The 144,179-nt window shown below is 42.4% G+C and overlaps 1 protein-coding gene and 1 pseudogene across 5 annotated transcripts; both read left to right on the forward strand.

Annotated features, from left to right (window-relative positions):
• Positions 1 to 31,940: 31,940 nt before the first annotated feature.
• LOC115102892 (unconventional myosin-IXb-like) lies at positions 31,941 to 113,834 on the forward strand. 5 transcript variants are annotated; one of them, XM_029623310.2, is made up of 41 exons: positions 31,941 to 32,274; positions 42,303 to 43,198; positions 59,813 to 59,907; positions 61,654 to 61,716; positions 63,197 to 63,296; positions 69,949 to 70,049; positions 70,704 to 70,827; positions 70,957 to 71,046; positions 71,961 to 72,077; positions 73,040 to 73,174; positions 73,365 to 73,486; positions 73,727 to 73,868; positions 74,149 to 74,338; positions 74,581 to 74,659; positions 75,837 to 75,929; positions 76,129 to 76,168; positions 76,365 to 76,487; positions 76,678 to 76,758; positions 77,368 to 77,601; positions 77,742 to 77,891; positions 78,120 to 78,277; positions 78,388 to 78,699; positions 80,576 to 80,758; positions 81,142 to 81,229; positions 83,425 to 83,631; positions 85,107 to 85,225; positions 85,349 to 85,452; positions 86,948 to 87,120; positions 87,630 to 87,737; positions 88,005 to 88,175; positions 88,372 to 88,413; positions 93,171 to 93,282; positions 100,711 to 100,784; positions 100,883 to 101,075; positions 101,327 to 101,455; positions 101,735 to 101,840; positions 102,163 to 102,294; positions 102,559 to 102,682; positions 103,757 to 103,878; positions 104,598 to 104,737; positions 111,386 to 111,473. In XM_029623310.2, exons 2-40 carry the CDS (start codon positions 42,380 to 42,382, stop codon positions 104,731 to 104,733), a joined length of 5,691 nt encoding a protein of 1,896 aa, XP_029479170.2. In that variant the 5' UTR covers positions 31,941 to 32,274; positions 42,303 to 42,379; the 3' UTR covers positions 104,734 to 104,737; positions 111,386 to 111,473. The 5 variants fall into 5 exon arrangements, with proteins under 5 accessions (XP_029479170.2, XP_029479167.2, XP_029479169.2 ...); XM_029623307.2 differs by having other exon boundaries at positions 31,942 to 32,274; positions 104,598 to 104,725; positions 111,386 to 113,834; XM_029623309.2 differs by having other exon boundaries at positions 31,942 to 32,151; positions 104,598 to 104,725; positions 111,386 to 113,834.
• Positions 113,835 to 123,696: 9,862 nt separating this feature from the next.
• Positions 123,697 to 139,179, forward strand: LOC115101561 (hippocampus abundant transcript 1 protein-like; annotated as a pseudogene).
• Positions 139,180 to 144,179: the final 5,000 nt, after the last annotated feature.

The raw sequence follows: 144,179 nt of genomic DNA on the forward strand, positions 1-144,179 counted from the left end.
TTCTATGTGATGTGTGTACTGAATATTGAGTTTCTTCCTGGATAGCAAGATGGTGCAAGATGGTGGTGGTTAACCTCACTGTGCTGATGTAAGAAGGGATACATACATTTTTAAAAACAATTTTGATGTACGTACGGTCACTGTGGGGAAGACGTCATCGATGCACTTATTGATGAAGCCAGTAACTGATGTGGTGTACTCCTCAATGCCGTTGGAAGAATCGCGGAACATATTCCAGTCTGTGCTAGCAAAACAGTCCTGTAGCATAGCATCTTCTTCATCTGACCACTTTCTTATTGACCGAGTCACTGGTGCTCCCTGCTTTAGTTTTTGCTTGTAAGCAGGAATCAGTAGGAATGAATTATGGTCAGCTTTGCCAAATGGAGGGCGAGGGAGAGCTTTGTACATGTCTCTGTGTGTGGAGTAAAGGTGGTCTAGAGTTTTTTTCTGTCTGGTTGCACATTTAACATGCTGATAGAAATTAGGTAAAACTGATTTGACTTTCCCTGCATTAAAGTCCCCGGCCACTAGGAGCGCCGCCTCTGGATGAGTGTTTTCCTGTTTGCTTATGGCCATATACAGCTCATTGAGTGCGGTATTAGTGCCAGCATCAGTATGCGGTAGTATATGGACAGCTACAAAAAATATAGATGTAAACTCTCTCTAGTGTGGTCTACATCTTGTCATAACATACTCTACCTTAGGTGAGCAAAACCTTGAGACTTCCTTAGATTTCGTGCAACAGCTGTTGTTTACAAATTTGCAATGGCAGCCGCCACTTCTCCTACCAGAGGCCGCTGTTCTATCCTGCCGAAAAAGCTTAAAACCCGCCAGCTGTATGTTAATCATGTCGTCTTTCAGCCATGACTCGGTGAAACATGAGATATTACCGTTTTTGATGTCCTGTTGGTAGGATATACGTGCTCGTAGTTTGTCTATTTTATTATCGATTGATTATACGTTGGTTAATAGGACCGATGGTAAAAAAAACTCTCGGCGACGGATCTTTACAAGGCACCCGGACCGTCGTCCACGATACCTCCATCTTTTCCTCCTGCGAATGATGGGATGAGGGCCTTGTCAGGTGTCTGAAGTAAATCCTTCCAATCCGACTCGTTGAAGAAGAAGAATTCCTCCAGTCCTGGGTGAGTAATCGTTGCTCTGATATCAAGAAGCTATTTCGGTGGCAGAAACATTACGTACAAAATAAGTTACAAATAATGTGAAAAAACATACACAATAGCACAATAGGTCACGGGATCGTAAAACGGCGGCCATCTCCTTCGGCGCTGAAGCCATTACTTCCCCACTGCTGGACCTACTTATGGGTCTGGGAGTGGAACTCAGGGTGTGACGCGGAAGGTGTTCAGATTATGTACATATTTAACATTCTGGGGCCAGATTTACTGCATCAGTGTAAAATAAAATCCACCTGTAGTAGTTTTCTGTGAGTTTTCAATGTAAACAACAATACTCCAATGAACTCCTTTATTCAGGGATACGTTTGATGCCTTATTCTTTCTTTTAACTTTTTGCTCATTTGCTGACTTCACATCAAAGCAAACAGCTTTGTTTGGTTTGGATGATTTTGATTTTTTCTGAAATAATTCCATTATTAAGAGCACTAAGTGGTGCTCACTTACCTATCTATAACATAACAAGAGATAACATTTCTCTGTATGGTACATGTTCTGAAATTCTCATTTATAAAAGGCCTTCCAGGACAAAACATATTCCCTCTTATAAACAACAAAATGTTATTACTTTTTAATGAAAACATTTACTGAGTACATGTAATTGCAATCATGGCGCTGAAGAGATGGATAGCTGCCATATCACGGGCTCCTGACCAATTCTGCTATTTTGTGGGGGGTTTTTACACTGATCTCAACTGTTTTTGCACATAATATTTCCGCTATCATTTCCTATGACCAAAAACAGCTTCTGGACATCGATCCCTAACCTCAATATTGATGAACATTTCTATTTCAACGAGTCTGCAGCTGTGGATGTACTGCTCATCCCTGGGACTAGAAAGAGGAAGAAAAGGCACATGACTGACCATTTGTTAGCCACGCTGTCCTTACGAACCGCACAGCATTACAGCAGTATGTACCCTGTATGTTAGCTAGTTAGATTTACATTTACATTTAAGTCATTTAGCAGACGCTCTTATCCAGAGCGACTTACAAATTGGTGCGTTCACCTTAAGACATCCAGTGGAACAGCCACTTTACAATAGTGCATCTAAATCTTTTAAGGGGGGTGAGAAGGATTACTTTATCCTATCCTAGGTATTCCTGAAAGAGGTGGGGTTTCAGGTGTCTCCGGAAGGTGGTGATTGACTCCGCTGTCCTGGCGTCGTGAGGGAGTTTGTTCCACCATTGTGGGGCCAGAGCAGCGAACAGTTTTGACTGGGCTGCGCGGGAACTGTACTTCCTCAGTGGTAGGGAGGCGAGCAGGCCAGAGGTGGATGAACGCAGTGCCCTTGTTTGGGTGTAGGGCCTGATCAGAGCCTGGAGGTACATTTACATTTAAGTCATTTAGCAGACGCTCTTATCCAGAGCGACTTACAAATTGGTGCTTTCACCTTATGACATCCAGTGGAACAGCCACTTTACAATAGTGCATCTAGGTCTTTTAAGGGGGTGAGAAGGATTACTTTATCCTATCCTAGGTATTCCTTAAAGAGGTGGGGTTTCAGGTGTCTCCGGAAGGTGGTGATTGACTCCGCTGTCCTGGCGTCGTGAGGGAGTTTGTTCCACCATTGGGGGGCCAGAGCAGCGAACAGTTTTGACTGGGCTGAGCGGGAACTGTACTTCCTCAGTGGTAGGGAGGCGAGCAGGCCAGAGGTGGATGAACGCAGTGCCCTTGTTTGGGTGTAGGGCCTGATCAGAGCCTGGAGGTACTGAGGTGCCGTTCCCCTCACAGCTCCGTAGGCAAGCACCATGGTCTTGTAGCGGATGCGAGCTTCAACTGGAAGCCAGTGGAGAGAGCGGAGGAGCGGGGTGACGTGAGAGAACTTGGGAAGGTTGAACACCAGACGGGCTGCGGCGTTCTGGATGAGTTGTAGGGGTTTAATGGCACAGGCAGGGAGCCCAGCCAACAGCGAGTTGCAGTAATCCAGACGGGAGATGACAAGTGCCTGGATTAGGACCTGCGTCGCTTCCTGTGTGAGGCAGGGTCGTACTCTGCGGATGTTGTAGAGCATGAACCTACAGGAACGGGCCACCGCCTTGATGTTATTTGAGAACGACAGGGTGTTGTCCAGGATCACGCCAAGGTTCTTAGCGCTCTGGGACGAGGACACAATGGAGTTGTCAACCGTGATGGCGAGATCATGGAACGGGCAGTCCTTCCCGGGAGGAAGAGCAGCTCCGTCTTGCCGAGGTTCAGCTTGAGGTGATGATCCGTCATCCACACTGATATGTCTGCCAGACATGCAGAGATGCGATTCGCCACCTGGTCGTCAGAAGGGGGAAAGGAGAAGATTAATTGTGTGTCGTCTGCATAGCAATGATAGGAGAGACCATGTGAGGTTATGACAGAGCCAAGTGACTTGGTGTATAGCGAGAATAGGAGAGGGCCTAGAACAGAGCCCTGGGGGACACCAGTGGTGAGAGCACGTGGTGAGGAGACGGATTCTCGCCACGCCACCTGGTAGGAGCGACCTGTCAGGTAGGACGCAATCCAAGCGTGGGCCGCGCCGGAGATGCCCAACTCGGAGAGGGTGGAGAGGAGGATCTGATGGTTCACAGTATCGAAGGCAGCCGATAGGTCTAGAAGGATGAGAGCAGAGGAGAGAGAGTTAGCTTTAGCAGTGCGGAGCGCCTCCGTGATACAGAGAAGAGCAGTCTCAGTTGAATGACTAGTCTTGAAACCTGACTGATTTGGATCAAGAAGGTCATTCTGAGAGAGATAGCGGGAGAGCTGGCCAAGGACGGCACGTTCAAGAGTTTTGGAGAGAAAAGAAAGAAGGGATACTGGTCTGTAGTTGTTGACATCGGAGGGATCGAGTGTAGGTTTTTTCAGAAGGGGTGCAACTCTCGCTCTCTTGAAGACGGGAGGGACGTAGCCAGCGGTCAGGGATGAGTTGATGAGCGAGGTGAGGTAAGGGAGAAGGTCTCCGGAAATGGTCTGGAGAAGAGAGGGGGGATAGGGTCAAGCGGGCAGGTTGTTGGGCGGCCGGCCGTCACAAGACGCGAGATGTCATCTGGAGAGAGAGGGGAGAAAGAGGTCAGAGCACAGGGTAGGGCAGTGTGAGCAGAACCAGCGGTGTCGTTTGACTTAGCAAACGAGGATCAGATGTCGTCGACCTTCTTTTCAAAATGGTTGACGAAGTCATCTGCAGAGAGGGAGGAGGGGGGGGGGAGGAGGATTCAAGAGGGAGGAGAAGGTGGCAAAGAGCTTCCTAGGGTTAGAGGCAGATGCTTGGAATTTAGAGTGGTAGAAAGTGGCTTTAGCAGCAGAGACAGAGGAGGAAAATGTAGAGAGGAGGGAGTGAAAGGATGCCAGGTCCGCAGGGAGGCAAGTTTTCCTCCATTTCCGCCGGCTGCCCGGAGCCCTGTTCTGTGAGCTCGCAATGAGTCATCGAGCCACGGAGCGGGAGGGGAGGACCGAGCCGGCCTGGAGGATAGGGGACATAGAGAGTCAAAGGATGCAGAAAGGGAGGAGAGGAGGGTTGAGGAGGCAGAATCAGGAGATAGGTTGGAGAAGGTTTGAGCAGAGGGAAGAGATGATAGGATGGAAGAGGAGAGAGTAGCGGGGAGAGAGAGCGAAGGTTGGGACGGCGCGATACCATCCGAGTAGGGGCAGTGTGGGAAGTGTTGGATGAGAGCGAGAGGGAAAAGGATACAAGGTAGTGGTCGGAGACTTGGAGGGAGTTGCAATGAGGTTAGTGGAGGAACAGCATCTAGTTAAGATGAGGTCGAGCGTATTGCCTGCCTTGTGAGTAGGGGGAAGGTGAGAGGGTGAGGTCAAAAGAGGAGAGGAGTGGAAAGAAGGAGGCAGAGAGGAATGAGTCAAAGGTAGACGTGGGGAGGTTAAAGTCGCCCAGAACTGTGAGAGGTGAGCCGTCCTCAGGAAAGGAGCTTATCAAGGCATCAAGCTCATTGATGAACTCTCCGAGGGAACCTGGAGGGCGATAAATGATAAGGATGTTAAGCTTGAAAGGGCTGGTAACTGTGACAGCATGGAATTCAAAGGAGGCGATAGACAGATGGGTAAGGGGAGAAAGAGAGAATGACCACTTGGGAGAGATGAGGATCCCGGTGCCACCACCCCGCTGACCAGAAGCTCTCGGGGTGTGCGAGAGCACGTGGGCGGACGAAGAGAGAGCAGTAGGAGTAGCGGTGTTGTCTGTGGTGATCCATGTTTCCGTCAGAGCCAAGAAGTCGAGGGACTGGAGGGAGGCATAGGCTGAGATGAACTCTGCCTTGTTGGCCGCAGATCGGCAGTTCCAGAGGCTACCGGAGACCTGGAACTCCACGTGGGTCGTGCGCGCTGGGACCACCAGATTAGGGTGGCCGCGGCCATGCGGTGTGGAGCGTTTGTATGGTCTGTGCAGAGAGGAGAGAACAGGGATAGAGGTGCCGTTCCCCTCACAGCTCCGTAGGCAAGCACCATGGTCTTGTAGCGGATGCGAGCTTCAACTGGAAGCCAGTGGAGAGAGCGGAGGAGCGGGGTGACGTGAGAGAACTTGGGAAGGTTGAACACCAGACGGGCTGCGGCGTTCTGGATGAGTTGTAGGGGTTTAATGGCACAGGCAGGGAGCCCAGCCAACAGCGAGTTGCAGTAATCCAGACGGGAGATGACAAGTGCCTGGATTAGGACCTGCGCTGCTTCCTGTAGTTAGCTAACGTTAGTTGGGTACTAGTTCATCGAACTTGCCAGGCAGTATATTAACTATAATCTAACTAACTACTCAATGAATATTGACTTAATTATTCACGTCATTCTTTTTTTAAAGTATGTATTTGTATCTTTTTAATAAAAATACAAATTTGGGGCCTTGGATCAGCTTTAAATTATGGATAGATTGTTACATCCAACAAGGGTGGCAGGTAGTCTAGCGGTTAGAGCGTTGGGCCAATAACTGAAAGGTTGCAAGATCAAATACCTGAGCTGACATGGTAAAAATATGTTGTTCTGCCCCTGAACAAGGCAGTTAACCCACTGTTCCTAGGCTGTCATTGTAAATACGAATTTGTTCTTAACTGACTTGCCTAGTCAAATAAAGGTACAAAAATGTAATTGTCTCCATCATTTCCAATCCCACATATATTTTTTGGGTAAATATATATTTATACACACACGCACACACACTACCGTTCAAAAGTCCTCAACTGGCAGCTTCATTAAATTGTACCCGCAAAACACCAGTCTCAACATCAACAGTGAAGAAGCGAATCCGGGATGCTGGCCTTCTAGGCAGAGTTGCAAAGAAAAAGCCATATCTCAGACTGGCCAATAAAAAGAAAAGATTAAGATGGGCAAAAAAACATAGACACTGGACAGTAGAACTCCGCCTAGAAGGCCAGCATCCCGGAGTCGCCTCTTCACTGTTGACGTTGAGACTGGTGTTTTGCGTGTACTATTTAATGAAGCTGCCAGTTGAGGACTTGTGAGGCGTCTGTTTCTCAAACTAGACACTCTAATGTACATGTCCTCTTGCTCAGTTGTGCACCGGGGCCTCCCACTCATCTTTCTATTCTGTTTAGAGCCAGTTTGCGCTGTTCTGTGAAGGGAGTAGTGCACCGCGTTGTTCGAGATCTTCAGTTTCTTGGCGATTTCTCACATGGAATAGCCTTCATTTCTCAGAACAAGAATGGACTGACACGTTTCAGAAGAAATCCTTTGTTTCTGGCCATTTTGAGCCTGTAATTGAACATACAAATGTTGATGCTCCAGATACTCAATTAGTCTAAAGAAGGCCAGTTTTATTGCTTCTTTAATCAGAACAGTTTTCAGCTGTGCTAACATCATTGCAAAAGGGTTTTCTAATGATCAATTAGCCTTTTAAAATGATAAACTTAGATTAGCTAACATAACATGCCATTGGAACACAGAAGTGATGGTCGCAGATAATGGGCCTCTGTACGACTATGTAGATATTCCATTTAAAAAATCTGAGGTTTCCAGCTACAAAAGTAATTTACTACATTGACACTGTAATTCTAATCAATTTGATGTTAATTTAATGGACAAAAAAATTGCTTTTCTTTCAAAAACAAAGACATTTCTAAGTGACCCCAAACTCCTCTCACTGTCAACTGCTTTTATTTTCAGCAAACTTAACGTGTAAATATTTGTATGAACATAACAAGATTCAACAACTGAGACATAAACTGAACAAGTTCCACAGACATGTGACTAACAGAAATGGAATAATGTGTCCCTGAACAAAGGGGGGGTCAAAATCAAAAGTAACAGTCAGTATCTGGTGTGGCCACCAGCTGCATTAACTACTGCAGTGCATCTCCTCCTCATGGGCTGCACCAGATTTGCCAGTTCTTGCTGTGAGATGTTACCCCACTCTTCCACCAAGGCACCTGCAAGTTCCCAGAGATTTCTGGGGGGAATGGCCCTAGCCCTCACCCTCCGATCCAACAGGTCCCAGATGTGCTCAATGGGATTGAGATCCGGGGTCTTCGCTGGCTATGGCAGAACACTGACATTCCTGTCTTGCAGGAAATCCCGCATAGAACGCATAGTATGGCTGGTGGCATTGTCATGCTGCAGGGTCATGTCAGGGCGAGCCTGCAGGAAGGGTACCACATGAGGGAGGAGGATGTCTTCACTGTAACGCACAGTGTTGAGATTGCCTGCAATGGCAACAAGCTCAGTCCAATGATGCTGTGACACACCGCCCCAGACCATGACGGACCCTCCATCTCCAACTGTAACCCTCTCCAATTACCGAAATTGAAAAAATCCAGGCATTTATAAATAAAATCCAGTCTTACTCTATCAAATGCCTTTTCAAAATCCACTATAAATACCATTCCTGGCTTCTTATATGTTTCATGATGTTCTATTATTTCTTATAGTAGTCGTATATTATCTCCAATGTATCGTCCATGTAAAAAACCTGTCTGATCAGTGTGAGTGGACCAAGTTGTTTGGTGTTACTCTAAAGCGGAAAGGTGGAAAAAACGAGTCAGGAATCAGTTTTCTTAATTGAACAAAGTTCTCTTTTGAGGGATTTCTTTCAACTCAAACACTCCAAAACAATCAATGATGATTTCCCAAGGAAAACATAAATCTTCTTCTTTACACGAGACGAGTGTCTTTAAACTATAACATAAATGGTGGTGGCCATCCCCCAAAGGTAGTTTGTCTTCTTCTTTTCACCTTCCGAAAGGTACGTCTCCTCCTTTGGAGGAGCAAACACTCTTTCCCCCCCCTCCTCACTGCCGGTTCCCTCCTCACTCTTGGAGGGAAAAGAGAATAGGTCATAAGTACTGTCAGCTGTGCTTAATTGTCTCTGATCACCTTGACTCACATGCCTGGCTGGGCTACTATCCGTGGGCCCAGCCTGCCCTCTGGTGGTCCTTCCACATCAGGATGAACAATACCTGGTAAAAAAAAACACTTTTAATTCTGAGTGCTATGCATTTCGCTAGTATTTTTCCATCACAACTTTGAAGTTTAAGGGGCCTCCAATTTTTTAGATAGACTGGGTCTTTATATTTGCCATCTGGGTCTTGTTTTACTAATAGAGAAATCAGACCTTCCTGCTGAGTACCTGACAGACTACCATTTCTATAGGAGTAGTTAAAACAATCTAACAATGGAGCTTTTAGTATGTCAAAAAAATACTTGATATACCTCTACCGGTATGCCATCAAGCCCTGGGGTTTTTCCAGACTGAAAGGATTTAATATCCTCAAGAAGTTTGTCCTCTGTATTTGGCCTTAACAGTGATCTTTCAGTACATTTGTTAATTTTCCATTTTTTATATTATTTTGGAAAGAATTCCTTACCACAATCTGGATTCAGTAGGAGAGGATGAGACGGAAAAGAGAACATCTGCCTAAAACAATTAGCTTCCTCTTTTAAAATATCATTTGGAGAATCATAGATGACTCCGTCTTCAGTCACGAGTTTCTGCAAATTATTTTTGTTAGCGTTCCTGTATTGGAGATTCAGGAGGAATTGTGTGCATTTCTCTCCATATTCCATCCAGTTTGCTTTATTTCTGTAATAAATTACATTAGATCATTCTTGAATAAGTTCCTCAAGTTCTTCTTGTTTTTCCTCTTACTTATTTTATATCTCTGTAGTATAATTTGTATTGCTATCTACCTGTACTATTAGTTCATGTATTTCCCTTGCTAGTCTTGTCTCTTGCCAGAAACTGCTATTTTATTATTGATGAATATTCCATTCAAATCAAATGTATGTATATAGCCCTTCGTACATCAGCTGATATCTCAAAGTGCTGCACAGAAACCCAGCCTAAAACCCCAAACAGCAAGCAATGCAGGTGTAGAAGCACGGTGGCTAGGAAAAACTCCCTAGAAAGGCCAAAACCTAGGAAGAAACCTAGAGAGGAACCAGGCTATGTGGGGTGGCCAGTCCTCTTCTGGCTGTGCCGGGTGGAGATTATAACAGAACATGGCCAAGATGTTCAAATGTTAATAAATGACCAGCATGGTCGAATAATAATAAGGCAGAACAGTTGAAACTGGAGCAGCAGCACAGTCAGGTGGACTGGGGACAGCAAGGAGTCATCATGTCAGGTAGTCCTGGGGCACGGTCCTAGGGCTCAGGTCCTCCGAGAGAGAGAAAGAAAGAGAGAATTAGAGAGAGCATATGTGGGGTGGCCAGTCCTCTTCTGGCTGTGCCGGGTGGAGATTATAACAGAACATGGCCAAGATGTTCAAATGTTCATAAATGACCAGCATGGTCGAATAATAGTAAGGCAGAACAGTTGAAACTGGAGCAACTAACCGAGTTTCTTTTAACCGTTAACATCCGTTTTTTAGGCGCAAGCCTGCGCCTTGTACCCGGAGGTCTCTTTTTTGGTCTTCGAGACAACATCATCAGCCCCGAGCCTTCTTGACAACATCATCAGCCCCGAGCCTTCTTGACGCTCGACATCTGGTGACGCCTTTCTGGTCATAGCATTGGCTACAACCTCACTTACTATATTTTTTGCTGCTGATTTTAAATGCGGTTTGGCTATGCTGAGGCCTCTCTTCATAAATGGTAAACCCATCCTAAAGAGGTTACGAAATATACCTCCTATCCCCGAACCGTACATGTTTGGGGATCCATAACAGCCGGGTAACCCATTTCCCACTTGATCAACATAGTATGAGACATAACGGTTAGGGTCGAGATGTCGGTGTTCCATAACCCTTTTTAATTTATTTGTATTATGTATATAAAATATATACTACTAATAGTATATATGTAGAGCGGTTTTGGTGGGTCTAAAGTGGATTTTTACAACCGTTTTACCATAAGTACATTCGATGTTTTCGTTCTGATCCGTTTTAAGCTCAACAAGAATGTTTTCAATATATTTCTTGCTTACGGGTACGTAGTGTGGCTTGTCGTAGGTGACAGTGACTATGTCCCCATCCTTTCCGTCTATATGAACCGTTCTCAGGAGTGGCACACAGCTGTCTCCGACCCTTTGATATGATATGATGTCGGTATACACAAATATGTTGTAAAAATCCTGCATGTATATCCGCGGGGAATGGGAATAATTTATCTTTCACATACGTCCATTTATTGGGAGCCATCCCCAACATGTAGGCTAAATTATCGCCTGTCTTTATTCCCCAGGCAGCATCTCCTGAGATTTGTACACGTTTATGTATAGGGTTGTACATCAGGAATATTTCCATATTGTTCTGCGATAGACGTTCATTCAACTCGGAGACGATCCTGTCGACGGTTCTATAGAACCCTTTATTAACCTTAATAAGTGTAGCAGATTCCGATAACTTTTTGCAATAAAAATCACGGTCCTTATCTTAAATATTATACCAGCTATGGGGGTATGTAATCTCGCTGAGACCTACTTCACAGGCCTCTGATAACTCTATAGGCTTTGGAAAATTGGTTGTATAATTCGAACTCTGATTATTACGATATATATGTGCGGACGCATTACTGGGGAGAGTCAGGTAGAAGCCGCTGTGTTCCATGATGCAATCCTGTGTACACGCGAATGATGATGTATTTTATCATGCATGAGGGTTTAAATTAATCCCGATGCCTCCACCACATCGTGCCATACACAACTGTTGAACTTTTTCCAGCGGACCAGTACCCATTTTTGACCTTTTTCTCTCTTTTGATCTAGAATCTCCTCCACGTGAAAGACTTTGTCTTTACCCAACTGTACCTTCTGTAATTCCTTCTCATAAAAAGATCCCTCCATAAATTCCCCGTCATAATCTTTTAATTTGTAGACCGGGGGTATGCGCGGCAGACATTCGGTAACCGTGAACAACTCATCGCTGTAGCCTTGCTCATATTTTTTTGTCGAAAACACCCCTCAACTTGGATATACGCATCAAGTCCCCCACAATGAATGTAAAATGTATTTTTTTCTTACGCCGAAGGGGGAACAAACCATACAGATTTTTAAAGACTTGAAAATAGTTTTCAGAAGAGACCTCGAAGGGTTTCATCCATATACTCTTATGGTAACTATTGTTGTACCCCATTACTAAATCTTGAACTATATCGATATATCTATGCGTGTTGCGAGCTATAAAATAGCGCCACATCCACTCCTTCAGAGATCTGTTAAAGCGTTCAACAACTGAAGCTTTCAAATCCGAGCCTGTAGCAAAATGTACTATTTTGTGCTTCTTCGTGAGTTTCTGAAAAGTATTATTAAAAAATATTTTCCGCCATCAGTCTGCACTTTCTTGGGGGCTCCTCCATCCTTCAAGATAGAGTCAAAGGCCCGGGTCACCTCTGCCCCGCTCTTATTTTTTAAGACCCTGACCCTGCTATTTTAGAAAAAATATCTATAACCGTTAGCATGTAGCGATTTCCATAATTTTTATCTGCAAGGGCCTGCATGTCACATAGATCCGCCTGAAATTGGGACAATGGTTGGGTAGAAAAAACTGTTTCTTGGAAATTGTTTTCTTACGGGTTTATGTAGAGTGTGCGCATCCTGCTCTGATAACCTATCATTCACTTTAGCATCGCTTAACCGGCTACCTGTTTCTGCGGCTAAAGCTCTCTGTAAACGTTCCTTACCCCCATAAAACCCAGGGTTAGAGGGATTATAATAAATGTTTTTCAACATCTGCTCCGCCATCCTTCTTGCCTCTCTGAGGTACAATAACGTTAATGAGCCACTTTCAAATAACGACAACATTTCATTTTCATTTTTTGGATTTTTATTTTCAAGAAAACATTATGTATTACGTATACAGACAATTCAGAATTCGTTGCGGGATACATGTCCCCGTTTTCTCAATGATCACATCATGCAACACCCTGTATATTTGGTTTAGATATAACAGGCTTGTGTCGCTGAATTTTTTAAACACACACATCCGCTATATAAGTATATAAACAACAAATATGATACATGTTACAATTAAATGGTGTTTCAAACAAATAAAGTACAATCTTAGACAAAGTTGATTCTAGTTCTTCAGAATCATCCCCAAGACGGGATACCAATTGTGTCCATTGTAGACTCTCGCCCGCATGTCGTACATGATTCATGATTTGTTCCATTTTCAGCACACCCTCTACATTAGTCCAGGAATTGTGGGTTGTGTAGAACGATACATTGTTCACTTTATTTTCAATAATTTGATGCATAACATTTGTAAGTTCTCTCAAAAGAAAAAATGTATTTATTCTCTCTAACATCTCTCTTACCCATTGCTTTACATCTAAATAACGAAATGTCACTCGGTCTCTTGGGGTTTATTGAGCCAGAAAGTCATCACATCAGCCACCACAGCTTCCCTGTATTTGTTATCATCCACCAGGGTGTGTCGGATTTCTTTGAGTTTCTCGTGGATGTAGATCGCCTCCTTCAGGTCATGTAGGAAAGCCTCGGTTACCCCGTAAACTCTGGGGATAGACGGCATAAGACCCATAGACTCCAGGGCTCTGACCAGCGATGGTATAAACCTGCAGGACCAAAGTCTTTTCACCAGCGCCTCAAAATAGTTGAAGAAGTAGTATCTTGGGGGTTGTATAGGCAAGGATGCCTGAGCTGGCTGGGGTGATTGAGCTCACAACCGATGCATTTTTCTCGTATATACTCTCCAATCACCATGTCTAAAAGCGTGGCTACAGAGGCCTTGATGGTGTCCGCAAAAATAGTACTGACCACCCCATCAAACACATCCTCAGGCTGTGTACATGTAGGGAGTGTCGTGGGTCTTGCCAGGGGGGAGTAGAATGTTGGGCTGCGAGGCATACAATCCTTAGGGTCGGGCCCCCATGACGTTTCGGAGTCCTGGTATATGGTAGGAATATCCATGGTTAATGCGTAAGTGAAGAACTGTAGGTTTTAAGGACCCTCCTTTTATTGTTGCCGCGTCCTTAGTTTTCTTCTGACGATGTACCTTCTTGGGGCTCCTTTGAATCATAATCCTCGGGATTCGTATATATTATGCACTTCTTTAGCCGAACAAGGCTCTGTCGCTGTTGGCTCTGTACAAACAGAGCCTCCAACAACTCCAACATTTTCAATTCCATTAAATCCCAACTTTTAAAAGGAATAAGCATGCGCAACCTAAAATCCCCCTCCATCACGAATGTTTTGGTTGCGGATTTCCTCGTTGCTGATATAGAACACGCAGCCACATGGAAGTCCATTCTTTCTTTGTATTTTCACCCTGTGAAATACTCTTCTTGAGGAGTCAGGGGTACCTTCCCAACGGGTCTCGTAGCCTGTGAACAAGCTATACCCCTTGGTGATAAGTCTCAGTTCGGGACATAAAACCTGGCGAAAACCCTTCCAGTCTTCAACCCCATAGTCCACTCCTAATGTCTGGTCGGTATATTCTTCTCCTTCGGCTACCGTATAGAGGTTCACTCTACAGGCCAAGTAATCAAACAGATACCCCCATTGCTGTCCATTAGACATCAGCACTTGATCTTTCAGCGCAGTTGTGGGCGGTATCTGGGTTCTATACACACTTAGAAACCGCTTTTTTGGCGCATAGTATATTGTGGCATTATACTTGGCCCTTTCTCTATGTTTCAGCCGCGGTCCTGCTTCTGTTACAGTCATCACAGCTTTGCCACTGATCACAAAATCTATGTTTAAAAATCTTGTTTACTGTTCTGGGGTCGCATGCCTTGTTCTGGACTTTTATTTATAATGCGTCTGCCACAGCCAATACCCTGGACATTCCTGCTTCATTAGATAACAACCATAAGGGCAATAAAACTGGGGGTGGGGGGCCATACTCTTTCAAAAGTTCAAACACAGAACCCCCCCAGTTCAACCAGGTCCCTAGACATCAATCAGCATGACAACTTCAAAGGATGCAATATAGATATAAAATAACACACCCTCTAACACGTGACCACAGGAACAGGATGTCCTGGCCGGAGGCCACAGGGTCATAAATCAACATTTTGACCCGTGCCGTCTACTTTATTCTCTCTTAGAAATGAGACCCAAAATGAACTTACAGATAATTGTCTTATCAAAGCACCTTTTGAATGAAGAAACCAATTATATACAGTACCAGTCAAAAGTTTGGACACATACTCATTCAAGGGATTCTTTTTATTTTTACTTTTTACATTGTAGAATAATAGTGAAGACATTAAAACTATGCAATAACACATATGGAATCATGTAGCAACGAAAAAAGTCAAAATATATTTTACAACAATTTGCCTTGATGAAAGCATTGCACACTCTTGGTATTCTCACAACCAGCTTCATGAAGTAGTCACCTGGAATGCATTTCAATTAACATTAACATTAACTTGTTAAAAGTTAGTTTTTGGAATGTCTTATGCAGCGATACGCCATCCCATCTGGTTTGCACTTAGTAGGTCTATCATTTGTTTTTCAAAACGACAATGACCCAACACACCTCCAGGCTGTGTAAGGGCTATTTGACCAAGAAGGAGAGTGATGGAGTGCTGTATCAGATGACCTGGCCTCCACAATCACCCAACCTCAACCCACTTGACATGGTTGGGATGGGTTGGACCATAGAGTGAAGGAAAAGCAGCCAACAAGTGCTCAGCATGAGTGGGAACTCTTTCAAGACTGTTGGAAAAGCATTCCAGGTGAAGCTAGTTGAGAGAATACCAAGAGTGTGCAAAGCTGTCATCAAGGTACAGGGTGGCTACTTTGAAGAAACTGAAATATAAAATATATTTGGACTTGTTTAACACTTTATTGGTTACTGCATGATTCCGTATGTCTTATTTCCTAGATGTGATGTCTTCACTATTATTCTGCATTGTAGAAAATAGTAAACATAAAGAAAAACCCTTGAATGAGTAGGTGTGTCCAAACTTTTGACTGGTACTGTATACGCAGTGCCTTCGGAAAGTATTCAGACCCCTTGAATATTTAAAAATTCCTCTGCAGATCCTCTCAAGCTCTGTCAGTTTGGATGGGGAAGGTTGCTGCACAGCTATTTTCAGCTCTCTCCAGAGATGTTCGATCGGGTACAACTCTGGGCTCTGGCTGGGCCACTCAAGGACATTGCCGAAGCCACTTCTGCGTTGTCTTGGCTGTGTGCTTAGGGTCGTTGTCCTGTTGGAAGGTGAACCTTCGCCCCAGTCTGAGGTCCTGAGCGCTCCGTTCATCTTTTCCTCGATCCTGACTAGTCTCTACTATCCTGGCTGTCATGTGCTTCTTACTGAGGAGTGGCCTCCGTCTGGCAACTCTACCATAAATGCCTCATTGGTGGAGTGCTGCAGAGATGGTTGTCATCTGGAAGGTTCTCCAATCTCCACAGAGGAACTCTAGAACTCTGTCAGAGTGACCATCAGGTTCTTGGTCACCTCTCTGACCAAGGCCCTTCTCCACTGATTGCTCAGTTTGTTCTTGTGGATCTTCAATGCTGCAGTATCCTGTCTCAGAGCCCTCTATGAACGTGTATCCTCTACGAACAATTCCTTCGACCTCCTTGCCTGGGATTTGCTCTGACATGCACTATCAACTGTGGGACCTTATATAGTGTCATGACTCTCTCTCCTTGGTGAGGATAAAAAGGACCCATCAGCTAGGCAAATGTTTGAGGATAGCCAGACACCCCTCCCCTCTCTCCCACAGGAGATGAGAGGGGGAGTTTGCCCTGTTTTATGACTTAAATACCTTGCAGAACTCTCCCTTTGACTCCACAGTATGGGAAGGCTGAAAATCCATTATTACACAGAGACTTGTGTAACGGAAACATTGTAACTTTAAGAGCTTTCACCCTGTATATATCAGATTTACATCTAAATGTTGTAAAAACAATATCTGATTAAGTATGAAACTATTTTTGAAAAGATAGAAATGTGATTTTCGCCTTCCAAATGAGAATTGTGTTTCATGTAAACTTGTGCCCAGTCAGTAGCCACACCCAAGTGAGCTCAGAGTTTGTGTCAACGTGACGGAACGCCCTCCAAGGCCAGAATACGTAAAAGGACTTGCTAACAAAATTCACATGAGACCAAATCATGCCGGGTTACTGCCAGTGTGTAAAGTGGTCCTAGCTGTACCCTGAACAATCAATAATTGAGACCAGAGAACGTGAGGCCGTGGTTCACACGTTGAAATGGTTAGAAACTTTGTAACCCATTCCGAAACATGCACCGTCTGCAGCCTTGCATGTAAAGTATTCTAGGACATTTGACCAAAGACGAGAGGGAAGATTTGATCCCTCTGAAAACTGTGTAGTACATCTGACGTATCTATTCTAAAGAACACTCCAGAATAAAAGAAGCCTACAAATAAGAAAGAAATTGTGACCTCTGGTGGACAACCAGAGACTTACATCTAACAATTTCCCATAGAACCATCGAGTTCAACAGAGACGACAAAGACATCTATGAGTAAATATATACATTGCATTTATTTTCCGAATGAGCGGTCGTTCATGTGCAAAGTATTCATATTCCCGTGAGCATAGCTTCCAAATGTATGTACAAAAAGTTGACTCTCTTTGTCTCTCCGTCTCCTTGCATAAACCTCCCTTTCCATTGTGTAACCGAACAGTCATGTTTTTGTTAGTTGACTATGGATCTGTTTTCATTGTATTATGTATCAATAACCTATGCTGTGTGTGTTTACGAATTCTGTGTGATGATTTAGTTAGTCAGTAGATAAATAATTAAACCAAATTGTGTATTGCTGATTCATCACTTAGGTTAGGGTTTGTGCAGATATCCAAGGATTGTGCAACGTTCAGAATGAGATTGATGAGGTGACCCAAATTCCTAATGAATTAACTGTTACATGATTAATTTAATCGAGTAATAATTCAATGTAGTAGGTAATTATTTACAAATAGCATTCATCACTTTAATGAGACACATCAGACATATTAAAGCCCCCGTGCGATGAATCTAAGATATCATGTTGAATTCAGTTTATATGAACTGTGCAACAGATTACATTATACACCCAGATTACATTATACACCCAGATTACATTATACACCATTAGAGCTGTAGGCAGGAATTGTTGAGGTGTGTGTGTTTCCATTTGAACAAGATTACATAGAGGTTGCCTCCCGTGTTGCTTCTCTTTAAAAGTCCATGTGTAGGGTGCTACGAGCCAGGTCATACTGTATGGGCTGGCCGACATAGGTATTCTGAGAAATAATCTAGTTGGGACAAACGTAATACTATTTCTGTCTCTTGCATTTCAAGAGCGAGTAGACTGTCATTATTAAATTCCTGGGCGAGGACTTATGGGCCAGACTTTTTTTATAGAAATTTGAGTAGAAGTATTAGCTTGACCGAAGCGAGTAATTATCTCTCCATCTCTCGCCTTTCAGTAGCATGAGTAGACAAACTGTGTATTTCTTTGTTACTGCGCGTTCCGGTAAACATTTTTTTTTAAATACCACAGGAAGGTTGAACGTGAGACGTCATTAGTAAACCCGTTCCCTTGTCAAAGGGGGCTCTATTGTGCTGGGAAGTGGGATTCATGTACAAGTAGGGTTAGCTTTGCACTAGATGACAAGCTAACAAAGGGAGAGCAGCCATTTTTTCCTTAGGTCACATGGTGCACCCTGTGCCGTGGGAAACGGAAGTTCCGCCTCCTTTGGACTCCCGTTTGATTTCAGCGATCACCTCTGGCGGTGGAAAATCGCTAGTAATTTAAACAATAAATACATTTCCATGTGACAGCAATCAGGTGTTCACGTCTGTTACAATGGGTTACACTTATGATATCCAGCCAGTCTCAACTGATTGGATATCATTGTCTCATTCAATTTAATAAGAAAGTTCAAATTCAGAACAAACCTTTTCAGGTCGATCATTTGGAAACGGTCCAAATTGATTTGTTTCAACAAAGGAGACGTTAAACTTTTATTAACCTAGATAACAGCAACGCTTTCATGTTAATTAAAGTTGTAATTCCCAGATAACCTATACAGGGATGATTAATCATTAACATTGATTAATCAGTTAAATTTGCTTTTGCAAGCTCATTGGAGTCAACTCCTACAGTACTGATCCAGTATTGATGGGAATCCCATGGGGTTTCAGCCCTCAGGGATAAGTGACCCATGGTGGTAAAGAATCAACAATATTTTTGGGGTAAAAATATAAAAAAATCCAATGAGGCCCAACGTTGTCTCACATTTGTGACCCAATTCAGGAAACCAGGCATATGTCGCAAGTCACGCCTTCACAGGAGAGCAGTTTGAACTTAAAAAATGTTTTAAATCAAAATGTGTTTTTTGGCAGAAATGCCTTCTTGAACATGTGCACTTTCATGTGCCTTAATAACAGACTTGTATGGCATTTGTAAATACGAATACAAATGTTTAATTACGAGCCTTGTTGGTTAAGCCACATAAAAAGACAACAACCTTCCCACTACCCATGATCGGCTGAGATAATGAGTGGGCTGGACATGCCAAGAGATGAGTTCGGATTGGTCTGCCATATAGAAGGCTTTTGTCTACTTGAGCTGGTCAGTCTGGGTTGGTAATCCTGTCGAACACGCCTTTTTTTTATGTAGCTGTATGTGTTGCTCTCCACTTTCTGGACAATCGAGTTTTGAAATCAGTGGAATTAGAGTATGATAGCTAAAGAAACACATGTTTCCAGATTACGTCTTCAAACAGGCATTTGTGGCATGGATCCATGACAGGGAGACGCGTCCACCATGCATGATGATGGGTAAGATAGTCTAGCTAGCTACATTTTCAAATATTCCACATTTCGAATTTTGACAGAAAGTGGTTTCATTTCAAGCTAAAGTATACTGTTAGCTAGTGCTAGCTGGCTGGCTCCCTAGCTAACGTTAGGTGGCTGGCTCGTTAGCTAACATGACGTGATGTGTGTGGTCTTACATGTTGTTTACTTAGCTAGGTATTGTTGCCAACAAAGATGGTTAGGCTGTTTTCATGTTATCCAGAGGTAAATAAATCATTTGGGTATGGCTTTATAAGCTTGGTACATCTAGCCACTGGCGTTTTTGCCCATACTTCAAGGCAAAACTGCTCCAACACCTTCAAGTTGGTGTACAGCTTAAGTCATACCACAGAGTCTCAATTGGAATGAGGTCTGGGCTTTGACTAGGCCGTTCCAAGACATTTATATGTGTCCACTTAAACCACTCGAGTGTTGTTTCAGCAGTATGCTTAGGGTCATTGTCCTGCTGGAAGGTGAGCCTCCATCCCAGTGTCAAATCTCTGGAAGACTGAAACAGGTTTCCCTCATGAATTTCCCTGTATTTAGCACCATCCATCATTCCTTCAATTCTGACCAGTTTCCCAGTCCCTGCCGATGAAAACATACCCACAGCATGATGCTGCCACCACCACGGTTTACTGTGGGGATGATGTGCTCGGGGCGATGAGAGTTGTTGGATTTGTGCCAGACATAGCGTTTTCCTAGGTGGCCAAAAAGCTACATTTTAGTCTCATCTGACCGGAGTACCTTCTTCCATATGTTTTGGGAGTCTCCCACATGCCTTTTGGCGAACACCAAACGTGTTTGCGTATTTATTTCCTTAAGCATTGGCTTTTTTTCTAGCCACTCTTCCGTAAAGCCCAGCTCTGTGGAGTGCACGGCTTAAAGTGGTCCTATGGACAGATACTCCAATCTCCGCTGTGGAGTTTAGCAGCTCCTTCAGGGTTATCTTTGGTCTCTTTGTTGCCTTTCTGATTGATGCCCTCCTTTCCTGGTCTGTCAGTTTTGGTAGGCGGCCTTCTCTTAGAAGGTTTGTTGTGGTTCCATATTCTTTCCATTTTTTAATAATGGATTTAATGGTGTTCCGTGGGATGTTCAAAGTTTCTGATATTTATTTATAACCCAACCCTGATCTGTACTTCTCCATAACTTTGTTCCTGACCTGTTTGGAGAGCTCCTTGGTCTTCATGGTGCCACTTGCTTGGTGGTGCCCCTCGCTTAGTGGTGTTGCAGACTCTGGGGCCTTTCAGAACAGGTGTATATATATACTGAGATCATGTGACAGATCATGTGACACTAAAATAAAGTCCACCTTTTTTTTATTAAGTAAATTACAGGTTCTAATGCAAAAAAATTGGAAAAACGCCAAGGGGGATGAATACTTTTGCAAGGCACTGTAGATAGCATAACCGCTACAAAGCTGATGCTATGTGGAAACACACATTTGAATTATTCCTTACCAATGCCTTGCTGTAGCTTACAAATTCTGTGAATATCATTTCGTAATTTTAACTAATTTGATCCATGTTTAGCAAAAAGCGTGCTTCCATACCGGAACCCTGGGCCCTTGTTTGATAGCATGTTCCAGAATGACAACACCTCACCTGACCGTTCGGGAAAAAAATCCCTGCCCACCAGCACTCTTGTGTTATTCTCTGCTTCTTGCTTGCAGAGCAGCTCACAAGCACAGATGTTTTTTTACAACTACAAACTTTTGGCACAAGTTTTACATGCAGATTTGAGATCTGCAAATGTAGTTTTTATTCACAGAACAAGATTTACCATTCACAATTTTAGTAAATGAGTTGCATGCTTGCAAATCTTATTGAATTTATTCACATATCAAGTTACATGTTTGCAAGTGTTGTATTTATTCATACATCACATTAAATGCATATCGTAATCCAAGATGGCGTAGCAGTCAGACGTCTTTGTCCTTCATCTTGTCGTGTCCAATGTATATATATTTTATATATTTTTCTTCGCATATAAAAAATATATTTTTCTAAACCTCAGATTCAAAATACTCTCTTGCAACCCGCCTCACCCAATGTGGTGTGGATCTGTTTTTTTTCTAAAGTATTTTTATTTACCTCTGAACCAGAATCCCCCCAACAGAAGCTAGCCAGCTCACTAACTACTAGCTAGTAGTCATAGCTAGTTGTCCATTACTGTCCTCGTTAGTGATTATTGTCTTATTTCACTGTAGAGCCTCTAGCCCTGCTCAATATGGATAAACCTACCATTTAGTTCCACCTCCCACATATGCGGTGACATCACCTGGTTTAAACGTCTCTAGAGACAATATCTCTCTCATCATTACTCAATGCCTAGGTTTACCTCCAATGTACTCACATCCTACCATACCTTTGTCTGTACATTATGCCTTGAATCTGTTCTATTGCGCCCAGAAACCTGCTTGGAACTCTCTGTTCCAAACGTACTAGACGACCAGTTCTTATAGCCTTTAGCCGTACCCTATCCTACTTCTCCTGTGTTCCTCTGGTGATGTAGAGGTTAATCCAGGCCCTGCAGTGCCTAGCTCCACTCCTATTTCCCCGGGTGCTCTCATTTGTTGACTTCTGTAACCGTAAAGGCCTTGGTTCATGCATGTTAATATTAGAAGCCTCCTCCATAAGTGTGTTTTATTCACTGCTTTAGCACACTCTGCCAACCTGGATGTCCTAGCCGTGTCTGAATCCTGGCTTAGGAAGACCACCAAAAACCCTGAAATTTCCATCCCTAACTATAACATTTTCCGACAAGATAGAACTGCCAAAGGGGGCAGTGTTGCAATCTACTGCAGAGATAGCCTGCAGAGTTCTGTCTTACTATTCAGGTCTGTACCCAAACAATTCGGATTTCTACTTTTAAAAATCCACCTTTCCAGAAACAAGTCTCTCACCGTTGCCGCTTGCTATAGACCACCCTCTGCCCCCAGCTGTGCCCGGACACTATATGTGAATTGATTGCCCCCAATCTATCTTCAGAGCACGTGCTACTAGGTGACCTAAACTGGGACATGCTTAACATCCTACAATCTAAGCTTGATGCCCTCAATCTCACACAAATTATCAATGAACCCACCAGGTACAACCCCAAATCAGTAAACACGGGCACCCTCATAGATATCATCCTAACCAATTTGCCCTCCAAATACACTGCTCTTTTCAACCAAGATCTCAGCAATCACTGCCTCATTGCCTGCATCCATAATGGGTCTGCGGTCAAACGTCCACCCCTCATCACTGTCAAACGCTCCATGAAACACTTCAGCGAACAGGCCTTTCTAATCGACCTGGCCCGGGTAACCTGGAAGGATATTGACCTCATCCCGTCAGTAGAGGATGCCTGGAAATTCTTTAAAAGTGCCTTCCTCACCATCTTAAATAGGCATGCCCCATTACAAAAATGTAGAACCAGGAACAGATATAGCCCTTGGTTCTCTCCAGACCTGACTGCCCTTGACCAGCACAAAAACATCCTGTGCCATTCTGCATTAGCATCGAATAGCCCCCGCGATATGCAACATTTCAGGAAAGTTAGGAACCAATATACACAGGCATTTAGGAAAGCTAAGGCTAGCTTTTTCAAGCAGAAATTTGCATCCTGTAGCACAAATTCAAAAAAGGTCTGGGACACTGGATAGTCCATGGAGAATAAGAGCACCTCCTCCAAGCTCCCCACTGCACTGAGGCTAGGAAACACTGTCACCACCAATAAATCCACTATAATTGAGAGATTTCAATAAGCATTTTTCTACGGCTGGCCATGATTTCCACCTGGCAACCCCTACCCCGGTCAACAGCCCTGCACCCCCCACAGCAACTCGCCCAAGCCTCCCCATTTCTCCTTCACCCAAATCCAGATAGCTGATGTTCTGAAAGAGCTGCAAAATCTGGACCCCTACAAATAAGCCGGGCTAGACAATCTGGACCCTCTCTTTCTAAAAATGATCTGCCAAAATTGTTGCAACCCCTATTACTAGCCTGTTCATCCTTTCTTTCGTATCGTCTGAGATTCCCAGATTTTGGAAAGCTGTCGCAGTCATCCCCCTCTTCAAAGGAGAAGACACTTTGGACCCAAACTGCTACAGACCTATATCTATCCTACCCTGCCTTTCTAAGGTCTTCGAAAGCCAAGTTAACAAACAGATTACCGACCATTTCAAATCCCACCGTACCTTCTCCGCTATGCAATCTGGTTTCAGAGCTGGTCATGGTGCACTTCACGATATCATAACCGCCATCGATAAGAGACATTACTGTGCAGCCATATTCATCAACCTGTCCAAGGCTTTCAACTCTGTCAATCACCATATTCTTGTCGGCAGACTCAATAGCCTTGGTTTCTCAAATGATTGCCTCGCCTGGTTCACCAACTACTTCTCTGATAAAGTTCAGTGTGTCAAATTGGAGGGCCTGTTGTCCGGACCTCTGGCAATCTCTATGGGGGTGCCACAGGGTTCAAATCTCGGGCCGACTCTCTTCTCTGTATACATCAATGATGTCCTTTCTGCTGGTGATTCGCTGATCTACCTCTACGCAGACGACACCATTCTGTATACCTCTGGCCCTGCTTTGGACACTGTGTTAACTAACCTCCAGATGAGCTTCAATGCCATACAACACTCCTTCCGTGGCCTCCAACTGTTCTTAAATGCATCTTCTGCACATTCATCTTCTGCACATCTACCATTCCAGTGTTTAATTCCTATATTGTAATTACTTTGTCACCATGGCCTATTTATGGCCTTACCTCCCTTATCCTACCACCATTGCACACACTGTATATAGACTTTTCTACTGTATTATTGACTGTATGTTTGTTTATTCCATGTGTTAACTCTGTGTTGTTGTATGTGTCGAACTGCTTTGCTTTATCTTGGCCAGGTCACAGTTGTAAATGAGAACTTGTTCTCAACTAGCCTACCTGGTTAAATGAAGGTGAAATAAATAAAACATGTAAAATGATTGCGAGTGTTGTTGCATTTATTCTCAAAATAAGTTACATGTTTACAAATATTTTTTGCAAATGCAATACTAGTTATACAGGTGCAACTCATATTTTACATGTGCAAATCATACTGTACATGCCTGCACACTTATGACTCTAATTTACCTTCATAGAAGAAACCTCCTGGGAAAAGTTGTAAGAGCAGGCATTTTCGCAGGTTAACGTTTATTGTCATGAATATTGCCCTGGAGGCAGAACTTATCTATTTCCGCTAGACAGGCCAGCTGAAAAGTCCAAATATTTTTTTGTTCTTCATTTAAGGTTAGGGGTAGGCATTAGTTTTAGCGGTTTTGTTAAGGTTAAGGTAAGGTTTAAAATCAGATTTTATTACTTTGTGGCTGTGCCAGCTATGGACCACTCTGCAGAGCTGCCTCCAGAGCAAGATTCATGACAATAAATACCAACCAGTGACATCATCATGCCCCATAATCGTAAAACAAGCAGGGGTCTAGCCCCATTGAGGTTCTTGAGAGTGCAGCCAAGGTAGTGATAGAAGGGAAGAAGTCCATTCAAGCAGCAGCAAGGGAAGAAAAGATAGACTGGTACATTGACAAAAAAAGTCTGATCTTGCTAAACATATTAATAATTTCAAAGACCAGTTTCATGAGCTTAGTAGCCTCAAATGCAGAGACTTGTCTACGAGTTGACAAATTGAAACAACATCCCTGACCCAGACTGTGGTGAAGAAATGGAAGGGTAAGTGATATTGAACAGAGAGAGATCTACAGTATATCTGAATGTAGGAATGCCTTTGAAATATACAATATACCACACCAACATTCTATGAATTAAACTTTGACCTACCAGCACCATCACCACTTACCCCAAGGCGGCTCAACTTACCCAGTCCCTGTGCTCAATTTACCCCATACCCGAGGTAAGTTGTGCCAAGAGTCACTTTTTTGGGCAAGCTATGTTTTCAAAACTGTTATGTTCCTAATGTTTTGTACACTCAGTGTATGTAGATGTCTTTGTTAGAAAGAATACTATATGTCCATTGATGTAGTGATGCTGAATGTAAAAAATGGCTCAACTTACCTCACTCTCCCCTATCAGAGAGGAAGAGGCAAAGCGAGAGGGTCCACTCCCGTCAAAATGTGTCCATGCGGGAATACAGTGATAAGCAGACCGATAAGTAGATTGTCTGCCTCCCACCTTGTTAGGTCGGAGACAAGATCATTGCCTTTTCTCAATTGGATTTGATCAACTACTGCTTCCTCTCTCCTCCGTCCTCTTTCGCCTCCTTTTGAAAAAGGTCAAAAGGTCATTGAGGACAGGTGGCGAGGAGAGGGAACATGGATGAAAATGCGCTTGTATGAAATGAGACTCTCCTCCACTTGAACGTCATCAGGCAAATTACGTTTACAGGGGTGGATCCCAAAATGAATGTGTAAAGTGATCCAATCTAATCAAGTTAGTTGTGCAAGACATTTTATAGATAAAACGATAAATAGCATATTGTTTTTAAACGTGTGCATGATTTTCCCCTCTGGCAAAACAAGAGCTGATTCAAAGGGGGTGTGGCAGATTTTAAAAATCTTCTGTGAAGGACTTATTAGGTAAGATCATAAAGAATGATAGAGAGTGCATCCCTATATACTTCCTATTATGGTATCTGTGAGCACATGGGCAGCACCAATGAGGCAATCTCCATTTTGAAGTAGTCCATTGGCATTGCCCATGCTAAAACAACATTTTGGCCACTAGAGGGCTCTATCATTCTCTATGGGTAGGATACGCATGACTATCCTCAATGACAGGTGGCTATTGAGGAGGGGAGGACACTCTTCTGTTCGCCTACTAACAAATTGAGATCTCCTCGACCACTCAACCGCTTATCGGTTTCCGGGTCATGGAGGAGAGAGGGTGGACGAATGACTTTTGCCCAAATGAGAAAGGCTTGTTATTAAACACAGTATCTTTGCCGGTATTCAACTCTACTGTGCATTCCCACTTCTTGGTCGCCTGTCCATACTGTGAGCGTACCAAGTAATTAGGCGTCACTCTAAAGCGGGAAGGTGGAATAAACGAGTCAGGAAAAAGGGTTTTCTGATTGAACACGGTTCTCTATTGAGAGTATTTTGTCAACAAAAACATTCAAACATAATCAATGAAAAATCTTCCAAGGAAAAACACACATCTTCTTCTCCAGATGAAACAAGAACACAATAGGATAATCTTTAAACTACAACAAACATAAATCACGGTTTTGTCACCGTCTTAGTGGTTCTTTCAGCACAGCTTCCCTCTCTCGGTGGCCATCTTCCAGAGATAGTTTCCCCCTCCTCTCTTCTGGTTCCATTCTCTCTTTTATAGGGGAAGGAGAGTATCTCATTAGTACCGTCAGCTGTGCTTAATTGACTCTGGTTACCTTGTCTCCCAGGCTCTGTTGGGCAACTATCCATGAGCCCAGCCTGCCCTCTAGTGGTCCGTCCACAATACTGTCCTGTGAGCCATGACCAGTGACCCATGACCCAACATATAGTGAGCGCCCTCTAGTCTAGTGGACAAATTATATGGACTATACAAAGACTGAAACTACAGACAACACAACCACATGGGAATGCCTACATTGAATCCAGAGGCACAAATAATGACCAAAGAGGTCCAGCTGTGCCAACTAGCCCATTAGCTGTTAATGCATCCAGCCAGCCAGGACACCCTGACCCTACAGTACTGCCATCACTTTATACTGGATCTGATTTCATACAGCTCCTCTCTTCTCCTCTCGTCTCTGGTTCCCCTCCTCTTCTTTCTTTTTGTATCTACTCTCCCAACTCCACTCCTCTCTTCACGTCTTCTTTATTCTCTTCTCTTTGCTCATACATTTACATTTTAGTCGTTTAGCAGATGCTCTTATAGCAATTAGGGTTAAGTGCCTTGCTCAAGGGCATATCAACAGATTTTTCACCTAGTTGGGTCGAGAATTCATACCAGCAATTTTTTGGTTACTGGCCCAAAGCGCTTTTACTGCTAGGCTACCTGCCGCCCTCTCCCAGCTCTTTTCCTTTCCTCTCTCCTCTCCTTTTCTCTCTCCTCTCTTCTCCTCCCAACTCCTCTTTCCTCTCCTCCCCACTCCACTCCTCAATACCATCAAGATACACTTTCCATGAAGCTATGAGGGAACTGTTTATCCTTGCAGAACATCCAGAAGTGAAACTCTGAAATGATGATCAGGTAACAGAGGTTTAATGGACCCTAGACACACGCACACAGTAATCAATACAGGGTGTCTGTATTTCAAAGTCCTGAAGTGGACATTGACTCAATCTGTGGGTGAAAGTGTTTTCTACCTCATCTGTTATCTTTGGTTTCACTGGCTCCTCTCTGCTAAGTGGACTGGATGCATTAGGGCTGGAGAGGAGCTTGTATCAGACTAGTCTTAAAAGGTAACATGAAAACCCAGAATATGTCCCAAATGGCACCCTATACCCTATATATTGCACTACTTTTGACCAGGGCCCATAGGTCTATGGCCAAAAGTAACACACTATATAGGGAATAGAGTGCCATTTGGGAGGTATACAATGTTATAAACACAAGACAGCTTCCCCATTGTCAGCTGTCTGCCCTGGTGTAGAGGGACAGTGACAGGCATCCAACAATACTTGCATGGAAGTGCCACCTATCAAGTTCTAGACTTGAAAACAAAACACATATCTGGACTGGTGAGTGTGAAAGGAGTATGCTCCTCTGATGGCAGTAATTTACAGGCAGAGAAGAAAGGATGAAAGTCTTCCATCTCTACATAGAGTAATGGTCCTGAAAAATACCTTTGATGCCTGATAATGTTTCTCCCTTGTTTATCTGAGTCTCTCTAACTCACTCACCCATTCCCTCCCTCTCTCTCCCTCTGTTCTTTTTATCTGCATCTTTACTCTCTCTCTCTCTGTCTGTATCGTGCTGCGGTGGAGGAGAGGCTTATCACGTTACATCAAATCTGTACTACTAGCAGGGTGTGTAAATTCTACACCTGTCCCATCCCATCCCATCCGCCCTCCCTCGCTCCCTCTCTCTTTTGCTTCTCATCTCTTTCCCTCTCTCTTGCACCTTCTATCTCTTTCTCACACACAGACTCTTTAACACACCCTCACACATACTTCATAAGGCAGCGCTTTAAGGAGCATAATTTTTTCCATGCAACAGGATACAGAGGTAATACATCTGAGATTTGACACTGTCCTGATCCACACCAGGTGAGTTTTTATTCCATTCCTTTCTTATCCAATACCTTATCTGTATCACTAAATACAGTAGGTCTGATGTCTTTACCAACGGAATGAGACCAATTCAGCTCAGAGTTATGTAATAATATAATATTGCAAGCAATGCCAAATAGTAAATTCATGCAGTATAGAATTTCTGAAGAATTTGTCATTAAAGCAGAATACAATTACTGTCAACGCACTACAGCATCAGCACAAACGTGTTATTTATGATTGTTCCATATCTTTGTAATACTACTGTCTATTGAGCAGAGACAGTTGTACCTATTTACTTAGCTTCAATATCAGGATCTTGCCTCACAAAGATGGCAGCAGTCTTTTCTTCTCCTGAGAGGAGCAGCAGTGACATAATGACAGTCGAACAGGTAACTGACTTCTGACATGGATACTATTGAAACTAATCCAACTCCAAGTCTGAATCATGCCAACAATGTTTATACTGTTGCATTGAAACCAAATTAACTTTATTTAACCATTTTTTTTACATAAATAAAAAAAGATGAATAGAAGAAAATGCCAATCAGAAGCCAACTGTAATCATGTCATCTATACATCTTCCCACATGGCTTATCACTCACTATAGGCAGTGTGACCACAAAGGCATCAATAAGAATAGGATTGTTACAGGTATATTACACCTGCTCTCAAAGAATTATGACATCTCAATAGGCGTGGTGGATCTGTGGGAGTAGTATAACATTCCTGCGCCGTATATTAATTTGACAAAGTCCCCTCCCCTGGTGTGTTTGACCAACACCAGCTTAGCGCATATGTGTGTGTGCGTGTATATGTGCATACGTACATCTGCGTGTGTGTGCGTACATGCGCTAGCTTGTGTGTGTGACTGACACCAGCTCTGCATGAGTGAGCGAGAGTGTGTCTTGGGCTCCAGTTAAAAGAACTTCAACATGAGAGTTGTTGTTCCAGTGAAGCAATACGGTGATGTCATATCATCTCTATTCGGCTGGTTAACAGTGTATCAGGTTGCATCCCAAATGGCACCATATTCCTTACCTTGTGCACTTCTTTAAACCAGGGACCATAGGACCCTGGTCAAAAGTAGTGCACTATATAAGGAATAGGGTACCATTTGGGAAGTTACCTTGGTCTGTAAGCACATCCTCCTGTCCTGAGGCTCAGGCACAGAGAACAGAGTGTCTGAGAACAAACACTCAACTAGGAGACTCTGTCCTCCTCACACCCAGGTCCCAGGGAAAATACCCATCCAGTGAAAAGACAGAAGATACATATTTACATCTAATCCCTCCCTCCACTTTTGGAAAATAACTTTTTTTCTGGGATTACATTATCCAAGATTTTATTGAATACCTGCATCAAGTTGTGAAATCTGTGTTCATCCAAAACCATTACTGGAAGGTTAGTGTAATGGATTAAATTGGTTTTATGTTAATCTGTAATACGGTGTCCAATGGTCTATGTATCCTTTACTACAGCACTGACTATAACACTGCATCCTTTCTGATATTGTCTTTGTGAATGATGGGGAATCTCTCTTTTCCTCTATAGGCTATAGCAAACTGGTGCTATACTTTCTGAAGATACAGAACTTAGCTTATTGATGAGCATTGAGCTAAAATGATTTGTTCACAGTGGCTAAGTTCAGTGTCTGGAATGAAAACAATTTTATAGCATACCAGGGTGTCTTGCCTACCACTTCGGAGATGGGAAAGAAGGGACGAGAAGAGGACAGAATCCAGAGGTTGGAAAATGCAATTTGGTGGCAAAAGAAACACACACCTGTTTAGGAGAGGTGCTGGCTAGCAGAGTAGAACACTTGAAAAAGAAAAGGAGAGCCATACACTCTAGGAGCGCAGATCCAATTATGGAAAGGACAGGCCACCTGTAAAATTAGCAGGAATGTTCTTTAAAAGACTTGCATGTTCCGACACACAGGGGAAGATTACCCTAGATCACACTCCAGAGCATTATAGTTTTTTTTCTTCACTCTGGTGCCTGGAACACGTGTGTGTGTGTGTGTGTGCGTTTGTTATAGAATGTGTAGTACAGGGCTGTGTACTCCGGTGCCTACTGATCTGGAATCAGTGTGTGTCTTTTGACTGCTGGCTCAGTTCAGCAGGAACGGGAGTGGCGTCCAATGTGACATCATCATCTTCATCATCATGTTGTGCATTGTTCGACAATGCATGAAACAGCTATAAACATGTGATAAATATACCAACACAATAGACGTATGTAATAAATATGCCAACACCTGTCTTGTCTTGTTCTGCACAGTATCCCAGGCAACCCATCCATCTAGCGAGACTACAGTATGCCAAATGGATTTAAAATGCCTTCTCATCTTGATTGTGAAGTTGTAATAGAATACAGTTGTAAAGAAAGTGTCTGCATATGTGTCCTTTAAGTAACTGTTGCCAGTCAGTGCAAGGCATAACAAAGAGTCAAATGTACAATAAACGGGATAGTGTTACACCGGCAAGGAAGCTAATCCACAGAACACAACAACCAGAGATTAAACTGATTGTTATTACACACAAAAGGTGGGTTCCAAGAAAGCTATGACATCATACTGAATTATGTCACTTAGCATTTTCTAGCACACCAGGGTTGAATTGAAATTAAACATATCTTTGTGGAAAAATACATCAGGTTCTGTGTCTAAATTCAGTATTTGATTACTAGAGGAGCAGTGGAAGTACAGAAAATGATACTGAAATTAAGTTATATCTCACTTTTTATTTCATTGCATACATTTATGAATGAATGATAATATTTGCTGTAGGCCTAGGCTAGTTATGTCATTCTCACTAACCCACTGATAAAACATACTGTGGGTGTTCTTATAGAGATGTTGTTGTTTTTAATTTTACCTTTATTTTACTAGGCAAGTCAGTTAGGAACAAATTCTTATTTTCAATGACGGCCTAGGAACAGTGGGTTAACTGCCTGTTCAGGGGCAGAACGACAGAGTTGTACCTTGTCAGCTCGGGGATTTGAACTTGCAACCTTCCGGTTACTAGTCCAACGCTCTAACCACTAGGCTGCCGCCCCAGGGCGAATAAACTGCATATGCTTCTGAGGACAAAGGGCAGAGAGTTTAAAACAGGATGTTATCTTCTACAATAAATAGTTTCAGTTTCAGTTAATCTGACTAAAATAAAATGCACACACACTCCATGTTTTTCTGTTTTATTGACGAAGCAGACGCGCTCATGATCAAAAAAGGGTATGATGCCGCTTTCAAGTGCTGGTTGGAACTAGGTCACTCGAAAATGTCCGACTAGCTTGAAAGCGGCGCGTGAATAACTACAACCAGTTAGCAAGTCTAATATTTTCGAGTTTCCAAATTACGTCAACGCAGCATGTCAGCCGTACCTAACCCATAGATGAAAGCGCGTGAACAGACGATACAGGAAATTACAATTCGCAAGACCTAGAAACAACTTTTCAAGAAGATTTTCGATGACCATTCACGTTGGATTAAATTTTAAGCGTCCAGCACTGAAAACCAACTAAAGTATTGTTTATTTTATTTTTTGTAATAAGGACGGGAACACCTTTTTTCACTAACGTTTCGGTTGTGCAGGTGAACTAGTTTTTTTCTTATCAACTTGTTTTGTAATGCTGGTGGATAAGGGAGCTTCCCTTTGTCAATAATGTTAATGTGTAACGTTACTACAGAATTCAAATAAATGGATCGTTATGCCAGGTGAGGAATAACATTTGATTAGTATTTATGTTTAGGTGTTAAGTGACTTTGTGGATGTATAGGCTACTGTATGCAATGGAGTCTGGTGGTTGCCAATACTCACAAAATACTACTGTAGTCAAACTAATGGAGTCCCACCTCTTCCCAGGTGAATTCCACAGGTATAGAAAACTAAACAGTACTTCATATGGCCACCAGATGGCCTAAACTCTTACATGCAAATAAAATCTTTCAATCCCAGAGACAGTAATAGCTGTTAAAACGCATAGGCCTATGGTAAAGAAAAACAACGCCTATTGTCATTCTGTTTGGCAATGTAAGTAGTAGCCTTTAGTCGGTTAACGTTGATAGAACTTTAGTTGACCGAGTTTGTTGCCATTTCTGTTTTATTGAAAGGGAATGATACCGCGTTCACGTCCTGATCGGAATAAGGAAACTCGAAAATGTTTGACTCGCTTACTCAGTGGTTCCCTACCAGCGGTACTAGGAGAAGCCTCATGAGACCATTATTCTATTAGTAAAATGCACATGGGGTACTCCGACCAGAGCAAACTGCAGTTGTTAGGTACAGTAACCCGAAAAAGGTTGGGAACCACTGTGCTAACTTGTTGAACGCGGCACTTGAATAACTACAACCAGAAAACGAGTCCAAACTTTTCGAGTTTCCAAATTTCGAATCGTGCGTAAACTCAGCATGTAACCCGCACCCAACCCATCGATGAAAGCGCGTGGACATAAAATATAGGAAGTTACAATTCACAAGAACTTGTCAAGAAGATTTTCGATGACCATTACAGTTACATTACGCGTCCAGTCACTGCCAACCGACTAAAGCATTGTTGCGTTTATTTGTATATTTTGCAATAAGGACGGGAACACCTTTTTTCGCTCACCTTTCGGTTGCGCAGTTGAGCTATTTATTTTCTTATCAACTAGTTTTGTACTACTGGTGGAAAAAGGGAGTTCCTTGTCGTCAATGTTCATATGTACAGGATAAAAATAAATGGACCATAATGCCAGGTGAGGAATAACATTTGATTCGTGTTTGTTATTACATAGCGGGACAATTCCTAGACTTAGCCCATTCAAATATGCTAACTACTTATAGCGCAGTGACTATAGTCGTCTATCTTCTGGCAGAGGTAGTTTTGTTGAGAAGGGTGCAAATGCCTCCTGCAATTAGGGGCATTCCTGTATCTGCAGGAACCCATTTTTATACTTCTATTGGACCATTTTTAAATTAGGCTAGGTGGGAGGCGGGGGCGCTCCAGTGCAGTAGGTGGCGCTAATGCACAATAACGTTGGATGCCAGCCACCGATAAACACCACAGAGAAGGGGCGGGATGACAACGGTAGCTAGCTGTACACTAGTAGGCAGTGTCGAGCTAACAAAGGACACTGTGCTAGCCCTAAGGAGGACTCTGGTACACAGCAGACGGGGAGGGCAGGGGCGACACCGTATGTTAGCTTGCAAACTGGCGTGGATGTCGATTATGGCACCTCGCCTCTGATTCAGAGGGGTTGGGTTAAATTCCGTAGATACATTTCAGTTGAAGCATTGTTGTACAACTGACGAGGTATCCCCCCTTAACAAACTTCCGTACTTGACCGTGTCCCGTACATGTGACCGTATTTTAGCCCCCCTAAAAATGTATACTTCCAGGTCAACTGTATTATGAATACAAACTTCTCCGCTTTCCAGCAAAATCATTGACGACGTGACCTTCATGCTTGCCCGTCTCTGCATGTTTGAAGAAGGCAATGGATCTCCGCCTGGTCTTTTAAAAAATGGCGAAGGGGGAAGCGAAGGCTACTGAGTAATAGTGAAAGGGGAGATATGTCGTGTGGAGATTTTTTTTTTTTACCCGATTTGTCCAATTTATCACCTCAAAAATTTTTATGAAACACTATGAAGAGTTTTTATATATTGTGTCATTACATACGTATTTGACGATTTGTGTCGAATTTGAATAGGGTTTTTAGGGTGGAGCTAAAGTTATAATCACACATTAAACTGGCTGAAATGTATATTTCTTTTTTTTTTTACCTTTATTTTACTAGGCAAGTCAGTTAAGAACACATTCTAATTTTCAATGACGGCCTAGGAACAGTGGGTTAACTAACTGCCTGTTCAGGGGCAAAACGACAGATTTGTACCTTGTCAGCTCGGCGATTCGAACTTGCAACCTTTCGGTTACTAGTCCAATGCTCTAACCACTAGGCTACCCTGCCGCCCCGAATCATGATTGGCTTGCAGTGATGACGCGAAAATTATATGCATTCAGTTGTACAATAATGACTAGGTATCCCTCTTTCCCTGTCTTTTTTTTTTGTTTGAGATCATTACCTATTTTTTATATTTTTTATCAACCAATACAGAATGTACATGAGGGAACACATGTGTATATATAGATTATAAACAATGGACAATCGAGCTAGGGGGACAATCGAGCTAGGGGGACAATCGAGCTACCCCCTAGCTCGATTGTCCATTGTTTATAATCTATATATACTTGTGTTCCCTCATGTACTTTCTGTATCACATTACAATTACACAAGGACCTTGAGGGACATACATACACTTACAATTCTAACAGCTTTTTTGTTAAGAGTATTTAACTGTCTTAAAATACAGTTCAATTTATTTTTGTAAGGTAAGAACATTTGTTTTTTGTTTGTAAATTTACATTTGTGTATATGAAATTTGGCCAAAAGAATAAGGAACTTAATTACATAAAAATGTTTCGGCTTATTTCTATCGTATGTAAAGAATCCAAGCAGTATATCTCTCCACAATAGTGTAAAATCTTCATAAATGTGTTCAATTATAAATCTACTGATGTCTTGCATGAATACAATGCCAAAAAAGCAATTTGAGTTGATGTTTTCCTTAAACTTCTTCATATAGTGGTTGGCAGGATAATATTTATGAATAATTTTAAAGGAAACTTCCTTAATTTTGTTAACAAGTAGGTATGTGTGTGGCAACATCCAAACTTTTTTCCATCAGATATTATCAATAAATCCATTCCAATAAGGCATGACATACAAACATCCTGCTGAAACAAGGTTCGTATTGCTCTGTGTGTTGAATGGACCAAAAGAGAAACAAATCTTTCCTACTGATGAGTCAACAGGGTCAATAGAAGGTAGGCTATGAGGGTCAGGTCTCGACAAGTTCCTGAATAACAGAGCAACACCTGAGGGAATGGCGTCTAAAACAATTGCAAAATCTTTAGGTGTTACAGGGACCTTCTAAAGTGATAAGAATATTTCCCTGTCCTTTTCACTTTCTTGTATCTAATCTGCAAGCGAAGCGCGTACGATACGTCCTGATACGTCACAATGTATCATACAGCGTCAGAGGGGTCCGTATTTTTCAACTTTTCTCGAATACTATTGGTCTATTACCATGTCAATCAACACTTGAATAGAAACTTAGTTTACACTATGTATTTTAATGCCAACAGTCTAACAATCGCATATTTTTATTTATTTTTATCGCATCCTCGTTTGAATGCCGTGGTACGCAAAATCTGTACGGAACAGTGTTGGCGACTGTTGGCTAGTACACAGTGTTTCCCCAACCTTCCACCTGCTTTGCTAGCAGGAGGCGGGTGGCGAACGGTACTAGACAGTGTCCTGTGGGGCACCATATTCCCACTGTTCTGTTAACGACGAGGAGGACAGGTGGGAGGGAGCGAAGGACATTGTCTGCTGGTATCGCTAGGTAGCAGAAGTCACAGCAGTAGACTACGGTAGGGATTAAAACCTGTAACCGGGATCCCATGACCACTTTTCACAAAAGCCAGGTTTCTAGAAAACAGTTGACTATATTGATTTTAAACTGGTGTCGAGGACAACGCGGCAGAGGCTGGCGACAGTGGAGTGAGGAGAGGAGGAAACTTCCATTGGGCCAAGAAAAAGAGTAGAGAAAGGGAAACTCACCTTAGTTATGATCAACTGAATGGTGAAAATATTGGCCTGTTTTGCAATTGACAATGATGTCATTGTTAACAACATTGCTCTATCATCATTACTAAATACCAGTTTCACTTGCTGTGAAATTTTTATATAGTGACGCAGCCAAGTGTTGTAACCACAATCTTATTTTGGGAGAACCCTGGCATAGTGGCCATATCTAGATTTTAAAAGCTTTAAATGGGCACTTCTGATTTTTGCGGTATTTCCCGGGACTCTCAGATAAATATGAATTATTCCCGGTATTGAAAGTTGTTAAATTGTCTGAAAATATTCATCCCTACTGTACAATGAAATCCATATGGTTAGTACCAATCAGGGGTTGGAACTGAAATATTTTCCAATCGTTCTATCTGAATGGAAACATCATTTTTTTGTTCCGTTCCACTGTTCCAACCAGCAAAATAAAGTTCTAAACCAGTTTTAATTTAAAAAAAGTTAGTTGATATTGTTCCTTTTTAAACATCTGAAATCACATGGTTTGTTTTCTCCTTTTAGCTCGACATTAAATTTCTTCACCAATCAGTGCGGGTAGAGAAACTTGCAACTGATTGCAAGATGCAACTGATTTTGTGGGTGGGGAGAAGAGCTGGCCTTATGGCCATCTTATGACATACATTATTTGACTTGGGCTCCCAATTATACCTACGGAAGAACCGCTTCAATGAAGAAACATTGAATGTCTTTGAACTTCAGAGTGTTTGCTTAATGTTGGACCAGAGCTAGCTGTGTGTGCAGATTAGCACCAGAATTAAAAACATGTCTTACCTTTTTGTCGTTATTAAATCCAATGTGAAACATGATAACTATAGTATCCTTAACGAGCATTGAAAAAGTTGGCCCATTCTTCTTAATTAAAAATATCTATAATTTCTGAATCAAGCTTGTACAGTCAATAGGCTAGTAGACTATGCTCCGGAGAGGGAGGGACTTTTTTACCTTTATTTAACCAGGTAGGCAAGTTGAGAACAAGTTCTCATTTACAATTGCGACCTGGCCAAGATAAAGCAAAGCAGTTCGACAGATACAACGACACAGAGTTACACATGGAGTAAAACAAACATACAGTCAATAATACAGTATAAACAAGTCTATATACAATGTGAGCAAATGAGGTGAGAAGGGAGTTAAAGGCAAAAAAGGCCATGGTGGCAAAGTAAATACAATATAGCAAGTAAAACACTGGAATGGTAGTTTTGCAATGGAAGAATGTGCAAAGTAGAAATAAAAATAATGGGGAGCAAAATAAATTAATTAATTAAATACAGTTGGGAAAGAGGTAGTTGTTTGGGCTAAATTATAGGTGGGCTATGTACAGGTGCAGTAATCTGAGCTGCTCTGACAGTTGGTGCTTAAAGCTAGTGAGGGAGATAAGTGTTTCCAGTTTCAGAGATGTTTGTAGTTCGTTCCAGTCATTGGCAGCAGAGAACTGGAAGGAGAGGCGGCCAAAGAAAGAATTGGTTTTGGGGGTGATTAGAGAGATATACCTGCTGGAGCGTGTGCTACAGGTGGGAGATGCTATGGTGACCAGCGAGCTGAGATAAGGGGGGACTTTACCTAGCAGGGTCTTGTAGATGACATGGAGCCAGTGGGTTTGGCGACAAGTATGAAGCGAGGGCCAGCCAACGAGAGCATACAGGTCGCAATGGTGGGTAGTATATGGGGCTTTGGTGACAAAACGGATTGCACTGTGATAGACTGCATCCAATTTGTTGAGGAGTGTATTGGAGGCTATTTTGTAAATGACATCGCCAAAGTCGAGGATTGGTAGGATGGTCAGTTTTACAAGGGTATGTTTGGCAGCATGAGTGAAGGATGCTTTGTTGCAAAATAGGAAGCCAATTCTAGATTTAACTTTGGATTGGAGATGTTTGATATGGGTCTGGAAGGAGAGTTTACATTTACATTTAAGTCATTTAGCAGACGCTCTTATCCAGACACCTAAGTATTTGTAGTTGTCCACGTATTCTAAGTCAGAGCCGTCCAGAGTAGTGATGTTGGACAGGCGGGCAGGTGCAGGTAGCGATCGGTTGAAGAGCATGCATTTAGTTTTACTTGTATTTAAGAGCAATTGGAGGCCACGGAAGGAGAGTTGTATGGCATTGAAGCTTGCCTGGAGGGTTGTTAACACAGTGTCCAAAGAAGGGCCGGAAGTATACAGACTGGTGTCGTCTGCGTAGAGGTGGATCAGAGACTCACCAGCAGCAAGAGCGACCTCATTGATGTATACAGAGAAGAGAGTCGGTCCAAAAATTGAACCCTGTTGCACCCCCATAGAGACTGCATAGAGACTTCACCCCCATAGAGACTGAAGCCTACACACGCACATACTGGCAAAGATTTTCAGATGGCAATCAGGCAGACATTGGAATACGTTTCTGCGTGACCGAGCGAGGGCTTTGCATAGGCGCTTTGTTGCATTTGTTGTGGGACTGGAAAAAATGCTTGGAACGTAAAATAACGTTAGTAATTAACTGGTTCATATGTTTTCAAAATATCAGTACTGTTCGGAACGGTATAGATCACTTTTGTTCCCGGTCCTGATTCTTTTCCTGTAAAAATGTACTTATTTTTCTGTTCTGTTCCTTGAACCTGGCACGAGTACCAATATCACAAGTTATTTATTGTGTAGACTGCCATCCTACTCGAAATATAATCAAGTGGGATGGAACAAATTGGCCACGTTAGCTACTGCCAGCGACATAATACAGCTGCTTGGTGAAGGAACTACTGCCCAGTGGGAAGCAACAGTGGAGTGGGAAGCACCTAGACACAACACCGTTGCACCGGTCATTCACACGAGCTTGTCGTTACGTTTGCTAATTGGCATGTCAAGGTGACATACAGATGGTGATATATACTGCAAGTTATTTCTCCCACGCCCATCGAAATAAACAACTTTATTTTACAAGTTAACTACCACAATGCTTCTGTTGCCAGCATTAAACTAGCTAGTTCGGAAGGGCTCCGCAGCAACTGACTGCAACAAATCCGTCTCCACTCAATTAAGCTGTGTGACATACATCATCAATTTTGGCACCAGGTGTGTCCGTATAGCCATTCCTTTATTTTTACTATTTTCTACATTGTAGAATAATAGTGAAGACCTCAAAACTATGAAATGACACATGGAATCATGTAGTAACCAAAAAAGTGTTAAACAAATCAAAATATATTTTATATTTGAGATTCTTCAAATTAGCCACCCGTTGCCTTGATGACAGCTTTGTACACTCTTGGCATTCTCTCAACTACCTTCACCTGGAATGCGTTTCCAACTGTCTTGAAGGAGTTCCCACATATGCTGAACATTTGTTGGCTGCTTTTCCTTCACTCTGTGGTCCAACTCATCCCAAACCGTCTCAATTGGGTTAAATAGCCCTTACACAGCCTGGAGGTGTGTTGGGTCATTGACCTGTTGAAAAACAAATGACAGTTCCACTAAGTGCAAACCAGATGCGTATCGCTGTGGAATGCTGTGGTAGCCATGCTGGTAAAGTGTGTCTTGAATTCTAAATCAATCACAGACAGTGTCACCAGCAAAGCACCATCACACCTCCTCCTTCACGTGGGAACCACACATTCGGAGGTCATCCGTTCACCTACTCTGCATCTTACAAAGACACGGCGGTTGGAACCAAAAATGTATCATTTGGATATATATATATATATATTTTTTTTTTTTTACCTTTATTTAACCAGGAAAGTCAGTTAAGAACACATTCTTATTTTATATTATATTAGACCAAAGGACACAATTTCACCAGTCTAATGTCCATTGCTCATGTTTCTTGGCCCAATCAAGTCTCTTCTTATTAACTTTTGACTGGTACTGTACATGCATGCATGCATTGTTAACACTTTCAAACAGTTTTATGTGTATGTCCCTAACAGTGTTGCAATATGATTGTGTGAACAATCTGCCTATAATTATTAGGATTTAAGTGCCTGAGCTTGACCAATATGTTCTTCTGAAAGTCAAACAACCATTTTCTGATAGAATACCCCCAAAATGAAATATTTTTTGCTTCAAGTTACGAGGTCCAAAATGTCACCTGAGAGTAAGAATGACTCAGCTGTTGAATCTCATTGTCATTGGACAAAATATTATATTGTATTGAATGGAGGTTAGGGAAGTCGTGGGAAAGTTGGTTGCGTGGAGGGAATAGAGGCTATTGTCTTAGTGGAACAAATACTGTAGAAAACATTTGTTCCCTTTTCTGGTGTCTGCATGCATACAGGCTCAACAGACAACTATGCACTCACTTCTCTTAGAAGCTGGGCTCATTTGTTGTGTCGTGTTTCTTCCCTCACTGCTTCAGTGGAGGTCTATACTGTATAGATACAGTATCCTATTAAATCTCTGCAACTATCAATGGCTAAACAGATTTATTCTTAAATTAAAGGGGAGAATTATTGTAATAAGTTCTGATAAGTATTTACTGTCATGTAAATACTTTACTTAGATTGCCAGTCTAATGCCATTTGTAATGTTTACAGTGCATTCAGAAAGTATAGAGACCCCTTCACTTTTTCCACATTTCGTTACGTTACAGCCTTAATCTAAAATGTATTGAATTAATTGTTTTCCTCATCAATCTACACAATACCCCATAATGACAAAGCAAAAACTGCAACATGTATTCAATATAAAAAACAATACCTTACATAAGTATTCAGACCCTTTGCTGTGAGACTCAATTTCGAGTTCAGGTGCATCCAGGTTCAGCTGATCATCCTTGAGATGTTTCTACAACTGGATTGAAGTCCACATGTGGTAACTTCAATTAATTGGAAATTATTTGGAAAGGCACACACCTGTATAAGGTCTATATAAGGTCTCATAGTTGACAGTGCATGTCAGCACAAAAACCAAGTTATGAGGTCAAAGGAATTGTCTGTAGAGCTCCGAGACAGGATTGTGTTGAGGCACAGATCTGGGGAAGGGTATCAAACATTTCTGCAGCATTGAAGGTCCCCAAGAACACAGCGGGCAAACTTTGCAATTGGGGGGGATGGCCTTGGTCAGGGAGTTGACCAAGAACCTGATGGTCACTCTAATAGAGCTCCAGAGTTTTACTGTGGAGATGGGACAACCATCTCTGCAGCACTCCACCAGTCAGTTCTTCATGGTAGAGTGGCCAGACAGAAGCCACTCTACAGTAAAAGGCACATGACAGCCCACTTGTAGTTCGCCAAAACGCACCTAAAGGACTCTGACCATGAGAAACAAGATTCTCTGGTCTGATGAAACCAACATGGGAACTCTTTTGCCTCAATTCCATGCGTCATGTATGGAGATAACCTGGCACCATCCCTACGGTGAAGCATGGTGGAGGAAGCATCATGCTATGGGGATGTTTTTCAGCGGCAGGGACTGGGAGACTAGTCAGGAACAAGGGAAAGATGAAGGGAGCAAATTACAGTGAGAATCCTTGATGGAAACCTTCTCCAGAGTGCTCAGGACCTCAGATTGGGGAAAAGGTTCACCTTCCAACAGAACAACAACCCTAAGCACACAGCTAAGACAACGCAGGAGTGGCTTCGGGACAAGTCTCTGAATGTCCTTGAGTGGCCCAGCCAGAGCGCGGAATTGAACCTGATCAAACATCTCTGGAGAGCTGTGCAGCGACGCTCTCCATCCAACCTGACAGAGCTTGAGAGGATCTGCAGAGAGGAATGGGAGAAACTCCCCAAATACAGCTGTGCCAAGCTTGTAGAGTCGTACACAAAACGGCTTGAGACTAATCACTGCCAAAGTTGCTTCAACAAAGTACTGAGTAAAGGGTCTGAACATTTATGTAAATTTGTTATTTCTTTTTTTTTACATTTACAAACATTTCTAAAAAACAGTTTTTGTTTCGTCATTATGGGGTATTGTGTGTAGATTTAATGAGAAAAAACAGCAATTGTATCTGTTTTAGAATAAGGCTGTAACATAACAAAATGTGGAAAAAGTGAAAAGGTCTGAATGCTTTCCGACTCCACTGTATCTCCCATACTCCTCTCTGACTCTACCGCATTCTTTTCCCTCTCTCCCTACCCAGTGGTTACATCCTGATTGGGAGAGGGCAGTGCCAGTGAGGTATGCTGGAGAGGTCCTGTTTGTGTGTCAGCCAGCAGGATGAGTGTGTCTGACGGTGTGGTAGGAGTGGCCAGCCTGGACGTAGATCAACAACAACAACAGCAGCCGCAGGCCGTCTTCCTCCAGATCTACCCACGCCTGTCCCAGGACAAAGCAGCATGTTGTACTCTCCAGGTCAGCCCAGGGGCCACAGTGGCCATGGTTATCCAGAAAGCAGGGGCCACTCTGGGCCTGGACATGACCAGACCGTATGCCCTGCTGGAAGTCAGGCAGGCTGAAGGGGAGGAGAGGAGGCTAGGGGACACTGAGATGCCTGTGGAGAGGGTGTTGCTTTGGCCCCCAGGGGCCAGAAAACGGCATCCCCAGGAGAAGGGGTATTACTTCATCCTCCAAGCCCAGGGAGGTGATGGGGCTCTGGGGTCAGAGATGGACGGTGGTGGTGTACCTTCATTAGAGGAATATGATGACTTGTGCAGCCTCTCCACCCTGACCGAGGACACTATCCTGGCCGCCTTGCGCCTGCGCTTCTACAAACACAACATCTACACGTACGCCAGGGGCATCCTGGTGGCAATTAACCCCTTCAAGTTCCTGCCCATCTACAACCCTAAGTATGTCATGATGTACAACAACCAGCCACTTGGAAAATTAAGCCCTCACATCTTTGCAGTGGCGGATGTGGCATACCACACCATGCTGAAGCAGCAGGAGAACCAGTGTGTGGTGATATCAGGGGAGAGCGGATCAGGGAAGACCCAGAGCACCAACTTCCTGATTCACTGTATGACGGCGTTGAGTCAGAAGGGCTACAGCAGCGGGGTGAAGAGGACCATACTGGGAGCTGGGCCTGTGCTGGAGGTAAGTGTGTTTGTGTGTGTGTGGGGTGTTAGGCCTGCTTCGGAAGCAGCATTCCTTTGCAGACAAGTAAAAGGCCCGTTCAGTGGCGCATAGTTTTTATCTCCAGAGAAGGTTTTGTGTCTGCATTTAAAAAGCTGTAGTGTATCCTTAAAAACCAACAAACGTGCCGAGGTGCTTTCAAGGGTATATGACTGCAGTAGATATACACTACATGAACAAAAGTATGTGGATACCTGCTCGTCAAACATCTCATTCCAAAATCATGGGCATTAATATGGAGTTGGTCCCCCCTTTTGCTGCTATAACAGCCTCCACTCTTCTAGGAACTAGATGTTAGAACATTGCTGCGATTCATCCCAAAGTTGTTCAATGGTCAGGGGTCTGTGCAGGCCAGTCACGTTCTTCCACACCGATCTTGACAAACCATTTCTTATGGACCTCGCTTTGTGCATTGGGGCATTGTCATGCTGAAACAGGAAATGCCTTCCCCAAACTGTTGCCACAAAGTTGGAAGCACAGAATCGTCTAGAATGTCATTGTATGCTGTAGCCTTAAGATTTCCCTTCACTGGAACAAAGGTGCCTAGCCCAAACTATGAAGAACAGCCCCAGCCTCCTCCACCAAACTTTACAGTTGGCAGTGTGCATTCGGGCAGATATCGTTCTCTTGGCATCCGCCAAACCCAGATTCGTCCTTCGAACTGCCAGATGAAGCGTGATTCATCACTCCAGAGAATGCGTTTCCACTGCTCCAGAGTCCAATGGCGGCGAGCTTTATGCCACTCAAGCCGACGCTTTGCATTGTACATGGTGATCTTAGGCTTGTGTGCGGCTGTTCGTCCATGTAAACCCATTTCATGAAGCTCCCAATGAGCAGTTCTTGTGCTGACGTTGCTTCCAGAGGCAGTTTGCAACTCTAGTGAGCGTTGCAACCGAGGACAGATGGTTTTTGAGCGTTTCAGCACACGGTGGTCCCATTCTGTGAGCTTGTGTGGCCTACGTCTGAGCCATTGTTTCTCCTAGACATTTCCACTTCACAATAACAGCACTTACAGTTGACCTGAGCAGCTCTACCAGGGCAGAAATTTGACGAACTGACTGTTATACACCTGTCAGCAACGGGTGTGGCAGAAATAGCCGAATCTACTAATTTGAAAGGTTGTCCACATGCTTTTGTATATATAGTGTAATTTCCTTGCCCAGCCCTAGCGGTCATGCATACTAGAGGCCGACCGATGTTATGATTTTTCAACGCCGATACCGATTATTGGAGGACCAAAAAAATGCCGATACTGATTAATCGGCCGATTTTAAAAATATATATATATAATAATAATAATGTAAATAAAAAAAAATACAAATTAAAATATATATATATATTTTAATTTGTATTAATGACAAATCCTTTTAACATGAGTTTTCAATATTCCCAGGTAAGAAGTTTTCGGTTGTAGTTATTATAGGACTATTTCTCTCTATACCATTTGTATTTCATATACCTTTGACTATTGGATGTTCTAATAGGTACTTTAGCACTGCCAGCCTAATCTCGGGAGTTGATAGGCTTGAAGTCATAAACAGCGCAATGCTTGAAGCATTGCGAAGAGCTGCCGGCAAACGCAGTAAAGTGCTATTTGAATGAATGCTTACGAGACTGCTGCTGCCTACCACCGCTCAGTCAGACTGTTCTATCAAATCATAGACTTAATTATAATATAATAACCCACAGAAATACGACAATTAGGTCATTAATATGGTCAAATCCGGAAACTATAATTTCGAAAACAAAACGTTTATTCTTTCAGTGAAATACGGAACCGTTCGGTATTTTATCTAACGGGTATAATCCATAAGTCTAAATATTGCTGTTACATTGCACAACCTTCAATGTTATGTCATAATTATGTACAATTCTGGCAAATTAGTTTGCAACGAGCCAGGCGGCCCAAACTGCTGCATATACCATGACTCTGTTGCACAGAACGCAAGAGAAGTGACACAATTTCCCTAGTTAAAAGAAATTCATGTTAGCAGGCAATATTATCTAAATATGCAGGTAAAAAATATATACTTGTGTATTGATTGTAAGAAAGGCATTTATGGTTAGGTACCCATTGGTGCAACGACGGTGCTTTTTTCGCGAATGCGCTTGTTAAATCATCACCCGTTTGGTGAAGTAGGCTGTGATTCGATGATAAATTAACAGGCACCGCATTGATTGTAGGACAAGCTAGAAAAACTAGTAATATCATCAACCATGTGTAGTTAACTAGTGATTATGTTAAGATTAATTGTTTTTTTATATGATAAGTTTAATGCTAGCTAGCACCTTACCGTGGCTCCTTGCTGCACTCGCGTAACAGATAGTCAGCCTGCCACGCAGTCTCCTCGTGGAGTGCAATGTAATCGGCCATAATCGGTGTCCAAAAATGCTGATTACCGATTTGTTATGAAAACTTGAAATCGGCCCTGATTAAACGGTCATTCCGATTATAATCGGTCCTCTAATACATACAGTACATAATAAGACCATTATACTGCATTGTGAATTGAGGTGCAATTTTGTGATTTTATTCTTATTGTTTTAACGGAAAACCAATTTTAAAAATCAGAAGGCAGTTGTCTATTTGTCACATCAGTACTATTAATGTTAATAAAGCATAAGAAGACTTCATAATAAAGTGAGAAGTGTTACTGAGCTAGACTTGTATGCAGAGGCGAGATCCCGGTCAGTTTGAGTTTCTCTTTGTGTGAACAGTCTTCAGATGAGAACTCCGCTCATTATGCAATAAATGATGCACTCTAGGGCAGACAGGAAACTATGTACGTGAGTAGAAAATACACACACACACACACACACACACACACACACACAGAGAGCTTACTGTTTGCGCCTGGAAGTGTGACCTCCAACCTACCCACTGCAACCACATCACAAACAATATTTAATGTTTCATTGAATAAGACATTGTTGTTCCTCTGTTTATCACTGCTATTTACAAATGGATGAGTAGCAATGAGTAACCCGACAAACAGCTGTTGTCTCTCCGGTTTGTTTCCTATTCAGTTTTCAGGGCTAGTGAGCAAAACAGTTCTGCCAGAGCTGCATTCCAGCTGCTGAGTGAATAGTGCTCAGTGATGGGGGAACACCTTTTCAGTGAAATGAATACCACTTGTCTCTTTACCACAGAAAATGACAGTGATTTCTTCTGTAACAGCCAGTCAGCCAGCTAGTCACTCTGTCGCAGTTATGCTCTGGCCAGTGTTCCCTCTAAGCTACGTACATGTGCAACCACAAAGCTCCTGGAGCAGTCCCGTGCAGAAGAATTGCAAGCCCAATCAGAGATGCACGAGATTGAACTTCACTAAAATGTACACCATCTTTCCTCTACAGTGGATATATGGTTATTTTGTTGTAGGTTGAAGAGTGCGTCGGAGTAGCCTTGTTCTATTTCACAGGCATGCATGAGCGGTTGTAGAGTAGCCTATATGGACATTTGAGATCACAGAACAGAGCCGCGTGTGCACATATGTCGATATTCTTTCCTAGCTTGTGAGTGACTAGCCCAGTTATAGCTAATTTTGCTCAGCAATGGGGGAGTGATTGTTTCCTACAAGAGCACAACTTGCACATGTGTAACTGTCTTTGAAAAGCAAGTCAGGTGAGCTTTTTTTTTTGTCTTAAAGGGAAAGTGTCCTATTTTGAGACAGGCTTGAAAATGCAAATAAGCCAATAGGCAGAGGGTGGCACACATTTCTGTATGATTCTCTTAATGGTAATAATAATGATAACAGTTCATTTAAAGCGGTTTCTTGCATCATAGCACAATATAATGCCACTTTCAGTCACCTTTTTGGCCAATTGTGACAAGTTAAACATCATTCCTAAAATGGTTAATGCCAAGCATAATGTTTTGATAAAGTCTCATGGAATGTTGGCCTACATTGAACACCACATATTGGCTATTGTAGGCGATATCATAGAAGTCAACAGTTATATCCATGTGGAAATGTCCCACGACACAGATGTCAGTTCAACGTCTAGTTTTGATTTACATTTGTTTTGAGTTGTCAACTAACGTGAAATCTACAAAGTTTCACCATGTCATTGAATTTTGGTTAGAAGTTGGGTGGGAAAAAAATATGAAATTCCCTTATGCTAACTTTTTTCTAATCTAATGGGTTTTCCACTTTGATTCAACGTCATCACATTGCATTTTGGGGTTGAAATGACGTGAAAACAACATTGATTCAACCAGTTTTTGCCCAGTGGGGTTATGGCATTGGTCCATTGGTTTTGTTGATAGGCCTACATTATGCTCAGCTAGCCACAATAGCCCGTAGACCACTGTCTGAAACTGTAACATACAGTTTCAGACAGTGAAACAGTTAATGCGTGCCGGAAGTTGTACAAAATTGTGACAAAAAGCTTAATGAGAGCCATTGGTTCTCTTTCAGTAGAAATCTGTGTGTAGTTTTCCATATAATTGTTGTGCCGGTGCCATTCTCATTTATAGTCCTGCTTCTTTACTAACCTACACACTACTTTAGCATTGTTTCTTTTAGATACAAATATCTTGACTCTATTACAGTGCCTTCAGAAACTATCACACCCCTTAACTTTTTAAATTTCTGTTCTTTACAGCCTGATTTTTTTTTGTGTGGATTTAAATGGAGATTTTGTGTCACTGGCCTACACACAATACCCCCATAATGTCGAAGTAGAATAATTTTTAGAGATGTATTTTTATTCATTCTAAATGAAAAGCTGAAATGTCTTCGAGTCAATAAGTATTCAACCCCTTTGTTATGGCAATCCTAAAGTGTAAAAATGTGTTTAACAAGTCACATACAGTGGGGCAAAAAAGTATTTAGTCAGCCACCAATTGTGCAAGTTCTCCCACTTAAAAAGATGAGAGGCCTGTAATTTTCATCATAGGTACACTTCAACTATGACAGACAAAATGAGGGGGAAAAAATCCAGAAAAAATCCAGAAAATCACATTGTAGGATTTTTAATGAATTTATTTGCAAATTATGGTGGAAAATAAGTATACGAGTTTAATGGCTGTGATCGAATTTAGGATGGATCAACAACATTGTCGTTACTCCACAAAACTAACCGAATTGACAGAGTGAAAAGAGAAAAGAAGGAAGAAAAAAAATATATATATATTCCAAAACATGCATCCTGTTTGCATAAGGCACTAAAGTAAAATTGCAAAAAAAATGGTCAAAGCAAATTCACTTTTTGTCTGAATACAGAGTGTCAATTTTGGGGCAAATTCAATACACATTATTGAGTACATCGCCATATTTGCATCATCTTATTGGTACGCTTGTAATTGTTAAGGACAGGGGAGTTTTTCAGGATAACAAAGAAACGGAATGGAGCTAAGCACAGGAACAATCCTAGAGGAATACCTGGTTGTCTGCTTTCCACCAGACACTGGGAGATGAATTCACCTTTCAGCAGGACCATAACCTAAAACAAAAGGCCAAATATACACTGGAGTTGCTTACCAAGAAGACAGTGAATGTTCCTGAGTGGCCGAGTTAGATTTTCAAGCCAATTTAAGTCAAAACTGAAAATGGTTGTCTAGCAATGATCAACAACCAATTTGACAGAGCTTGAATAACAGGCAAATGTTGCACAATTCATGTGTGGAAAGCTCTTAAACTCACAGCTGTAATCACTGCCAAAGGTGCTTCTACAATGTATTGACTCAGGGGTGTGGATACTTATATAAATGAGATATTTCTGTATTTCATGTTCAATAAATTTGCAAAAAAAAAATCACTTTGTCATTATGAGTTATTGTGTGTAGATGGATGAGGGGGAAAGATGCATTTTAATACATTTTGAATTCAGGCTGTAACAAAATGTGGAATAAGTCAAAGGGTATGAATACTTTCTGAAAGCAGCGTATGTCTGCTTAGACCGCTGTTCTGTTATTACTGTATAAGTGCAGTACTGTCATTAGTAACGACTTACATAAGGCACAAAGTAGGGCTGTGCCCCACACTCCCACCTCTTCCCAAGATAGTCTGTTCCCGAATCAAAGATTCTTCAAAGTAAAAGAATCAAAAGATTCTTCAAAGTAGACACCCTTTGCCTTGATGACAGCTTTGCATACTCTTGGCATTCTCTCAACCACCTTCATGAGGTAGTCACCTGGAATGCATTTCAATGAACAGGTGTGCCTTGTTGAGGTGTGCCTCTGCAGTTGGAACTAATAAGCAAGGTCTGCATGGGACTGGTAGAGGTCTGCATGGGACTGATTTCTTCATCCCTCCTGCACCTGTAACTTTTCATACTGCACCCTCTGACTTTCTCTCCGACTCCCACCCACTACCGCAATAACTGGTCCCAAGCCCAGTCCCTCAATGTTATTTTAGGCATATGTGACACAGCTCACTTGACAGCCATGGTCCCAGCAATTTTGCGCCCTATAGGCAATATCAAAATAACATAAGAAGGTTAAACTACGAGATTCTCCCATGGCGCATTTATATTAAGCTATCAGTATTACTTGGCTAGAATCAGCCAATAGGCTTGACTTAGTTTGAAGAGGGCAGAGTTGGAGAGACTTGCACTTTATCTTGAGCTATGGCCTACCTTTTAGGAGCGGGAGACATATGAGTGATACATTTGTATTTTTAGGCTATGTAGTAAACTATAGTATTTTGGAAGTAATGTGATTTACTCCGTGTCCCCCTCCAATCTTATTCATTATTATCTAAAAGGCTAAACTGATCCTAGACCAGCACTCCTATTGCCTGGCTACCCAGGCTTCTTGCTCCGGCCAAACGCTACGACACGCTCACGGTTAGTTTCTTATCCGCAATGAGCCTGGATCTGAGGTACCTTCACCGAATGCGAACACATTCGGGGCCGTCTGATTTGGCCAGAGCCAGAACACAAGTAGGTATAGCGGCAGTTTGAAAGTTCGTAATGTGATTGGTTAGAGATGAACCCATCGATGATTACTTTGTTTTGTAAAAGGACCCTCTTGCCCCTCATCACCACAAACAACTTCAATGATGGCAGTCTCAGATTAAAGTATGTAGCGAACAACAGAGCAGCGGAATCATTTAGTGTGAGTCGTCAGGCTAGCACTCCTACTCTGAGACATTTGATTAAAACAGGCCCAGATTATCTACAGTGTTTTGGACAAATCTCTGGTGTCCTGATGGACTCCCCATTATGAGAGTTAATGCTATGATTGCAGGGACCTAGGCCCCACTTCCCTCTATCTGAGAGCATGCCCAAAACTACAGTCACTTCACATGGTTAGGAGACATAGGCCTACAATAAACTTGTCTTTCCAGAGTTGGCCTACAGCAAACCCTCAGGCAGTGATCATTTAGAGCTGGAACTTTTTCCTCTTTGGTTTAGCTCCATTCCACTTCCTTGAACACAGCAGAGGCAAACCGAGATGTATGGTTAGGAGCACTATTTTTAATAAACACACAAGACCAAGAGCTGTTGACTATTTCTAGGTCCCTATATTTAGGGTCTACTTCTTCATTTTCCTTTTTTTCCCTCGTAATGACTCAAACTGCTATGGGGAATTCCTCTGTCCCTCACATGCCAATCAGAGAGTAGCTGATTGGCTGGTTATTGTTTGAGGGAGGGGTTGGTTGCTGCTCGTTCGGGCCCTACAGCTCCGTAGGGGAAAGTGTATTATGGAGGCTGTGTTGGGACGTTGGCTAGAGGAGACAGCGTGAGAGGAGAGGTGGAGAGACTGAGAGAGCGGGAAAGAGGAGTGGAGAAACCAGAACAAGCCAAGACATATTTCTTGTTGGAAAGTAAAAGCTGTGTTTGAAAGATGATGATAACTCATGGTGTTTACTTCACTGTGGAGAGGAGGGAGGAACATTCCTCAGGCTAGCAGTCAGTTTTACTGGCACACTTGGCTGTTGGAGGGGGAGGGAGCGAGATATCGAAGAGTCAGATTTGGAGGGAGAGGAGAGAGAGAGGGGTAGAAAGGGAGCGAGACAGAGGAGATGGGAAGGGGGGGAAAAGAGAAATTGGAAAAATGTGAAAGACAGACAGATTGGGGGGAGAGATAGGATCAGGGTGTTCAAAGTAATACTGTGTGTACGGAGGCTGTATAGGCGCCTGTGAAGGCACAGCCCTGACCCGTCAAGACAGGATCCCCTACTGTACTGTAGCACTCATTGGAATCCTCCAATATACCACCACCACCTCAACCCAAATACTGTCCTTCTGTAGGGGTGGAGTCTGGGTCATGTTCAGTGGGCCCAAAATTGTGAAAATATTTTTTGAAACAGAGGTAACTACCTAAACATGTCCAGTTAGAGGGTCATTTTCTGTCATCTGTTGAAAATATAAAATATATTGTTTGAGGAAAAAGATGGTATTTTTCATTTTGCTGTTAGTAAATGTTTTGCTACGGTGTTAGCCTACTTAATACGACCCTGATGTCTTCACACAACTGTAACATGTTATTAGTCAACCATTGTGTTATCTGAATGCATCTATTAACCAGAGCCAAACAGCTGTGGGAGGGGTTTAGGTCCCCAAACAAAGAAAATTCTCCACACATTAATCTTGTGAATCTACAAACTTGTTGGATGCATTTGCTGTTTGTATGGATGTTTCAGATTATTTTGTGTCTAATAGAAATTAAAAGTAAATAATGTATTGTCATTTTGGTGCGCTTTTATTGTAAATAAGAATATATTGTTTGTAAACACGTGGATCAAATCAAAATCAAATGTTATTGGTCACCTACATGGTTAGCAGATGTTATTACGAGTGTAGCGAAATGCTTGTGCTTCTAGTTCCGACAGTGCAGCAATATCTTAACAAGTAATCTAACAATCCCATAACAACTACCTAAATACACACAAATCTAAGTAAAGGAACGGAATAAGAATATATATAAATATATAGATGAGCAATGACCGAGCGGCATAGGCAAGATGGTATAAAATACAGTATATACATATGAGATGAGTGTAACAGTATAACTTTAGACCGTCCCCTCGCCCATACCCGGGCACGAACCAGGGACCCTCTGCACACATCAACAACAGTCACCCACGAAGCATCATTACCCATCGCTCCACAAAAGCCGCAGCCCTTGCAGAGCAAGGGGAACCACTACTTCAAGGTCTCTGAGCAAGTGACGTCACCGATTGAAACGCTATTTAGCGCACACCACCGCTAACTAGCTAGTTGTTTCACATCCGTTACATGAGCAATGCAAAATATGTGACATTTTTATTAAAGTGGCATTATTAACGTCACTAGTGATCCATTTATTAAAGTGGGCAATGAATTCAAGTCTGTATGTACGTAGGCAGCAGCCTCTCTGGGTTAGTGATGGCTGTTTACCAGTCTGGCCTTGAGATAGAAGCTGTGTTTCAGTTCCTCGGTCCCAGCTTTGATGCACCTATACTGACCTTGCCTTCTGGATGGTAGCGGGGTGAACAGGCAGTGGCTCGGGTGTTTGTTGTCTTTTATCTTTTTGTCCTTCCTGTGACATCGGGTGCTGTAAGTGTCCTGGAGGGCAGGTAGTTTGCCCCCAGTGATGCTTTGTGCCGACCACACCACCCTCTGGAGAGCCCTGCGGTTATGGGCTGTGCAGTTGCCGTACCAGGCGGTGATATAGCCCGACAGGATGCTCTCACTTGTGCATCGGTAAAGGTTTGAGGGTGACAAGCCAAGTTTCTTCAGCCTCCTGAGCCTTCTTCGCCACACTGTCTGTGTGGGTGGACCATTTCAGTTTGTCCGTGATGTGTACGCTGAGGAACTTAACTTTTCACCTTGTCCACTCGTCGATGTGGGGGGGTGCTCCCTCTGCTGTTTCCTGAAGTCCACGATCACCTCCTTTAGGGATGCACGATATATCGGTAAGCATATCGGAATCGAACGATATTAGCTAAAAATGCCAACATCGGCATCGGCCCGATGTCTAGTTTAACGCCTATGTGCAAAACCGAAAGCTGAGGTGCATACCTATATAATGTAGGTAAATGACGTAATGACGCCACTAAAAATATAGCGCTACACGTGCAATACAGCACTCCTAACAGCCCACAATGTCTGCTGTGTGGATCGAGCAGTCAACAAGTCGAGCAGTCATTTGAAAGAGCAAGAATTTCAGCGTGGCAACTCAAAAAGCGAAATCCATTAACTCCAAGATAATGGAATTCATTGCCCTTGACAATCAACCGTTCTCTGTCATGGATGATGTTGGCTTTCGCCGACTGGCGAGCACAGGTACAGACTCCCAAGTAAGCGCTATTTTTCGATGTTACCCTACCGGAGTTACAGTATTGTTGACGTGCATATCTGTGGGCGTGACTGCTTCACGACTGACATTTAGGATCAGCGATGTCAGCCCCATGAGCATGCTGTGTCTGACAGCACATAGGGTCGACGAGGATTTCGTACTGAGGAAAGCCGTGTTGCATGCTCAAGAATGGGCTTGTTCTCATACCACTGCTGCCATTTCAATGGAATTTGAGAATATGTTTGTAACTTGGAAACATGAACACTCCTAGCGCCATTCAAACAACTGACTTGAGAAATAAGCTCAACTGCGTCTGCAGCAGACGTGATACCCTGTCATGGTATTGAAACACCTGCTCAACAACCCGACGGTCTGTGTTGGCATAACTTAGAAAAGTACTCTACTAGAGGCTGTGAACAAGTGATTTGGTGGCATTCTCACTGAGCCTCTACTGTGTCACCACTATGCTCGATGCTAGGTACAAGGACTGTTACTTCGATGCAGACAAGAAACAGGGTTTACGTGGAACGTTAGACACAGATGGAAACGGACACAGTGACAGTGCGCACCGAGGAAGAGGCGCCACGGACAGACAGAGCTGAAACTTCACTGCTTGACAAATGATGAAATCTTGGTTGAGACTGAACAAATTAACAATGAAACAGCACAGTGAAAGAAATAGGTTTTGATTATGTTTTACATAAGTAAATGCCAACAACTTTTTGGTCAGTGTGTGTGTGGATTCAACTATTTAAGTGTACTAGAATGTTTAAAAGGCTGCAAAAAAATTGTTACATCGTTATCGGCATCGTTTTTATTGGAAAATATTGGATATCAGTATCGGCCAAAAATGTCATATCGGTGCATCCATAATCTCATTTGTTGTCGTTGAATGAGAGGTTGTTTTCCTGACACCACACTCGGAGCCCTCACCTCCTCCCTATAGGCTGACTCGTAATTGTTGGTAATCAAGCCTACTACTGTCATGTCATCTGCAAACTTGATGATTGAGTTGGAGGCGTGCATGGCCATGCAGTCATGGGTGAACAGGGAGTACAGGAGGGGGCTGAGCACACACCATTGCGGGTCCCCAGTGTTGAGGATCAGCGAAGTGGAGATGTTGTTTCCTACCTTCACCACCTGGGGGGGGCGGCCCGTCAGGAAATCCAGGACCCAATTGCACAGGGCGGGTTGAGGCCCAGGGCCTCCAGCTTGATGATGAGCTTGGAGGGTACTATGGTGTTGAATGCTGAGCTGTAGTCAATGAACAGCATTCTTACATAGGTATTCCTCTTGTCCAGATGGGATTGTGCAGTGTGATGGTGATTGCATCGTCTGTGGAGCTATTGGGGTGGTACGCAAATTGAAATGGGTCTAGGGTGACAGATAAGGTGGAGTTGATATGATCCTTGTCTAGTCTCTCAAAGCACTTCATGATGACCGACATGAGTGCTAAAGGGCAATAGTCATTTAGTTCAGTTACCTTTGCCATCTTGAGTACAGGAACAATGGTGGCCATCTTGAAGCATATGGGGGCAACAGACTGGGATAGGGAGAGATTGAATATGTCCGTAAACACACCAGCCAGCTGGTCTGAAAATGTTCTGAGAATGGCTAAGGATGCCGTCTGAGTCGCTACAATGATTATGGATAGTCCTGAATGAGTCATAAATAATGATGAAAAAGTTAGATGCACAAATATCATACCCCCAAGACATGTTAACCTCTCACCATTACAATAACAGGGGAGGTTAGCATTTTGTAACTGTCTCACTCATCGTTATTCATAATTCACTCAGGACTTTCTGTAATCATGGCAGCATCCACATTAAAGTGTTTTAGAAACATATTCTATTTTTATTTACAAAAAATAGTTTCTCCAGAATGACACAATACATAATTTACCATTTTATTTATATTGCTTTTGGTCCCCTAAAATAAGGGGGAGACTATGTACAAAAAGTGCTGTAATTTCTAAATGGTTCACCCAATATGTATCATTCAAATTCAAAGTGCTGGACGACAGAGCCAAAACAACAACATGTTCACTGTCCCAATACTTTTGGAGGGGTGTGTGCGTGCGTGTTTTTTCCTACATTATCAGGACCAGAACCTCCTGACAAGGTATGAAAACAAGAAAGAATGTGAAAAGTCAGGATTTTTTTTTTTTTTTTTTCAAATCCTGAATTTGTTCAACTTCTATTTTAGGCTTTGGGATTAAGGTATAGTGAAAATAGGATTTTGAATGCAAACAAAAAGTTCAGAAAATTCCTTTTTATTCTCAGTAACTGTTGCGTATTTCCTACAAATCGCATACAAAATCATCTTATCAATCAGGACTCTGATTGACTGTGCTTATGACTCTCTCTGACTAACGTGGTAATCTGAGAAGGACTGGTTTCATAATTGACATGGTGTCATAATCACAACATCTCTCTGAAAACCATTACGGTGTCGGTGTTGGCCTTTCATGGTGATCTAACCATGCGGTAAAAAGTTAATAGACCAGTGCTAAACCTCTCTGCTGATAACAGCTCATTTTCCCTTTTCACCCCCCCACTCAAACCGCTCCCAGGTAATTGTTACCCAGAAATGAGTTGATATTGAGATAATAAAAAAATGCTGCATTTGACCTTTTTAAACATACACTATCTGCTCGTCAAACAGATTTAGTTCATGTCTCACAGCAACACATACAGTACAGTGCCTTCAGAAAGTATTCACACCCCTTGATTTTTTTTCCACATTTTGTTGTTACAGCCTTTTAACATGTATAAAATGATGATTGTGTGTCACTGGCCTACACACAATACACCATAATGTCAAAGTGGACATTTTGTTTTCAATTTTGGTACAACAGGAAATGTTTATAGGGAAACACACCCCTCCCCCTCAACTCTTACCAGAAGCCGCCGTTCGATATATACGGAATATGAAGAAGCTTTCTGGTTGAATAGCAGAGTTCCGTATGTGATAAACTCAGGCTTAGGAGATCTTATACGTTTGGTTCTATGATATCTTCTTCAGCTAATTTCACTTTTTGTAAATGGTGAAGTATTTACAGTGCCGTCAGAAAGTATTCACACCCCTTGTCTTTTCCCACATATTGTTGTGTTACAGCCTGAATATAACATTTGATTAAATTGCGCTTTTTGTTTCTCTGGCCTACACACAATACCCCATAATGTCAAAGTGGAAGTATGGAAATGTTATTTGAAATGAAAAGCTAAAATGTCTTAAGCCAATAAATATTCAAGCCTAAATCAGTTTAGAAGTAAACATTTGCTTAACAAGTCACGTAATAGGTTGCATGGACTCAATCTGTGTGGAACAATAGTGTTTCACATGATTTTCTTTTAGTGACTACAGCATTTCTGTACCCCACATAGGATTGTCTGTAAGGTCCATCGGTCAAGAAGTGAATTTCAAACAGATTCAACCACAAAGATGAGGGACACCTATTGGTAGATTGGTAAACAACAACAAAAAGCAGACACTGAATATCCCTTTGAGCATGGGGAAGTTACACCATTCAAAGTGTAATTAATACTGTATCAATACACCCAATCACTACAACGATACTGGCGTCCTTCTTAAGAGGAAGGAAACTGCTCAGGGATTTCACCGAGGCCAATGGTGACTTTAAAACAGTTAGAGTTTAATGGCTGTGATATGAGAATTGAGGATGGATAAACAACATTGTAGTTACTCCACAATACTAACCTAAGTGGCAGAGTGATAAGAAGGAAGCCTGTACAGAATACAAATATTCCAAAACATATTGGCAAAGAAATAACCTATATCGTGAATACAAAACTTTATGTTTGGAGCATACACAGCACATCACTGAGTACCACTCTTCATATTTTCAAGCATGGTGGTGGCTGCATCATGTTATGGGTATGCTTGTAACCGGCAAGGAGTAGAGCTAAGCACATGCAAAATACAAGAGGAAAACCTGCTTCAGTCTGCTTTCCAACAGACGCTGGGAGACCCATTCACCTTTCAGCAGGACAATAACCTAAAACACAAGGCCAAATATATGTATACAGTGCATTCGGAAAGTATTCAGACCCCTTTTACTTTTTCCACATTTTGTTCCATTACAGCCTTATTCTAAAATGGATTAAATATATTGTTTTCCTCATCAATAGACACACAATACCAATACTGACAAAGCAAAAACAGCTTTTTAGAATTTTTGCACATTTGATTAAAAAATCTACATATTGCATTCAAATCAAATCAAATGTATTTATATAGCCCTTTGTACATCAGCTGATATCTCAAAGTGCTGTACAGAAACCCAGCCTAAAACCCCAAACAGCAAGCAATGCAGGTGTAGAAGCACGGTGGCTAGGAAAAACTCCCTAGAAAGGCCAAAACCTAGGAAGAAACCTAGAGAGGAACCAGGCTATGTGGGGGGGCCAGTCCTCTTCTGGCTGTGCCGGGTGGAGATTATAACAGAACATGGCCAAGATGTTCAAATGTTCATAAATGACCAGCATGGTCGAATAATAACAGTTGAAACTTTACTCAGTACTTTGTTGAAGCACATTTGGCAGCGATTACAGCCTTGCGTCTTCTTGGGTATGACGCTACAAGCTTGGCACAGCTGTATTTGGGGAGTTTCTCCCCTTCTCTGCAGATCTTCTCAAGCTCTGTCAGACTGGATGGGGGAGCGTTGCTGCACAGCAATTTTCAGGTATCTCAAGAGATGTTCCATCGGGTTCAAGTCCGGCCTCTGGCTGGGCTACTCAAGGACATTCAGAGACTTGTCCTGAAGCCACTCCTGCGTTGTCTTGGCTGTGTGCTTTAGGGTCGTTGTCCTGTGGGAAGGTGAACCTTTGCCCCAGTCTGAGGTCCCGAGCGCTCTGGAGCAGGTTTTCATCAAGGATCTTTCAGTACATTGCGCCGTTCATCTTTCCCTCAATCCTGACTAGTCTCCCAGTTTCTGCCGCTGAAAAACATCCCCACAGAATGATGCTGCCACCACCATGCTTCACCATAGGGATGGTGAATATTTCAATCTTGGTTTCATCTGACCAGAGAATCTTGTTTCTCATGGTCTGAAAGTCCTTCATGTGCCTTTTGGCAAACTCCAAGTGGACTGTCATGTCCTTTTCTTTCTGAGGTGTGGCTTCCGTCTGGCCACTCTACCATAAAGGCCTGATTGGTGGAGTGCTGTAGAGATAGTTGTCCTCCTGGAAGGTTCTCCCATCTCCAGAGAGGAACTCTGGAGCTCTGTCAGAGTGACCCTTCTCTACTGATTGCTCAGTTAGGCTGAGTGGCCAGCTCTAGGAAGAGTTTTGGTGGTTCCAAACTTCTTCTATTTAAGAATGGTGGAGGCCACTTTTTCTTGGGGACCGTCAATGCTGCAGACATTTTTTGGTACCCTTCCCCAGATCTGTATCTCGACACAATCCCGTCTCGTAGCTCTACAGACAATTCCTTTGACCTCATGGCTTGGTTTTTTCTCTGACATGCAATGTCAACTATGGGACATTTTATATAGACAGGTTTGTGCCTTTCCAAATCATGTCCAATCAATTGAATTCACCACAGGTGGACTCCCAAGTTGTAGAAACATGTCAAGGAGTATCTATGGAAACAGGATGCACCTTAGCTCAATTTCAAGTCTCATAGCAAATGGTCTAAATACTTATGTAAATAATGTATTTTTGTTTTTTAATTCTAAACCTGTTTTCGCTTTGTCATTATGGGGTATTGTGTGTAGATTGAGATTTTTATTTTAATCAATTTTAAAATAAGGCTATAATAACAATGTTGAAAAGTGAAGGGGTCTGAATAATTTCCGTATGCACGTACACGAGTTGCTTACCAAAACGATATGTATTCCTGAGTGGCCTGGTTACAATTCTCACTTAAATTGGCTTAAAGAATATATAGCAAGACTTGAAAATGGCTGTCTATCAATGATAAACAACTAACTTGATGAATTTAAAAAAAGAATGTGCAACTATTGTACAATCCAGGTGTGCAAAGCTCTTAGATTTACCCAGAGACTCACAGCTGTAATCACTGGCAAATGTGATTCTGACATGTATTGACTCAGGGGTGTGATTTAGACTATTTCTGTATTTCATTTTAAATCCATTTGCCAAAATTTCTAAACATGTTTTCACTTTGTCATTATGGGGTATTGTGTGTAGATAGATGAGAAAATATATTTAATCCATTCTGAATTCAGGCTGTAACACAGGAAAATGTGGAATAAGTTGAGGGGTATGAATACTTTCTGAAGGCACTGTATTTGTAGTGTTTACAGTACCTCATCAGTTTTTGTAACTGTAAATAATGCCTCCTCTCGCTCTGTTTCTAAATAGGCATTTGGCAACGCGAAGACGGCACAGAACAACAACTCCAGCCGCTTTGGGAAGTTCATCCGGGTCAACTATCTAAAGAGTGGGGTGGTGAGAGGGTGAGGCAGTGTGTTTGTGTTATGTATTGCATGACATATTTCCTACCATAGCAACACCTGTCGCTGCATGATGGCTGTATCATCACACAAACAAGATACCGTTCACTTTTAGATGGTTCCTTTTTTTTAGGCTTGCCTGGGTGCCTGTCTGTTTCTGCTTTCTTGCCAACATCTTATAGCAAGTGCACAAACAGATCTGGGACCAGGCTATATTTCCTCACTGAATGGCAACCACATTTTCATCAGTGAGTTTCTGGGTAAAATTGAATTGGTTTATTTACAGTGGGGCAAAAAAGTATTTAGTCAGCCACCAATTGTGCAAGTTCTCCCACTTAAAAAGATGAGAGGCCTGTAATTTTCATCATAGGTACACTTCAACTATGACAGACAAAATGAGAAAAAAATCCAGAAAATCACATTGTAGGATTTTTAATGAATTTATTTGCACATTTTGGTGGAAAATAAGTATTTGGTCAATAACAAAAGTTTATCTCAATACTTTGTTATATACCCTTTTTTGGCAATGACAGAGGTCAAACGTTTTCTGTAAGTCTTCACAAGGTTTTCACACACTGTTGCTGGTATTTTGGCCTATTCCTGCATGCAGATCTCCTCTAGAGCAGTGATGTTTTGGGGCTGTTGCTGGGCAACACGGACTTTCAACTCCCTGCAAAGATTTTCTATGGGGTTGAGATCTGGAGACTGGCTAGGCCACTCCAGGACCTTGAAATGCGTCTTACAAAGCCACTCCTTCGTTGCCCGGGTGGTGTGTTTGGGATCATTGTCATGCTGAAAGACCCAGCCACGTTTCATCTTCAATGCCTTTGCTGATGGAAGGAGGTTTTCACTCAAAATCTCACGATACATGGCCCCATTCATTCTTTCCTTTACACGGATCAGTCGTCCTGGTCCCTTTGCAGAAAAACAGCCCCAAAGCATGATGTTTCCACCCCCATGCTTCACAGTAGGTATGGTGTTCTTTGGATGCAACTCAGCATTCTTTGTCCTCCAAACACGACGAGTTGAGTTTTTACCAAAAGGTTATATTTTGGTTTCATCTGACCATATGACATTCTCCCAATCTTCTTCTGTATCATCCAAATGCTCTCTAGCAAACTTCAGACGGGCCTGGACATGTACTGGCTTAAGCAGGGGGGACACGTCTGGCACTGCAGGATTTGAGTCCCTGGCGGCGTAGTGTGTTACTGATGGTAGGCTTTGTTACTTTGGTCCCAGCTCTCTGCAGGTCATTCACTAGGTCCCCCGTGTGGTTCTGGGATTTTTGTGATCATTTCGACCCCACGGGGTGAGATCTTGCTTGGAGCCCCAGATCGAGGGAGATTATCAGTGGTCTTGTATGTCTTCCATTTCCTAATAATTGCTCCCACAGTTGATTTCTTCAAACCAAGCTGCTTTCAGTCTTCCCAGCCTGGTGCAGGTCTACAATTTTGTTTCTGGTGTCCTTTGATAGCTCCTTGGTCTTGGCCATAGTGTAGTTTGGAGTGTGACTGTTTGAGGTTGTGGACAGGTGTCTTTCATAGTAATAACAAGTTCAAACAGGTGCCAATAATACAGGTAACGAGTGGAGGACAGAGGAGCCTTACTTTTTTGTTCACAGCACACTCATTTGGCTTTATTTTAGAAATCAGACATAAGCACATAAATCAAACATTTGTGCACAAACCACACTTCTATCAGTTGTTGGTATCGATTTTGAATTGATTGATCTGTGTGTCTCCCTTGCAGGGCGGTAGTTGAGAAGTACTTGCTGGAGAAGTGTCGACTGGTGTTCAGAGCTAAGAATGAAAGGTATGGCTGGACTAGCAGAGATCTGACACACACACACACACACACACACACACACACACACACAGGTATAGATGGAGTAGAAGGGAAGAACTGGCGCTTGACAAACATTTTCCCGCTATTGGCGTAAATTAATGATTCAAGCGAAAGCAGGTGCAACTCTGGCTTATCTACATTTTGACTCTGTCCCTTACTGAATGAGTCCTTGTTTGGGATATTGAAATGAGTGCATACAATAATATTTTTTTATGAAGGTGTCAACACTAATTCAGGAAATTCACGCTCAGATCGTGAATTCTACAGATGCTTTTCATTTGTCATAGCAGCATCACATCAACTATTCTATGAAGCAATTTTCTGCTTCTTACTTTCACAGGCTGTAGGGTGAATGCCACACAAACAGCATGCGCTCCTGTGACTGTAGTGCATGAAAGGCGTGTTTCTTTATTAGCTTCTCTTATATAAAGTTGAACCCTGGCCTGAAGTGGTAAGTTAATAAGAAAGTGAAGTAGACTTTAATTCAAATCATGCGGAAAAGCATAGAGAAGTTATAAGTGATAGCACCACTACATTACTCTCTTGCTGCAAAATGGAAACTAATGATGGAAACACTTAAAGATGGACTCCACATTTGGGGAAACGCATTTGTTTTTTGTTTTGTTGACTAAACAGGTGAGCAGCATGGTAAAAGAAATGTCAGTACATATTCTGCTGTTCTATGTCGTCTGAGGGGTGTAAAAAAGAATCCTGTCACTTCTTTGTTGTTGTAATATCTCAAACAGACGTTGCGGTTTCACTATTTAGGATTCCAGCTTTAAATGCCCAGTGCAGCGTTTTTATATAGATATCAAATATTTTCTGGGTAACAGTTAAGTACCTTAATGTAATAGTTTCATTAAAATTGACAAAAATAGCTTTTTAGCTCAATTTTACTAGGACTGTCTAGGAGTGGAACTTTTTTTATTGGTTTATTAACCAATTTACCACCTGGTGTTGTCACCAGGCAAGCTGAAACTCCCGCCCATGCAAACCTGCTGATTAGATGGTCCTGTGTAGATTGTTTTTTTCAACCAGCAACGATTAGGTAATAACACTGATAAATACATTTTTAAAAAGTTTAGTGTTAGTTTCATCAGCTATTGTACAATATGATACAAATCACACAATCACACCATTTGAATCACGTTACAATGTTTATTACAGATTACTGTACTATATATACACACTAATGATTAACTGGGGACCTATGTTTTTCCTGACCAGGGAATAACCAGAGCCTTACAGTAGTTGTTGCCTATAACTAAGGCCTGGACGTTTTTTCTGGTCAGGTCATGCAGTCAGAAAAAAACTCCTTGCCCTCTCTACAGTACAGTATAACCTCTAACATCTGACCTTTAGGAACTACTACGTCTTCTCTAGTACCTGCTGGTGGGGGCTTCTGACTGAAACACACACAGTATGACCTCTGACCCTTGACCTCTAGGAACTACCATGTGTTCTACTACCTGCTGGTGGGAGCATCCAAGGAGGAGCAGAGAGAGTTCAGTCTGCTGCAGCCTGAAGACTACACATATCTACAACAGGTACTCACTCACTCACTCACACACACACATTCACACTCTCGCACACACACACATTCACACTCACACACACACATTCACTCACTCACTCTCACACACACACACATTCACTCACATACACACTAACACAGGGTAAACACCAGTTCAGTTGAGTTCATTAACGTCATAATCACTACACACTAGGGTTTAATTGCGGGAACCGGGTTACTGAGATTTCCCAACCAAACCCACTACCATTTCCCGGGATAAATAACTGCGAGAAACTGGTCAATTATAATAAATGATTTATTTGAACAGCATGACGTGAAATATAACTGTTAAAATGATATGCGATGTCTAAATGTGTCTTCTCTATGGCCTTCTCTGCTCTGCTATCTACATGATCAATCATCAACGCTCAGGGTGGGAACAGACAGTGCATGTCAGTATGGAGCACAGTTCACAATGCATGTATCATCTCATCAGCTGGTAACTTTTTTTCTTGTGACGAGTTGGCCTACAGTAGCCTAATATTAGGACTGAATGCGCATCTAATTTACATATCTCCATCTGGGTTTTGGGGGTCACCTTATTTTTGTACTGTAAAGATTATTTTTTTTATTGCAACTGCAGAGTTTTAATACAGTCAATCACTCGAATGTCGTTGCTTTAAATCAGTGCGCACGCGAGCACTTTCTCAGTCTTACTCTCTCTCCATCCATCCCATTCAAATTGCATACAAAATAGATAATCCTGTTCAAGATGGATGGATGTCCTATCTACCCCTTTCAGGTAATACATTCAATGCAGTATTAGCCTTGTACACTGAGTGTACAAAACAGTAAGAACACACACATTCCTAATATTGAGTTGCACCCCCTCATTTACCCTCAAAACAGCCTCAATTCATCGGGGCATGGACTCTGCAAGGTGTCGAAAGTGTTCCACAGGGATGCTGGCCCATGCTGACTCCAATTCTTCCCACAGTTGTGTCAAGTGGGCTTTATGTCCTTTGGGTGGTGGACCATTTTTGATACACATGGGAAACTGTTGAGCATGAAAAAACCAACAGCATTGCAGTTCTCGAACACAAACTGATGTACCTGGCACCCACTACCATAACCTGTTCAAAGGCACTTAAATAATTTGTCTTGCCCATTCACTCTCTGAATGGCACACATACACAATCCATGTCTCAAGGCTTAAAAATCATTCTTTAACCTCTACTGGATGGGTGTCCCTAAACGGGGACGGTTGTTGCTAAAGTGCGCCAAAGTGACAAGAATGGCGTTGTGTACAACAGCCAACTTTCTGGGACATAGACATGTCTTATATGGGCAGAAAGATTAACAAGAATGTAAGTTTTCTGCAGTGTCCAATTAACAGTAGCTATTACAGTGAAAAAACATCATGCTATTGTTTGAGAAGAGTGCACAACAACAACTTTTATCACGGCAACTGGTTTGATACATTCACCTCTGAAGGTAAATAATGTACTTACATTCAGTAATCTTGCTCTGATTTGTCATCCTGAGGGTCCCATTGATAAAATGTAGCATAGTTTTAAAATAAATGTTTGTTCAAATGTAGGATTTGGGGTCTACAGTTTGACCCCACTGCTGTCTCTGGCTCCACACCCACCCTGCCCGGCCATCGAGATGTGTGAAAGTTAGTGTATAAGCTAATGATCCATCATGTATGACATTCCTGGTAGTGTGTTGACTTATATTTTTTATTACCAGAGCATTTTTGTATGTTCTCTATAGTTATGTACTTGAAAATGTATCAATTGACCAATTCGGCACATTTGGGCAAACTCCTGGCAGACTTGATATTGTGCAATAATGTAATTCTTCACTGGATCAGTCTGAAACTTTGCACACACACACTGCTGCCATCTGGTGGCCAAAATCTAAATTAAACCTAGACTCCTACCTGAAAGTATGGCTTTTCTCTTGCATTTTAAAGATGATAAAAAAATATATATTTAAACGCATATTTTTTTGTTTGTATTATCTTTTACCAAATCTAATGTATTATTCTCCTACATTCATTTCACATTTCCACAAACTTCAACGTGTTTCCTTTCAAATGGTATCAATAATATGCATATCCTTGCTTCAGGTCCTGAGCTACAGGCAGTTAGATTTTGGTATGTCATTTTAGGCGAAATTTGAAAAAAAGGGTACGATCTTAGAGGTTTCTAACGTGTCTCCTCCCCTTCATCTACACTGATTTGAAATGGATTTAACAAGTGACATCAATAGCTTTCACCTTGATTCACCTGGTCAGTCCATGTCATGGAAAGAGCAAGGGTTCCTAATGTTTCGTACACCCAGTGTATTTACCTAATGAATGATGGGTTAATATACATAAGCTTCTAACTTATAGTCTTTGTCATCATGTTCACTTGCACAATACACACCTGCTCTCCTCTGGCCTCGAATAACTAGAATAGCTTGTTGGACATTTTTTTGAGCAGGGGTGCAAGCTTGCTCTTGTTTGCTGAATGTTAAATACATTATTTCAAACTCGTTGGGAGTTTGAAAGAAGAGAATGTGCGACAGCAATAGGCTATATCAGTTATTTATTAATGTCAGACCCATAACCAATCAATCTTTGTGAAGAGAAGTGAAAGCCTTCTGCATCTTATTCTAGTCCTATATTATTCAAGCATGTCATTACAGTGATGAAGATAAGAACAACTAATCTTATTTAAGTTAAAGGTAGACTCAGGGGATATACGTTGCCAGTAGCGGCACCACAGATATTGAAATGAGCAAGATGCAAGACTTCGCTCTCAAACACGTTGCACAACATTAGGGGAAATATTATGAAAGGTAGGCTATATGCGTCAGCCTACTAATTATAAAAATAGCCCTATTAGATTTCAACATTTTTTAAATCAAATTCCCTAGCCTATAATAATTAACTTTGCAGACCGCATGTCCTGCACCAGCATCACAGTACAGTAATACAGTACACACTCAAAATGATTACTGGAGCGTGTTTCATTTATTTACCCAAGAGAGCATACATCTATGGACCTTTTTCTGTTGTGCGTAATGTGCGGTAGCCTATATGTATTGCATAACGGCACAATCATTTGGGCTTGGTCTCATAAAATGTATTTTTAATGTAGGGTTCATCTGGCTCCGGTAGCGTCAGGCCTGAATTTTCATGCCGATCAAAGCCATCACTTCCAGTTTTGGCAGGAAATCCCAGGTTACCCGGGAGAAAGGTGATTTATTCTCGGGAGGGAACATTTTGTGTAAAATACAGGGAAAATATTAAACACTATTACACACATCCTGGGGCTGTAATCAACTGAGAGTGCAGGGTGTTCCAGTGAGAATGTCGTTCCCATAGTGATCTTTATTCTCAGATGTGTGTATATGATATACAGTGCCTTGCGAATGTATTCGGCCCCCTTGAACTTTGCGACCTTTTGCCACATTTCAGGCTTCAAACATAAAGATATAAAACTGTATTTTTTGTGAAGAATCAACAACAAGTGGGACACAATCATGAAGTGGAACGACATTTATTGGATATTTCAAACTTTTTTAACAAATCAAAAACTGAAAAATTGGGCGTGCAAAATTATTCAGCCCCCTTAAGTTAATACTTTGTAGCGCCACCTTTTGCTGCGATTACAGCTGTAAGTCGCTTGGGGTATGTCTCTATCAGTTTTGCACATCGAGAGACTGAAATTTCTTCCCATTCCTCCTTGCAAAACAGCTCGAGCTCAGTGAGGTTGGATGGAGAGCATTTGTGAACAGCAGTTTTCAGTTCTTTCCACAGATTCTCGATTGGATTCAGGTCTGGACTTTGACTTGGCCATTCTAACCTGGATATGTTTATTTTTTAACCATTCCATTGTAGATTTTGCTTTATGTTTTGGATCATTGTCTTGTTGGAAGACAAATCTCCATCCCAGTCTCAGGTCTTTTGCAGACTCCATCAGGTTTTCTTCCAGAATGGTCCTGTATTTGGCTCCATCCATCTTCCCATCAAATTTAACCATCTTCCCTGTCCCTGCTGAAGAAAAGCAGGCCCAAACCATGATGCTGCCACCACCATGTTTGACAGTGGGGATGGTGTGTTCAGGGTGATGAGCTGTGTTGCTTTTACGCCAAACATAACGTTTTGCACTGTTGCCAAAAAGTTCAATTTTGGTTTCATCTGACCAGAGCACCTTCTTCCACATGTTTGGTGTGTCTCCCAGGTGGCTTGTGGCAAACTTTAAACAACACTTTTTATGGATATATTTAAGAAATGGCTTTCTTCTTGCCACTCTTCCATAAAGGCCAGATTTGTGCAATATACGACTGATTGTTGTCCTATGGACAGAGTCTCCCACCTCAGCTGTAGATCTCTGCAGTTCATCCAGAGTGATCATGGGCCTCTTGGCTGCATCTCTGATCAGTCTTCTCCTTGTATGAGCTGAAAGTTTAGAGGGACGGCCAGGTCTTGGTAGATTTGCAGTGGTCTGATACTCCTTCCATTTCAATATTATCGCTTGCACAGTGCTCCTTGGGATGTTTAAAGCTTGGGAAATCTTTTTGTATCCAAATCCGGCTTTAAACTTCTTCACAACAGTATCTCGGACCTGCCTGGTGTGTTCCTTGTTCTTCATGATGCTCTCTGCGCTTTTAACGGACCTCTGAGACTATCACAGTGCAGGTGCATTTATACGGAGACTTGATTACACACAGGTGGATTGTATTTATCATCATTAGTCATTTAGGTCAACATTGGATCATTCAGAGATCCTCACTGAACTTCTGGAGAGAGTTTGCTGCACTGAAAGTAAAGGGGCTGAATAATTTTGCACGCCCAATTTTTCAGTTTTTGATTTGTTAAAAAAGTTTGAAATATCCAATAAATGTCGTTCCACTTCATGATTGTGTCCCACTTGTTGTTGATTCTTCACAAAAAAATACAGTTTTATATCTTTATGTTTGAAGCCTGAAATGTGGCAAAAGGTCGCAAAGTTCAAGGGGGCCGAATACTTTCGCAAGGCACTGTACATTGTGCTGTAAATCCATCTGAGCAATATTGATACAGTGCAGTATATCTGTGAGAAATATGCAGAAATCTATGTTTATTACTTAAGATAAAAAAAGATGTGGAGCATGTTATAACTTTAACTTTTCATAGAAAGCCTGGTCTGGAGAGCTCTACCGTATTGCTGTATTTATTGTTAAAATGTGTCCCAAATGGCACCCTATTCCCTATGTAGTGCACAACCTTTGAACAGGGCCCATAGGATGCTTGTCAAAAGTAGTGCAAACTATGTATGGAATAGAGTGCCATTGGCCCTGATCAAAAGTAATGCACTATGTAGGTAATATGATGACATTTGGGACGAACATTACATGCTGACCAAACCGAATGCACACGTTCACATGTTGATTTTGTACCCCCATACCAGACACCATCAGGACACGCAGGTTGAAATATCAAAACAAACTGAACCATATTAATTTGGGGACAGGTCGAAAAGCGTTAAACATTCATGGCAATGTAGCTAGCTAGCTTGCTGTTGCTAGCTAATTTGTCCTGTGATATTAACATTGGGTTGTTATTTTAAATGAAATGCACAAGGTCCTCTACTCCTACAATTAATCCACAGATAAAATGGTAAACCGAATTCCTTTCTCGTCATCTCTCCTCCTTCCACAGGCTTCTTTTTTTACTTCTTTGGACTTTAATATGGTGGTTGGCAACCAACTTTACTGTGCATTACTGCAACCGACTGGAGTGTGGATGTCAGTTAATCTTTCAATCACCCACGTGGGGCATATGCTCCTACACACAAATGAGGAGATGGGAGACGCCAGACTTGCAGCGCATTGAGTGTCACAAATATAACTTATATAACATTCTATTTTAGCGCCTGGCCATGCAGGAGCTCGCTGAGGCGCGTGAGCAGTGTGGGTGCAATGATTGAATAACGTATATGTGTACATTTATTTTGCAACACTCTCGCACACGATGCCAGCGGTGTGGTCAGCATGTTAGTGTCAAACAGAGTTCATCTCTAGTCTAAACTGCCCTATCATGTGGCTCTGACTGTTACATTATGATGTGTTAGTGCACGTCTATCTGTCATCAGGGAAATACCTGTCTGTGTATAGAATAACTATCAAAGTAATGACTCGGGACTTTGGTTGTAAGATGTAGGCTTGTTTTTAGTAATAATACTTGTTCACATGACATTTTATCACTTTAGATTCTACAAAACAATAAAAGATAGTTGCTAGCGAAAGCCGGGATAATCACTTGTACATAACTGGCGCATTCTTGTTTTTCTTCATTTCTGACGCAAGGCATTCTGGTAAATGCGTCAATAGCGTAATCCAATACAACAGAAATATGTACATAGTTCTCTCCGTCACATGGATTTCAACACAAGTTCTCTTACATATGTAAATAACTGTAAAATAAAATATCTTTAGATGCAGCTCCATGAATTACCTGTAAACATTAACTCTGTAACCCATTAAAGTTCATAAGCCTGAGCTCCAGCAATACAGATGCGAAAAGCATGTCTTCATATTTTCTCTTTACTTTCTGTCAATTGTCTCTCTATTTTCTCTTTTTTTCTGTCTAAGTGTATTGAGATTTAACATTTTTTGTTTGAATTAAAATACTCTGTCACTCTGCTCAGGAGTACTTTCATTTAGAAGACGCTGAGGATCTCAGACATGAGTTCGAGAGGCTTCATCAGGCCATGGAGATGGTTGGATTCCTGCCCTCCACTAAGAAACAGTACGTATGGATACTTCTAGGGTTAACTCTTCAGGCGAGTGAGACAGAGTGTGTGCGACGAAGAGAGAAAGAGTGAAGGAGACAGAGGGAGACAAACTATAGTTTATAAAGATATCTCAGATACCTTATCCTCTCCTCTTTACATCCCCTGTACCATACTCTTGTCATCTGTCATGATCCCTGATATTATCTTTTTCATGAAGAGTTTCTGCCACAGTCACACCTGATGGAACTAAAACAGTCTGTATGTAACACTGCAGCTCTCCAAGATCTCCACCGCTCTCTCCCATTTCCGCAGCAGGTTAGATCTTGTCAGTCCTAGCAGGAGAATAATGCAGGGAACATTTCAGCAGCAGACATCTGATCATGGCCTTGGGGTGTGGCAGGTGGAACAGTAGAACTTAGTTGCTCACCTAGTGGCCTACGGTGGCTGTTTCTCAATGTAATTATATGGTAGCTTGTAAACGATAATGCGTGTATATATGTATTGTATCCTTGAAATAAGGATGGTGCCATAACTCATACTACTAGCCAGTGAGAGGTGCTCATGGTGTGTGAAACTGTTATCCAGGTGTATTGTGCCCTATGTTTTCTTGTGCAGGATATGATCAGTAATCCTGGTGTATTGTATAATAATCGTGCATTTCCATGTAGGATATTTTCCATGCTCTCTGCCATCCTGTATCTGGGCAACGTGACGTACACCCAATCAGAAGATGGCCAGGCGCTGGAAGCGGGGCCAGCAGATGTCCTCTCAACCCTGTCTGACCTGCTCAAGGTAAAGGAATCAATCAATCAGTCAATATATTTATTGTGTAGTCATTCAATCAATCAATATCTTTAGTCTCACCTGCTTAGAGGAAGACCTGTACACAGCGTTAACTGACAATCTGCTCTGTTCTCATAGGTCAAACAGGAGTTGCTGGTGGAGGCTTTGACCAAGAGGAAACAAACAACAGCCAATGACAAATTAGTGTTACACTACACTCTCAAAGAAGTAAGGGTTCTAATACCAGTTACATTTATTTTCCTTTTTCTTCCTCACATGACATGAGGGAAAAATCCAGAATGTAGTTATAGCCAGGACCTGGATATTTTCCTTGTCATGTCACGTGTGGACTAATATGGCTTTTGTTAGCTTTGCAGCCCTTTTTTGTGGTGTTTCTTGCTGTTATCCTATAGGCCATAACAATTGTCTTTTCATTGTCCTACCCAGGCTGTGACTACTGTTGTCTTGTTATTGTCCTACCCAGGCTGTGACTACTGTTGTCTTGTTATTGTCCTACCCAGGCTGTGACTACTGTTGTCTTGTTGTTGTTCTACCCAGGCTGTGACTACTGTTGTCTTGTTATTGTCCTACCCAGGCTGTGACTACTGTTGTCTTGTTGTCCTACCCAGGCTGTGACTGCTGTTGTCTTGTTGTTGTTCTACCCATGCTGTGACTACTGTTGTCTTGTTGTTGTCCTACCCAGGCTGTGACTACTGTTGTCTTGTTATTGTCCTACCCAGGCTGTGACTACTGTTGTCTTGTTGTTGTCCTAACCAGGCTGTGACTGCTGTTGTCTTGTCGTTGTCCTACCCAGGCTGTGACTGCTGTTGTCTTGTCGTTGTCCTACCCAGGCTGTGACTACTGTTGTCTTGTTGTTGTTCTACCCAGGCTGTGACTACTGTTGTCTTGTTGTTGTTCTACCCAGGCTGTGACTACTGTTGTCTTGTTGTTGTTCTACCCAGGCTGTGACTACTGTTGTCTTGTTATTGCCTACCCAGGCTGTGACTACTGTTGTCTTGTTATTGTCCTACCCAGGTTGTGACTACTGTTGTCTTGTTATTGCCTACCCAGGCTGTGACTACTGTTGTCTTGTTATTGTCCTACCCAGGCTGTGACAATTATTGTCTTATTGTCCTTCCTAGGCTGTGACAGCACGGGACTCCATGGCCAAGTCTCTGTACAGCTCTCTGTTTGACTGGATTGTCCTGCACATCAACCACGCTCTGCTCAACAGACGAGACATGGAGGAGGCCGTCTCTGTAAGACAACCATTCACTGTACTAACCCTAACCCAGAGACAGCTTGTCACTGTACTAACCCTAACCCAGAGACAGCTTGTCACTGTACTAACCCTAACCCAGAGACCGCTTGCCACTGTACTAACCCTAACCCAGAGACAGCTTGTCACTGTACTAACCCTAACCCAGAGACAGCTTGTCACTGTACTAACCCTAACCCAGAGACAGCTTGTCACTGTACTAACCCTAACCCAGAGACAGCTTGTCACTGTACTAACCCTAACCCAGAGACAGCTTGTCACTGTACTAACCCTAACCCAGAGACAGCTTGTCACTGTACTAACCCTAACCCAGAGACAGCTTGTCACTGTACTAACCCTAACCCAGAGACAGCTTGTCACTGTACTAACCCTAACCAAGAGACCGCTTGCCACTGTACTAACCCTAACCCAGAGACAGCTTGTCACTGTACTAACCCTAACCCAGAGACAGCTTGTCACTGTACTAACCCTAACCCAGAGACAGCTTGTCACTGTACTAACCCTAACCCAGAGACCGCTTGCCACTGTACTAACCCTAACCCAGAGACAGCTTGTCACTGTACTAACCCTAACCCAGAGACAGCTTGTCACTGTACTAACCCTAACCCGAGACAGCTTGTCACTGTACTAACCCTAACCCGGAGACAGCTTGTCACTGTACTAACCCTAACCCAGAGACAGCTTGTCACTGTACTAACCCTAACCTAACCCTTTCACTGCAATGTTAAAGCCATCTGTAACTTTCACTTCCAGTAAAAAGTGATGCCCCTGCATTTGTTTGACAACCTTTCAACGCAGCTTTAGAAAGTATTAGTTTTACTTTTATTACTTTTATTATTACACATTTAACTTTTAAAATTTCTCTATTTTCTTTCTCTGCATTGTTGGGAAGGGCCCATTAAGTAAGCAGGAAAAAGGGATTTATATTCAGATTATTTTTAGTGTTTGTCCATAGGTATCCTGGATATATTTGGTTTTGAGGATTTCCAGACGAATAGCTTTGAACAGTTCTGCATCAACTACGCCAACGAGAAATTACAGTATTACTTCAACCAGCACATCTTCAAGCTGGAGCAGGTGAGCTCTATAAGGGAAATGAAAGGGGGATAAGGAGTCAGTTGCACTACTGAATGCATTATAAACCCTTCACCCCATAAAATGTTACCTTCATGTGAAGTTAAATCATCTCTAATTGGGAATCAATAGTAATTTATTCATTCATCCACCCATTTATTCACGCATCCATCTGTCCATCCATCTATTCCAGAAGGAGTACCAGGCAGAGGGGATCAGCTGGAGTACCATAGACTACACGGACAACCTGGGCTGTATCCATCTGATCAGCCAGAAACCCACTGGGCTTTTCCACCTACTGGATGAGGAGAGCAAGTAAGTCTGGGAGGGCCTAGAGTTTGAACCTAAAACTAGGGCCCAGAGTGTTTCTAGTCAGGTCACATGGTCAGGAAAATCTCCTGGCCCTGTCTGCAAGGGCTGTATCTCAGTAGTCTGTAGTTACTTCTTGTCTTATACCTTTATCACCACTGATTTAGAGGAAGTGGACAGATGAAAAGAAGCTTACTGGTTGGCTTCCTCTATTGCTTTTACCTAACCCAGTCTTTGTGACCTTAGTCTCCCTCAGGCCACGGATGACACTCTGCTGAACAAGTTCAAGCAGCAGCATCAAGACAACCCGTACTTCGTCCCCACCACAGTGATGTTACCAGCCTTCGTCATCCAACACTTCGCTGGGAAGGTCAAATACCAGATCATGGTAGAGAAAGGGCAAGGGGAGCAACCTAGTAGTCTACACTGTCAGTCGAAGGGACATCACACAGCTAACTGTCCTGCTTATACAACCCTTTCTTTATCCTGTCTTCCTCCTCTCATTGTGTCCCTCTGCCTCTCCTTCCTCTCCTCCTTCCTCCATCCGTCTCCTCTTCCTCTCTACCTCCCTGTGTCTCGCTCTCCCTTCTCAACCCCTAACCCTCGTCATATCCTCTCATTCCATCTCTCTACCTCTCCTCTTCCCCTCTTCTCCGTATCACGATCAGGATTTCCGGAAGAAGAACACGGATCACATGCGTCCGGACATCGTGGCGTTGCTACGTAGCAGCGAGCGGGCATTCATGCGTCAGCTGATTGGGTCAGACCCGGTGGCAGTGTTCCGATGGGGCATCCTCCGGGCCACCATACGCATCATAGCGGCCTTCAACGAGGCCGGACGCCGCCGGGCAGTCCCAGGTAGGCTTCACTTTAGATACCCTGATTGGACAGGTCTAGGAGAGAGGGTATTTCACGTTTACATGAACTGACCAGGCAAGAGAAAACGGTGCACTTTTTATTAGCATATAACTGTAATTGGTCAAGAGTTTTTCGTTTTTTTTCTGGTCAGGTTATGAGTCTCTTGAGATACGACTTGCTACACTTTGGTGGCGACGATGATGATAAGATGACTAACATGGCAAGGCCTGTTTACTCTACAGGTCTGGTGAAACACACCTCCCGTCAGTCTATAGGGGAACTGAAGAGGAGACCGAGCTCGGCTCTGCAGAGACTGTCCAGGTAAGAGGAGAGAGAGACTATGATGCCACTCGTTACAGTTGCAACGTTATAGTTGAGCATGTTTCACCTTCATTGAAGGAGAAGAGACAGAAGGCCTTAGTCCAGGGGTGTGCTATCGTATCCACAGAGGGCTGATGTAGGGGCAGGTTTTTGTTCCAGCCAAATTCATCAAATCAAAGTTTGTTGGTCAGATGTGCCAAATACAACAGGTGTGGACTTTACAGTGTGTGTCTTCATGTGTGTGGGAGTGTCAGTGTAGAACTAAATAATTAAGGGGGTCAATGTAAACAGTCCGAGTAGCCATTTGATTACCGGTTTAACAGTCTTATGGCTTGGGGGTAGAAGCAGTTCAGGAGCCTTTTGGTCCCAGACTTGGCATTCTTGCACCGCTTGCCATGTGGTAGCAGAGAGAACAGTCTATGACTTCAGTGGCTGGAGTCTTTGACAATTTTTTGGGCCTTCCTCTGACACTGCCTGATATAGAGGTCCTGGATGGCAGGGAGTTGGCCCCAGTGATGTACTGGGTTGTACATGCTACCCTCTGTAGTGTCTTGCAGTCGTATGATGAGCACTTGCCATAGAAAGCGGTGATGCAGCAAGTCAAGATGCTTTCAATGGTGCAGCTTTAGAACCTTTTGAGGATCTGACAGCTCAAGCCAAATCTTTTCAGGCTCCTTCACGACTGTGCTGGTGTGTTTGGACCATGATAGGTTCTGATTGATGTGGACGCCGAGGAACTTGAAGCTCTCGAACTGCACCACACTGCCAGGTCTCTGACCTACTTCCTATAGGCTGTCTCATCGTTGTCAGTGATCAAGCTTACCACTCGTGTCGTCTGCAAACTTAATGATGGTGTTGGAGTCGTGTGTGGCCACAGTCGTGGGAGTACAGGAGGGAACTGAGCACGCACCCCTGAGGGAGCCCCCGTGTTGAGGGTCAGCGTGACGGATGTGTTGTTGCCTACCCTCACCACCTGAGGTGGCCCGTCAGGATCCGTTTTCAGAGGGATGTGTTTAGTCCCAGGGTTCTTAGCAGCTTAGTGATGAGTTTGGAGGACACTATGGTGTTGAACGTGAACTGCAATCTCACATAGGTGTTCCTTTTGTCCAGGTGGGAAAAGACAGTGTGGAGTGCAATAGAGATTGCGTCATCTGATTCAACTAACATTTTTCTCCAGCCACAGCTCCCTACTGGACTTCTCGTTCGATCGGTCCGATGACAATCCTCTGGAGGTGTTTGAGGACATCTTTGCCAACTATGAGAAAAAGAAGTAAGTGGGCTGGAGGGAAAAGCAGGAGCCAGGTTGTTGATGGGATGTTACATACTGCACATTATCAACAAGAAACTATGCTGAAAGCTAGCCTGCTCTAGCCAACGTTATCATTGTCAAGCCATGAATACATAATAATTGTCATCCATCTTGCCTGTAAAATCCAGGTCACCACCATCTCTGTCTTTTCTCCCCATAGGAAGAGCAAGACCAGCAAGCACAAGCAGCTCATTCCTACGGTAATGTACTAGTAGTTGCCATTATCAAAGAAGTGATTTCTTGGGTCTTTTTATTGGTTTATGTTACTTCTGTACTGTCTTTACAGTTCACATAGACAGGACAGTCTCCTGGCCCTATGTATAATCACATTACAATACTGTGTCATTGTAGTTGTGTAACAATGTGTGATGATGATTGATGTGGTACGTCCTACAGAATCTGATGAACTCTCGGTCCCTGAAGCACATCGTAGGCCTGACGCTCCATGACCGAGCCTCCCGCTCTCTGCTCCACCCACATCAGAGGAAGAAACCACCCAGCATCAGCGCTCAGTTCCAGGTCTGCTTTCCCAACACACACACATGCAGGCACACACACCAGCCTCCTCCCACTGAGAGCTGACCAGAAAAATGAGCTTGTCTTAGCATTGTGTGTATTTCATTGAAACTCCGTTAAAGATCACTAATGGGGGCTGTAAACAGCATTACCTCAGCTAACTGATGTGATACATTGTAATGTTATTCTGTAGGCGTCTCTCAATAAGCTGCTGGAGACTGTGGGGAAAGCAGAGCCTTTCTTCATCCGCTGTATCCGTTCCAATGCTGAGAAGGTAGGATTACATGTACTGTATAAAGATTGTCTATGTCTATCCCTTAAAGAAAAGGTCACATAATTTCACCTGAAATTTCACATGTGAAAAAAATGTTTTTCAAAATGTGATCACGTTGAAATTCATGTTGTTTTTCCGTAAGGGAATACCTAGGACGATACAGTAGTTACCAGGGTTGGGGTCAATTCCATTTAAATTAAGAAAGTAAACCAAATATCAATTCAGAATTTTTCGAATTGAAATGCATTGAAGAGAATTTGAATTTGAATTTTTGTGTACTTCCTGAATTGACCCCAACCCTTATATTTATTTGCATTTTGGCAATTTAGCACAGTGGTTTTCAAATTTCCTCCGGGACCCCCAGACAGACATATCACAATTTTGTATCCCTAAACTAGCACACCTGATTCACCGAGTCAATGGCTTGATGATTACTTGACAAGTTGAATCAGGTTAGCTTGCTCTGGAATAGTTCAAATACATGGAACGTCTGGGGTCCCCAAGGAACGGTTTGAAAACCCCTGATTTAGCAGACGCTTAAGTCAGTATTAATGACAGAATTTCTCTTTTTAATGCATTCAGTGATGCAACTCTTTGTGTTCCTTGTAGAAGGAGATGCTGTTTGATAATGCTCTGGTGCAACAGCAGCTGAGGTACACAGGCATGTTGGAGACGGTACGCATCCAGAAGTCTGGCTACAACGCCAAGTTCACCTTCACAGAGTTCCTAGAGCAGTTCAAACTGTTGCTGCCTAAAGAAGCCACCACAGCACCAGAGGACATAGCTAACCTGCTGCAGGAGATGGGCCTAGGACAGAGCACGTACCAGATTGGGAAAACCAAGGTAACACTTTACATTTTAGCCATTATAGCCTCCATAGAAAAGCTGAAAAGGGATTTAGTAATTCTTGCTTAAACAACCAAAAGCATAATTTGACTTCATATTAAACATGTAGTCCCATCTAAATGTCCTTTTTCTCCCAGGTGTTCCTGAAGGAGAGGGAGAAGCAGCATCTCCAGGACACCCTGAACAAGGAAGTGATGCGTCACATCGTCATCCTCCAGCGCTGGTTCAGGGCCTGTCTCAGCAGGAGCCACTTCCTCTACAAGAAAGACGCCGCCATCAGAATACAGGTTTGTACCTATATGGCAGAAACCATGATCCCACTGGTAACTATTGCTTAAAATCACAACAATGTGTACAAGACCTATCCCAGCCCTTGTAATATATTTTTCAGGGGGCACTGTATAAAAAGCCCCTATGTGGTAGGGTAAGATTCATTGATTTTTACAGCTGTGCTACTGTGTCCTAGCCAAATTTCCCCTCAGGGATAATAAAGTTGATCTCATCTTCTCCTATAGCGATGTTGGCGTGCGTTCCGGGCGGACACCAGATGCCGTGCGGCCACAGTGATCCAGGCAGCGTGGCGAGGCTCTCAGAAGAGGAAAGACTACCTGAGAAAGAGGAACAGCATCAAGAAGATGCAGACACTGTTCAGGAACAAACCAGATCTAAACAGGTACTAAGACTCATCTTTTTATCTCCTAAAAATGTACAATAAAGTTATAGAACTTTGAACTTCAGGGCCTTGAGTTTTTCTGACCAGCACAAATCTGACCCTACTTCTAGCTCAAAGGCTGAGGTAGAGAAGCCCATGCCTCCCCAGCTCCCTTCCAAGACCCAGTCCATGCCCCCGCCCAAGCTTCAGCCCAAGCACCAGAACCAGCCCTCGCCCAAGCACCAGAGAAGCCTGGAGAGGAAGGAGCTGAGGAGGCAGCACAGTTTGGAACCAAGCCCCAATAGGAGCCTCCAACCAGGCCCAGAGGTTAACAGACAGGAGGCTACCCAAAGGAACACAGAATCGGAGAAGAGAGAGGGTAGAGGCTCTCCACCTCCTCTCAACAGACCTCTCTCCCTTCCCCTGGACCCCAAGGCTGGCAGGTACGATTCTCTCCCATCCCTCACCTCTCTACCGCGCACCCCATCCTTCACCTCTGACCTATCCACTGTGATAGCTGATGTGTGCAGTGGCAGATTAGGTGGCAGTGGCATCCCCCAGGTGGATATAGAACTTTGAACTTATTCATCAACTATTGGTAGTGGATGAAGTGAGTGCCCAGTCTCCCACCCACCTCAATGCAAATTAAGTGTTTTTAGCACCTGCTAAAAAATATTATATACATCTGTTATAAAGTGTTTTGTTAGGTGGAAAAGCACCATATACGGTACCATTCAAACATTTGGACACCTACTCATTTAAGGGTTTTTCTTTATTTTAGTATGTTCTACTTTGTAGAATAATAGTGAAGACATCAAAACTGTGAAATAACACATATGGAATCATGTAGTAACCAACATTTTTTTTTTTACAAATCAAAATATATTTTATATTTGAGGTTCTTCAAAGTAGCCACCTTTTTGTATTGGTGAAATCTTTGCACACTCTTGGCATTCTCTCAACCAGCTTCACCTGGAATGCTTTGCCAACAGTCTTGAAGGAGTTCCCACATATGCTGAGCACTTGTTGGAAGCTTTTCCTTCACTCTGTGGTCCAACCCATCCCAAACCATCTCAATTGGGTTAAGGTTGGGTGATTGTGGAGGCCATCTAATGAAGCACCCCATCACTCTCCTTCTTGGTCAAATAGCCCTTACACAGCCTGGAGGTGTGTTGGGTCATTGTCCTGTTGAAAATCAATTGATAGTCCCACTAAGTGCAAACCAGATGGGATGACGTATGGCTGCAGAATGCTGTGGTAACCATGCTAGTTAAGTGTGTCTTGAATTCTATATAAATCAGACCGTGTCACCAGCTAGGCACTCCCACACCATCACACCTCCTCCATGCTTCACGGTGGGAACAACACATTCTTAGATTATCCGTTCACCTACTCTGCGTCTCACAATGACATGGCAGTTGGAACAAAAAATCTCAAATTTGGACTCATCAGACCAAAGGACAGATTTCCACCGGTCTAATGTTCATTGCTCATGTTCCTTGGCCCAAGCAAGTCTCTTCTTCTAATTGGTGTCCTTTAGTAGTGGTTTATTTGCAGCAATTCGGCCATGAAGGCCTGATTCACACAGTCTCCTCTGAACAGTTGATGTTGAGATGTGTCTGTTTCTTGAACTCTGTGAAGCATTTATATGGCTGCAATCTGAGGCTGGTAACTCTAATGAATTTATCCTCTGCAGCCGAGGTAACTCTGGGTCTTCCTTTCCTGTGGCGGTCCTCATGAGATCCAGTTTCATCATAGAGCTTGATGGTTTTTGCGACTGCACTTGAAGAAACTTTCAAAGTTCTTGAAATGTACTGGATTGACTGACCTTGATGTCTTAAAGTAATGATGGACTGTCGTTTCTCTTTGCATATTTGAGCTGTTCTTGCCATAATATGGACTTGGTCTTCTACCAAATAGGGCTATCTTCTGTACACCATCCCTACCTTGTCACAACACAACTGATTGGCTCAAACCCATTAAGAAGGAAATTAATTTGACAAATTAACTTAACAAGGCACACCTTGTTAATTTAAATGCATTCCAGGTGACCTACCTCATGGTTGAGAGAATGCCAAGAGTGTTCAAAGCTGTCAAAGCAAAGGGTGGCTACTTTGAAGAATCTAAAATATATTTTGATTTGTTTAACAATTTGTATTGGTTACTACATGATTCCATATGTGTTATTCCATAGTTTTGATGTCTTCATTATTATTCTACAATGTAGAAAATAGCAAAAATAAAGAAAAACCCTTGAATGAGTAGGTGTCAACTTTTGACTGGTACTGTAAATCCAATCCATATTATATTTTTTAACAGGGACGGAGAGGGGGCGCTCACCAGCCTGTCCCCTTACACAGGCACCCTGGAGCGCTACTCCCACTTGGAAGATATCAAGGAGCATGCAAAGAGGTGGAAGAGCAGGAGGGAGGGAAGACATCCGGAAGATTCCAGCCCTGAGATCCAGCGGCCCAGGGATAAACGCATGGAGGGGTTGCTGCTGTATGACATATTATTATGTGATGTTATCACAATGTTATGTCCAGTGGTGAAGTGGAGAGTAAACACCATTTATGCACCGGTGTTGACTCATCTTTTGCGGAAAAAGGCATTGAAATTATAGGGAGCGTTACTCACTGCGAATATCATTTACCCACCTATTTTCTTACCTCTACATCACTGGTTAGGTCATGTCTTAGTGTTTCTCTCAACCATACCTGTTAAGACCCGTCAATGTCCCCTCAATATGATCTTGGATCACTAGGTAGATATACATCAAGTTGTTTCTTTCCCCATTCTCTGATTTATCGTTCATCAATATCTTATAGCAATGTCTTGAATTCTAACAGAGTTTACAGTTGACATATTTCTATCTCTTACCTCAGGAACCGAGGGAAGTCTATCTCGCTGGACAACGTGTCCAAACTCAGCTCCTCAGGGTCAGGCTCAGACAGCTCTTCCTCCATTACTGAGGTACTACTACTCTACTATTGTTCCTTCATACACGTTAGATATGTACTACTGAGGTATTCTTCTCTCGTAATGTAATTATTACTATTACACTCTACACCATTACGTATCACAGCTCTCCCTCTGCCACTGAGGTACTGGTCTCATACTGTATGTGACTGTCATTAATGTTATTCTATTGCCTCATTACTTATCACTCACACAGGTACAGTTGATGTCGGAAGTTTACATACACCTTAGCCAAATACATTTAAACTCAGTTTTTCACAATTCCTGACATTAATCCTGGAAAAGATTCCCTGTCTTGGGTCAGTTAGGATCACCACTTTATTTTAAGAATGAAATATCAGAATAATAGTAGAGAGAATTATTTCTTTCCGCTTTTATTTCTTTCATCACATTCCCAGTGGGTCAGACATTTACATACACTCAATTAGTATTTGGTAGCATTGCCTTTAAATTGTTTAACTTGGGTCAAACGTTTTGGGTAGCCTTCCACAATCATCCCACAATAAGATGGGTGAATTTTGGCCCATTCATCCTGACAGAGCTGGTGTAACTGAGTCAGGTTTGTATGCCTCCTTGCTCGCACACGCTTTTTCAGTTCTGCCCACACATTTTCTATAGGATGGAGGTCAGGGCTTTGTGATGGCCACTCCAATACCTTGACTTTGTTGTCCTGAAGCCATTTTGCCACAACTTTGGAAGTATGCTTGGGGTCATTATCCATTTGGAAGACCCATTTGCGACCAAGCTTTAACTTCCTGACTGATGTCTTGAGATGTTGCTTCAATATATCCAAATACATTTCCTTCCTAATGATGCCATCTACTTTGTGAAGTGCACCAATCCCTCCTGCAGCAAAGCACCCCCCACAACGTGATGCTGACACCCCCGTGCTTCACGGTTGGGATGGTGTTCTTTGGCTTGCAAGCCTCCCCTTTTACCTCCAAACTTAACGATGGTCATTATGGCCAAACTGTTCTATTTTTGTCTCATCAGACCAGAGGATATTTCTCCAAAAAGTATGATCTTTGTCCCCATGTGCAAACCGTAGTCTGGCTTTTTTACGGCGGTTTTGGAGCAGTGGCATCTTCCTTGCTGAGTGGCGTTTCAGGTTATGTCGATATAGGACTCGTGTAAACTTCTGACCCACTGGAATTGTGATTCAGTGAAATAATCTGTTTGTAAACAATTGTTGGAAAAATGACTTGTCATGCACAAAGTAGATGTCCTAACCGGCTTGCCAAAACTATAGTTTTAACAAGAAATCTGTGGAGTGGTTGAAAAATGAGTTTTAATGTATGTAAACTTCCGACTTCAACTGTAGCTAAGAGGCTATATGGCATGTTGTTACTGTATTTCCTAACCCCCTGCTGATGCTGACACAAACATGGATGGATCCCACTCTTCAGCTGGTCAGTAGGCACGAAGCGGGAAAACATTTTATAACCGAAAAAATCTAATTCAGCATTCTATGTTTGGGGGGTATAAGATTTAGTTTAAGACGACTTAACATTTCACAGAAATGGAACCACTAAACTAGACATGATGATGACTGGGACTTTCCAACTTTTGACATAAAGACAAATAAAGATGACAAACATTAATGATTTCAAACTTGCCCAAACCTACATGTTCCCGCAGTATCCATACCCATATTGTTTGTTCTCAATTTTTTTTTCAATATAATTGATCATTTGGATATTTCTAGGGCTTGTTATACTTTATGCCAATTGTTCTATTTTATCTGTAGTCCACGTTTTTTCAATACTTAGATAATAATGCGTTTGATTCATCCACTGTCTTAATGATCTTGTGATTTCCAGGTTTTAAAAGTTCAATTTAAAAAAAAAAATGTCTACTTCATATTCATCATCTCCAGCACCACCAACATATGAAGTCAAAATAAATATATATATATTTCCAATTAGGTTACGTTTTTTCCCGAAATTACTGATGACAAAAGAATGGTCCAACCCACTGCACCCTCATATGCCATGTCTTGAAATAGTCGGATTAAAAGTAAACTTACATTGTAAATCTTCTGCCACTTTCTAACTTTTAAGAAAATTCTACATGCGACCACCTGTTTCAAAATGTATTTTCCCATTTTGTTCCTACTGAACCTTGAACAGTGAGGGGTCTCTCAGTCCCTCAACTCACCAGTGCCTCTTGACCTTTCCTGGCCACCATAGGTCAGGGTGCGCTCCCGCAAGCGGCCCAATCACAAACGGCGGTTAGCCTACGCCCGAAGCGGGCTGATGTTTAACCTTAAGGGTTCCCAGGAGAGCGAGTTTTGGAGCTTCCCCCTCCCACCCATGAGCCCCTCACCGGGGGTCAGTGGCATGGGCCAGTCCAACCAACCAGAGGTCCACATCCGTCCACGCAAACCTGAGGTCCAGGTACCAACCGGCCTGACTATGGAAAACTACTACGGGCCCTGGCACTGCACGCTGACTGACTCTTGCTGTGCATGCACTGCAGGCTTTGTGTATGTTAAGACAGGGTCTCATCTCCGCTCGTCTCACAGTCCCCGGCTGGATGGGTCTGCAATGTTCTACAGTGGCTAGATGGCTCTCTGGTTGCTGCAGCTTGTTTCTGACCTTTTTTGTCACAATGTTTAGGCAACACCATCAAAACCATGTACAGTTCACATCCCATTGATACAAGTTCAATGTTATGGGAGTAGTAATGGGATTAGTTCCCCAGTTGTCCTTGTGTTTATTCTCTGTTGGTAAAGAGAGCTAATAATTGTTTTGTTCTACAAACTATAGCCTCTCATATAGCACACAGGTTTGTGGCAATCAAGATACACAATGATAACTAATATTTTAGTCTGTGATGTTCATTGCTGCCCTCAATTGACTACAGCAAAAAAGGTCATACGTCAGGCAGAGGTTAGGCTCATGATGCTGCTGAAGGTTTAAACATGGGTTAAGAGGGAGTGTCCACCATGTTCCTTTATCTCAGTCCATTCCTTTGACGTCCATGGTGGGAGATTACTGTAAGAGAGCACTCTTCGGGGAGCAGGAAGGGAGAGGGACTGAACTTGGCTATGGGTGTGGTGGATGCAGGCAGACCGGTGTTCCTGCTGGGGAATTGGGTACTAACCAATGATGTATATACACCCTTGATTTATTATGCTATGTATTGGCCAAATGAGTGGCTTTGAAGCCATTGGCCGCCATATTGGCACTCCTCAGGAGGAGCAGTCCTCCATAGGAACGAATGGAATTCTACAGTATTTCAATCAAATGTTTCAAAGACAAAATACCTGTATTTAAGTATTTCTTTGTTGTAGTGGGGACAGTAGCTTTAGTACTCTCTAAAAAATGTTTTGGTAAAAAAGCGGAGGGATCGATGCTATGAATGCAATGACTGATCATTGAGGAAATTATTTTTTTAACCATGTTTTGGGGATGTACAGTGTTTGTTTACATTTAACTTGTTTACAAACATTGAAGTAAGAAAAAAAAGCTTATGTCTGGTTCTGATGGGGTACGACAGTTGAATTAAGCTCAAGGAGGCATTTATAAGGTATATTCTTCAACAACAAAAAACATCAAGAATCAATGGGTTTATCATTAATTTATAAGTCCAAAAATGTATGTAGCAACTAAGGATTCTCAAAAACAAATGTAGACATTAAAGGCATTTCTATAACTTCAAAAATCTTTTTTTACAATGGAGGGAAAATGGCTGCACAAAAATGGCTGCGCTCTGGCTTCAAAACATCACTCCCAACTGTCATCTAGGGTTTATATACATCATTGGAACTAGCTAACTAACTGGTGTGGCTGGGCCTGGGAGTTTTCCCCAGCATGGTTGTTGTCTCATGTCATACAATCTTAGATGGTCAGTAATTGTTTTCCCTCAGTTTCAGAAATCTTCAGATATTACCACGGATGTTGGAAGGTTCAGCCTCCCAGCCAGGAGTACCAATGAGAGCTCAATTATCAAAGACTACAGCCAATCCCAGCCAACCACACCTGAGAGGTAAAGGCGGGAGGAGTAAGGAGGCTGTAAACCATAATTGATTTGTTTTTTTTCCTGTATATTGAATGGAGATGATACTATGTTCTTTGTCATGGTTAAATGTTAGCATTTTGTGTTCCACAGACTTGGCTTTTTCAGTAAGATTATGAAGAAATGGCCCAATAGAGACTCTCAGCCACCTGAGTACGGGAAGCGGACTAATGAGAATACACAATCTGAAAAAGGAGGTAATGTAGTCCTGCCCCCTACAGCAAACTGCTCCCTGTGCCTTCCAGCTTCAGGGCTCTATTTTAGGCTGGCGTTAAGGTGACACTAGTATCAAACGCACATTAGTTTGCAATTTCATCATGTAAAAACTGGAGCTCTGCATTTTCCAGCCTGAATTCCAGGTTTACCTGTCTTATATCAGCTCGCTTTCGCTCAGATGGGCGGGGTGGAAATATTGGAGGTGTGTCCTTAAAAACACGATCCAAAGTGCTAATTTCAGGCTGCGCTGATAGGGATATTTAAGGCCAACCAAAAGCTGGTTCTAGTGGTAAACAAAGTTGGCTATGGCATGAATTTTGACAGCGAAAACTCAGCCTATCCAGCTGTGACGCACACTGCCCATATTCGCATGAAACGAGAGTAGACTAATGTGCTTTTGGTGCCTGTAGATTTTGTATTTAGAAACAAAAAATGTTTTTTCCCCATTTTCAGGTTTATTTGATAAAAAAAACAAGCATAGCCTCCCCTCCTCTCAATTAAGGTTGTTTTTGTCTGCCCAATGTAATCTGGAAGTAGTCAAGACTGCTAATTAAGGGTTTAACTCCTGAGACCACTTGGAAGTAAATCTTAATCACCAAAGCTTTATTAAAATATCACGTTTGAGAGGAATTAAACAGTGAGCTGAAATTCACCTTTTTATCTATGCATTGTAGGCCGTCCCACATCATTTTAGCCATGCAGGTCCATTTTGGACGTGTGTAAAAACCCTCCATAGTGTGTTGTTTTTAATATTATATGCCCATGGGTGCCTGTAAGTGTGACATAGGCTATTTAAAACAAGTTGTTGTTTTGATTAGAATTAGTTTTAGGCCGTAACAATAATGAATTTAATCTTGCTTATTGACAATGTTTGGCATGTCCATGCTCAGCCATAATGAAATATACAGTAAGCCTAGACCCTATATCAGTGTGAATGCTATTGAAGGCAGTTACTTAGAACAATATGGTCTGCAAATGGGTTCAAGTTAACCTGTTAAGAAATGAGGGGATTGGTCTACATTTAGTTTCTGTAAGCCATTTAACAAACTATAACAGACTTACAATGAAATTGGAGTTGATTCCAAGGCAATACATAAAAGATTGTAAACACACAATCTGAAACAACCACATATTTTGCCATGGAGCACGTTCTGATTGGCCAGTGAGGGGCCAAGCCTTGACACACTCACACCTTGTTTATTCATCGAAACCCAGCCCTTTCGTGCCAATGCCAGCAAGTGCACCGATAATTGTGATAGCAAAGTTGTTTATTTCTCACACACCCCTGGACCTGTAACGTTACCGTTTAGATTTAACATTGCATTAGGTTTGTTAAAATAGGGCCCTATGACTGATACGATTTGAAAGGCACTAAAAATGTGTCTCTTTACTACCATCTAGTGGTCAATGGTATAATCTCAACCACATGTCCCCTCTATCTAAAAGCACACACACACATCCTTCCCTTACCTACAGCCATCTCTCCATTCTCCTACCCCTTGTCGAGCGAGGGCAGCGGGCAGCCTCATAACCCCTCCATCATGATCAGCCGAGCCGCGAGAGTTTCTGAGAAGTGGAATGCTTCTCTGGAACGGGAGATCACCAACACCAACGAGCTCCGAAACCTGGACGAGTTCCTGGGGAACCAGGTGGGATACCTGTCTCTCACTCACCTGGTATTCACACCAGGCTTAGGAGTTATCCCTATTGCAACTGCATGTTTGTTTTATTAAACAATCAGTATTCTATTGCCCATTGGTTTATTAGGATGTGTTTTAGTCTTCAGAGTTTTTCAAGAGCAGTTATTGACTGACTAAGATCGCCCTGTCATTCATTCACCATCTTTCTTTCTCACTCATTGACACACTCACATGTGTACTAATAACTCTGAGACATGGCGCCATAGGCGTCTATAGACATTTTCCTTCACGTGCTTGGTTACTTGCATGTTCTTGCAGTGCATCTTTATAACATACCGACTTACCAGTTCTGGTCAGAGAATCTGAACGTGTAGTCAGGGCCATTTTGAATGATAGATAATGATACATGTAGAGATCCATAAATAAGAATTTGTTCTTAACTGACTTAGTTAAATATATATATTTTTAAATTATGTATGAAAAAAATCCATGTAACTTCATACCCACCATCTCTCCAGGTAAATGAGCTGCGTACAAGGGCGAAGAAGCTGTCAGCGACAGAGAGCATCTTCCTCACAGCCACCATGCAGTTCAGAGAGACCATCAAGGGCATGTACTCCGTCTCGGTGAGTATCCAAGTCTATCCACCGGACTGATCTGGGCACCTTGAACACAGAGATCGTTTTATGGAGCTCTAGGTATTTTGATAAGGAACTATGCATGGGGGTAATTAACCAAGTTCAAAAGGGCGTCTTGAAACGGGTTTTAAAATCGATTGGCGTTCACTGCCTGAGACGGATGTAAAGATTTGGGTTGTGCTATACTGTACATCAAATCACCCCCACACTCTTCATGAACCCTGTCCTCCTCTCCCATGTGTACTCTCCAAACAGAAGCCCCACATCAGCTACAAGGGCTTGATGAAGGGCTACCAGAACCGGGTGTCCAGTCTTGCCGAAGCCAAGCAGCAGACTGAGGTCCAGTCAGTGGTCAACCTGTTCCAGTCCGTCCTGGATGGCTTCATACGGGGAGAGATCAAACGAGCGGAGGCTGGGCCGGTCAAGGTAGTTCTGAATAGAGTCAGACAAACGCACATTAAACACCAACAAAGACATACACATGCACTCACACACAGACACACACTCGCAACAGTTTTTTTTACATTGTTTGTGAGCAGAATACACTTTTGAAAGTTTAAGAGCTGTGTATGTAATTTTAAGAGGTGCAGTTGTTTCATGTCTACTTTTCAATGTGTTGCAGACCATGAAAAAGACAAAGATGAGAGGGAAAAAGAGCAAATGTGTAAGTTAAATTGTATGATAATAACCTCTGAATAGCACGGTCTAAAGTAAACACAGATTAATGGTCTGGGGTCCACAGTGCATGGATATCTCACTCAATTCTAGCGTATGTGGAGATTCTAGGATTTGCATGCACAACAAATGATTGGGATTTTTCAAACTGTGGCACGCAACATATACACATTTTCATTGATAAATCAGAGCCATACTATATTTCTAGCAGTGGAGTAAAGATACTTTAAAGTGCTACTTAAGTAGTTATGAGTATCTGTACTTTACTTTTTATATTTTTGACAACTTACTTCACTACATTCCTTAAGAAAATGATTTACCTTTTACTCCATACATTTTCCCTGACACCAAAAAGTACGTATTACATTTAGAAGGTTTAGCAGGACAGGAAAATGGTCCAATTCACACACTTATCAAGAGAACATCCCTGGTCATATCGACTGCCTCTGATCTTGCGGACTCACTAAACACAAATGCTTTTTTTGTAAATGGCGTCTGAGTGTTGGAGTGTGCCCCTAGATATCCATAAATTGAAAAAAGAAAAGTGTGCCATCTGGTTTGCTTACTATAAGGAATTTGAAATGATTTATCCTTTTACTTTTGATACTTCAGTATATTTAATTGCTCAAATATACTTAAGTATCATAAGTAAATGTAAAACCAAATACTTTTAGACTTTTACTCAAGTAGTATTTTACTGGGTGACTTTTACTTGAGTCATTTTCTATGAAGGTATCTTTTACTTTTACTCAATTATGACAATTGAGTAGTTTTTCCAACACTGATTTCTCAGTGTGTTTACAACCCGCCTGAAACTCCCTCCATTCACCATTTATGGTAACAAAATCATTTTCTGTATGATTTGGAGATGTTGGAACTGGGACATGACAGTTTAAAAGAAAGAGCAATGGCAAATTTGATCACTTTTCTATAGAGGTGTGGCCAGAATGTTTTTCATCGTTTGCAGTGCCAATCACTGGCTGTGCATTCTGTAAGATTGATTGTCTATTGAACAATTTAAAAGTAAATGCTGCCTACAGCCCACACTTCCATGAAAAATACGAATTGTTCAATATTTTGTTTATCAATACATGATTGTATTTCTATTTCCTACCATAGTATAGGCTCTGAGATTAAATAGGCTATTATGTCACACTCCTATCTCACAGCAATACTGTAGCCTACCCAGACTGCTAACAGTCTATTTACTTTCAAGCATTGGTTGGCTATTGAATGAGCGATGGATAAATATTAGCCTAATATTTGTGGTGTAGCGGGAATAAACCAATCATGTCAGAAAAGGAGAGACATGCCCTGCAATATGAGTATGATTTAGGCCTACAGTGCATTCGGGAAAGTGTTCCGACCCCTTGATCTTTTCCACATTTTATTACTTTACAGCCTTGTATTAAATTGTCGCCCCCTCAATCTACACACAATACCCCATAATGACGAAGCAAAAACAGGTTTAGAAAGTTTCGCTTTTTTTTTTTACTGGAATATCTCATTTACATAAGTATTCAGACCCTTTACTCTGTACTTTCGATAAAAGACAGTACTGTGCAGCCGTCTTCATCGACCTTGCCAAGGCCTTCGACTCTGTCAATCACCATATTCTTATCGGCAGACTCAGTAGCCTCGGTTTTTCGGGTTGACTGCCTTGCCTGGTTCACCAATTACTTTGCAGACAGAGTTCAGTGTGTCAAATCGGAGGGCATGCTATCCGGTCCTCTGGCAGTCTCTATGGGGGTGCCACAGGGTTCAAGCCTCGGGCCGACTCTTTTTTCTGTATATATCAATGATGTTGCTCTTGCTGCGGGCGATTCCCTGATCCACCTCTACGCAGACGACACCATTCTATATACTTTCGGCCCGTCATTGGACACTGTGCTATCTAACCTCCAAACGAGCTTCAATGCCATACAACACTCCTTCCGTGGCCTCCAACTGCTCTTAAACGCTAGTAAAACCAAATGCATGCTTTTCAACCGATCGCTGCCTGCACCCGCATGCCCGACTAGCATCACCACCCTGGATGGTTCCGACCTTGAATATGTGGACATCTATAAGTACCTAGGTGTCTGGCTAGACTGCAAACTCTCCTTCCAGACTCATATCAAACATCTCCAATCGAAAATCAAATCAAGAGTCTGCTTTCTATTCCGCAACAAAGCCTCCTTCACTCACGCCGCCAAGCTTACCCTAGTAAAACTGACTATCCTACCGATCCTCGACTTCGGCGATGTCATCTACAAAATGGCTTCCAACACTCTACTCAGCAAACTGGATGCAGTCTATCACAGTGCCATCCGTTTTGTCACTAAAGCACCTTATACCACCCACCACTGCGACTTGTATGCTCTAGTCGGCTGGCCCTCGCTACATATTCGTCGCCAGACCCACTGGCTCCAAGTCCATGCTAGGTAAAGCTCCGCCTTATCTCAGTCCATGCTAGGTAAAGCTCCGCCTTATCTCAGTTCACTGGTCACGATGGTAACACCCATCCGTAGCACGCGCTCCAGCAGGTGTATCTCATTGATCATCCCTAAAGCCAACACCTCATTCGGCCGCCTTTCGTTCCAGTACTCTGCTGCCTGTGACTGGAACGAATTGCAAAAATCGCTGAAGTTGGAGACTTTTATCTCCCTCACCAACTTCAAACATCAGCTATCCGAGCAGCTAACCGATCGCTGCAGCTGTACATAGTCTATTGGTAAATAGCCCACCCATTTTCACCTACCTCATCCCCATACTGTTTTATTTATTTACTTTTCTGCTCTTTTGCACACCAATATCTCTACCTGTACATGACCATCTGATCATTTATCACTCCAGTGTTAATCTGCAAAATTGTAATTATTCGCCTACCTCATGCCTTTTGCACACATTGTATATAGACTCCCCCCCTTTTTTTTCTTTTTTTTTCTACTGTGTTATTGACTTGTTAATTGTTTACTCCATGTGTAACTCTGTGTTGTCTGTTCACACTGTTATGCTTTATCTTGGCCAGGTCGCAGTTGCAAATGAGAACTTGTTCTCAACTAGCCTACCTGGTTAAATAAAGGTGAAATAAAAAATAAATAAAAAACTTTGTTGAAGCACCTTTGGCAGCAATTACAGCCTAAAGTCTTCTTGGGTATGACGCTACAAGCTTGGCACACCTGTATTTGGGGAGTTTCTCCCCTTCTCTGCAGATCCTTTCAAGCTCTGTCAGGTTGGATGGGGAGCGTCTCTGCACAGCTTTTTTTTAGGTCTCTCCAGAGATGTTCGATCGGGTTCAAGTCTAGGCTCTGGCTGGACATTGAGTCTTGTCCCGAAGCCATTACTGAGTTGTCTTGGCTGTGTGCTTAGGGTCATTGTCCTGTTGGAAGGTGAACCTTCACCCCAGTCTGAGGTCCTGAGCGCTCTGGAGCAGGTTTTCATTAAGGATCTCTGCATTTTGCCTCATTCATCTTTCCCTCGATTCTGACTAGTCTCCCAGTCCTGCCGCTAAAAAACAGGGATGGGGCCAGGTTTCCTCCAGATGTGACTCTTGGCATTCAAGCCATAGAGTTCAACTTGGTTTTATCAGATCAGAAAATCTTGTTTCTCAAGGTCAGAGAGTCCTTTTGGTGCCTTTTGGCAACTCCAAGCGGGCTGTCATGTGCCTTTTACTGAGGAGTGAGTGGTTTCCCTCCGATACTATCATAAAGGCCTGATTGGTTGAGTGATGCAGAGATGGTTGTCCTTCTGGAAGGTTCTCCCACCTCTGCAGAGGAACTCTGGAGCTCTGTCAGGGTGACTGGCTGGTCGGCCAGCTCTAGGAAGAGTCTTGGTGGTTCCAAACTTCATCCATTTAAGAATGATGGAGGCCATTGTGTTCTTGGAGACCTTCAATGCTCCAGAAATGTGTTGTTACCCTTCCCCAGATCTGTGCCTCGACACAATCCTATCTCGGAGCTCTACGGACAATTCCTCCGACTTCCATGGCTTGGTTTTTGCTCTGACATACAATGTCAACTATCGGACCTTATATAGACAGGTGTGTGATTTTCCAAATCATGTCCAATCAATTGAATTTATCACAGGTGGATTTGAATCAAGTTGTAGGAACATCTCAAGGATGACCAATGGAAACAGGATGCACCTGAGCTCAATTTCAAGTCTCATAGCAAAGGGTCTGAATAGTTATGTAAATATGGTATCTTTTTTTTAATAAATGTGCTCAAATTTCTAAAAACCTGTTTTCGATTTGTCATTATGGGGTATTGTGTGTAGACTGAGTAAAAAATAATATTGAATCAATTTTAAAATAAGGCTGTAACTTAACAAAATGTGGAAAAAGTCAAGGTGTCTGAATATTTTCCGAACACACTGCATATAATAAAAGTAAAATAAATATATTAGGCGACATGCTGCTATGTGATTATCTTACCAACGGAAAATTCATCTTTTAACATTAGGGCTACGTTGTAATGTTTTTATCAGCCTACCATTATTATAATTCCTGTGCATCAAACACCAACATTTCCCCCAAAGAACAATATTTGCTTCCAATACAGTTGATCAACCATTAGAAGTTGTTCGTATGCAAGGTCTGAGATATGCACACTTTCCTGTCAAGTTCAAAATGGATAAATACCAACCTTTGTGGGTGAAATTGGCGCACGCAAGGTTTATCATTTTTTTGTTGCACGCAACTTTGATAAGTAAGGTCCCAGGTTGCCTGTCATTCTCCCTATCTGATGTGTGTTATACTGTTTCAAGCCCAACAGCCCTCTAGATCACATGTTCAGTACGTACCAGGTGAACATCATGCAGTCCTGTGACCTGTGTGGTTCCTTCATCTGGGGCATGGAGAAGGCCTACATGTGCAGCGGTGAGTAGCCTACAGATAACACTCTGTTGTTCACCATCTTAAAACATAAAACTAGAACATAGAATAACCAGTGTATTATTTACACACATCTCGTACTGGGTCAGACACCCCTCTTTGCCTCCAGAACAGCCTGAATTCTTCGGGTTACAAAGTGTCGGAAATGTTTGTTGCTGAATTGGTATCAAGGGGCCTAACGTGTGCCAAGACCCCCGCCACCAGCCTGTACCATTGACACCAGGCAGGATTGGTCCATGGACTCATGCTGCGTACGCCAAATCCTGACTCTGCCATCAGCATGACGCAACAGCATTCGTCAGACCAGGCAATATTTTCCGACTCCTCAATTGTCAAGTTTTGGTGATTGCGTGCCCACTGGAGCCGCCACTGATAGGAGTGGAATCCGGTGTGGTCGTCTGCTGCAATAGCCCATCCGTGACAACAGTACACCACTGTTGTACTGCGCAGTTATGTCTGTTTGTGCACCATTCTCGATAAACCCTAGACACTGTCGCGCGTGAAATTCCCAGGAGGGCGGCCGTTTCTGGATCTGGCGCTCCTGGCAACGATGATCATACCTTGCTCAGTCGCTTAGATCACTCGTTTTGCCCATTCTAATGTTTAATCAAACAGTAACTTTATGCCCGTCTGCCTGCTTTATATAGCAAGCCACGGCCACCTGACAATCTGTAGGAGCGATACATTTTTGTGGACGAGGTGGTGTACCTAATAAACTGGCCGGCGAGTGTATATTTATAACATAGATGAGAACATTACAACAGAAATATACACTATATATACACAAGTATGTGGACACCCCTTCAAATTAGTGAATTCTGATATTTCCGCCACACCTGTTGCTGACGTGAATAAAATCGAGCACACAGCCATGTAATCTCCATAAACAAACATTGGCAGAAGAATGGAAGAACTGAAGAGCTCAGTGACTTTCAAAGTAGCACCGTCATAGGATGCCACGTTTCCAAGAAGTCAGTTCGTCAAATTTCTGCCCTGCTAAGCTGCCCCGTCAACTGTAAGTGCTGTTATTGTGAAGTGGAAACATCTAGGAGCAGCAATGGCTAAGCCGCGAAGTGGTAGGCCACACACAATCTCACAGAACGGGACCGCCGAGTGCTGAAGCGTGTAGCGCATAACAATAGTCTGTCCTTGGTTGCAACACTCACTACCAAATTCCAGCACAAGAACTGTTCGTTGGGAGCTTCATGAAATATGTTTCCGTGGCAGAGCAGCCGCACACAAGCCTAAGATCACCATGCCAAGCGTCGGCTGGAGTGGTATAAAGCTCACCGCCATTGGATGCTGGAGCACTGGCAACCTCTGGAGTGATGAATCACACTTCACCATCTGGCAGTCCGACAGACAAATCTCTGATGCCAAAAGAACGCTATCTGCCTGAATGCATAGTGCCAACAGTAAAGTTTGGTGGAGGAGGAATAATGTTTTGCATGGTTCCTTAAGTCCCTTAGTTCCAGTGAAGGGAAATCTTAATGCTATATCATATTCTGGACGATTCTGTGCTTCCACCTTTGTGGCAAAAGTTTAGGGTAGGCCCTTTCCTGTTTCAGCATGACAATACCTCCGTCCATAAAGCAAGGTCCATACAGAAATGATGTGTTGTATCGGTGTGGAAGAACTTGACTGGCCTGAACAGAGCCCTGACCTCAACCCCATCGAACACCTTTGGGATGAATTGGAACCCCAACTGCTAACCAGGCCTAATCGCCCATCATCACTGCCCGACCTCACTAATGCTCATGGCTGAATTGAAGCAAGTCCCCGCAGCAATGTTCCAACATCTTGTGGAAAGCCATTCCAGAAGAGTGAACGCTGTTAGAGCAGCATAGGGGGGACCAACTCTATAATGCCCATGATTTTGGAATGAGATGTTCGACAGGTAGGTGTACACATACTTTTGGTCATGTAGTTTAGCTGCAAGCAGCAATGAAAAGAGTTCTGGATTATGAGCAGGCTTGAAGCATGGAAGCATTATACCTCATCATCCCTCGTGTACATGTAACAATTGAAAACACTGTGCAAGTTAAGTTGATAGAGCGAAAAGTGAGTTTAGTGTTTAATTGTGTATGCAAATAATTTTTTACAAAGATGACATTTTCTCTGATCTTGACATATTGCTTAGCTTTTCTTAACCGTACTAGAGATAGACATGATTAACATACATTCTGTGTTGAGTCCATCCAATGTATATTTTGATAAATCCTAAATGGCAGATTATTTAATACGGCGTGGATCCACCATAGAATTTTCCGCCATTTTGGATTCATCAAAACATTGTACGTTTGATAGACTCCAAACTCAGAATGTATGTTAATCAGTACGTAGGAAAATGTGTTCCTTATGATTCGAAAAATGTATATACACTGCTTCGTGGTTGAATGTCGAACGGGTGTGGGGCCTTGGACTTTGAATGCTTATTACAGAATCACCAATGGGCCAATTTGTACCACTTAGCTTTTTCCAACATAGTAAAGACTGGCATGATGAACATACATTCTGAGTTTCGAGTAAATCGGATTTTATGGTTGATGAGAAGAAGATTTTATGAAAAATTTAAAGATGGCAGAAATATGCCGGAATTCATGGGTCTTGAGGCAACTCTGTTCCTTACAATGAGAAGCACTTATTTACCAAGTTTCCTGGTTGTATGTCAACCGGGGTGGTGAAGCTGAGCCTTAGAATGCTTATTACAGCACCACCTAATTGCCATTAACTTTCATCCTTTGACATATTGCTTAGATATATCTACACATTCTGCATTTCAAGTCAATCAAATGTTCGGTCATGAGAAGATTTGAAGTTATGAAAAATCCAATATGGCGGAACTTATGGGTCCTTTAGGAAAATTAGGTGGTGTGCCAAAAGCCGAAACGCGTGAAGCTGAACGATCCCCATCAAGGGAGGAGCATATTTTTTGTATATGACAGTAATACATTCTTATGATGACTAACATTTGTTAGCACCTTCAATTCTTGAACATTTTCTCATAAAAAGTATATTTCAACACTGTCAGCTCAGGCAAATTTGCCAAACTGCTAAACTTGAAACCAATCAGAACTCCCGTACATACCCCTCGTGATGAAGGCATCCAATGGCCTGCTTCTTTTCTGCGATGTAAACACAGCCTCACTTGAAAACTTGAGCTGTTAATGTCAATTTGTCTGCTAAGGAAGCTAGTGTTACATTAGCTATCTCTTGTCTTTGAATTAAAATTGTTTTGGCATGATTGTGTCTTATTTCAAGTAACTAGCTGCAGGCTTAAGGAAACATTTAATCATAGACTTTGCATAGAAACCAAATAAAAGCACGTTGACAGAAAGATGTGTGTGCTAGAATGGCGATTCTACAGCTGCATATGCAAATTAGGCAACACAGCATATCCTACACATACAGTGCCTTTAGAAAGTATTTATACCCCATGACTGTATTCTAAATTATGTTAGACTGCTCAAATAAATACACATTTCACCCATCTACACTCAATATGTCACGACTTCTGCCGAAGTCGGTTCCTCTCCTTGTTCTGGCGGCGTTCGGCGGTCGACGTCACCAGTCTTCTAGCCATCGCCTATCCACCTTTCATTTTTCATTTGTTTTGTCTTGTTTTCCCACACACCTGGTTTACATTCCCTCATTACTTGTCATGTATTTAACCCTCTGTTCCCCCCATGTCTTTGTGTGAGATTGTTTGTTGTAAGTGCATGTGCACTTATGACTGGTTTTGCGACAGGTTATTTTACCAGTATTTTGTTGTTCTGGGTACATCTTGTTTTTGCATTATTAAAGTGCTCCAGTTGTTACCCATTTCTGCTCTCCTGCGCCTGACTTCCAGCAGTCAGTTACGCACCGCTTACACAATACCCCATAATGACAACTTTAGACATTTTTGCAAATGAAATACAGAAATATGTCATTTACCTAAGTACTCACACCCCTGAGTCAATACTTTGTAGAAGCACCTTTAGCAGCGATTACAGCTGAGAGTCTTTCTGGGTAAGTCTAAGCGTTTCCACTCCTGGGTTGTGCAACACATGCCCATTATTATTTTCAAAATTATTCAAGCTCTGTCAAATTGGTTGTTGATTATTGCCAGACAACCATTTCCAGGTCTTGCTGCAGATTTTCAAGCAGATTTAAGTCAAAACTAACTCAGCCACTCCAGTGTAAATTTGGCCTTGTGTTTTAGGTTGTTGTCCGGCTGAAAGGTGAATTCATCTCCCAGTGTCTGTTGAAAAGCAGACTGAAACATGTTTTCTTCTAGGATTTTGTCTGTGCATAGCTCCATTCCATTTTTCTTTCATAAAAAAAAACCCTCCCCTGTCCTTTACGATTACAAGTATACCCATAACATGATGCAGCCACCACTATGCTTGAACATATGGAGAGTGGTACTCAGTAATGTGTTGTATTGGATTTTCCCCAAACATAACATAGGTTAATTGCAGTATTACTTTATTGCCTTGTTGCAAACAGGATTCATGTTTTGGAATATTTTTATGATATACAAGCTTCCTTCTTGTCACTCTGTCAATTAGGTTAGTATTGTGGAGTAACTACAATGTTGTTGATCCATCCTGAGTTCTCCTATCACAGCCATTAAACTCTGTTTTAAAGTCACCATTGGCCTCATGGTGAAATCCCTGAACGGTTTCCTTCCTCTCTGGCAACAGAGTTAGGAAGGATACCTGTATCGTTGTAGTGAATGGTGTATTGATACACCATCCAAAGACCCATGGGTCCCTCCTGCCTGAAATAGCAGCTAGATACACTCAATGTGGATGCCGCTCGGTCCACATCAAGCAGTGACTGAAAACTGTAAATACGTTTGCAGATATGCCCTACCGGTTTTGATATGACACGTTGGTGGAAGAAGCCCTGGCGCTCTGCAAAGTGTTCACCACATTGTCCTGAAGGCCTAGAATGGTCCCCTAATGCCTCTGAGGCCAAGCCCAAAGCTGGAGGCGATGCAGGTCCAGATTCCAACGTGTCCCCCGAACAGTGGGAGGGGTGTATGTGGACAACTGTAATGGCCAGTTAACCTGTCTGTCAGACAGAACTCTTGACCAGACCAAGGGGTTAGGATGGAGGTCAACACTCCATCTCAACTCATTCGGAAACATTTGGCCAACCAGGGCGTCAACACTAGAAGACCCTGAGACATTAGAGGTGGCAGAAATATAGCGGTGGCCGGCATCGGAATTGGAGTTCATAGCCTTCCATTACTGTGTTCAGTACCTATGGACTGCCACGCAGAATAAATATCGTCCCGCACAGAGAAGCACGAGATTGAAGTACAATCAACTTTCTGGAGTTTTCCCCTTTAGTTAAAACTATCAATGTTTCTCTCAACTGTGGGAATTGTGCTTGAATCAACGCAATATTAGCCACTTTCAATGTAACATCCTGGAAAAAAACGAACTGTGCAAGAGATTTTCTTGTAGGCAGAGCGCATTGGAGTAGGATTCTATTACATTGATAGGCAGGACTCAGGCCCGTAATCCACATAGACTGGTGCGCCAAAACCAATCACAGCTGCAGTAGGCCTATACATATATGGCAATGGCTAAATGCAAATTGCCATATATGGACCTGTGCCATTCACTTTGAATTGGACTGTGTTTACAGCATGAGCAGTCGCAAATAGATTTGCTTGTTTTTAGAGCTGGAGGTTCTCCTGTGCACATTTATTCATCTTATTTGCTAGTTAGTGAGTTAGACCAGTTATAGCTCATTTATAGTCAACAATGAGGGAGTGGTTGCTTTCTACAAGAGAACAAAATGTGTACATTTCTAGCCATCTTTGAAAAGAGAGTCAGATAAAGAGCTTTTTTATGTCTTAAAGGGGCAGTGTTGTATTTTGAGTCTGTCTTGAATAAACTAAGTAGCCAATAGGCAGAGGGTAGCATAATTTGTCTGATTCTATGTAATGGTATGGGAATAATAATGAATTGTATTTTGTATGGTGGTTTTTTGTATCAAACAACATTGTCACCTTGTCTGAAGGACAAGTGGATTAACAGGTTAATGTCAAGCCCTGCATGTTTTTTTTCTCAAATGTCTAATGGAATGTAGGCCTACATTGACCACCACACATTTGCTACTACTGTAAGTTGAATGATAAAACAGCTATTTCCATATTCAAATGTTATGGGATGCATTTTTCTCCATTGTTTTTGATGCGAGTCTACTCTGGTGATTTAGCCAATACATTTCTGGGAGTTGATATATGGAGTGAGTGACTCTAGATGTTCACAGTAAATCCAGCCCACACAATTTTCACAATGTTGAAGTTTGCTTTCAACAGACCTGAAATTTGCTAAGTGCTGAAAAAGATTACAGGTAACATTGCCAATGGACACTCCACTTGCCTCTCAACTTAGATGTCGGCACACACAGGACGGAACTGCTCTTCCTTCCGGGGAAGCTCTGCCCACTCAAAGATCTCTCCATCACAGTTGACAACTTCAAAGTGTCACCCTCCCAAAGTACAAAGAACCTTGGTGTGACCCTGGACAACACCCTTTCATTCTCTGCAAACATCAAAAGCAGTGACTAGCTCCTGCAGGTTCATATGTTCTACAACATTGGTAGAGTAAGACCCTAACTCACACAGGAAGCAGCGCAGTTCCTAGTCAAGGTACTTGTCCTCTCCCGTCTACTGCAACTTGCTGTTGGCTGGGCTACCCGCATGTGCCATCAAACCCCTGCAACTTATCCAAAATGCTGCAGCCCGCCTGGTTTTCAACCTTCCCAAGTCCTCTCATGTCACTCCGGTCCTCCACAATCTCCACTGGCTTCCAGTCAAAGCTCGCATCCACTACAAGACCATGGTGCCTACCTAGGCAACAGCATGAGGATGCCAGGACAACAGAGTCCTTGTCCATCTTCTGAAAAAGTATCTTAAATCATCTTCCTCCTCTCCTATAGTTTGGTTGTTGTACGTTAAACTGGGCAGCGGGGCTGAGCCTTGGACTTTGAATGCTTATTAGAGCGCCACCTATGGGGGAATTTGTGCTGTTTTTGATGTCTGAGTAGCAGTTGGCTTGTTGGTTCTATAGGCTTTGAATGGTATTCAATGGGCAAACATTTCTGCAGCCGGCAGAAATAAATTATTCCAATTATATGATATAATCGTCAAGCCCATTGAAAAGACCAGGGACATGAATATGGAATTATGCCGTAAGAAAGTGTCACTTGCACGTGTATTGCCAAAGTATACATTTTTTTAACCAATTGGGCATTGAGATATTGTGACAAAGGTGGAGGAAGAAATTTAATTCTATCAAAAACAATCGGTTTGTTGGAGCTTCGCTGCCAGCACCCCTAATTGTAACATTAGAACAGACTCCACATTTCTTACCATTCTGTTCTTGTCTGCCTTGTTCGGTCCTTTAGCTTGCAAATTGATATGTCACAAGAAATGCCTCTCCAAAATCATCAACGCTTGCTCAACACGATGCGCCAGGCTGGTAAGCAGCACTACATGGGTCAAGTGTTTTTACAGTTTGTCAAGTAGTTTGTCAGGACTATTGTTTGATCCAGTGTGCTTCCTATGTCTGTGTGTTAGGATGATGGGGTACCTGGCCATCTGCACTTTGGGGTACAGGTGTGTGTTCTGACCAGTAAGACCTACCCAATCCCTATGGTGGTACAGATTATGCTGGAGCATGTGGAGATGAATGGCCTGTACACAGAGGGCATCTACCGCAAGTCTGGCTCTGCCTGCCACGCCAGGGAACTGCACCAGCTACTGGAGACCAGTAAGACCGCTAGCTTAACCCTGAATGGCCTTTTTGGTTTAGTACAATCAACAAAACCTTTTTACTGTATTAAACTGTACTAATTGTTGGTCAATCAATAAAAGCACTACATTCACACACTATTGTAGTATACTGGTAGTTTCAGCATTTACCATAAAGTCATGTTTCTGTTTTTCATTTTTACATTCATCAATTTATTTGTACAATTCTTACCACAAAAAAAAACACAAGACAATTGTATTTGTTGTCAGACCCAGAGAGAGCAACTCTTGAGAAATACTCCATCCACACGGTGACAGGTCTGGTGAAACGCTGGCTCAGAGAGCTGCCTGAGCCCCTCCTTACCTTTAGCCTCTACAATGACTTCCTGCACGCTGTGGGTGAGTTTGTCTGGTGGGCAGTGTTCAGTAGGGCACAATGTAGCAAAAGAAGAAATTGAGTTGTCATAGTTGTGTGAAGTTCAATAAGTATTTTTTCATTAAAAATGCCAGAGAAATCAGTTTCAAATACTTGTGGTGCACTAGATTTAGCCCCATACACTGGATTCAATGGAATAGTCCTTTGTCCACCCTGCACGCCAATCAAGCTAAATTAGCCACCTGAAGTACTTTAGTAGTACAGTATGTCAAAGTATTTGACACTGTTCATTTCATCTGCAGAGTTGCCAGAGCAATCTGAACAGCTGCGTGCGGTCTACCAGAAACTGGACGACCTCCCCCCTTCTAACTTCAACACACTGGAGAGGCTGGTCTTTCACCTGGTCAGGTAGGTAGCAGCAGACCGATTGATCAGTATTATCTACAGTATATGGGTATAATGGTCTTTCTACTTATCACTTTTTCACATCACTCAATAACCTGTACAGTACATCGACATTCATCTTGACTGATAGTAGCAATCCACCATCTTCCATACAAAGGCTTTCATATGCTTTGGGCCTTGAGTTTTTACTTAGGTCCCGGAGTGTGTCCTAATCACACTTGACCAGGAAAAACTTTGGTCCCTGATTATGCCACATGACAGGTTAACCATGTTACAGTATGTATTAGGATGTTGTGTCAGACTGATGGATATTTCCTTCCTCTAGAGTGGCAAAGGAGGAAGAGCACAACCGGATGTCTGCTAACTCCCTGGCCATAGTGTTTGCCCCCTGCATCCTGCGATCCCCTGACACCACAGACCCTTTCCTTAGCATGAAGGACATCTCCAAGATAACCACGTGAGACAGTAGTAATAATGTTAACAAAGAGGGCTGATGTAGTTATTTTAGGGTGTTTTCTTTAAACACATTTTTATTGTTAGTGGCATTCTAATGTGAGAAACGCCTGTAAAACTCACTTTCATGTACAGCCAATGCACTGATGTGACGTTTGCACTTAAGCTGTAGTTACATACGCATATCTCTCAAGTTAAGATGTAGTCTTTAGTAAGCATTTTGTGTTGTATTTTGCTGTAAGAAGCCCTCTCCTTTCTCTCCCACCAGGTGTGTGGAGATCCTGATCTTAGAACAGTTTAGACGGTACAATGAGAAGATGCAGGAGATCACAGAGCTGGAGTTCGCTGAGGCCCTGGCCGTCAACAAACTGATGCTCAAGAGACAGAACACTGTAAGCACATTACATTAGTACAGGACCTTTTTTTTATTTCTGTTATTTGTATTTACAATGTATGTAGTTCTGTCCTTGAGCTGTTCCGGTCTATTAATGTTCTGTGTTATGTCATGTTTTGTGTGGGACCCCAGTAAAAGTAGCTACTGCATTAGCAACAGCTAATAGGGATCCTACTAATAAAATAACGAATAACTGTCGCTACCATTCCACACTGTAGACAGGACACTGGAAGAACACTTTGGTTCCACCATAACATTGCTTTGACATCACGTTGGGTTGCAAAATTCTGGAAATGTTTTCAGGTTTCTGAGAAATCGTCCAGGAAAAAAACAAACGAGCTTGGGGAAAGCTGGAATTTTGCAACCCTAGATCAATGACATGTTTACAACATACTTTATAATCTTGATATACACTGAGTATACAAAGCATTAAGGACACCTGCTCTTTCCATGACAGACTGACCAGCTGAATCCAAGTGAAAGCTATGATCCATTATTGATGTCACTTGTTAAATCCACTTCAAAATCGGTGTAGTTGAAGGGGAGGCGACAAGTTAAAGGATTTTTAAGCCTTGATACAGTTGAGACATGGATTGTGTATGTGTGCCATTGACGGTTAATGGGCAATACAAAAGATTTAAGTGCCTTTGAACAGGAGCCAGGCACACCGGTTTGTGTCAACAACTAGAGCGCTGCTGGATTTTTCACGCTCAACAGTTTCATGTGTGAATCAAGAATGGTCCACCACCCAAAGGACATCCAGCCAACTTCTGTGGAAGCATTGGAGTCTACACGGGACAGCATCCCAGTGGAACACTTTCGACAACTTGTAGAGTCCATTCCCCGAAGAATTGAGGCTGTTCTGATGGCAAAAGGGGGTTGGGTGCAACTCAATATTAGGCAGGTCGTCCTAATGTTTGGTATACTCTTGTGTGTAATACATCTGAGAATATGTAAACCTGGTGATCCAAATACCAATTCCCACTGGGAATTTCACTTTGGGAACATGGTTCCCACGTTCCCCAAAAAGGTTGTCTTGTCTGGTATATTGACTCATACTATATATCTGCAGATCTTAGAGAAATCTTCATCAGAGCTGGACGTACCTCAAATGGACGATCTTAACCGGTCGGATATAGACATGGAGTCAGAGAGGACCCTCATCGAGAGGATCAAATCCATCAAACAGGAGAAGTGAGTGAAGAGACTGAGACTCTTCTAGTTCTCTGTTATGGGGTGCAAAATCTTGTTCTAGCCCTGCATTAACACATCTGACTGAACTAATCAACAATGAATCAGATGCGTTAAAGAGGAACGCTATCTCAGTAGTAGAAGCTGTCCGTGTTAAAGGGGCAGTGGTTAAAAATGTGATTTTCAAATTTTTTAAAGTTATTTCAGCGAGGTCGAAATAGCAATCTGCAAGTGAAAATTATGATAATGCCCTTTTTTGTGTAACAGCTGTTTCAAAAAAATGCCTGGAATTTCAGCCTGTTCAGGTGGGAGGGAGTTTTTTGCCCAGATCATGACATCACAATCTAATCTAATTACTCTGACCAATAATGTATCCTCCTACTTTGAAGGGGTAAGCGGTGTATGCACCATATACCATACAGCTCAGCATTTCTCAATACATTCCTGGACCTTCAGAGGGGTGCACAATTTTGTAAACCCAGCACAAACTCACTTGATTCAAACAATCACTGAGCCCTTGTTAGTTGAATCAGGTGTGTTATAGTGCTGGACTAGAACAAAAAGGTGCAGTCCCAGGAATATATTAAGAGACACTGTCTTAGTGGTACAATAGGAGTTCTTGGCATTTGCCTCAGCACTGTGTGTGTGTGTGTGTGTGTGTGTGTGTGTGTGTGTGTGTGTGTGTGTGTGTGTGTGTGTGTGTGTGTGTGTGTGTGTGCGAGGGAGGAGCTGGCGTGCAGGTTGCCAGAGTTGGAGCAGGAGAACTTTGACGACTCAGAGTCCAGATTGTCGTTGTCTATCAGCTCAGAGAGCCTGCTGGAGGATAGAGTGAGAAGCCTAGAGGCAGAAGGTCAGTAGAGAGGTACGGTAGGCCTTCACCATCCTCTGCCTTCATTCACTTCAACTCTTTGTTTTTTTCGGTAACACATTATTTTACTGCCTACACTTTATTTTACAGCCCAGGTAGTTACTTAGAAATGACTTGTGAAAATAATTGTGTTGTGATTGCACTTGCATTCTTAAACCAGGCTGTAAATAAAAGTGTTTTCTACCTCTGGTGCATTGGAAGTAGCATGGTTGACATATCCGTTTGTGTTTTTCCCAAGTCCTGCTAGCGAACTCCTGGCTATATTAGGGGAGAGATTTTTTAAGAAACAAGTGGTGGATTCCCTTTTAAGATGCCACCTTCTACAGTAGCTAGTTGTAAAGTGGGTCTGCATGCTTTTTAGCGCCGGTTTTGTGTAACCAGGAAAAGGATTTGCCGTTTACAATGGTATTTCAGGGTGTGTGCTTGCTCAATCTATTGCATTTCTGACTGACCTTTTGTATTAGTATCACAAGCAGGCCGAGTATCAGCCAGTCCCTGGTTTTTGTTGTTGTTTTTTTTTCAGCCAGTCCCTGTTGTACAAGTGTTACGAAACCGATAAACTAGCTTGCTAATATTGTTCCACCTGCTAAGTCTAACGGTCTTAATCAAATCAAACTTTATTTGTCACATGCGCCGAATACAACAACTGTAGACTTTACCATGAAATGCTTACTTACAAGACCTTAACCAACATTGCCGTTCAAGAAGAAAATATTTACCAAGTAGACTAATATAAGAAGTAATAATAGAAAGTAACACAATAAGAATAACAAGGCTATATACAGGGGCACCGGTACCGAGTCAGTGTGTGATTGCAAATGAATAATTTCTTAAATTGTTTTAGTGAAATCCCAATGGAACTGCACTTGCAAAACACTTCTCTAATTAATTTATCAAATGGACAGTCATTGTTACCGCAGACCATCTTAACGCTTTGCATGGGTCCAAATCTATCTGAAAAAACGTTATTGCCACTTGGTCTTTAGCAAATTGTACTCAACTACTAGCTTCAATAAGGCTCTCAGTACAGGCTAGTTGAGGTAATCTGTACATGTAGGTGGGGGCGAAGTGACTATGCATAGGTAACAAACAAACAGCGAGTAGCAGCAATGTACAAAAGGGAGGGGGGGGGGGTCAATGTAACTTGTCCGGTGGCGATTTTATGAATTGTTTGGTGGTTCATTTCTTTACTATCAAATGAGGAGAGACAAACTTATCACACAAGTCAGAGTTATACTTAAACTAAATATTTAATAGTGAGAGCTTTGCAATAGCGATGGCTGGTCGACGAATCACCTTCTCTGATGATCCGTTGAGAGCCACAACACAAAGGCTACTGAGATCTTTTATAGCAAAGATCCCCTAGTCTACATAACAAACCACAGATGTTTGGAACGGGTCACAAGGTGAGACTTTTTAAATGAGAAAGGAGTATCCCGTAGCCAGATAGCATTCGTTCAGTTTGGCCCCTAAAACTAGGTTCCGATCTCGTTCCAGGTACTCATAAAACATAAACACCAACTTGACCAATGGCATAAATTTAATTGTCAACTACAGATACTCCCATCCCAAGTAAAACCCCTTCTTGACCACACTCCTGGACAAGCTCACTGAGGGGAGTGAGCCTCTAGGTCATACACTATCCCAGGATAAGTGCAACATCAGAGATGACATACAATGGTTCCAGACACTACCACACACACATCCCCCAATGCCAACGGAGGGAGTGACTGGCTCACAGACATTGTGGAGACAAGTAACTGGTTCCCCATTAATCACACCATCCCTTCACATGGTTTAGAATAGGTAAAGACACATTCACATATGAAGACAATGTTCCATTCTGTCCTCCTCCCTTTCTGATATTCTGCAGAGCACCAGGGATATGTGAAAGACCAGCCTGACCTCTCCCCTCTCTGGGCAACTGGTGACTGAGCCCCAGCTGAGGGAAGAAGTGCAACTTGAAAATAAAAGAAAGCCGCACACTCTTGGAGCTCAGATGCAAAACTTTAATACCAACGTTTTGACAGCCAAGCTGTCTTCATCAGGGTATAATCACAAACACTGCGGGATGACTTGTTTATATAGTGTCAAAAGACACAGGTGTCTGTAATCATGGCCAGGAGTGGCCTAATATCATTGGTTAATAATCAAATATTAAAATGTCATACAAAGAACAGCATACAAACAAATGGATAGCATACGATCATAGATTAATTTGACTATACAAGTTTACACACAATTACAATGGCAAAGACACAATAATCACAAGAATGGCTTCAGATCAAAGTCTACGTTGAGACCGAAGGGAACACGGGTCTTTAAGTTAAAGATCCAGGCAGCCTCTCGTTTTAACAATAAATTATCAAGGTCACCCCCTCTCCTAGGGAGGGTGACATGTTCGATGCCAATATAACACAGAGACGAAATCGAGTGGCCTGCCTCCAAGAAGTGTGCCGCAACTGGATAAGTAAAGTTTTTACACCTAATGGTGCTACGATGCTCTGAAATACGTACTTTTAATTCGCACTTTGTTTTACCTACATCATTTTTACCACAAGGACAAGTTATAAGATAAATAACTGCCTTAGTGGAGCACGTAATAACACCTTTTATTGGGATCGATTTCCCTGTTTGTGGGTGTTTGAAGGATCTACATTTATAAGTGCTATTGCATTGAGCACAGCCATTACATTTGTAATTTCCATCCAGTAGGGGCGCAAATAGACGTTGTTCAGGAATATCTTGGGGTGGTAAATCAGAGTTTACCAATTGGTCTCTGAGATTTCTGCCCCGCGAGAATACGACCAAGGGAAGGTCCGAAAACACATTACCGAGACTATGATCGGATTTTAAGATGTGCCAATGTTTGTGAACAATTCCCTTAATTTGTTCAGAGCACTTTGAATAGCGGGTAGTTAAAACGCAAGAATGCGTCTTTTTGCAAGACTGACCTTGAAAAAGGTCATGTCTCGTTTTGTTTTGAATTTTCTCAATGGCAATATTAATCTGATCATTCTTGTAGCCCCTCTCCTTGAAAAGTGCAACTGCCAACACCAGAGTCCGAAGGGATACATTCTAATAACAAGTATCACATAAGCATATTATGCAGATAAGACATCTTAATTATCTATGTTACTCAACTTATTCTCATTCTTCCGCCACAATTGTTCAGCAGTCTTATGGCTTGGGGATAGAAGCTGTTGAGGAGCCTTTTGGTCCTAGACTTGGCGCTCCGGTACCGCTTGCCGTGCGGTAGCAGAGAAAACAGTCTGTAACTTGGGTGACTGGAGTCTCTGACAATTTTATGGGCTTTCCTCTGACACTGCCTATTATATAGGTCCTGGATGGCAGGAAGCTTGGCCCCAGTGATGTACTGGGCTGTTCCCACTACCCTCTGTAGCGCCTTATGCTCAGATGCCGCGTAGTTGCCATACCAGGTGGTGATGCAACCGATGGTGTAGCTGTAGAACCTTTTGAGGAACCGGGGACCATGCCAAATCTTTTCAGTCTCCTGAGGGGGGAAAAAGGTTTTGTCGTGCCCTCTTCACGACTGTCTTGGTGTGTTTGGACCATGATAGTTCGTTGGTGATGTGGACACCAAGGAACTTAAACTCTCAACCCGCTCCACTCCAGCCCCGTTGATGTTAATGGGGGCCTGTTCGGCCCTCCTTTTCCTGTAGTCCACGATCAGCTCCTTCGTCGTGCTCACATTGAGGGAGAGGTTGTTGTCCTGGCACCACACTGCCAGTTTTCTGACCTCCTCCCTATAGGCCATCTCATCGTTGTCAGTGATCAGGCCTACCACTGTTGTGTCGTCAGCAAACTTAATGATGGTGTTGGAGTCATGTTTGGCCACACAGTCGTGGGTGAACAGGGAATACAGGAGGGCACTAAGTACACACCCCTGAGGGGCCCCGGTCTTAAGGATCAGCATGGCAGACGTGGTGTTGCCTACTCTTACCACCTCGGGGTGGCCCGTCTGGAAGTCCAGGATCCAGTTGCAGAGGGAGGTGTTTAGTCCCAGGGTCTTTAGCTTTGTGATGAGCTTTGTGGGCACTATGGTGTTGAACGCTGAGCTGTAGTCAATGAACAGCACTCTCACATAGATGTTCCTTTTGTCCAGGTGAGAAAGGGCAGTGTTGTGTGCGATTGAGATTGTGTCATCTGTGGATCTGTTGGAGCGGTATGCGAATTGGTGTGGTGTCCAGGAGGATGCTGTTGATGTGAGCCATGGTCAGCCTTTCAAAGCACTTAATGGCTACCGATTTGAGTGCCACGGGGCGGTAATCATTTAGGCAGCTGGTGCTCTCGTGCATGCTTCAGTGTTGCTTGCCTCGAAGCGAGCATAATAGGCATTTCGCTCATCTGGTAGGCTTGCGTCACTGGACAGCTCGCGTCTGGGTATCCCTTTGTAGTCCATAATAGTTTTCAAGCCCTGCCACATCCGACGAGCGTCAGAGCTGGTGTAGTTTGATTCAATCTTAATCCTGTATTGACACTTTGCTTGTTTGATGGTTCGTTGGAGGGCAAAGCTTCCGGATTAGTCTTCCGCTCCTTGAAAGCGGCAACTCTAGCATTTAGCTCGATGCGGATGTTGCCTGTAATCCATGGCTTCTGGTTGGGATATGTACATATGGTCACTGTGGGGACGACATCATCAAAGCACTTATTGATGAAGCCGATGATTGAGGTGGTGTATTCCTCAATGCCATTGGATGAATCCCGGAACATATTCCAGTCTGTGCTAGCAAAACAGTCCTGTAGTGTGACCATTTCCGTATTGAGCGAGTCACTGGTACTTCCTGCTTTAGTTTTTGCTTGTAAGCAGGAATCAGGAGGATAGAATTATGGTCAGATTTGCCAAATGGAGGGTGGGGGAGAGCTTTGTATGCATCTCTGTGTGTGGAGTAAAGGTGATCTAGGATTTTGGTCAAATTTGGTAAAACTGATTTAAGATTTGCTGCATTAAAGTCCCCGGCCACTAGGCGCGCCACTTCTGGGTGAGCATTTTCTTCTTTGCTTATGGCTTTATAGAGTTTGTTGAGAGCGGTCTTAGTGCCAGCTTCGTTTTGTGGTGGTAAATAGATGGCTACGAATAATACAGATGAGAACTCTTTTTGGAAGATAATGTGGTCTACAACTTATCATAAGGTACTATACCTCAGGCGAGCAATGCCTCGAGACTTCTTTAATATTAGACATCGCGCACCAGCTGTTATTGACAAAAAGACACACACCCTCGCTACCTCTGGTAAGACGAGGGGTGTCTCTGTTCTGCCGGTGCATGTAAAATCCCGCTAGCTCTTATATTGTCCGTATCTTCATTCAGCCACGTCTCGGTAAAACAACATAAGATGTTACAGTTTTCAATGTCCCGTTGGTAGGATAATCTTAATTGTAGGTAATACATTTTATTTTCCAATGATTGCACGTTAGCAAAAATACTGCAAGGCAGTGGAAGTTTACTCATTCGCCCCCGGATTCTCAGGATGCCCAATCTGCGTCCTCCGGCGTCTTTTCTTCACGCAAAAGGCATGGATCTGGGCCTGTTCCAGTGAAAGCATGATATCCTTCTCGTCTGACTCTTTAAAGGAAAAGGTTTCTTCCAGTCCGCGGTGAGTAATCACTGTGCTGATGTCCAGAAGTTATTTTTGGTCATAAGAGACGGTAGCAGCAACATTATGTGCACAATAAGTTAAAAAATACGTTACACAAATGAAAAAATAAATAACAAAATAGCACAATTGGTTGGGAGAATGTAAAACGTCAGCCATGTTCTTCGGCGCCATCTTCTTCAAGAAGACGGCGCCAATCTTAGGCCTAGTTAACTGGTCTGTAACCAAGTGGTCAGGCCAATGACATCACCAGACCAACTCCTTGAATTCCCTACACTTTGAAGTTTGCAATTGTAAAAAATATATATATATTTAAAAAAAAACATTTGCACAAAACATATTTATACTTAGGATTTCACTATTCAATAGGAATTGAAGTTCAAAAATCGTCAGAGGACGATGACAAATCAGCATATGAAGACTGTGTTGTATGTGCATGTGTCCAGGTGACAGCAAACTTACCTGTATCAGCTCCGTCATTAGCTTTAGATCGGCCAGTCCAAGCAAATGATTGATTGTTGTTCAAAAGGGTGACCAAAAAAAAGAAGATATACAAAAAAAAAAACTATGAAGAGGTAAGCCTAAAGTAAAAAGGCCAAGAGGCCTCTGGTCACAGGTAACCAATCCACTGATTGCTCGCACATGTGAACTTATCAAGGCTTCCAGCCCCTATTCTGTTGGTGCTGCCACCTGGGAATGGAGTGTGGATGTGTGTCATGGTAGTTAGTGTGTTGCCTAACTATGTGCTAACATTAAATGACCCCCATATCATAACACTAATCTGGTCCTAGATCTGTATGCGCTTTAGCCAACTAGTCTTCTGTAGCTCAGTTGGTAGAGCATGGTGCTTGCAACCCCAAGATAGTGGGTTTTCTATTCCCGGGACTGCCTACATGTATAATATTATATTAACTCCTCTGACTATAATTGTCATGCCCAGCACAAACTGATCTGGGATCAGCTACTATTTGACTAATCCAGAGCTGTCTACTATTAGACTAATCCAGACTGGTGTCTCCACCAGGCAGAGTAAACCTGTTGTGGAGGAGCCAGAGGCAGGAGTGCCCTCCTAAGCCTGCTGACCTGGCCCAAAGAACTACAGCTACAGGCCCCAGAGACCAACCAGATGGACAGAACCCCCAGCCCAACACCAAGGCAAGGAGCAGGAACCTCTCAGACCTGGACATCCCCTTCATAGATGAGGAGGACTAGTCTGGGTGCCAGTCTGTTTTTGTTCCATATTGAATTGTCATTCCAAACAATTGCGGTCAACTTGAGAACTAGAAATACCTCTAAAATACAGGAGTAATCAGTGGAGCTGTATTATGGCAACACAAACAAGAACCATGCACTTACTGTACATTTTCCTGTGTGTGTGTGTGTGTGTGTGTGTGTGTGTGTGTGTGTGTAATGACCAAAGCTGCCGTGGATGTTGAATGCGGTTGCGGTTTTCTAATGAGGAAACATAATGGAATAACACAAGACACAGTGCAGTCTATTGTACCAATACATCATGAACCACAAAGGCTGCGTTTACACCGGCAGCCTAATTCAGATTTTTCTCCTCATTAATCCCAAAACTGTACTGCTTGTGTAAACACAGCCCAAGTAAAGAGATGTGCCTTTGATTTTAGTCATATACAATCTCATATTATTTTAAAGCCAAGTATTTTGGATGCGTCTTGCCTGTGAACAATACTGTAACGAGGACCAAATCATTTACATATTTTATACAAGTGCTTTGTTTGCAATGGACTACTAATATGCCACTTAGCTTGGCTTTTTCTGGTACTGTGTGAAATAAATTGTTATTTTATTAAAACCAAAGCAAGATTGTATTTAGGGTTATTAGTGGGCGTATATGTTTTTTCCCCCACGGTGTTTATGTAAAAGTGAGGGATATTTTCACCTTGGGCTGTGTTTACACAGGCAGCCAATTTCCAATCTTTTTTTATTTTTTTATATATAATTATTTTGATCAATCAGATCAACTATTTAGCCTATATTTGGGAAAAAGATTAGAATTGGGCTGTATGTGTAAATGCAGCTTTGCTGTCATATGCCTAGGGCCTGCTTTTTGGTGTGGAAATAAAGCCACTGTGCTTTACCAGTATTTCCACCATTATCCTACACTAGTGTTGCTGCAGGTAGAAAATCCTCGGGAAACTTCTGTAATTGAAACAAGCTGTCTCCAATCAATGTGTATGGTTGTGCCTGTTTGTTTGGCGGGGGATCGTCTGATTCAGGGGAGGCGTAGGTCTGTGAATATTAATCGCAAAAAAACGATTATTTGGCAGGGAATACTATTGTACACCTCACTTTTGCTCAAGCAGATACTCTCCAATGGATTCGGAAGTTGTTGCTATAAATGGGTCAATTAAGGGCAGTTAAAAAGGGAGAGTCAGTGAGTATGTTTACATGCTCACTAATCATTTGATATTAAACTGATAATTGCAGTAGGTCGAGTATGCATAGGTCATGTAAAACACCTTATTCTGCTTATCTTAATAGCTGTGTGGTCATAATCGAAGTAAGCATACGCCGATTAAAACACCTGGTTTTCTGAGCAATCTTTCGAATTATAAGAACATTTTAACACCTTAATCGTGAGGTACAATGACGGCGTTGTAAAAAATAATTTGTTCTTAACTGACTTCCCTAGTTAAATAAATCAAAAATGTGATCTGTGCATGTGCTAGCACCAACAACGCAAGCCTCCCTCTTTTCCGCAAGGGAATTGAGTTCGGAAGAACTGAAAGTATGCATCTTAGACAGGTTTTACATATAAACTTTATATGTCCAAACTCAGAATCAAATAGGATTCCCAAAAAGGAGATGGTTGCTGTAGTAGAACATTTCATTTTGATTGGCGATCGAACGCTTTAATCAAACTATTACATTAATCTGACTAACAATAATCGTATTATTGTGTGCCTGTAACCGTACCCAATGAAACCAACCATGAAAGTATATTGTGAACTTGAACCCGGATCCAGCAACCGTCAAGCCAACACCTTAACCGATTTTTCTAGCTGCAGCAACACTAGTGGATATTGCTGGACATAAGTTGTGATGTAAAGAAAAGTTCTTTCAAGTTCCTCTCAGTTGGAGTAGGCTAGAAGAACACAGCTTTGACGGAAGTAGTGGTCGTCCTGCCTCGCTGCCTCCTAATAGATTGATTGACTAACTGCCTGCTCAGAACGTCTTTTTGTACAGTACTTTACCAAGTATCACAAATTCAGCCATTTTAGCATGTCTGTGTATTATGAATGGGGTAATTCAGAATTATATACATTTTGTTTGCAATCCTTATTGTGTTTTGTATTTCAACTAAATAAACAGACATTTCAGTGTTGGGGTTTTGCCTACGTGGACCTTCAAGCACACAGACTTATGTGTGTGTGATCTCTACACTGGCCGATGTGTGATTATGTAGAACCACTAATAAACGACACGTACTGTATCCTTTTTCACTACGAAAACACGGGTGAGTTTCTCATATTAATATGATAATTTGTTATTTTATTGGAAAACAATGTGATATTCCTCTAATTCTGATCTTTTGACCAATTATTGGCAAAGAAAACTATTGGTGGCGAAAAGACCAGAATTGGGCTGTCTCTGTAAACGCAGACTATGATATTTAGATTAACGTTTCCCCTTACATATTATTTGATGGACAAGTCTCTGCCACTTTTTCTGTGGTAAAAAATTATGAAAAAATTACTATTGTTCATTAACCAATTAATGAACAATAGTCTCAGAGCATGTGTTTACTGTACTGCCCATAATAAGGTGGGAGAGGGGGGTCAGAGGGGTTGGGTTAAATGCGGAAGACACATTTCAGTTGAAGGCATTCAGTTGTACAACTGATGAGGTATCCCCCTTTCCTCTTTGTTCTGGCAAACCCTACATATGGCTACAAAATACATTTTGGATTGATAATACAAACGTTTTACTGAACCTATCAAATCTAGAGGTTACTCTTCTGCCTCCTAGTGCCTGCCAATCAGGGCTAGGTCTCATGCCGGAGAGGCGGGTTTCTTTTTATTTAGGAAGAAGGATCCAAATGAGGTGGGATTCAAAAGCGAATGTGAATGGTTTGTGTCTGGAGGACATAGTTGATGAATCAGTGGAGCAAGTAAGTGGAAGAGAGGGAATGGTTGAGGTTGGACAGGATTGGAAGGGAAGGGATTTTTGGGATGGGGGATGGTTTATTAGAAGTGAGCGGGCTGTTTTACATTTTCTTAGTACAGGATAATGCAAGAGGCTTTAGGTTTTTTAAATGTTTGTTTTTCTTTTATTCTGAAGTTTGTAAACTATTCATCACGTGCTCCAGTACAGTCGGTGGCAGCATGCACCTTTTAACATTTGTTTTTGCAGACCTCCATTATGGGGCCGCAGGTAGCCTAGTGGTTCGAGCATTGGGCCAGTAACTGAAAGGTTGCTGGATTGAATCCCCGAGCTGACAAGGTAAAAATCTGTCGTTCTGTCCCTGAACAAGGCAGTTAACCCACTGTTACCTGCTAGGCCGTCATTGCAAATAAGAATTTGTTCTTAACTGACTTGCCTAGTTAAATAAAAAAAATAAAAAATTTATACAGAAGAAGAAAATGCAGTTATGGGACCTGAGTGAAACTAGCCACAATAGTGGAATTTGTGGTTTGAAAGTGATTCAAACAGATATAAATAGTGGAATCCTGCCATATTTGGAATAGATGGTTAACAAGGTAGGAATTTTATATAAATTCAACAAAAGACAATTTGGTTTATTTGACATAAAATAAGTAAATCTGTTAATCACATGTATTATACTTTAAATTGCATTAGGGGCATACAGATTACAAATCTGAAGCGTTGACACAAATATTAGCGTCATAGCTCATATTGGGGAACTTTAACTGTGGGAAATCACTTCACTATTCAGCCTATTTGTGTATATTGTTTAAGAAATATAAAAATGTCAGAGTCCTGAATGTATGTGGACAGCTCTTCAAATTAATGTATTTGGCTATTTCAGCCACACGTTACTGACGTGTATAAATGCAATGCAAACTCCATAGACAAACATTGGCATTAGAATGGCCCATACTGAAGAGCTCAGTGACTTTCAACGTGGCACCTTCCAATAAGTCAGTTCATCATATTTGTGCCCTGTTTGAGCTGCCCCGTTTAACTGTAAGTGCTGTTATTGTGAAGTACTGGGACCGCCGAGTACTGAAGGGCGTAAAAATCGTCTGTCCTTGGTTGCAATACTCACTACCAGTTTCAAACTACCTCTGGAGTTATGTCAGCACAATAAAGGTTTGTCGGGAGCTTCATGAAATGGGTTTCCATGGCCGAGCAAGCTGCATACAAGCCTAAGAGCACCATGTGCAATGCCAAGCATCTGCTGGAGTTGTGTAAAGCTCGTCGTCATTGAACTGGAGCAATGGAAACGCGTTCTCTGGAGTGATGAATCAACCTTCACCATCTGGCAGTCCGACGGACAAATCTGGGTTTGGCGGATGCCAGGAGAACGCTACCTATCCGAATGCATAGTGCCAACTGTATTAGTTTGGTGGATGAATAATAATGGTCTGGGGCTGTTTTTTCGTGGTTGGGGCTAGAACACTTAGTTCCAGTGAAGGGAATTGTAAACGCTACAGCATACAATGACATTCCCAGAAGAGTGGAGGCTGTTGTAGCAGCAAAGAGGGGACCAACTCCATATGAATGCCCATGATTTTGGAAGGAGATGCTCTATGAGCAGGTGTCCATATACTTTTATTCTAAAATTGATTAAATTGTTTTTTTTTTCATCAATCTACACACAATACCCCATAATGACAAAGCAAAAACAGTTGTTTTTATTTTATATCTCTACAGCGATGTTCTATTGAGTTCAAGTGCGGGATCTGGCTCTACCACTCAAGGACATTCAGAGACATTCAACACTCCTATGTTGTCTTGGCTGTGTGCTTAGGGCCGTTGTCCTGTTGTAAGGTGAAACTTTGCCCGAGGTCCTGAGCACTTTGGAGCAGGTTTTCATCAAGGATCTCTGTACTTTTGCTCTGTTCATCTTTCCCTCGATCCTAACTAGTCTCCCAGTCCCTGCCGCTGAAAAACATCCCCACAGCATGATGCTGCCACCACTGCTTCACCGTAGGGATGGTGCCAGGTTTCCTCCAGACGTGGCGCTTGACATTCAAAGAGTTCAATCTTGGTTTCATCAGACCAGAGAATCTTGGTCTGAGAGTCCTTTAGGTGCTTTTTGACCAACTCCAAACGGGCTGTCATGTGCTCTTTCCTGAGGAATGGCTTCTTTCTGGCCACTCTACCATAAAGGCCTGATTGGTGGAGTGCTGCCAAAATGGTTGTCCTTCTGGAAGTTTCTCCCGTCTCCACAGAGGAACTCTGGAGCTCTGTCAGTGTGACCATCGGGTTCTTGGTCACCTCCCTGACCAAGGCCCCTTTCCCCCGATTGCTCAGTTTGGCCAGGAGGCCAGACCTCTTCTATTTAAGAAGGATGTAGGCCACTGTGTTCTTGGGGACCTTCAATGCTGCATAAATGTTTTGGTAACCTTCCTCAGATCTGTGCCTCGACACAATCCTGTCTCAGAGCTCTACAGACAATTCCTTCGACCTCATGGCTTGATTTTTGCTCTTTTATGGTATAATGGCATTTGCAACAATAAAATGTGCATTCCGCCGCCTACTGTGCAGTTGGATAATGTGGATCCCAAAAAAGGAAAACATTTGGGTAAAAATAAATAAAATATCATGAATTACCACTGCGCAGCCCTGATCATCGACTTCCTTCACCCTAACATGACCACTCAAGGAAGTCTGGAGTATATCCCCACCACAGTTGCAACATTTTCCATTCACAGATTCTTCAATATCATACTTCTCCCATCTGCAAACATTTGACACGTGATCATATCCTTTACCATTTCCACACTGTAATGGTTGGGACACAAATGCTCTCACCGCATAACTCTCATATCCAAGGCTTTTTTCTCCTTCCTTCCATTTACCATGTGGGTATAGCGACGTGCACGGACCACTCCTGGGATTTTCTGACTAGGTTACTCATCATCTATATTCAACGAGACTCCAGCTATAACTCCTTTGCCAGGAGCCCTGCTCCGAAGATCAGTACATTTTACTTCTGACATGGACAATTTTGCCAGATCCAGTGCACGCACGCTTCTTCTGTTCTTCATCAACACAATTCACCACAATCCTCAATATTCCTGCTTCCGAGCCAGCCTGTCACAGAGTAGAGACTGGGCGTGGTTTAGACTCACCCAGCCTATCGTTGATTGTTGGCGCAGAGCTGGTCCCGGCCCCCGAGCGCTCCAGTTGATTGATGTAACTGTTGCTGTGAAGAATATCTATGCGCTCATGCTCTACCGTTATCTCGCACCTGGCTCCTGTTATCTAACAAAAGACCGTTTGTTCTCGCAACACTACATTCTGAATGTGCCTCCCCCAACTCATTGCACAGTTCCTGTCTTCATGTTATTCTGTATTATTCCATCATGAGAAAGGCCCATGGCCCTGAAACTGTTAACAATGTTTCAAGTCAGCTATATTGCATAACACATACATACATCCACACCAGCCAACAGCAGATAATATTCAATCACATATATGGTAAATGGCTATAGTGCATAACACAGAATCCTCATACAAGTCAGTTAAGAACAAATTCTTATTTTCAATGACAGCCTAGACCAGTGGGTTAACTGCCTTGTTCAGGGGAAGAACAACACATTTTGGGGGAATTTTGCATAAATTCATCAAAAAGGTTAGCTTATAACAGTGAACCTTTTTTGTGGGATACACATAAGGCAATTCTAGGTCTTGTAGTATATTTTGGTTAAACTATCCCCAATTCAATGGAATTGCAACCCTCTGCATGCACAGTGCATTCTTCCATCACATGTACAGCTGATTCTCAAGATCTTGCACAGTAATGAGATGCTATTGAGCCCACACTACTACACTGTCTGAGCCAAGGACTACATGCTTTATGGGTAAGTTTTGATTACAATACTGGGTGGGTGAATATATTTTATATGACATACAGTGGGGCAAAAAAGTACTTAGTCAGCCACCAATTGTGCAAGTTCTCCCACTTAAAAAGATGAGAGAGGCCTGTAATGAGGGGGAAAATTCAGAAAATCACACTAGGATTTTTAATGAATTTATTTGCAAATTATGGTGGAAAATAGGTATTTGGTCACCTACAAACAAGCAAGATTTCTGGCTCTCACAGACCTGTAACTTCTTCTTTAAGAGGCTCCTCTGTCCTCCACTCGTTACCTGTATTAATGGCACCTGTTTGAACTTGTTATCAGTATAAAAGACATCTGTCCACAACCTCAAACAGTCACACTCCAAACTCCACTATGGCCAAGACCAAAGAGTTGTCAAAGGACACCAGAAACAAAATTGTAGACCTGCACCAAGCTGGGAAGACTGAATCTGCAATAGGTAAGCAGCTTGGTTTGAAGAAATCAACTGTGGGAGCAATTATTAGGAAATGGAAGACATACAAGACCACTGATAATCTCCCTCGATCTGGGGCTCCACGCAAGATCTCACCCCGTGGGGTCAAAATGATCACAAGAACGGTGAGCAAAAATCCCAGAACCACACGGGGGGACCTAGTGAATGACATGCAGAGAGCTGGGACCAAAGTAACAAAGCCTACCATCAGTAACACACTACGCCGCCAGGGACTCAAATCCTGCAGTACCAGACGTGTCCCCCTGCTTAAGCCAGTACATGTCCAGGCCCGTCTGAAGTTTGCTAGAGAGCATTTGGATGATCCGGAAGAGGAAGAAGAAGATTGGGAGGATGTCATATGGTCAGATGAAACCAAAATAGACCTCCAAACTCATCGTGTTTGGAGGACAAAGAATGCTGAGCTGCATCCAAATGAATGGGGCCATGTATCGTGAGATTTTGAGTGAAAACCTCCTTCCATCAGCAAGGGCATTGAAGATGAAACGTGGCTGGGTCTTTCAGCATGGCAATGATCCCAAACACACCGCCTGGGCAACGAAGGAATGGCTTTGTAAGAAGCATTTCAAGGTCCTGGAGTGGCCTAGCCAGTCTCCAGATCTCAACCCCATAGAAAATCTTTGGAGGGAGTTTAAAGTCCGTGTTGCCCAGCAACAGCCCCAAAACATCACTGCTCTAGAGGAGATCTGCATGGAGGAATGGGCCAAAATACCAGCAATAGTGTGTGAAAACCTTGTGAAGACTTACAGAAAATGTTTGACCTCTGTCATTGCCAACAAAGGGTATATAACAAAGTATTGAGATAAACTTTTGTTATTGACCAAATACTTATTTTCCACCATAATTTGCAAATAAATTCATTAGAAATCCTACAATGTGATTTTCTGGATTTTTTTCTCTCTCATTTTGTCTGTCATAGTTGAAGTTTACCTATGATGAAAATTACAGGCCTCTCATCTTTTTAGGTGGGAGAACTTGCACAATTGGTGGCTGACTAAATACTTTTTTGCCCCACTGTAGTAGGGTACATAATGTACAGACTGTAGAGACAACACATGCGTTTACGTTTGAGTCATGTAACAGACACACTTATCCAGATTGACTTACAGTAGAGCAGGGTTAACTGTCCTAGAGACCTCAGGGGGTGCACATTTTGGTTTTTGCCCTAGCACTACACAGCTGATTCAAATAATCAACTCATCATCAAGCTTTGATAATTTGAATCAGCTGTGTAGTGTTAGGGCAAAAACCAAAACGTGTACGTTTAGGGCCCCGTGGACCGAGTTTGTGAAACTGCAGTAGAGAGTGCATACATTTTCTATACTTTTTGTACTGGTCCCTGTGGGAATCCAGCCCACAACCCTGGCGTTACAAGCGTCATGCGCATGATCCCCTCATGCTAGACTAAACACAACCTGGGCTCAAGTGTGACTCACACGCACCTAAGCCCAACTGCTCCCCTCCCTTGCTTAGGGATACATACAGTTGGGATGTACCGGTGACTTAGGGATACATACAGTTGGAATGTACCGGTGACTGCCAAAATAAAGGAAACACTTGAGTGAGAGGGATACAAGGTGTATTTAAAGCAGGTGCTTCCGCACAGGTGTGGTTCCTGAGTTAATTAAGCAATTAAAACATCCCATCATACGTAGGGTCACATAAAAATGCCCAGTTGCCCATTTATTTTGGCTACCATGGCTAGAAGGAGAGATCTCGGTAACTTTGGTCCTTTGAGACGCCTCTTTGTGTCAGTTCACCAGATCTCAACCCAATTGAACACTTCTGGGAGATTTTGGAGCGGTGGCTGAGAGAGTTTCCCACCACCATCAACAACACACCAAATGATGGAATTTCTTGTGGAAGAATGGTGTCGCATTCCTCCAACAGAGTTACAGATAGTTTATGCCAATGCCCATTGAAGCTGTTCTGGCAGCTCGTGGTGGCCCAACACCCTATTAAGACACTTTGTTCGTTTCCTGTACAATACATGTGTAAGGGATTTCCTCCTCTTCCGAAGAGGAGAGGCGAAAAGGATCAGAGGACCAATATGCGGCGTGGTAAGTGTCCATGGTTCTTTTAATACGTAAATGTACACATGAACAACTGAATACAAAAACAAGAAACGTGAAAACCCAAAACAGTCCTATCTGGTGCAAACTCAGAGACAGGAACAATCACCCACAAACACACAGTGACTGCTCATGAGAAACCACATACACAGCCTACCGCAGAGCCTTACATTACGATGTAATGTCTTTCATCAATATCTCAGATCTCTGTTTAAGTCTCTGAGCCACACCTGCCACTAAACACAAGTGAAGGGGGAAAAATCCATACAGTTACATATCGGGATATTATTTTTGACGATGTATCGTTTTCACAATATCACAATATTCTTTTTGCGCTAGTTGGTTGTACCTGCACCAAAGATCCACTATTTTTCCTTCATAGCTGGTTCTCCGTCTTCTTTTTAAATAGGGAGCCAATTTGTTTTCAGCACTTTATTTCCATGACTGATCAAAACTTGTTTTCTCATGGCTCTCTCGTATCCTTCTGCAGCAGACATATGGTGAGCAATATGTTTGCAACATTGAATCGCAATAAAATCACAGTACATATAGAATTGTGAGTTTTGTTACACATTGTATTGTCACCAAAGTATCGTGATAATATTGTATCGTAAATTCTCTGGCAATTCCCAGCCCTACTTAACACAAGTTCATTATACGTTTCTCTGGATAAGAGAGTCTGCTAAATGACCTAAATGTATGTTTATAATCCCCTCCCCCCCCAAACAGGACTGTTTAATGCATTATAATGCATTCATAATGACTGGTTATAATGCATTCATAATGACTGGTTATAATGCATTCATTCCTCCCACCCCACTCCTTCATAATACTCTCCTAAGCCCAACCAGACTACCAGGGAGTGACATTTCCCAACAAACAGCTCCACAAACAGCTATGAATAATTTAATTGATAATCAAATGTTCAGGGCCTGATAATGCAGTCTGTGTTGTGGGAATGAGAGGCTCAGTGTCGACAGATGATACTTGGCTGAGCAATATGAAAAAGAAATCAAGTAGTGTATCAAGGTGTCTTTTGCTTTTGAAAGGGCTTCTCAAAGGGAGTGGGAGAGAGAAGGTTAGGGAGTGGTTGTTGTTCGACTATAGATGTTGTAGACACACATCCGGGCACACACGACTCCCCTCAATCATATCAGACAAACTATATAGTAGTGAATATGAATTGAAAATGCATTGTTTGTGTTCAGGACCATGAGATCTGTTTTTCATCCATTTCCTGGAACCTTCTAAATCAACTAAATCTACAGCCCACATTATGGACAGTTTCAAATGATTTGTTTGAAGTCAGTGCTATTTGTTGTTCATTAGAGTGTTTCTTACTGGACAAGTTCAGACACCTCATTTCACTCCATTTCAGACTGTTTTCTTCGGTTTTGCACCTATTGAACACGACCCTGGTCTGTGTGGAGGGTTAGTGGTGCTTATTCTGACTATGAAAATCTGTTCCACTTACTGGATCTCCCAGGGGGTGGTTAACATTTGCGTGTTGGGTTAATCAGAGAGCAGTGGAAAGAGACGCTGGCTTCACTGTTTCCACTCAGGTCCTCCTTTAGTTAGGTGCACAGTGAGCTCCCACTGTGCTCTATCCATTCACCTGTTCCTGTTACAGTACTCTCTTATGTATCACCCTCTCACTGCACCCACTGAGGTTCCCACTTTCCTTAGCCACAGCCAGAGCCTCTCTCAGCCTCACCAAACCCACTATATTCTGCATCTGTGCAGGAAAACTCTCTCAGGGCCGTGTTTCCCAATCCCGGTCCTGGGGCCTCTCCATGGTGCACGTTTTTGTTTTTTTGCCCTAGCACTACACAGCTGATTCAAATAACCAACTTATGATCAACTTTCATTATTTCAATCAGCTGTGTAGTGCTAGGGTAAACACCAAAATGTGCACCCAAGGGGGGCCCCAAGACTGAGTTTGGGTAACCCTGTTTTAGGGGCCTTGAATGGCTTCTCCTCTCCATTTTGCATTTGGTTTGGTCCATGTCCTCCTGACCAATAGTTAAACCCTGTATGTGTTTGTTCTCTTAGTCCTGTCTAAACACTCACAGGGTCATGATCGTACTGGTGTCAATGACCCCTCCTTCACCTGCTCTCAAACGGAGTTCCTCACCAATACTGTCTGTAGACTTTGAACTGCATCACATTGATTTAGGCTGCATTTTCACCATCATGCCTGACCTCTGTTTGTGAATTTGAGGGAAATTATACCATCTGCCTGCTTGCTTCAGACTACATTTCGTTAGGGAATAAAGGTGTACTTTAAGTGTGTTATTTACACAGTGTGCTAGAGTCTCTCCCCTCAACCTTTCTACATCAGTTTCCATTATCTAACTGAGAGTTTGTTCCCTCGGTATCTCAGACACAGAAAGGTCACTATTAGGTAATGGAGAGGATATTGTTAATGGGTACCTCCAGGTCAGTGTGCTGTAGTTTGACTAACTGAAGTTACTGTAGTCAACACGAGCCACTGTATGTCATTACATAGGTCTGTTACACTGTACTAATATGGACACAACCGTTCTGTTTTCTCAGTGTCACTTTATATTGGCGTGGGGTGTGTGTGTGCTTTCCTTTGCTTTAGTTTGACTAACGCGGAAGTGTATAGCAGTCACTGTACTGTGTGGGTCACTTTACTGTAGGCTACTGTATGGACACAACAGTTGATGATGTCTTGTCTGTTTCCCAGGTCTTACATGAAACATTCCCTCAACACACATTCCTGATGAATGGGCTTATTCACGGTGTCAAGGTAAGATGACAACAGTTAACATCAGCCTAGCCTGTTGCTCTCTAGTCTGGAGCCAGGACACTTTAGGTAGGATAACAACAGTTAACAGCAGCCTAGCCTGTTGCTCTCTAGTCTGGAGCCAGGACACTTTAGGTAGGATAACAACAGTTAACAGCACCCTAGCCTGTTTCTCTCGAGCCTGGAGCCAGGACACTTTAGGTAGGATAACAACAGTTAACAGCAGCCTAGCCTGTTGCTCTCTAGTCTGGAGCCAGGACACTTTAGGTAGGATAACAACAGTTAACAGCAGCCTAGCCTCTTTCTCTCGAGCCTGGAGCCAGGACACTTTAGGTAGGATAACAACAGTTAACAGCAGCCTAGCCTGTTTCTCTCTAGTCTGGAGCCAGGACACTTTAGGTAGGATAACAACAGTTAACAGCAGCCTAGCCTGTTGCTCTCTAGTCTGGAGCCAGGACACTTTAGGTAGGATAACAACAGTTAACAGCAGCCTAGCCTCTTTCTCTCGAGCCTGGAGCCAGGACACTTTAGGTAGGATAATAACAGTTAACAGCAGCCTAGCCTGTTGCTCTCTAGTCTGGAGCCAGGACACTTTAGGTAGGATAACAACAATTAACAGCAGCCTAGCCTGTTTCTCTCGAGCCTGGAGCCAGGACACTTTAGGTAGGATAACAACAGTTAACAGCAGCCTAGCCTGTTTCTCTCGAGCCTGGAGCCAGGACACTTTAGGTAGGATAACAACAGTTAACAGCAGCCTAGCCTGTTTCTCTCTAGTCTGGAGCCAGGACACTTTAGGTAGGATAACAACAGTTAACAGCAGCCTAGCCTGTTTCTCTCGAGCCTGGAGCCAGGACACTTTAGGTAGGATAACAACAGTTTTTTAGATTTATTTTTTATATATATACTGTGTGTGCAAATGTAGTAAGATTAGGGAGGTAAGGCAATAAATAGGCCATAGTGGCGAAATAATTACAATTTAGCATTAACACTGGAGTGATATACAGTGCCTTGCGAAAGTATTCGGCCCCCTTGAACTTTGCGACCTTTTGCCACATTTCAGGCTTCAAACATAAAGGTATAAAACTATATTTTTTTGTGAAGAATCAACAACAAGTGGGACACAATCATGAAGTGGAACGACATTTATTGGATATTTCAAACTTTTTTAACAAATCAAAAACGGAAAAATTGGGCGTGCAAAATTATTCAGCCCCTTTTACTTTCAGTGCAGCAAACTCTCTCCAGAAGTTCAGTGAGGATCTCTGAATGATCCAATGTTGACCTAAATGACTAATGATGATAAATACAATCCACCTGTGTGTAATCAAGTCTCCGTATAAATGCACCTGCACTGTGAGCATCATGAAGAACAAGGAACACACCAGGCAGGTCCGAGATACTGTTGCCCCTCTCTTCTCTTTCTCTCTCTCTCCTTTTTCCTCTCTCTCCCTCTTTATTTCTCTCCCTCTCCTCTCCCCCCTTCTCTCCTTCTCCTCTCTTCCTCTCTCGCTCTCTCCTTTTTATTTCTCCCTCTTCTTTTTCCTCTCTCTCCCTCCCCTCTATTTCTGTCCCTACCTTTCTCCCTCTATCTCCCTCTCTTTTTATCGCTCCTTTCTCCTCTTTCTGTCTCCCTCCTTCTCTTTATTTCTCTTTCTCTCTCCTCTTCCCCTCTCGCCCTCCCTCTCTCTCGCTCTCTCTTCCCGCCCTCTCTTCACCCCCCCTTCCTCCTTCCCCTAGGGTCTGCTGTCGTTCCTCTGATAGGAGCTTTGTCAGACCTTTGGGTGGAGGAAGTGTAATTTAAATGGATTTTGGGGGATTTCATGTAATGGACATACACAAAATATTCAAAATTGGTGAAGGGAAATGAGAAAAAAATACCACTTTAAGCCATACACTCCACAGAACTGGGCTTTGTGGAAGAGTGGCCAGAAAAAAAGCTATTGCTTAAAGAAATAAATAAGCGAACACGTTTGGCCAAAAGGCATGTGGGAGACTCCCCAAACATATGGAAGAAGGTACTCTGGTCAGATGAGACTAAAATTGAGCTTTTTGGCCATCAAGGAAAACGTTGCTCATCACCCCGAGAACACGACCCCCACAGTGAAGCATGGCAGTGACAGCATCATGCTGTGGGGCTGTTTTTCAACGGCAGGGACTGGGAAACTGGTCAGAATTAAAGGAATGATGGATTACGCTAAATACAGGGAAATTCTTGAGGGAAACCTGTTTCAGTCTTCCAGAGATTTGAGACTGAGACGGAGGTTCATCTTCCAGCAGGACAAGGACCCTAGGCATACTGCTAAAGCAACACTCGAATGGATTAAGGGGAAACATTTACATGTCTTGGAATGGCCTAGTCAAAGCCCAGGCCTCAATCCAAATGAAACTCTGTGGTATGACTTAAAGATTGCTGTACACCAGCGGAACCCATCCAACTTGAAGGAGCTGGAGCAGTTTTTCCTTGAAGAGTGGGCAAATATCCCAGTGGCTAGATGTGCCAAGTTTATAGAGACATACTCCAAGAGACTTGCAGCTGTAATTGCTGCAAAAGGTGGCTCTACAAACTATTGACTTTGGGGGGAATAGTTATGCACGCTCAGGTTTTCAGTTTTTTTGTAATTTCTTGTGTTTCACAATAAAAACATATTTTGCATCTTCAAAGTGATAGGCATGTTGTGTAAATCAAGTGATGCAAAACCCCCCAAAATCTATTTTAATTCCATGTTGTAAGGCAACAAAAGCCACTGTATATACAAAAGTATTTGGACACCCCAAATTAGTGGATTCAGCTATTTCAGCCACAGCCATTGCTGACAGGCGTAAAACATTGAGCACACAGCCATGTAATCTCCATAGACAAACATTGGCAGTAGAATGGCCTTACTGAACAGCTCAGTGACTTTCAACGTGACACCATCATAGAATGCCACCTTTCCAACAAGTCAGTCAAATTTCTGCCCTGCTAGAGCTGCCCCGGTCAACTGTAAGTGCTGTTATTGTGAAGTGGTAGGCCACACAAACTCACAGAACGGGACCGCGTAGCACGTAAAAGTCTGTGCTCGGTTGCACCGCTCAGTCCGAGTTCCAAACTGGCTCTGGAAGCAACATCAGTACAATAACTGTTCATCGGGAGCTTCATGAAATGGTTTTCTATGGTGGAGCAGCCGCACACAAGCATAAGATCACCATGCACAATGCCCTGTGTCAGCTGAAGTGGTGTAAAGCTCGCTGCCATTGGACTCTAGAGAAGTGTAAACAATGAACCACACTTCACCATCTGGCAGTCTGACTGACACATCTGGGTTTGGCGGATGCCAGAACAACGCTACCTGCCCGAATGCATAGTGCTAACTGTAAAGGTTGGTGGAGGAGCAATAATGGTCTGGGGCTGTTTTTCATGGTTTGGGCTAGGCTCCCTAGTTCCAGTGAAGGGAATTCTTAACGCTTACTATACTGCCTCCTGAGGAGCACCCATATCCTGGGCACCCATATCCTGGGAGCAGGCTGACCCTGTCACTGTGAGTACTATGCTATACTATAGTACTATAACTGACTATACTATATTATACTACTGTACTTGACCTCCTGGGGAGCTCTTATCTCCTTGGCGCGGATAGACCCCTTCTCAGTATTGACCTGTAGTATACTAGAATGTACTCTTAGATACTACTCTGCCTGAGGGGAGCACCCATCTCTTGGGAACAGGACAACCAATCAGTGTTTGTGTGGCAATAAAATGAATGTGAATCTAATGTGTTGTGTTTCTCGTCTCCCCTCCAGTCTTTGCGTAAGGTGGGCCAGGACTCCACGGTGCTTCTCATCTGCATCACAGTGTTCCTGTCTTACCTGCCTGAGGCAGGACAGTACTCCAGCTTCTTCCTCTATCTTAGACAAGTGCTGATCCCAAATACACCCTACCCCCTAACCTCATCCTCTAAACCCTAACCCCTTACCTCCCTGAGGGCGAACAGTACTCTAGCTTCTTCCTCTAACCCTTAAGCCTCAAATTGGGCAAGAGCTCATCGGAGCTGAGTGCCGGCCCCTCAAATGTTCTACTGCTTGAGCTCCTGTTCTTCTTATAGAATATTAGCTCAAAAGTATTATAGAGCTCCTGCACCTAAATATAAACAGTGCAGTCCAAGTCTGCTACCCCCTAGGCATCTCCTCCTAGAGGTAGACAGGTACTCACCAGAACCAAACCAACTCCTAGTCTCAAACCTACCCCCTATATTTCTGTGACCTGTGGGACAGTTGGAGAAGTTGTAAACGGCAGTATGTTGTTTTGAATAGCATATTTTGGTGAGTAGATTCAGTGAATCATTAGCACATTTCTAGTTGAGAGAAATCCTTGTGTTTTCACCCACAAAAGTTCAGAGTACAAAAATACCACAATGTGGTCATATCTGTAAATTCACCTACTGGGGGAGTTTGTTGGATTGCCTCAACTCCTTTTTCCAACTTAACTTCCTCAGAATGTGGCCAAGTTGGGCTACTGTTGTTCTAGTGTCAACAACATGGTCTGTTCTGTCCCAATGAGAACTACTCAGTTAGAGAACAAGTAAGACCAGTCGGACCCACTGTCTATGTCTCAAATTGCACAATATTCCCTTTAAAGTACACTACTTTTGACCCAATGGGTTTACGTATATATACTCTTCCCCCATTCTGCAAATCCGATCATGACTCCATACTCCTGCTTCCTGTTTACTAGTGCTGAGGTTTTTTTTAAACAACGAATTGACCAACGTTGGTTCAATAATTTGAATTCCATTTCGTTCTGTTTTTCTCTGTGAGCTCAATGCGCACATGTAGTAGGGAGTTGTTGTTACCAACAGACCAATATTCTAAATAGTTACTTTTTGAACTAAACTAACTACAATGACCACAATCCACTGCGCATATACTTGTCCGGTCTGTTTCTTTTACACCTGCTACAGAAGAGTGAAGAATGCGCAATCATGAGGTGATATAGAGAGCAACTGTTGCTTCTCAAGGTATCTACCTGAAAATATATGATCTAAGTGATTGATGGTTGGTATTCAACAGTCATAAAAGTATGCCTTATTTACTTTGAAGGCAGCAGCTCTACAGAGATGAGATGACTTTGAATTAAATAGTCATCAAATAAAACAAATGTAATATACACAACAACTGAACTATTTTATTAAAGTAATGTGAATAATCATCATGGGACTTTTATTAATTGTTTTATTCTGTGTTACAGCATTCAACCCTCAATTCATAGTGCTTTTAATGTAAAAAAAATTCAAATACATTGAAAACCGCTATTATTTTTTAATAATCAAACTGAGACCGAACCGACCTCAAAAACCGCTACAGTTTTACAAGCAGGAGCTCAAACAGGAAGTACCAGTGACTCGCTCCATTGAGAAAATAAATGGTCATCAAAATCAGAGATTATGCTACAGGACTGCTTTTTTAGCGTTGATTGGATTATGTTTTGAGACTCCGACCGATTACATCACCGTCACCAGCTTCGTTAAGAAATGCATCGGCAACGCTGTCCCCACATTGAAGATTCGCTGCCTCCCCAATTAAAAAACGCTGGATTAACACCGAGGTTGGTGCTAGACTAAATGACAGGGCTATCGCAGACAACCCTAAGGTTATGACTGAGGGCAGGAACAAGTATAAGAAGTCCCGCTACGGCCTTCGCAGAGTCCTCAAACGAGTAAAAGAACCATATAGGAATAAAGTGGAATCATATTACACAGGCTTCTATGCCCACCACCTGTAACAGGAGCTTCAATCCATTATGGATTACAAAGGAAAACCCAGCCGTGATCTGCCAGACGAACTCAATGCATTTTATGCACACTTCGACAATAAAAACGCTATGCGTGAGGGCCCCCACCGAGCCGGAGGACTGGATGTTCAAAAAGTAGTTTAGTTCAAAAAGTAACTATTTAGAATATTGGTCTGTGAGTCGACGTGAGTGAAGTCTTTAATCAGGTGAGCACTGTCAAGGCAGGGGGCCGAACAGTAATCTAGGGCGCGTTCTCAGCATGCGCAGGGCAGGTCATTTTCAACCTCTCCTTGTCCCAGTCTGCAATCCCCACACGTTTTAAACTGACCAACATCATTCCTGTTCCCAAGAACTCTAAGGCAGCATGGCACAAGGACTTCCGCCCTGTAGCACTCACATATGTAATCATGAAGTGCTTTGAAAGGCTGGTTATGGTACACATCATCCCAGACACCCTAGACCCATTCCAATTTGTATACCGTCCCAACAGATCCATAAACGACGCAATCCCAATTGTACTCCACATTGCCTTCATCCACCCTTATAAGAGGAATACCTATGTGAGAATGGTGTTCATTGACTACAGCTCAGCGTTCAACACCATTGATCCCTCCAAGCTCATCACCAAGTTTAGGACCTGGGACTGAACACCTCCCTCTGAAACTTAATCTTGGACTTCCTGACAGGCCTACCCCAGGTGGTGAGGGTAGGCAACATCACCACCACAACTCTGACAGGGGTGTGTGCTTAGTCCCCTCCTGTACTCCCTGTTCACCCACGATTGCGTGGCCATGCACGACTCATCAAAATTGCTGACAACTTATATGTGCCTTGTTAAGCACGTTTTTACTCCTGAACTTATTTAGTCTTGCAATAACAAAGGGGTTGAATACTTATTTACTCAAGACATTCCAGCTTTTTATTAATGATTAAATATATGTCAAATGTAACATTGTACATAGCTTTCTACCCTTATCACTCCAGAATTCCTGCACATTGTAAATATGGTATTGGAACTGACCGTGTGCGCGTGTGTGAAAGTTTGGGGTCACTTAGAAAGGCCCTTGTTTTTCAAAGAAAAGCACTTCTTTTTTTTGTCCATTTTTAAAATAACTTAATAAATTGATCAGAAATACAGTGTTGACATTCTTAATGTAATAAATGACTATTGTAGCTGGCTAATTGGCTATTTTTTTATGGAATATCTACATAGGCGTACAGAGGCCCATTATCAGCAACGATCGCTCCTGTGTTCCAATGCCACGTTGTGTTAGCTAATCCAAGTTTATCATTTTAAAAGGCTAATTGATAATTAGAAAACCCATTTGCAATTATGTTAGCACAGCTGAAAATTGTTGTTCTGATTTAAAGAAGCAATACAACAGGCCTTTGGACTAGTTGAGTATCTGGAGCATCAGCATTTGTGGGTTCGATTACAGGCTCATAATGGCCAGAAACAAAGAACTTTCTTCTAAATCTTTTCTTTGCAACTCTGCCTAGAAGGCCAGCATCCCGGAGTCACTTTGACGTTGAGACTGGTGTTTAGTGGGTACTATTTAATGAAGCTGCCATATATATGTGTATATTTACATACATACGTACATATTTTGATTTGTTGAACACTTTTGGTTACTACATGATTCCATGTGTGTTATTTCATAGTTTTGATGTCTTTATTACTATTACTATAAATAGTAAAAAATAAAGTAAAACCCTTGAATGAGTAGGTGTGTCCAAACTTTTGACTGGTACGTACCGTACCAGCACGGCCAGGTGGACTGTGGACAGCAAGGAGTCATCATGCCAGGTAGTCCTGAGGCATGGTCCTAGGGCTCAGGTCCTCTGAGAGAGAGAAAGAAAGAGAGAATTAGAGAGAGCATACATAAATTCACACAGGACACCGGATAGGACAGGAGAAGTACTCCAGATATAACAAACTGACCCTAGCCCCGACACATAAACTACTGCAACATAAATACTGGAGGCTGAGACAGGAGGGGTCAGGATTATTATTATTTGACCATGCTGGTCATTTATGAACATTTGAACATCTTGGCCATGTTCTGTATAATCTCCACCCGGCACAGCCGGACTGGCCACCCCACATAGCCTGGTTCCTCTCTAGGTTTCTTCCTAGGTTTTGGCCTGTCTAGGGAGTTTTTCCTAGCCACCGTGCTTCTACACCTGCATTGCTTGCTGTTTGGGGTTTTAGGCTGGGTTTCTCTACAGCACTTTGAGATATCAGCTGATGTACAAAGGGCTATATAAATACATTTGATTTGATTTAATCAGCTCCTTGATATGCCACACCTGTCAGGTGGATGGATTATTTTGACAAAGGAGAAACGCTCACAAACAGGGATTTAAACAAATTTGAGAAATAAGCTTTTTGTGCATATATAACATTTTTGGGATCTTTTATTTCAGCTCATGAAACATAGGGCCAACACTTTACATGTTGCGTTTTATATTTTTGTTCAGTCTATATACTGTATGTCTCCGCTAAACTGTACATTCTCCCCAGGTGATAAGGTTCAGGTCAGAGACAGTTGCAGCCTTCATCGCTGTGGTGGGCATCCTCTCCATCGTGGCTCAGGTTGGTGAACTTTTGATACTTGTTATACAGTTTTTTTGACTTCGGTTGTGATGTCTTTTCGGAAGTCCTAGAGTTGTTGACATATCTGTAATAAATAAATGATCGATCGATAGATTACCTGCTGTGTTCTCTGTGTCAGACGGTGGTTCTCGGGATCCTGATGCGCTCCATAGCGAATAAGAACTGGGCCTGGGCTTCCAGATATTACAGCTGGCCTGGTACGGCTTCGGATCACAACCATGGTCAGTACCAACTACGTCCTTATAATGTCACTTACTGTAATTCACTAACCATAACCCTGGTATGGCTTCGGATCACAACCATGGTCAGTACCAACTACGTCCCTATAATGTCACTTACTGTAATTCACTAACCATAACCCTGGTATGGCTTCGGATCACAACCATGGTCAGTACCAACTACGTCCTTATAATGTCACTTACTGTAATTCACTAACCATAACCCTGGTATGGCTTCGGATCACAACCATGGTCAATACCAACTACCTTTTAATGTACTGTCCCTATCACTAATCTTGACCCAGGCCTTACAATAACATATTGGTCACAATAACCCCTTTAAGCACCACGTTTTGTGGAGCAGTCAGCAGACCGTGAGCAGACATTGCTTTCTTTTCTTCTAATCAACTCTAAATGAAATGGGAATACAATTTCCATGAGTTGACAAAGTATATCGTGTCGCATTAAACGGCGCTATCCTGTCAGGCCATTAGAGCGCAGCATAACACCAACAACAATACAGTTCACTAACCAGAGCATTGTATCTAGTGTACCCCAATGATCCACAATCCACAGCACTGAACAGGTCACACTGCGAGGATCCTTTATCATGGGGTCAGCAGAGGACAGTTGATTTTGACTTTATTGTTCTGGCTTTAACACTAATCTATTGTTAATGGTTTGAACCAGGGGACTGAGAGGACAGGGGAAAGAAAGTAATCCTGATGCAGTCCTGATGCTCTGAATGTTATCTTATTATGGTTACTGTTGTTAGTGTTGACTCTGATGGATGCATTGAAGAGAGGTTGAATACAGGCCAGATTAGTCCTGTCTCTGTGATATCAGTCTGTGAGGAGGATTTCCATGTTTCCACCTCCTGACTATATGACCTTTTCAGTGTACTGTGTGTGTACAGTCTGATTTGTTGCCTGCTGATTCCTCTCCGGAGTTGGAAAATACTTTGTTGAAGAATTACCTCAAATGAAAACCACATTTTTCTACGGCGATTGTTTGGTTTGAGCTGAGGTGTCTCTCGGCGCACACACACACACACAGACACACGCACACACACATGCACACACACACACATGCACACATGCACACACACACACATGCACACACACACACATGCACACACACACACATGCAAATGGTCGGGAAAATGGAATTGTGTTTTCTCTCTCCCATTAGGATGATGTGGGCAGCAGGAGCGGTAGCGGCCATGTCTAGCATCACCTTCCCAGCTATTAGTGCCATCCTGTCTCGCAACGCAGACTCAGACCAGCAGGGTGAGCTACTACTACCACATACCAATATAAGACTGCCCTAATCAGAAATTGGCCCCCTTTTTTTCAGATCTGAAATGTTTGTCTATATAATATACAATGCATAGTATAGGCTACTTGCTCTAAAGATTTCAACCCCAATGGTGAGCTTATAAATGATTTCTGAAGCGTTCATCTCGTCCTTGTGAAGGTGTTATGAATGCCCTATAAAGCCTTTGGGTCTATTGCAACCATCGATGGCCACCAGATTATCGCCAGCAGATCTCTCGTTACACCATCAATATGAGCTAAATTCACCCGCACAGTTTATCTCAATTGCAATCTTTATTGGTCACCTCATTTACCGCTCTCTGTTACCTTAATCCTGCTTGCTACTGTATCAAGCATTTTTCAAATAATTTCGCCCTCTGGTGGGTATTATCATCGGAAACAACTTAATCCTACTTTTTGGGCGGACTAAGGGCGATTTTTATCTATTTGACAATCATTCCGTATAACTGAAATAAAGTAGGCTTATTTCCTTGTTTTACGAATTAAAAACTAATGTTGATCTAGCCTACTCTTATTATTTTTCAAATGTATTTAATCCATTACATTTTTTATTTTACCTTTATTTAACTAGGCAAGTCAGAACCAATTCTTATTTTCAATGACGGCCTAGAAACAGTGGGTTAACTGCCTTGTTCAGGGGCAGATTTTTACCTTCTCAGCTCGAGATTCAATCTTGCAACCTTTCGGTTTCTAGTCCAAACCACTAGGCTACCCTGACAACTGTCTTTAAAGTAAAAATGTGTGTTATGGTCAGTTCTTATCACGATTGGGTGTAAAATATCCCTGGACTGTCCATATTTCAAATGTGTAACTAAATCAAGTCAATCTTGATTAAATTAGATTATAAAGGCCTATTTTTTTTTATTAAATGAAAATGTAGTCAACATTTTTTTTTTGTGAAAATGTCAAATGTACCCTAGAAGCAGCTGTCTGTTATTATAATCACTTGACTCTCAACTGAACTGCTGGTTTATCCTTGAGGGGTTTTGGTTGAAATCAAGTTTGCTTTAACGTGCAGGTTCATGTAATCTCCCGTTTAGCAGCATTTTAAGTAAGCCAGCGTTATCACGGTGGTACGTGCAAAGTTCAGCTTGTTTATTGCAATGGACCACCTTAATTTGTAGTATGTTTACTGTGTTCGATCATTGTGTAACCTCTTCATTGTCTGTCTCTAGATGTGGTCCAGGGGATGATAACAGGTATCCGTGGTCTGTGTAACGGTCTGGGCCCAGCATTCTATGGTTTCATCTTCTATCTGTTCCACATGGAGCTGACTGATCTGGACGCAGTAGACAGCCCTGGGAAAGAACCCAAGCCCAAAATGGCCAACCCCACAGATGAGGTGGGTGACGACAGGACACAGTGACGACAGGACACATACACACTCAATCACTCAGCCAACCCCACGGACGATGTGAGACTAGGAAGGACAGGACACACACACACACACACACACACAACCCTAATTCACACAATAGGGCCAATACAAGTTGAGCTATACTGGGCTGGCCTGGTTATCTCTCCACCATAGAATGGATGAAAGGACAATGTAAAAAAGATGTCTGAGCCAGTGCAGTACAGATCAGGTTGGCCCTATAGTGTGAATAAAGCAACAAACTCACACATTTACTAACAATCACATATGTATTCTCGCTCTGCCTCCAGAGTTCCATCATCCCCGGCCCTCCCTTCCTGTTTGGGGCGTGCTCCGTACTACTCTCCTTGTTTAGTAGCCCTCTTCATCCCAGAGTACGATGGCCCGGGGGTCCGACCAGGAGGCTACAAGAAATACAGCAGCGTAGCCCAGAGCCATTCACACAGCCCTCCCAGTAGTGGGGCAGAGGGCAAGGAGCCACTACTGGATGACAGTTGTGTATAACACCAGCCCGATGGCATTAACAAACCACACCTGAACAAACAAGTTAACCGTTACAAACAAACTGTTCTATATATATTCACACGCTCTTGCACACACGTATCCAGATAAGAGAGTGGCTTCTTCTGTGAGCAGAAAAGGTGTGTGTGTGTGTGTGTGTGTGTGTGTGTGTTGGAGAACCTTGTGGGCTGTCCTCTGAAGTCTGAACACCTGAGTGTGGTGTAAGGAGTTTCCGAAGGCCCTGAGAGAGGGAGGAAGGAGATGGAGGGAAGAGAGAGAGGGGATGGGTAGCGCTGGGGACAGGTATGTGTTGTGTTGGGAGAAACTTGGTTGAGCTGATCTCTGTCCTGAGAAGCAGTAACAGGAAGAGGATTAAGGAGGATGTGATGTACAGGCTTGGCTTGTACTGCCAGAGATCCACTACGGCTCTGGTCAAAAGAAGTGCACAATATCGGGAATGTGGTGGCATTTGCAATTTAACTGATGATTCTATTTGCTTTGTAGGCAAGAAGCCCAATCTGTGGCAACAACCACAGTGTTCTTTGTCCGAAGAGAGTAAGTCAACAATGATAACAGTAGCCACAGCTCGAGCTCTACTCTAATGGCCAATTTACAAGCTAACAAACTTTTGTTGTGACTTGTCTGATTTTATGTCTTAATATAAGTAAGAACGGAAAGCGTGTCTGCCTCAGTGTGTGTCTAGCTGGGAGAGAAGCTACTGGATGCGTTCCAAATGGCACCCTATTCCCTTTATAGTGCACAACCTTTGACAAAATGTAGTGCCTATAAAGGAATTTGGGATGCAGACAATGTAGAACATGAGGAGAGTGGAACATCTTTAGATCCATCTAAGAGGTGCTACCTATCCATTGAGACAGTGCAGGCTTAACCCTATAACGTTTTTATAGGACAGTTTCCTGAGAGAAGTGTGTATGAGAGAGACCATTTTATTAGTCAGAGAAGTTTTTCAATGTTTACCTATCTGCCATACATTAGCATACCAGACAGACAGACAGTATATGGTTCCAGGATGCTGGCCTTCTAGCCAGTTGCAAAGAAAAAGCCATATTTCAGACTGGCCAATAAAAATAAAAGATGGGCAAAAGAACACAGACACTGGACAGAGGAAGATTGGAAAGAAGTGACAGACAAATCTACGTTTGGTGTTCGGATCACAAATAAGAACATTCATGAGACTCAGAAAAAAATGAAAAGCTGCTGAAGGTGTGCTTGACGCCATCTGTCAAGCATGGTGGAGGCGATGTGATGGTCTGGGGGTGCTTTGGTGGTGGTAAAGTTGGAGATTTGTACAAGGTAAAAGGGATCTTGAAGAACGAAGGCTATCACTCCATTTTTCAACGCCATGCCATACCCTGTGGACGGCGCTTAATTGGAGCCAATTTCCTCCTACAACAGGACAATGACCCAAAGCACAGCTCCAAACTATGCAAAAACTATTTAGGGAAGAAGCAGTAAGCTGGTATTCTGTCTATAATGGGGTGGCCAGCACAGTCACCGGATCTCAACCCTATTGAGTTGTTGTGGGAGCAGCTTGACCGTATGGTACGTAAGAAGTGCCCATCAAGCCAATCCAACTTGTGGGATGCATTTCAATTAACAGGTGTGCCTTGTTAAATGAATCTGTGGAATTCATTTCCTTCTTAATGGGTTTGAGCCAATCAGTTGTGTTGTGACAAGTTAGGGGTGATATAGAGAAGATAGCATTCCAGGTGAAGCTAGTTGAAAGAATGCCAAGAGTGCAAACCTGTCATCAAGGCAAAGGGTTGCTACATTGAAGAGTCTCAAATCTAAAATATAATTTGATTTGTTTAACTTTTTTTTTTGTTACTACATGATTCCATGTGTTATTTCATCGTTTTGATGTCTTCTATTATTCTACAATGTAGAAAATAGTAAAAATAAATAAAAACCTTGAATGAGTAGGTGCTTCCAAACTTTTGACTGGTACTGTATGTATTCACAAAGCATCTCAGAGTAGGAGTGCTGATCTAGGATCTGTTTTGACTTGGAGTATAATAGATAACAGAGTATATGGACCTATTCCTAGATCAGTATGACTACTATGAACTGCTTTATACATTTGGGAGTCAATGTGAGCACTGATATTTGCAACAGTCTTTGGAATAATATCGTTAGGTTTTTATTTTATTTATCTGTTATTTTACCAGGTAAGTTGACTGAGAACATGTTCTCATTTGCAGCAACGACCTGGGGAATAGTTACAGGGGAGAGGAGGGGGATGAATGAGCCAATTGTAAACTGGGGATTATTTAGGTGACCGTGATGGTTTGAGGGCCAGATTGGTAATTTAGACAGGACACCGGGGTTAACACCCCTACTCTTACGATAAGTGCCATGGGATCTTAAATGACCTCAGAGAGTCAGGACATCCGTTTAACGTCCCATCCGAAAGACGGCACCCTACACAGGGCAGTGCCCTGGGGCATTAGGATATTTTTTTAGACCAGAGGAAAGAGTGCCTCCCACTGGCCCTCCAACACCATTAGGTGTTCAGTAAGTTAAAATATCACATATTGTACTGCTGCAGTAGGATAGTAAAGGTTAAATGTGGTATTAGACACAAGATTGCAAATGTAGTATTTTTAGCTCCCCGTGTCTGTCCGTATTTGATTCCAAAGGTGTTGCAGATACTACTGTAAATCTTTGCTGTTATACTTTTGAAACAGTAGATTTTTTTTGTGAAGGATGCTCAAGTGCATTGAAATCACCAAATCACAAATGGAAATAGAACCGGTAGGTGTCAAAATGTTGGACATTTTATTGGGATTTCAATTTTGTCCCATTTTTGTCATTTGCATTTTTTTGTGTCATATTTTATGTTTGTTTTGTTTAACTTGTTTGTGACTACCTTAACTCATGTTTTGTTATTGTTTGTGACTACTTTTGTCTTCATTTTTTGGCTAAACGTTTAAGTGCTATTTATAATAGCTTTTAACACTTGGACATTCCAATGTTGTTTTTTATTTGTGGATTTCTTCAACATTACATTTTGGGGATTTATTGAATGTTTGACTTAATAACAAGCTGTAATGTTTTTACTGAATTGTATAAATGACAACACTAGCATCATTGAATGTTCTGCGTTGTACATGTTGTCGTTATGCCAACCAAACATACTGTTCATAATTTCAGCCTGGTTAGCAATAACCATGGTCAAAAGCCTTATGGGCCCTAGTCAAAAGTAGTAAACTACATAGGGAATAGGGTGACATTTGAGACATAGACCAAATGTCTCTTAGAATGTATATTTATTTAAGTCAATGCTCATAATACACACACAAGGGCAGTAAACCGAATGACTAAGATCCTACATTAATTCTGCACCAGCCCTAACACACCACACATGTACAGTTCCAACACACCGGCTTTTCAGTAAATGCACAAACATTCTTGTACTTACAATACATGTGTGTATGTTAACGTGAAGGATATGGCATCCTATAGGTCTGACTGCTACAGTAGTATGGTGCAGCTACATTTCTCAGACCGACCCTGATTTTTCTGACCACTCTTGTTTTGTAGTCCCATGTTGGTTTGTGGCCTGAGCTGAGCCTCCTCTCTTTGTGCCTACTGTTAGCCAATAAATTACCAGAGCAAGCCAACATGAGTGGAAATGGTTGAAAATGTCATTTTAATATGTGAAACTAATCTCAAACCATTTATTTAAAGGTTTATTCTACATCAAGCTCTGTGACTTTTTCTTGCAACATACAGTAGGCTACATGTACTAGCAATGGGGTCGTGTTCATTAGTGCACACCATAGCAAAACATTTTGCAATGGGAAATAAAAATGAACATTTCTTATTGGACAAGTCCGGTTGGTACCTCTCCACTATTTTCTTCCATGGCATGCCTACTGAACACGACCCAAGCTCCAGCAGTAAGAGCCCTGTTTAAAACCTCTCAGATCTCTACCTCAGAACCTGGGCAAACACTGAACATTCTGTTCTGTTGTTAATTTCCTTTCATTTATACTATTGTGTTCGATCCTCCGTGTGTGTTTAACCGTGAAACGTTAGGACTTTCTAGTTTTTAATCAGAAGCAACACCTCCCTTCCACTACAAGGTTATTTTGAAGTCACTGTAAGCAGTTAGTACACACATACTGATAGGACCTTTTCTCTAAGCAAACCCTGCTAAATCATAGTTTTAAACAAAGATGACTATATTACCTATATTAAAACCATTGATTTGTAGCCTGTTAATTCAGAATTGTCTATAATAAACAAGCAAAGGAGGGAAGAGTACACCCTAAAGCAAACACACACACACACACACAGTATTGTAGTAAATACAATGTAATTGGTTTCCTGAAAATTACAGTTGATGAAACAAACCCAACCCCCAAAGTGTTCCTGAGTATGGACAATCTGTGTTTACAGTTTGTCACACCTGAAGATACTGTCCGATTTCTATTAATGGCCTGTGATCCTGGCCTGTCAGTCGGCTTCCCTTACTAAGAACTTTCTCTAAATGTTGAGGATCATCATCATCATCTGGTGTACTATGGCGTCTGGTATGGTATTGCCACAAACACAGACTTAGACGTGTGTAGACACACACACACACACCAAGCATGTAATCCTGATGTAGGCAGCCTGACAGCAGGCAGTTATGTCTATTTAGTGCAGCAGGTGGTATGTGGTCATAACATGGACTTGAAGAGAATCTCTGAGATGGATACTATAAGAAGAGTCTTAGCCTTAATCCTGTCATTGGCCTCATACTGTATGATGATGAATTGAGTTTGTGTCCCAAATGGCACCATATTCCCTACATAGTGCACTACTTTTGACCACAGCCCTATGGGCCCTGGGCAAAAGTAGTGCACAATATAAGGAGTAGAGTGCCATTTAAAACACTGATTCTAACTGCCCCTGCCATTTGGATCTGGTTATGATATAGACTCATTACAGACCCAATTGTGCTAATCATCTAGTCTAATTACTAATGAGGAAGGATGGATGGATAGTGGAAGGGGGTGGGGCTGGGGATACATTGGCACAGTGTAAGCAATTGTCAAAAGATACCGACTGGGCACAAACTGGTTGAATCAACATATTTTGACATGGAATCTAGTGGAAAATACAATGGATTTGAAAAAAGTAATCCAAAATTGTTTTGAGGGTGAGATTTCAACAAACAGGAGTATGTCATCATGGTAACCAATTTTCAACATAGACAAACGCTTGTGTTTGAAATATGTTGAATTTGTACCTTTTGAAACAACGTTACTTTTTTCTTCGGTACTTAAAAAAGATATAAAAACCAATAGGCTGGGCAGCGTCTCCTACTGGAGAGTTAATTAATCTACAGCTATCCATTTGCTCTCCAATCCAGGGTTTTGTCACTGACTTCTAACAATGTGCTATAATGAAAACGATTATTTAGAGATCTCTTAACTAAATACATATGTCGGATCTTAATTTGATAACTCTTTTGTTGCAGTGCATATTCATGGTGCATCAAGAAATTCAAATGAGCCTTGTGAATGGCCAAAAATGATATACTTTATTTATATTGTACAGAATGCTTGTAAAATAGATAAATTGCCATTAGTCTGTTTTTTTATTATTTAAAGGACTAAATTGCTCGAAGACAATGCCAACCAGAGGGCGAACATATATTGAAAGACTTTGGTTGCAAGCAGGACTAAGGCAGACAGAAAGAGGCAAAGCGAGAAGGCTCTCTCTCGCCAAAATAAGCCCAATGCGTTTCTATAGGTTTAATATGCAGACCTAAACTCGTCGCATGCTTTCCTGCCTTTGGGGCGACTCTCACTGTTAGGGCTAAGACATGATCATCTCGTCATTAGAAATGGATCTCTGACTTAGGCGAAACCGACATATTTTAGGGAGCGGTAGAGGTGACCAATAATGGTTGCATTTGAGATCAGCTGTGGCAGTGAATTTAGCACATATTGATGGTATTGATGGCACATAACGAGCTCTCAATTGGCGATAATATAGTGCCATCGATGGTTGCAATAGGCCTCTTGTTATTATGATGCTGCGGTGGACCTACTTGTTGATCTAGCTAACGTTAGCTAGTTACATGGTTTACACTGCAGCTAGCTAGCTAGTTTAGACAGTTTATCTAGTGGCAACCTAAAGACAAACTGCAACCAAATATCAACATATTGAAGGAGATGTTTGGATCTTCTGCTTGGATAGTTCCATCTGTTCCACTGACTTAGTCTGGCCTTAATTTCAGTTTGTCTACAAATTAATAATGTATATGTTGGATTTGTGTCTCCATCGCAACCAAAAATCTAAGTTAATATGACTAAATCTAAATTTGATTTAGTGCTATTCTTTTTTGATTTAGTGCTATTGTGTTTTATATGAATCCAACATATCAATTATTAATTTGTTGACAAACTGGAATTAATTAATGAATGATTTTATTTTCGTGTCAAATCGCCAGTTGGCAACCCATTAATTGACACAAACAAGGATTACAATTATTCACTATGATAATTCAGTGATAATTCTTCCAGTGAATAAGAAATCAATATATAATAGTAAATAAGGTTATCCAAGCAATAACTATAATCCTAGAGCAGTAAACATGTGTACATATACAAAATACAGATAAATACTGAAACAATATATGGAAAGGTATTTGAACCCAGTCTGGCACAAAGAGAAGATTCAAGTGTGAGACAGGCCTACACACAATCTACATTTGCTATATAGGAGCTAAAAATATAGATTTGATATAGGTCTCCCTTTTTCTTTTATTGCAGGCTTTATCTACAAATCCTGCAAAAGGAAATACACAATGGACAACAACAAAAAATGAGTTTCTCCTCATCGCTCAGCCACATAATGCCAGAGTATATGTGGTGAGCTTTCTGGAATAAGGACAAGTGTATATCGTGGTAGAAAGGGCAATAGAGGGTGAACTGAATTTATTTCTCGATTTCTTCGAGGTCACAATAGTTAGTCTTCTTCCATTTCACCAAGACTAAAGGCGGCCCGCACTAAAAAGACAGATCTGTACAGACTTCAAGGAAACTTTGGTGACCTTATTTGACATTTTCTGCTGCTTTGTAGACACTGTTCGATCCCACCTTGGGGCACTACTTGTTGAGTAAGTAAAACACTAAACAATCACAATACAGTAACTAGTGATCACTCTATTGTCAGTTATTAATGATAAACCTTTGAACTGCACTTTTCCTCCCCTCCCTCCATCTCTCTATTTTTCAGATCCAGATGACAACCTGCACATGCTCCGAGGGTTGCAGGTCTGCCAACTTCCTTTTGATCACAAGTTTTATTTGGAGAAATATCCAATAAACCAAAGACATTGCTTTAACTGTGAATGTACTTTATTGCATATTATATTATTACATTTTCCTCAAATAAAATGGAACATACATAACGTGTTTATTTTATTTATTTACATTGGGTCTGTGAGAGTCATGTTTTGTAACTCAGACAAAAGCACACAATTTCTCCACAAACTATCCACATATGAAATGGAGCGTACATAAAATATACAACTAATTACAATTTATTTACTGTGCATTCGGAAAGTTATACCTTTATTCTAAATTTGATTAAATTAAAACATTCTAAAATGGATTAAATTAAAACATTTCCTCATCAATCTACACACTACCCCATAATGATAAAGTGAAAACAGGTTTTTAGAAATGTTTGTGAATTTATTCCCAAAAAATACAGGTATCTTATTTAAATAAGTATTCAGAGCCTTTGCTATGAGACTAAAAATTGAGCTCCGGTGCACCATGTTTCCATTCATCATCCCTGAGATTTTTCTACAACTTGATTGGAGTCCACCTGTGGTAAATTCAATTGATTGGACACAATTTGGAAAGGCACACATCTGTCTATATAAGCTCCCACAGATGACAGTGCATGTCAGAGCAAAAACCAAGCCAGGAGGTCGAAGGAATTGTCCGTAGAGTGCTGAGACAGGATTGTGTCGAGGCACAGATATTGGGAAGGGTACCAACACATGTGTGTGGCATTGAAGGGCCCCAAGAACACAGTGGCCTCCATCATTCTTAAATGGAAGAAGTTTGGAACCACCAAGACTCTTCCTAGAGCTTGCCGCCGGCCAAACTGAGCAATCGGTTGAGAAGGGCTTTGGTCAGGGAGGTGACCAAGAAACCGATGGTCCCGCTGACAGAACTCCAAAGTAACTCTGTGGAGATGGGAGAACCTTCCAGAAGGACAACCATCTCTGCCACTCTCCACCAATCAGGCCTTTATCATAGAGTGGGTAGACGGAAGCCACTCCTCAGTAAAAGGCACATGACAGACCGCTTGGAGTTTGCCAAAAGGCACCTAAAGGACTCAGACCATGAGAAACAAGATTCTCTGGTCTGATTAAACCAAGATTGAACTCTTTGGCCTGAATGTCAAGCATCACGTCTGGAGGAAACCTGGCACCATCTGTTCTGCTCTTGAGGCAGTTAACCCTCTGTTCCCTGGACGACTAAGATGTGGATGGCAGCCCCCCGCACCTCTCTGATTCAGAGGGGTTGGGTTAAATGCGGAAGACACATTTCAGTTGAATGCATTCAGCTGTACTCCTGACTAAGTATGCCCCTTTCCCTACGGTGAA

Source organism: Oncorhynchus nerka, linkage group LG20 (genome assembly GCF_034236695.1).
Source record: "Oncorhynchus nerka isolate Pitt River linkage group LG20, Oner_Uvic_2.0, whole genome shotgun sequence".
NCBI lineage: Eukaryota > Metazoa > Chordata > Actinopteri > Salmoniformes > Salmonidae > Oncorhynchus > Oncorhynchus nerka.

What these genes read in the sequence shown, in the direction of transcription:
- LOC115102892 (XM_029623307.2), top strand. Translation starts at nt 42,380, where the DNA reads ATGAGTGTGTCTGACGGTGTGGTAGGAGTGGCCAGCCTGGACGTAGAT. An exon ending in TACACTACACTCTCAAAGAA is followed by an intron (nt 71,047 to 71,960) that starts GTAAGGGTTCTA and finishes TGTCCTTCCTAG; the next exon opens with GCTGTGACAGCACGGGACTC. An exon ending in TGCTCAAGAGACAGAACACT is followed by an intron (nt 102,683 to 103,756) that starts GTAAGCACATTA and finishes ATATATCTGCAG; the next exon opens with ATCTTAGAGAAATCTTCATC.